Source organism: Manacus vitellinus, unplaced genomic scaffold (genome assembly GCF_001715985.3).
Source record: "Manacus vitellinus isolate BGI_N305 unplaced genomic scaffold, ASM171598v3 scaffold_62_pilon, whole genome shotgun sequence".
Lineage (NCBI taxonomy): Eukaryota > Metazoa > Chordata > Aves > Passeriformes > Pipridae > Manacus > Manacus vitellinus.
In genome coordinates, this window is record NW_021940704.1 from 1,529,611 (window position 1) to 1,662,222 (window position 132,612).

The 132,612-nt window shown below is 43.2% G+C and overlaps 2 protein-coding genes across 2 annotated transcripts; one reads left to right on the forward strand and one right to left on the reverse strand.

The window, feature by feature from the left end:
* Window positions 1–137: 137 nt before the first annotated feature.
* On the forward strand, window positions 138–26,355 carry ALG13 (ALG13 UDP-N-acetylglucosaminyltransferase subunit). Its single transcript, XM_029963757.1, has 25 exons — window positions 138–314; window positions 2,040–2,145; window positions 3,785–3,982; window positions 4,326–4,409; window positions 5,235–5,285; window positions 6,019–6,065; window positions 6,979–7,051; window positions 8,827–8,908; window positions 9,243–9,423; window positions 10,152–10,227; window positions 10,907–11,015; window positions 12,103–12,167; window positions 13,042–13,142; window positions 13,769–13,896; window positions 14,602–14,836; window positions 15,002–15,115; window positions 15,306–15,462; window positions 17,460–17,604; window positions 18,028–18,087; window positions 18,214–18,269; window positions 19,315–19,533; window positions 20,551–20,812; window positions 24,289–24,329; window positions 25,182–25,362; window positions 25,461–26,355. The coding sequence occupies exons 1-25, from the start codon at window positions 244–246 to the stop codon at window positions 25,724–25,726; spliced, it is 3,108 nt and encodes a 1,035-aa protein (XP_029819617.1). The 5' UTR covers window positions 138–243; the 3' UTR covers window positions 25,727–26,355.
* A 12,060-nt stretch (window positions 26,356–38,415) lies between these two features.
* On the reverse strand, window positions 38,416–103,569 carry TRPC5 (transient receptor potential cation channel subfamily C member 5). Its single transcript, XM_008931817.4, has 10 exons — window positions 103,192–103,569; window positions 85,933–86,454; window positions 70,381–70,717; window positions 67,127–67,266; window positions 62,875–63,197; window positions 58,271–58,466; window positions 42,693–42,899; window positions 42,488–42,529; window positions 40,767–40,856; window positions 38,416–40,074 (listed from the first exon to the last, which is right to left on the reverse strand). The coding sequence occupies exons 1-10, from the start codon at window positions 103,567–103,569 to the stop codon at window positions 39,340–39,342; spliced, it is 2,970 nt and encodes a 989-aa protein (XP_008930065.2). The 3' UTR covers window positions 38,416–39,339.
* Window positions 103,570–132,612: the final 29,043 nt, after the last annotated feature.

Consider the following 132,612-nt stretch of genomic DNA (forward strand, 5'->3'; position numbering starts at 1 on the left):
AGTGGGGGGTCGTGCGATGAGGTCTGTGACTTTCCAGCTCGGGGGTGGGCTGGTTGTTAATGTTGAGGTCTGCAGTTAGAGGTGGGTGGTTAAATGTCCACCTCCAAGAATCTCCCCTGATTCAGGAGCAAGTAGGATATTTCATCTCTCACCGTGTTTTCTGTTTCTGTTGTAGGTGCAGGTAGCTGTCTGGAGACTCTAGAAAAAGGAAAACCACTAATAGTAGTAATAAACGACAAGCTGATGAACAACCATCAGCTTGAACTGGCCAGACAGCTCCACAGAGATGGATATGTCCTCTGCTGTAACTGCAGGTATGCAGCTGCTGTGGCTGTCCTGGCTGGGCAAGTGCTCAGCACATTGACTGTGTTACTGCAGAATTCAGAATGTACCAAAGAAATGTGCATCCTTCTTTGTCACCTCCATTTGTTTCCACGTTAGATTTTCCAGAGTGGACAGATTAACATTACATGCTAATTGACCAGACTTACCAAGCCTATTGACCGTGGCCCCTTTAATTATTTCTTTTTTCTTTGAGGGCACATGTATTCAGATTAAAAGAGGAAAAATTTAAAGTAAATAGAAGTGGTTGAATTTGGAACAGTCAGGTAGGATCCTAGAGGCACCTAAAAACTATTGTCTTTCTCTGCTCTTTCTCACTACTTGTGGGATTCTTTTTTGAAGTCTAGAAATAATACAGCCTAGACCATCAGTTTGCAACCACAAACCATGTGGAATCAGTTCCTCCCTGCAGACTCAGGACTCCATCATTTTGCTACATGCACTTTCCTTGTGAAGGGCAGGAGCTGAAGGTGACTGTGCAGCTGCACTAACATAACAAGATTAGAAGTATCTGGAGTATTTAGAACAAAACATAAGAATGGCTTTACTGATACAGATCAGGAGTCTACATAGCTGAGTCTCCTCTTGGCAGTGGCCATATACAGATGCCCAGCCAAAAGCAGAAACAGGGCAAGAACATGTGGTTGTATTACCTTCTTCATAATGCCCTTATATACTTTGATTCAGGGGGATTCCTAAATCAGATGCTGTCTGGTTAGTACCTTAATACCTCTGTCTTTCAATTACTTATTCAGGCTGCCCTTTTAGCCAAACTTTCAGAATCCAATATATTCTCTGACAAGGAGTTTCACAGATCTACTGCTGGTCATTTCAGGGGAAAAAATAAAACAACCAAACAAAAAACACACACAAAAAAAATTCCCAAAACAAACAACACAGAAAAAAAAAATCCCCTCTCCCATCAAAAAACTCAGCTCCTTTTGGTAGTTCGTATTCATCCTGGCTCCTGTTTGTTCCATTTCCTCTCCTTTTGGACTGTATCTTACTGTTTTCTCTTATGATAGACTGCACTCTAGAAATAACAGATGACCTATAAATTGAAGGCAGAGGAAATACAACTCCTAATTTTTAGTCTGTCTTGTTCCTTTGCCCTGCAAATAGGATTTCATATGTTTCAGAAGAGCTTTCTTAACAGACTAGCTGTGGCATTCATTTATATTGAACAAGTTTTAAGAAACTTGTTATCTTGGTGCTTCTGTCAGCAATGGAGACAGGAAGGAATTTTTATTTCTTTTTGTTGGGCAGTGCCAAGCATTTGAGCCTTGTCTGCAGCTTGATAATAGCAAGGAACAGATTGATGTAGCAGTTCTTTATGGCTCTGGGATTGGTGGAGAACTGTGCCATGTGTTCAAATAGGATGAATTTCCTGGTATGGTTCATGGAGAAGATCCTTGGATGTTGTTCAGTCTCCCAGCATTGCAACCACAGAAGCTTAAAAAGTTAAGGAGCTGAGGTGGTCTGTGAAAGCTGAAGTATGTTCTCAGCAGTGCTGCCTTAAGAGGCAGTTCTGGTTGGGGCCTGCTGCTCTGTGAGGTCTCTTCCTTTCATGTCCTTATTTTGGTTTCCATGCTAAAGGATTACGTACGTTAAGCTAGAAAGAAAATTGTGTGTATAAAAAAATTCCCTTTGGGATGGATTTCTTTTTTTTAATCTCTGGGTTTGATCTGTTTTTACAGCACTCTTGTGGAGACGCTGCAGTTGATGGACTTGTCAACTTTGAAACCTTTTCCGCCTGGACAGCCAGAAAAGTTTGCTTTGTTCTTGGATAAAGTTGTTGGGTTTCAATAAACAATACAGAAGAATAAAAATGTGAGAAAAAAAAACAAACACTTTTCTGCTCTCGTAGTGGGGTCTTCCCATACTTAAGATCTACCAGCCTGGGCAAATCCTCAAAGAAGATGTCTGTTAATATTAACTGGCATTAGATGGTTTCTAACTTAGTGCCAGAGTCATCCAGCTTTATGCTTAAAAGAGCACAGAGCCACCCAGGAGAGGAAGAGTATGAACTGTCTGGTTTCACGGACTGACATATTTACATCACAAGATCTCCACTGGGATGGTAATTCCAGTGATGAGGACAAGCTAAACTACTTCTTAACGGGCATATGTACCAAGGATGGGTGGAATTCAGTTGGTTTTGTTCTGCAAATAAGCAGATGCCTTCTTCATGTGCTTACAGAAATACTGTAAAGAGAAGTCAAAAGGGAGAGATTTAAGCCTCTTAAAAGAGAAAGGGGCATGTGGTGAATCTGGGTGAGAAAAGTACTGCAAAGCTGCTGCTGAACTGCCCACCAGCTGACCTGCGTTTGGGTGATTCACTGCCAAAGTAAAACACAGGAGAGGAATGGGCTTAGCAATACAGTCACTCCATTTACACGGCGTTATCCCCATAGTGACTTAGTTTGGGCTTCTGTAAAGCCCAATATTTCCTATTTAGATTAAATATTGGGAAGAAATTGTTCCCTGTGAGGGTGGGGAGGCCCTGGCACAAGTTGCCCAGAGAAGCTGTGGCTGCCCCATCCCTAGAAGGGATGTTCAGAGGCAGGTTGGACAGGGCTTGGAGCAACCTGGGCTAGTGGAAGGTGCCTCTGCCCATGGCAGGGCGTGGAATAAGATGATCTTTAAGGTCCCTTCCAACCCATACCATTTTATGAATCTGAGGCTGATTCGAGCTTCCCATTTAAACCATTGAAATGGTCAACTATGTTGATTTGTTTAGGTAAATGTTTTGAAAACCAAAGGGTTTACAAATGTTCATGCAGGCTCTTAGGTTTGTAAAGGTCTGGAATTGCAGTGCTAACTAGTGCTAATTGCCCTTCCTGCAAGTACCTTATTTGTTAGGGATTTTTTACTGGTGTTGTTTAAAACAACAAAAACCCCCTGATGTTTAAGTGGAATTTTTATTAGGAAGTTGAATGTACATAGAGGCATTCTCCTAATCAAGTGGAATAATCAGGCTGTACAGGTGTCATTTTTGCCGATCCCCGAAGTTTACCCCAAGTACTTTCTTAGGAACAATTAAGATTTTCTTGTCCTTAACGATTTTTATAGAGCTGTTATCTCAAATTTACTGCCAGCAACTTGTCTCCGGCCCGGGAGCGTGGAGGGATGTCCCAGGGAATTCTGCATAACCACGGACCGATGTTCGCACTGGTTGCATAGCCAAGGATGTCGAGCGATGGGGCTGAAGGAGTTGGCTCGGCACGGGCTCTCAGCGAGGCAGGTCGGGGGGAGAGGGCTGCGCGCCCGGGGCGGGGGCTGGAGCGGGCCGGGAGAGCGGGACAGCTTAAAATGGCCCGGGCGGGGGCAGCTCCTGCGGGATCCGGCGGGATCCGGGAACAGGGAAGGCACCGGGGGCCGGGGGGTCCGCCGGCCGTCCGCGGTCAGGTGGGCGCAGGCCGCTCATTAGCGCCTCATTTAGGCGGCGGCGGCGGCGGAGCCGCCGCGCGCCGCAGTCGCGTCCGCCTCAGCCGGGAAGATGCAGAAGGGCTGGAAAAAGTACTTCGGGCAGAAGTCCTTCAGCGAGGTGGCCATGGACGAGTACCTGGGAAGTCTGGGACTCTACCGCAAGATGACGGCCAAGGACGCCTCTTGCCTCTTCAGAGCCGTCTCGGAGCAAGTGGGCAGCCGGCCGGGCTGGGGGGAGCCCGGGGCGCCTCAGGCCGAGCGCCAGCGGGGCTGGGCTGGGGGTGCTCCCGGAGCCCCCCCGGGTGCCCGGAGCGAGGTGGCGCGGGTGGGGATGGAGGGGGTGTGGGTGTGGATGGGTGGGAAGGTGTGTGAGGATGGGAGCCATCACCCCCGGGCGCTCCTGCTGCCGGCAGCCCTCACGTGTCCGTGACCCCCCGCACCGCCCCGGCTGTGCTGCTGCCAGCCTTCACAAACTGCGGGGGAATAAGGCGAGCGCGTGAAACAAGCGCTGAAGTTTTCTCCTTCGTTCCTCTGTAACTTTTATTTTCTTCCAGCTGTTTTCGTCTCAAATTCATCATCTGGAAGTTAGGAAAGCTTGCGTCTCCTTTATGAGGCAGCACCAGTCCAAGTTTGAATCTGTGAGTAGCTGCGTCGGGACTGTGCACGTGTAGTTGGGCAGAGCTGTGGGAGGGGTGTGTGGTTCGCACTACACACGCCCACATGAACGTGCTGTGCATCCCCTGGCTTGCCGCCTGTGAGAGAGAGTGGCAGGGTGACTGCTCCCTTACCTTATTTGAGTTGCAATCACACCCCGAGTTACTAAAACCCGAGTAACAGGGCGAGAGTTATTTGTGTATAATCTCTACGGAGCAGCCATTGCAGAAACGAATAGGTGGGAAACATGTAGGCCTTTAGAGTAAGAAGCAAATATCAAAAGATAGTGGAAGATTCCAGTATGTGTGAAATCATTGCATGGAATCGTGGGGGTTTGGGGTGGGTTTTTTGGTTGGTTTTGTCTGTGGCAGTTTGTGTGGGTGCAGCTGCGTGTATGGTGGTGGTGTGGGTTTTGGGGGTTGTGTTTTGGGCTTTTATTTGGTTGGGTTTTTTCCCCAGTAATCATATGTAAGTGCGTAATCTAAACTAGGAGGGAGATGAGCCACAGAGCATGGGTCACTGACTTGTGCTCCTAATTTTTTTTAGAATCTCTGGGTATTTCCACGTTGGTACCCCAAATCATTCCCATGATTTAAGGCAGGGAAGAGCTAAATTCCTACCCCTGGTCAGGCCAGAGCCCCTCAGAACCCAAAACTGATAGGAATTGGCAGACTAGTCCTAAATTTGATGTTTATGTCCTCAGCCCCTGCCCTGCCCCCTTCCATACAACAGCTAGTAGGTGTTATGTAGGTTTAACTTTGTTTTCCAACTGCCTAAGTTTTTGTATTTGTTTTCTTCATTGTTGAAAGTATGTGGAAGGCTCATTTGAGAAATACCTAGAACGACTAAGAGATCCAAAGGTAAGAACTGATCTAATACTTGTCAAGAGACTAAAATTTGAGGAGACTAGAAAAGGAACGTAATTAGGTGACAGTTTAAAATGTGCTTGAGTTTGCAATTTTTTTAGATGGACCCCAATCCCGGGGTCTCATTTGCATAAGTAATGCTAAGGGTTTGTGCTAAATAACCATGAAAAAATTGTTTGTACGGTACCACTTTTAGTGGGGAATTTGTATGGGTGCAAAGAAGCAATCTCTGTAGGCTGGGCAATAAAAGCTTACTCAAAATTGCAATTCTCTAAGAAAAAAACAAATAACATGGAGTATACTTCACATTAAATGTTTATCAGGGTTTGCAATCCCTTGCTTCTTCCTTTACCCCCAGGTCCAAATACCAGAGTTCAAAGTTTTATTTCTTTAGTCTTTAAGCAGTAAGCTTGATCAATGCCACAGTCTCTGAAAAAAATGTGATTTTAATTTCAAAGCAGATCTGTATTGAGTGATGTGTTTTAAGAGCTGCTGCCAGAACCGTTCTGTTTTACTCATTTTGGTAATTGTGGCTATCCCATCCTACAGACCCCTTTCACCACACCACACTCTCCTCCAAATCCTAATATCTCAACTTACAGTGCTTTGATTGTTTTAACAAACTGATGAATTTGGATGGAGGTTTTAATACTACAGAGAGCTGGAATAAAGTTGTTGATGTTGAAGATGCCTCTAGTCTTTTATGTAATCTTATAATCTTACGTAGGAAAGTGCTGGCCAGCTGGAAATAAGTGCTTTATCAATGATGTACAAGTAAGTATCTGTTTCTTATGTGTCCTTGTTTTTGGGTTGTGGCCCCAGAACCTTCTAACTCTTTGTCACTGAGCTGTGGATGTGTGAAACATGGTGAGAAATGCTTCCTTAACACTTAACTAACATGTAAATGGTGCCATCCCAGCTCCTGTGGGTTAAGGGGAGGGTCACCTTCCAGGGATGCTCCTTTGTTATCTGTTTGTTGATGTTAAACTTTCTGGTGGCTGAAGGATGGAAAATGGGGAAAAACAAGGGGCTGTCTGTAGTGGAAACACTGTGGTAGTTAAAAGCATGACTAAAACTCGTGTGAGTCTTCTTGAAAGCACCAGTAGTGAGGAGTACTTGCCCTACTTGGTGCATAAACCCTGATGCTTATTTCAGAGGTAAATTAAGCCTGCAGAGGTGCTGCTGCCTTGCTAAAAATGCTGCTATCCTCTAACAGGCTGGCTCTCCAGTGATAGAAATAAGAACCCTCCCTTTGCAGGCTCGTTGTGCCCAGTACTAAAGGAACAAACTGAAGTTTGGCACGAGTTACTAGTTCTCTGTACTGGGGTTCTAGTCCTTTTGCAGGGGGACTGGTTCCCTTAGTGATTGTCTTGTAAATTGTAAATTCTAAAAAAATAAATTGTCTCAATGTCTGAGCACCCTTCTACCAGCATAAGTCCTTCATTTCATCTGTGAGTAAATGCCATGCACTTTCCTGGATAATTTTTTTGTTCCTCTCAAGATGGGTGGTGTTTACTCATCTGGCCATTGCTTTATTGGGAGCAGTCACTTTTCAGGAAAAGTACTTCACACGATTTTTTTGTAAACCAACGGTGGATTCTCTAAACAGTTCCCTGCAAACTTCTTCATAACATGGTTCTACTACAAGTTTGCTCTTGTAAGTCTTGTTTTTCCTCTGCTTACCTAGGCGAGACTTCATTCTGTATCGGTACCCTGGAAAGCCACCCACATATGCCACAGACAATGACTTTGAAGACAAGGTGAGCAGAAGTGAGGGCAATTTCCTCCTACCCCTGGTATCTACTTACCTTCAGTCCTGCTTAGTTGTAAAATCTTGCCACTGGAATTGAGCTCCTGAAACTCTAGTGCCCTTGCATATTTGAACAAAACCACAGAGTTGACTTCAGCTCACAGAAGAAGCACAGGGTTTGCCCAACAGTTAACTCAGTTATAGCAGCTTTGCTTCCTATCTGAGCAATGGATTTGTATGCTGTTCCCTGCCATTCTGTTCTGTTACTCCTGCTTAAAACTTTGATTTTGATAGCAAGAGGTAATATCACAACTCCGTAATATTCTTTCATGTTTCTGAAATCTTTGTGTAAAAACACTTCCCAGGGCAAATTTGAGTAACCTGACAGCATAGAATGAAATGTGTTGAGTTACACCAAGATACATTTCTCATACTGGCAAATAGAAGGTGTTCTCCCCACCCCTAGTGCCACTTCCTGAAGTCAGATGAGGCGTGCAGGTTTTTTTCTTGAAGAGGAGAAGTTAATGGGATTGGACTGATCTATTAAAGCTGATTTCTGTGACGTACAAACTGATGTGAGTTAAGGATGGGAACTACTGAAACAGCTTGTCTACAGCAGAATTACTGCTGGGGGCAAAAGGAAGGAATATAGAGGAGAAATACTATGTATTACCTTCCCTCTGAGCCCTCTTGTTTTCTGCAGCCATGCAGATGTGACTAGTTCAGGCACGATTCCAGTGAAGTTGCTGTGGTGTGATTTCAGTGTGGGCTGTTATATTTGCCAAAGTGGCCAGTCTGCTCTGAATCTGTGCTGCAGCAGCTGTTGATTTCTGCTGATTAGTATTACTTACTTGGTTTGCACTCACTTCTTTCTTTTCCTTTGTAGTTTTCTGTGTAGCTTAATTTAATTCCAAAATGAGCTGAGTTTAAAAATCAAGCAGTATGGTTTAAATGTGTGTTTGTCCTCCAGGGCTTTACAAAAGCAGAGCTCTCATTAAGTGTTGGCAACTGTCTGTCATTAGATTGTACATACAGGGAGCAGCTCCTTCTGGTGTTGCTCATCCTCACTGGAGGGGAGAGCTGGTGTTGGCAGAATACACAGTGCTCACAGAATGAGGAGCCCTGGCACCCCAGCCCCTGCTGGCTCTCTGGAGGCATCCTTGCTGGCAGTGTGCTGGTAGCTGCCTGACAGCTTCTGCTGGTTGCAGTTGGCTCTGGCTGTGTGCCAGGGTGGGCTTTGATGGTGCACATTCACACCGTGTGCCAGTGCATCTGCTGCAGGAATCTGCATGCATCCCTTCAGAAAGCAGCACAATACTTCTAATAAAGAGTTAGGCTTTGAGGGCTGGAGAAATAAATGCTCTTCTTGTCCGTTGCATAAAGAAGGATGAAATGTGCCTTTGACACTTGGACAGTGGGTCTCAGGGGTACTGCATTTAATGGCTTGTATTTATTTTACCTCTTGAGCAATTGGTAGTCTTGGAAGTAAGGTGGAAACAAACTCATATTTCATGTTTAATACAGCAGGATGTACAAATTGATGCTTTTTGTATGATAGACAAAATTTAGAGACTTTACCTAGGATTCAGTTTTAAGCTGATTCTACAGCTTTTTCATATTTGTATTGAGAATATTTATTGTTTTCTTGGTGAGTTGGTGTCAACTATAGAATGAAAGAATAATGTAGTCTGGAGCTAGGATATCAGGTAGAAAGAATTTGGATTTACATAATTCCAGCCTTAAAGCTTTTTTCTTTTTTTGCCCCCTTTTTTTTTTCTTTTCCAGATTTTACTGTGTTGTTCCAGCAACGGCCATTATGACTCTGTGTATACAAAACAATTTCAGGAGAATGCTGCTGTTTGCCAGGGTAAACTTGAAATCATTTTTCTATGAAAGAGAATTACATGTTTTCATATGTTTATAGGCAGGGTTTGTTTCAGGGGTGGGGAGAAGAGAGATGGAAACTCATTTATTGTATGTTAATATAATATACACTCATTTTTTTATCTGTTAAAGTGGGATATTGGACCAAATGACTTCCAGAGATCCCTTCTTCCCACCTGAATTACTTATGATTCTCTTCTTAATTAAATTTCATATAACCAGTGCTTTGTAACAGTAGATATATCTGAAGATATGCTTACCTTGAAGATTGCAGCGGTTCTTATGAATCTCATATTATCGAGGTTTTTATTGATCAGCTCTATTATATGAGGTCCTATACAAAGGTGTGTTTGGCATGGATGAGGAAGAATTAAGGTCTGCAGTTGAGGTGTTTCGAAGTGGATCCAAGAAGAACAGAAACAGTGGTCGTGTAGGAAGTGAGGATGCAAACTTCGGTTGTCTTCATGAAAAAGTACCCAGAAATCCATCAGAAAAGAGGTAGTATTTTTGGGAAGGGGATCTGGAAAAGGGAAGCAAAAAAAATTAAAAGTCTTGCAGGGGACAACTTTTCCAAATTTCTTTGAATTTTTATGGAATGTTAACTCCCTTTTTGCTATGCCATGACACAAGCACACACCTCAAGTATGTCGTGGAAGAGTAAATTGTGTGCTTTCCTTGGAGCTGGGAAGTGTCTTGTGATTGAATATCTTCTGCTCTGGGCTGTGTTACAGTTGTGTCTTACTCTGTAAAATGACAGCTTATTTGTAAGGGAAATTGTTCCTTATTTCATCAAAGCTTTTTTATTGTTTGTTTTTTTTTTTTTAGTGAGACACTTAGTACTCTTCTAAGCCTCTACAGCTCTGAAAGGCTTGAGAGCTGCCTCTGGCCAATGCTAAATGCTTGGACATGGCTTTGATGGGACCTAGAACAGGGTGTCTTGTACTTGACAGTGCAAGAATTCAATCACTCAGTGGGATCACCCTCATCCTTTTCTAACTCAAGCAGTACCCTCATTAGGAGTGGATGTTGGAACAAGTAAAGGTTTTGCTCTTAAAATTTGGAAAAGGATTATCCTGTACTGCATGGCACATCACTAGTGTTTAAGGCAAAATCTACCACTTGATGGCACCATGGTGCTTTTTCAGGTTGTATGAGCAGTTGGTTGATTTGATCCTGGCTAGAAATCATGTGTTGTATCTGTTGTAATCTTGTTTTCAATTACTTAGGGTGGATGGCTGGGAAGGCAATGATGCTGACAATCCAGAGGAAGCTAAGTTCAAACAAGGCATTGAAGAAGAAAAGGTTTGTCAGTTAGAGAAGAAAACTTTACAGTTTGTTCTTGGTTTTTTCTGTTGTATGTTGTTACCCTTGTCAGGGCTAAACCCTCTTTTGACTTTCTAAAAACGGATTTTTGAAAGTATGTGGTTTATTTTTTCCATCTACTTTTGTCTTTTGGTTTTGTCCTCCTTTAGTTTCTATTAAATTGGATAAGCCTTTTTCCTTTCTGAAATTCTCTAGTTCTTCCCCTAGCTAATTTTCATTTCCACTGGAAGATGGAACTTAGCAGATGTTTCCTGGTCTGTTGTTTGTTTTTCCCCAGAAATGGTTTAAACTGGTTCACTTTTCTCTTGTCTGTAGTGTGGACTCCATTTGTAGAGTTTTAGAAACTCTACAAAAACCTGTTTTCAGATATAATACCTGAAATTCCCACCAATTTCTGAGGTCATGGCTTCATTGGTCTGGTTAGATTCCTTTGATTCTTTTTAAATAAAAAACATGCCAAATGTTACTCTTGAGCCTGTTTCTACCTAAATGTGTTTTCATATTCTTGACTTTTAGTTTTTAGGGGATACAGTGGAAGTGAAAATTTCGCGAAGTAGCATCTGGGCACTTTAAAATGATCCCCAGGTGCTGACAGGTTAGAGGCTGTGCTGAACACAGGAAATGCACTTGTTAATGTTGCATTTCAACTCTGTTTTAGCCTTCAGAAAATCCTCCAAAGATGCCTGTTCCTTATAAAGTGCTGAAGGCACTGGACTCTGCAATCTATCGAAACGTGGAGTTTGATGTTTGGCTGGACAGCAGAAAAGGTATCTTTGAAAAGGGGAAAGCCAAAAAACTCTTCCTGTAGGTAGGACATGTTCTTGCTAGTAGCTGGTTTCTTGTCTGCAATTCAAAGTACAAAATACACTGCTTTTGATACTGTGTAATGGTACAAGGTTGCTAAAAATCTGCTCTCTGCTACTTACTGACTGTATAGAGGAAGTAAGAGGACTCAAAGCAAAGTACACAACTCTGTGTTGCCATTCTGTTGTGCTGGAAACCAGCCAAATTTGAGAATTTTTAGTTACAGTATGTGTGTAAGGACTTCTTTTTATAGCAGATTTTGGCCTCAGAACTGTATAATAATGAAGATCTCAAATTTAATGTTGAGATCTGTCAGATGGGTTTTTCTCCTGCTTCCCAACCATCGTGGACTTTTACATTCTGGAGAGATTGCATGGTCTTTGTGGCTTGGGATAGGTTGGCTGCTTTTTGGCATACACTGTGGCTGATCTGTAAAGCAAGAAGTTACCAAGAAGGATAAGTTTTTAAGTGATGTTTGATGTCTGACCTGATTTGCTTTGCCCACTGAAGAACTCCAGCATTTTAAAACTGCATAAGCAGTAATGTGGGTCATTAAAATTCTTGGAACAGAGTATAGTAACCAATTATCTATGTGGAACACTGATGTGTAGAGAATCCAGGCAAGGAATTGAGAGAACCCCACTGAAATCTGGGAGCAAGGAGACCTTAGGCAATGTCAGCTTTTCTTGGATAACATTTCACTTTTGCCAAGTGCCACCAGGACTCTGTCAAGACAGGATAGGCCCAAAATTCTGAATGCCAGCATTTGCACTAAATGTGGGATTAACTCTGTATCACCACAAAGACATTGTAGCATTGAAGTAGTGGTGTTACTTACTGCATAGTCTGGTTATTATTGGTCTGTGACTTGGCCTGGTTATGGTCTGGTTTAGAACATCTGCAGTTACTTCACTGTTACTATGGGGATAGTTTTCAGGTATACATAGGAAATGACAATTGGCCTACTGGATGCTGTCATGAAGTACTTTTGGGATACAAGAAGAAAGAACAGGAGTTTAAAGGCTTTTTTTTATTTTTATTTATTTTTAGAGCTTCAAAAAACTGACTACATGGTGTTTGCTGGGAGACAGTACTATTTAGGAGACAAGTGTCAGGTTAGTACTCAAAGGAGACTCAGTTATGATAAACTATTAAAACTGCTTAAAATAGAATATGGTAAACCACTTTATTTCATAGAATTTTCCAAGGCTTCTCTCATTCTCTTCCATGTAGCAATTAATTTGACTTTCTTTTTAATGTAATTTTTTTCTAAAATCTCCCCTTAAACTTTGAGTAGTGTGAAGGAAAAGCAGTTTGGAAATTCATTGTGAACCAGTCATACACATTCTGTGTGTGCAGGCAGAGAGCTCAAAATGCACAGGGTGTGCTTTTGAAGGTAGTTGTCTTTAGAGTTTTTCACTGGGTATCAGCAAAAATTCTGGATGGTCTTGTCTTTCTCAACAGTGATGTAGCAAAATACTTATATAAAATAGAAAGGGAAGAGTAGCATGATGTGGCCAGGAGATGCTGAAAGGAAGGTCAGTTTTCTTTGTATTCTGATGTTGTGTGTAGTCAGGGCTTATTTTTTTTAATCACTGTTTAAAGTAGTGCTGATGATTCACTTAGTGACTTGTTTCTTGCTGAGCAGAGCTTTCCTTTCCAATTTCCTGTTTTATCTTCTGTTCTCAAGTTCCTAAGTAGTAGTCTTCCTTGGTACTTATCTGCTTGGCACAGTGTATAAAAATAAGTTAGGGAACAGGTATCTTGCCTCTCTGGCACTCACCAGACTGATTTTATTTCCTTTTCCCTTCCTTCCTGAAGGTAGTACAGTGCTCTTTATTTTGCCTGTAATTTCAAGAAGTATTTGAGACTCCTGGGCCAACTCAGTAACACAGGCTTGGCTGGGAGCAGCCTTTGCTATTAGTGGTTTGTGGCCAATATTCTGATGCAGTTTGGGGTTTTTTAGAGCTCCCCTTGTTGTCTCTCCAGGTGCGTCTGGAGCCGGGAGAGAGGTATTACAATGCTCATATCCAGGAAGTTGGACAGGAGGGCAACACACTGACTGTATTTGTTGAGGAGCTGGCAGAAAAGTAAGCAGTCTGCTGATTACTTCAAGTTTGAACTCTTTCTAGTTGAGTTTCTGGGTTCTCACAGATGCTTGAAATGGGATTGTTAAGGTACTTGGGAAAGAGAACTTTGACTTTTAAATAAAAGTGAGGCATTACTTCCTTACTGGCTGTCACTCTTCAAAGAGAATATTGCAGGACATTTTTTCTCTTGAATTTCTGATGACCAAAATCATTATTGTAATGCTTTCTGTGGAATCTTGCTACTCTTTATTTCACTGGAAAGTGAAAGTGATCTTTGCAGTTTACCTTAATTCAGAGATACCAAATTACCCTCTGCTGTTGTTTGGAGTTTTTATGTTGTACCCAAACAACTAAATAACTGGCACTTCAGTGAATCGAATCCCTTTCCCCCCCTTGCTGTTTAATCATTCACCCTTTACCAGGAAGTAAATAGGGTTGAGACTAAAACCTAGGTTGCCCCTTTTTATTAAACAAGTAGCAATAATGTGTGCTTGGTGTCAGAGAAACAGCTTATTTATTTTCACAAGCTATTATATTTTCTTGGTGTTGCTTCAGCTTCTGTTGCTGTGCAGTTGTGCCCAGTGTATCCTGGGGGCACTGCTGACATCCCTGTGCTCTTTGTGCAGACATACAGTTCCTTTGGCAAACTTGAAGCCAGTGACTCAAGTGGCTCCTGTCCTTGCTTGGAACATGGCTCACAACCGAAGGGGAGGAGCCTATCAGAAAATAACAGGTGGACACTTCTCAGGAATAGGTTTGTAGGGGGTTTTGAGAAGCACTGGAGCTGGGGGGAGTAGGGGAGGCACTCGTGACAGTTGTAACTGTAGCAGTCTTTGATATTGGAAGTGGCTTAATTCAGCTTGTGATACAGAACTTGGTCGCTGCAGGGGTTTGATGTAAAGTTATCTTTCAGACAGAGATGAATTTGCCTTTGCAAAAGAGCAAATCCATTGAAATACAGAGCAAATTGGTTATTGGCTCAAAATTACTGAAAACAAATTTGACTCTTGAGAACCTTATGTAAAGACTGCATCAGTGAACCAGAAAGCTTGTCTGATTTGGCATTAGCAGAGATGCATGGGTGGACTAGGGCTTCCCCAGCCAATTAAATGTGGATTGAAATTGTTTAATTCGGAGGAGTTGTGGTTTTCTTATTTTTATTAAATAAGTTCAGCCTCCGTAAAGAGATTTTAAATACTGAGAGTACTGGTTTGATTAGCTGAAGGTGGGAAGGTACTTAACATGTGAGATGCTTGTGTTCTCATAATGTAGAATACCTGCTTGAGCCTTCAAAAGAAGGACCTGAACTTTGCATAGGTATGATGCACTTTTTCTGTGATAGGCTACTGGCTGTTCCTTTACCATGTGTCCAAATACTAGATCTTCTCAAATGATAAAGAGAATATAGCTCAGGTTTAAGGTGTAAATCTGTCTCTTCTGTCCTCAATGAAAACTGCAGAAATGGGTATGAAAACACGAAAGAGAATGCTTAAGAAAGTTCGTGGCAAGGAAGTCTTTATGACTGTGGCTTATAGCAGGGGTCAGCCCCTCCTTCCACCCCGCCTGCAGCACAGTGTTCCTTCGGGGCGCTCTCCTCCAGTTCACTGCTCCCAGGGTGGTGCAAACATGGCACCTTACAAACCCTATCATCAGCAGAACCCTCAGAGACATCACCGTGGATTTGGGATGCTGAGGTATGAAGTCTTGGAAAACTGTCTTAAGGTGACCACTTGTTTTCTATTCGTTCTTGCTGCAGACTAGTTAGGAGAGAGTTTGTGCTGCTTAATAGGTAAAACCACAGCTGAGTTCCACCTGAGAGGCACTTCCTGGTAATTGCACCTTTCCCCCTTTAAACTCAGGGGATCTGCCCAATTTATAAACAGGCACAGCATGGTTGGCCCTCAAATAGCATTCAACCCCAGTCCAGGGAAGAGATGTTATCAGAGCTATGACAATTCCTCCTGCAGGTCCTGGTAAGTGACCGTGAACCTCTTTTACCAAGCACTGGGGAGGATGGTGGGACACGAAGGGCTGAACTGGCTGTTAGTGGCACAGAGGGGTTCTTGTGGCTCTGCAAAAAAAAAAAATGGAGTTAAAAATGAGCACCAGAACAGTGGTGAAACTGTAGCTGGTGGTGGTTCTTAACCTCCTTTCTTCTTGAAGCTCGTACAGCCGGAGCCGCCGTCAGATGCAGTGTGAGAACAAGGAGTGCCAGTATGGGTTTATGGCAGGGCATGGAGAGGAGCCTCAAGGGCCAGAAGAAACTCTGACTTTCTATGAGATTGAAGGAGAGAATGATGCTGCTTTTCCTACCTTGCCAGTAAGTTATGAACAAAGGGTAAGCTGAAACCTCTCAAAGAGAGAGGAGGAGGGGAAAAACTGTACAAATGCACGGCACTTCTTTACCTAAATATGCAGCAGCTTTGGGGTTTTTTTCTTGGAATAAGGCTTAGCAGTGAATGTCTTTGAGCATGGAAGACTAAAATTAGTTGAGATCCTGTAAAATCTGCTTAAAACCTCAGTTTTTCGAAATATTCCCCTTCTTTCTCTGTATCCTCGCCAGCAGCACTTGTTTTCTTCTTAGTATATTTTCATAAACATAAAGCCATGTTTCTCCTTTCTGTTGCAGTTTGAAAAACAAAACAAAATCTCTTCCTCCTGTGGATGTCTGTCTCACTCTAAATGTTGTGGGAGAAAGCTTTTCACTTATTTGCCACTCTGTAATTTATTGTTTGAGTAATGGGATTCAGAAGCTGTATGGTGATAGCCTGGATTGTTTCTGTGAATTTGTAGTTGGGTAGTTTTGAATTAGCATATTGTTCCTGCAACAGTGTATTCTGCTATAGAAACAGGAAAAAATACGAATCTAGACTTCTTGTAAAACAGTCTTTCTGTTGATTTGTAGATAAAGTGGCAGAGTGTATTCTTAAACTTTAAAATACATCTTTTTCTTTTATTTGTAGTCCAAGCCTAGTCCAAAACTGGGTGTTCTATCAAAAAAAAACCCACCAAAAACAACTGATAAAGAGGTATCTGAATAGGAAAGCAGATCTTTTAGAAACAAACAAACAAAAAGTTTGGTAGGTTTGAATTTTTTGAACTGTATTAAAGCAGAGAACTTAACAAATGTCTTTTAATGAGGGAGAGGGAAGGTGCTCAGGGTTGCTTCAGGAGCAGTCATATTTTCTTTGCCCTCATGCACTAGATCTTTAATTTTTGCTCTGATTTTTCTCCAAGAGTGTCAAGGAATAAGGACAGATTATCCTGCCATTTCTTCTTTCCATATGAAATCAGTGTTGCTTACTGGCTTTTCCTCCCCACTGCTAGACTGTGTACCTCCAGCTCCTAAGGAGTAGGTTTTCATGTTCATTCACTGACTTTGGTACTGTCAATACCAAAGCTTTTTCTCTGTCTTGTTTAGTAAAGGAATATGACATTTTCTGGGGAAAGATGCATCCCACAGAGGACTCTGCCATCCTACTAGAGGCCTGATGGGATAATCTTCTGACTTACAACCTCTGCTTCCACTTTGGAAATCTTTCAGGCCTCTCTAAGCACTTTATCAATCTTTTATGTCTTCTGAGGAGAATTTTGAGTGTCACCTCAGCCATCACAAAAGAGTGAATTGAGTTCTTTTACTTGAGCATCTCAATCCTATAGTCCTGCTTCAGAGAACTATATCTTTTAAATTATGGTGTAGCTAGGCACTGACTTCAGTGCAAACACAAAGGGCATGTAAAATGTTGGAGTCCTTTGGGAAAACTTGATGGGTGCTGCTCTCTGAAACAGTCAGGCTTGCATGTGTGGGTCGAGTCAGTGCAGACAGTGGTGTCTGTGCCAGCAGTAACCCCTGGGTTTCACTGGTGGTGACTAAAGATAACCTTTGTCCATGATAATTGGAGTATTTGGATGAACTGATCTGCTGTTAGTAGATCAGATGCTCCAGGATGAGGAATGCAGTAATATATGTTGGAGGGAGCAGTCTTGGCTGTTATCTGGGGTCTCCTTCCTCCTTTTCAGCTTTGTTAGAGCTGACTGAGTTCTGGGAGGAAGCAACTTGACTGCATAGCATACAACACTGGTAGGTCTTGAAATAAAAAATTGCCTTAGGTATTCTAGGCAGAACAAAAGATAAAGGAAGGAAATGTGCCTGCAACTGTTTTGTTGCAGTCAAGTGCATAGGAATGGACACACAGATGATACTTGAGTAAGCTTTGGTTGCAGAAAGCTTCATCTGCCAACCTGTTGCTACTGTGTGTGTGCATCTGTGTGGAGCATGGAAAGGCTTTAAATTATTTCTAAATGCATGCTTCTGAGTTTGCTTTTCAGAGCCAGAGTAGTCCTGCTCCCACTGTCCATAGTCCATCAGGATTTTGGGTAGCAAGGAGAAACCAGAACTCTGTTTCACCTAACAAGCAGACCCTGAATTCCTCAGAGGAGGAGGAAGCAATAAGTGAAAATGGTGAGTTCTTAAGGGATTAGTAGGCAAAAAAACAGATTTATAAATTTTTCAATGTGCTTTTGATTGTCCAAGGGGGGTCCTCACACCTCCTAGAGATCTCTTTGTTGTGAGCTCTGAATATGTGTGTGAACACATTATATTTCTTTGTTGTCTGATACAAATGTGTCTCTTCTGTTTAAGCTGCTATACCAGCACCTTTGTGGAGGTTTGTAGCAAGTTAAGTTGCTGCTTAAAAATGCATGGTGTAAATTTGGTAATGTCAGCCTTGATAACACCATTTGTTCTTCCACTGAGTAGCCTTCAGTGTTTATTTACTTTTTCTACACAAAGCAAGATGATACTTAAAACATGTTAGTAATGGATGCACTAAAATGTAATTGTAACTCCAAACTTTTTTTTTTTTCCCCTTTCCCTGAATCAAAGCTTCCTGTTCTATCTCCCTTGTAGGAAAATTTCATGAAGAATATATCTATGCACCTCCAGGTAAGTAAAAATTTAGTCTTTACTGATAGAATATTTGGTGAATGTAATATTAAGACATTTTTATATGTTTCTGAAGGATTAGATTTAATGCAGCTCTTTTCAATTAATTTTGCCTATGCCCTCCAGATCCTGACTGTGAAAATGCAACAGTATTTAGTTCAGCAGAACCTACAGCAAACTTGGTAAGCTTTAGTCACAGTCTGTTCAGATGTGGGATCCTTGAGGTGTGTAGTATTCTTCACAGGAAATGTCCTTGGATGCAGGCTCAACACAGCAGGTCAGAGGCTTCTTAGAAAGGCATGTTGGTTTCATTTATACATTCCCCCTCCTTTTCTCCCTAAATAGTGAGGTTTTTATCAGCAGTCAAGTTTGAATTGCACTGGATACATGAATGATTTTTCATCTTTTGCTCTGTGGAAGAGAAAATGTCTATTTGAGTGCTGTTTACTTTTCTTTTTCTACTCCAGACAGCACTTGCTTTTATCATGCTGCCTTTCAAGTTGTATTCCAGCTAATCTTAGTCCTCCACTGTGGGACTGAAGAGATCTCATCTGTGATAGAACTGACCTTGGAGTTTTATTTTTTCTATTTGAAACTAAGTCTTTAGTCACCTGCTGCTCTACAGTGGGTGTGAAAGCAGTCCTGTGCATGTCAGAATAAAACTGCTTTTACTTGAGCTGTGAAAGATGATCTGTGTGGGTGTATAGTCCATAAATAAAAAAACAAAATAGGAGTGTGGGGTGTGTGCCTTGTGGCTTCTTTGCCACTTAAATGGACCATGCTTGGTTTTGGAATCCCTTCAGGAAGAAGGGCCTGTCTCGGTGTCGCCTCACGAGGAAGTGGCTTCCTACAGCTATCCCCAGAAGGTAGTATCTGGTACTTTATCTCCTACTTTATCATGGTAGCCCTGTGGAGAGGAAACCACTCTGCTTGCCTTGTGTCAGTTTGTGGGGGTCCCCTACAGCATCTTGCAGCAAAGATTACAATTTGCTGCAACAAACCCAAGCAAAACAGAAGAGCCAGAAGATGCCTTGCAGGTGTCTGTAACTCTAAACTGGTATTTTTTGAGCCAGTTTTTAGAGAATTTGGGTAGTTAACTGCCTTTACAACTAGGATTTCCCAAATGATTTATATAAAGTGAGAATTTTTGAAGTATGTGGTATTTCTGTAGTCTTTGTCAAAGCCAGTTGCAGAGGCAGTCTGCTGAAGACTCTGACTCTTTTCCAGGTGTTGGTGAACTCTGCAGGAGTTTCAGCCTCCACAGATGTTTATACTGCTCCAGCTACAGGCCTCTCTTCAAATTCTGCTGCCTCCACTCCAACCAGTGTCACCACAGCAGCTCCCCCCCAGACAGCAGTTCAACCTGTCATAGTATCTCCCTTTTCTGTGGGGAGGCCAGGTAGAGTGTACGGACTGCAGCCCTGGACTTGGATTTCTAAGTTTTCAGTTATTTTGCCCTCCCTCCCCTCCCCCATCCAAAACAAATGCTAAAAAGTTTAAAAACAGGAATGTCACTTCTTTGGTTTAAAATTATTTTGTTGTTGTTGTAACTTGATTGCTGACTTTTTATTTTGAAGGGCCAGTTGCCCCCAAATTTGCATAGGAATTGGAGGTCTCTGCTTTGGGTTTTCCCCCCTTGCCACCTTTAGCCAAGAGTTTTGCTAGAAAGTTCTTTTTAGAAGACAGAAGTTCATGGCAGCACCCTGGAGTTGAGATACTGTTCCAGAGGCTTTACTGTCTCTTCCAGAAGAGTCACTGGCTGTGATGTTTCAGGATTCACACAAGTGTCCGGTTCACTTTCGTGACCCTCAGTTACTTCTGTGCTTACTTATTTCTGTGCAAGGAGATCAGATTTGTGGTTGGTCACATAGTGCACTTGCCCCCTTAGATGTATTTGCTTTAACATCCTGGAAGTGTCTGTTAAAAAATTTCATTTTCTCTTCTTGCAAGGAGGAATTTTGATGTCTTCTGTAACTCTTCATTTAGCATCCAAAAAACCTCCACCTTCTATTCTGCTCAGTTCTGTCTCACTTTTCTTAACCTTTTTTTTTCTTTTTCTAGTCTGCTTGAGAGTTTAGTCAGCAGAGCTCTCAAAGCTGTCTGCTCACCAGTGCCAACCTGCTTATGTGTTATTCCTTCATACCTAATGAATGTTTAACAGTAGGTTGTCCAAAATATTTTTGGCCTGACGTGTCTTGAACCTTGTCTTGTTTTTGTGGGCTTATTGTCACACTTCTGATGACTTGAAGTGATTAATCTGTTCTCTGTTGTTCTAGGGCAGACAATTATGTAAGAGAAGTCTGGCCTGCCTTCTAATATGGAGAAATGATTGAAAAAGACAGTTTTTTTCTTATCTGGGATATGAAGCTTGCAGATAGACATACAATTAAGGCTCCAGAGATCAGAACCTTCCCATCTGGTTTCAGAATTTCATCTGGACTTGTTTTAAAGTGATTGCTAAAGAGAATTTTGTTAGAGCCTGTGTTTAGGGGCACTGTGGTGATAAAGTGCATGCTTAATTGTGTAACTGAGCACCTTGTTCATTTGACATACCATGGCAAAGTTGACTTTTTGCGTGACATTTGTTTCCTTCCAATTGTAGCAGTTTCTTCGGTGCCATTCCCAACTTACTCAGCTCCTCTTCCTCCAGTGAGTGAGGTGGGAGAAGCTGGTGCTGTTCTTCCAGCTTACTCTTGTGATCCCAGTGGCAGTGATCTGCCTCGAGGTAATGATGGTATTTTGTGCTTTTACTCCTGCTGCTCTTCAGCACTTCTGACTTGTGTTCTCCTTGGAAGCTTGACAGAGTACCAGTAGTGAGAAGAAATAGCTCTTTGCAGCTCACAGGGAGTGAGAAATAATATTATAGATGCTTATGCTAAAACATTTTAATTCCCAGTTTTGAATAGAAAGTTTTGTATCTGACTCAAATGTGTGATTACTGCAGCTCTAGATGGCACCCTAAATAAATGAATGTCAAGGGAGAGGGTGCTTGGCCTATAACATACTGGTTTGTGGCTCAGTAATCGTTTTTCTCATAACTGCTTAAAATAATTGTATTTATAAAGTTGTGCTGTTGCACAGTTCAGTGGGCTGTTTTTGTTGTGCTCCAAGATGTCATTCTGTGGTATTATAAACCAGGGCTTAAGTGTAGGGTCATCTTGTTCCTTGTATGTGTAGCCTTGTCATCAGTTAGGACAGTGTTTGAGGTACATTTCAGCCACTGAGCAATGAGTGTGCAGAGACCAGGCCTGCTGTTTTCACAGGTCCTGCTGCTGTGCTCTTCAGTTACTCTGCTGTCTTGCCTGTGCTCTCAATTCCCTCAAGATTTGTTCATCTTGAATATTCTGTTTTCCACTTCCCTGCTGTGGTACCATCACTCTGGCTGATCCTGTAACATCAGAGTTCATGCTTTTCAGCTCTAGGTGAATGCCCTTAGCTGATGCTTTCAGCACTTGGGAGAATTGGGTGTTAAGTGTGCTGACAAGGAGCTGGAGTGGATGTGGATTAATAACCTCTTCAGACCCCACCTGTAGCTCTTCAGCTGAGTCACTCTGCATAATATTGGCCACGTGCTTTTTCACATAGACTCTAGAATTAGGATCTTAAGATTGCTAATTAATTGCATGTAGCATTTATGTTGTTAGACTATATGATAATCTGAATGGCCTTTAGATTAAGAAATCCAGCAGTTTTGGGGTAGCATAGGGTAAAGTGTGTGGGTGTCCTTGATCTGGAGTTCTGTGTGCTTTGCTAAAGATACCTGCAGGCCTGCTATAGATGGGGGACCCTGACTTGTCAATAGACCTGGACCTGGGAAGAAAACCTGCTGTGTGCCTTAGCATTACTTGTTGTACCTGCATTTGTTCCAGTTTTCATAGCCTCTTGGATCTTGTTTTAATGGCAGTTCGGACTTACAAATGGTCACCTTAGGTGTCCTACCCTTGCTTGGTCCCTTGTATTTGAAGGAGGTGTTGATAAAAGACTGCTTGATGTAAGTGTGTTCCAGAGACTGCAGCAGTGTTCAGGGTTGGCCAGAGCTTCCCATCAGCAGAGTAAAAACTCTGTCATGAGATGAGCTTTTAATCAGCAGTCAGCGTGGTCTTTGTATTTTCATTAGGGGTGGGTAACTTTCTTTGGCTTAGCTATTGCTTCATAAAAGTTGTAGTGTTTTACTGAAGACTTATTTGATTTCTGACATCTAAAGTAGAAATATAAACAAAGACTGGTCTCCTACTGTACATGCTTCTGTTCCAGCATTCCACAGACAGCAGTATTTCCAGTATCAGTGTGTCACTTCAGTCTCTCAGCTCTTCCTTTGTACTGTTATCACTGCTATGAAGCAACTATTTCATTCTGCTCTGATGCTTGCTTTGCATAGATTTGCATAAACAAAGAATAAAATTAGATTTAAAAAAAAAACAACCAACTTGTTCCAAATGTGGATGCAGTTTCAACTAGTTACTAAAAAGTTGGCATTCATGTAGGCCTTTGGGTTATTTTTAATGTTTTAGTGACTGTGGTCAATGTTATAGCCAGAGCACCAACACTTCCAGGACTAAGTAAGCTGACATAAGGATGGATCTGTGTGCACTTCCTAGCTAGTCAATTGTCCCCAAATAGCTGTGGGGATTGTTGGCCTGATCAGATATGCTGAACATTAAAAGAATTGAAAATTGGCAGCAATGATAGAGGAACAAATCCTCATGCATTTTAAGACTGGAGTTTACATCGCTGACATTGTGCCTTCCTGCAGCAAAATCCCCCATGCAGTACCACAGAGGAGCAGGGCTGGGAATGCCTGGGACATGGGTGGATGGGGAAGCACTGTTGATCTAAGGCCCTGTAGAGAATATATGGTAACTCTGAGGTGTTGCTAAATTGAAGCCCTTAGTGGCTTACCCCTTCTGAGTTGTCTCCCTGCTTTCTCTGTCAGCTCCCAGCTGTGCTAGAGCAAAGTTTGTGCTGTGCAGTAGGTGACTTGCTCTTCTGAGCCTTTAAAACAAAGCTGTATTGCAATCTAAGGAATCAGCTTTTCTCATGCATAGTTCCAGAACTGCATCATGAGATTAAACACCTGCTCTCTTTTTTTTTTCCCTTTCAGTGGTCAACTCTAAAGGTTTAAAACTCCTTCACTGTTTTTGGACAGTCAGAAATATGTTTCCAAGTTCAAGACCCTGTTGTGCTTGGAAAGTGGTTTCAAAGTTCCTCCACACATCTGATATTGTTTCTCAACATTTCATGTACTTGCCTGGGGACAAATGATTCAGTACATGGAAGACAGAAGTAAAAGACTATTTGCAAGAAAGCAGGGAACTGAGTACCCTTGTGAGGAAGGGGAAGGAAGGAATATGTTCTTATTCCTCCTTCCCTGCCTCTGTTTTCTCACTTGATGTAACAACTGGGAGACCCCCAAAACTGGGTGGGAAGGTCTGAGGGTCGTTGCGTGTGTGGTCCCCATTGACATGTCTCTGTGGCCATGGCTCAACAAAGCTCTAAAGGTGGAGGTGGTGGCAGAGGCAGACCAACCAGTGTGAAGCTGGAGTCTCTGGAGCTGGCCTGTAGTCTCGTGTGCCAGCCCAGTAAGGGTATTTGCAGTATGTGGGCAGTGTACAAACTGTGGATGTAACAGCTTTGGTGAATTGTCACTGAGAGGTGTATGAGAAGGCTGCTTCTGCCTGTCTGCATGCTTCCAAACCCTTTCTCGTTTCTGTAGTGAGGGAGGGAGGGCCTTTAGTGGTCAGCTTCGTTTTGGGACTCATCTGATTTCTATTTGAGAAAATACTTTTTCCTTTAAAACCTCAAGATTAACGGGAAGCCAGATTTGCTTAAATCCTAGTTCCTTAGACAATGGAGACTTGTAACAACATTGACAGTTACCACTTGAGTAATCAAGATGAGTAAGCCAAAATTAAAGCTAATGTAGTCACTGAAGTTAAATAATAAGTTGGTCAGACAAATGCTCTGCTATTGCACAAAGGTCTAACTGGATTAAGGTAAAAAGATAAACTAGCATTAACAGCTACTTCTATTCAAGATACATTGTTTACCCTTGAAACTTTAAAAAAAAAAAAGGTAGTGCTAAGATACTCTTATTCATTAAGTAAGAGTAGCTAAAAGTAAAATATTCTTAATGTGTGTAAATTGCTTTTGCTTCTTGGTTTTTATTCCTCTGCTCTTTAACGTCATATCCTTTCATTTCAGATACAAAGGTCTTGCGGTATTACTTTAATCTGGGATTGCAAGTAAGCACTTTTTAAAATGAGTATAGTACATTGCCTGTAAGAACTGCTGGTTTTTTTTGACAAATATAGTAATGTATTGAACACTTCTAAGTGTGCTAAATGTGCATCCTGTGCTCCTGACTGTTAATACATGTTGGCTTGCTTGGTGGAGATCAAAGTGTGGCTCAGGAAGTGAAGTTCTAACTCAAAATATGAAGCATGCTGTATGTATATTAAGTTATTTTACTCTGGGTCGTGGTGGTGGTTTTTGGATTTGCTTTTGTTTTTGCAGGGGATGGTGAATAAATATTGTTCTTTCAGTGAAGATAGGGCAGAGAACCTGAGCCATTCTTAAGAAACTTTGTGTACTTAGACAAGACATCAAAGACCACTTAAAGATGTGTGGTTTGAGTCTTCTAGGACTTGTACAGATGTGTTCAGACTGGTTAGCACCATTTCTTTGTGTTCTGGAAACTCTTGCTCTGTTGAAGAGTTGTTTCTCTTCTGGTAGTCAAATGCAGTGTCAGTCTGCTGGTCAGGGAAGTAAAAGAAGTAATGTGAACTTTTTCAAACGAAGAAATGTTAAAAATCTTTTTGAATATGACCAAGCCAGTAGGTGGGAATGTTCTTCCTCTGTAAATACTTCTGGCATAACAACAGTGTGGAACTGAGCTGGCCGTTGCTGTGTATTGCAATATCATTTCTGGTAGGTGGTATTTTTTTATTATTATTTATTTGTTTGGTGTTTCAAGGGGCTAGGAAGGTAAAAAATGCACTTTTTCCTAACTTTAGATCTGAACCAGTAGCGATTTGGAGGAGGGGAGTATGTGCTTATATGCCTGACCTTGTGTTTTTTTTTTCTTTTCCTCTAAGTATTGCCATCAGAGCTATTGGCCTTCCATGGTGTATGTACAGCCAGTGCTGCCTCCATCTTCAGTAGAAGTTTATCCAGCATATGCTGAGCCAGCTCCTGCCTTGGATCAGTCAGTACCTCAGATCTTCCCTGATGCTCGGCAGACTGAAGTCCAGGTTCCCTTGGAAGCACCAGCAAATGGTTGGTATTTGAGTCCTGCTGTGTTCATAGTAATGAAAGACTAAAGGCCATGAATGTGGTTAAAGTCTGTGTATGTGCATTTTGTTCTGTTTTTTAAGGTAACTTTCCAAATGCAGAGCCTCCACCCCTGTCCTATGGAGCAGTGTATTACCCAGTTGTGTCAGACCCCTTCAGCCAGCAGTCTCTGCCTGGGTTTGACACTGTGGTACCTGCCTACCACTATGTTAGTGCCTGGCACCCAGTAAATCCTGCACATGGAAGTTCTCCACAAATGGCCAACGCTGTGAGTTCAGGACCACCACACCAAATCAGCTATATTGCCTCACCTAACCCTGTACCTCATGACATGCCTCAAGGAATGTAAATCTGGGAGCTGGAAACTCATTCTTGGTTTCTCGTTTCTTGTTTGTCAGCTATTGTTAATATATTTTTGTAAATGTTATCCTGCCTTAGGGGGCTGAGTCAGTTGATCAAGCTGCATTCATATTTCATGTTTCTCTTTAGGTTTATGCTCCTAGTTGACAAGATGTTGTTTTAGTTGATTAGGGAAGCATAGGAAAAAGGTACACACAATCTATAATGCAGGGAACACAACCTGAATGTGGCTGCATAAAGTATGTGGAAAAGTATGTCACTAAAGGCCTGTGTCTCTGAGAGGTTGCACTGAACACTTGAACACCTGGTTCTTGTTGAAACACTGAAATAGGCTGCCACTACAACTATAGATAAAAATTTGGCATAGAGTCATTAGAGGGTGAAAATGTTTAAAATAAGTTGGCTTTCTCAGATTTTGCAAAACAAAGCTGCTTTGCTGCTAGTGGTCACATATTTATCATAGCTGTATTTCTTCTGTCTACCTTCATAGTGCATAGATTTCATGACTGGAAATACAAGAATAACGTTTTGATCTGTTGTATATTTGTAAGATTTGTTTTGTGAAAGCTGTTGCACATATGGTGATAGTCTTTGGTGGTTAATTTGCACTGACAGCACAAAATAAAAGCATTGAACATGTGAAAATGAGTGGTCATTTATCACTGGCAGATAATGTTCCTGACAATTAGTTATCCCACAGCCTGGACCAAAGAAATGTGGTTATGTGAGGCTGCTCCAGCCCTCTATGAAATGGTAGCAAAAGCTTTCAGTGTGAGAGTGGAGTTGTCATGGTTTGAGATAACTTACTGGCAAGGTAGGAAAAGCTATGAACAAAGGATATAAAAATGTGTAGCCCTGTCCTGGCTTAACAAACACGGGCACAAGTGCAGGTTGTGTTGGCTCAGTGCCAGAGGCCCTGAAGAACAACCTTGACTTGCACATGAACTCAGCATTTCAGTCTCTGAGCCTGATTCTGAAAGCTATGGCTGCCAGATCTTGTAGGGGATTTGAGTCTCCTAAATCCAAACACAGCCTGCCCTGGATAAGGAGATGAAGTCAGGAGCTTCAGACGGTGGCACAATTGCCATTTCACGAAACTTAAATCAACTGTCTGGGCCCATCCTGACTTTTTAAAATAAATTTTCCCTTGTGCATAGCTAAGTGGTGGTGAAAGGGGGATTAACTGCAGAACTAGGAGGGGAAAGAATTATATTTCCTTCAGTATCCCTTTTAAGTAAAAAACAGGGGGAAAAGTGACTTCCTTAGAGTTTTGTCTTGAATTCATGAAGCACTTTTGGAGTTGACACTGTTTCCATATAACTCCTGAGACTTTCCCCTCCTCCCTGCCCTTCCCTAAAATAATGTAACCCTTTAGTGGGAGGGTTGCAAGCTCAGCTTTTGGTTTGTCTCCTCTGATTTCTAATTGCTGTACATTTAACTTGGTAATTTAATGATGGCTTTTCAAGATGGAGCAGCCAGGTAAAAAGCCCAAAGCATGATGAAAATTACCCCTGAATAGCTAATTTGAGTATGAGCTGCTATTTTTAAAGCAAAACATGCACACAAAATTATTTCTAGAGTAATTGGTGGCCTTTGTATTTCTGCCTCTAGAGGAGCACTTGACTTGCATGGACATTTTTTGAGAAGATATCACAGTATGCATTTTATGAACTTTAAAGCAGCACAGACTTAAGCACAGTGTCCATGCTGGAGTCATGAAGTGTGTTTCCACCTCAGTCACAGGTGTGCCATCTGTCATATCTCAAACAATTGCTGTCAAGCACTGAAGGGAATATCTTCCACTTTCAGGCTTTAGCTATGAATAATACCTCCTTTCTTCCACTGTCACTGAGACAGCCTTGCTTTTTTCTACACAAATGGTTATCACATTAAAGTACTGGTGGTTTTATCTTCTGGTACTAGTTTATGTCTTTTTTTTTTAAGTAGGAAAACTGACTGATAATTTGGGTACAGAGTCCTGATTTTGGTATGGTTTTGCTTACCCATCTAAGACCTGGATTATTCAGCATTAGCCAGGGCTATCATGGCCTTGTTGGCCACATTAATGTAATTGTTATGGATGTCAATTGATATGTCTTATTTATGGATTTGATATACAGTGTTGTCTCTGACTTGATATATGTTAAGGCTGTTAAACCTTAAAATCAGCTTTTTTAACTACCAAGTGTGGGCTGTGGGGAACAGTTAGCAGTGTGTCCTGGAGCTGGTTGATGACTGCTCTCCCTGAATCAGGAAATGCCACCTCTTTATTAACCACAAAAGAGCTTAGAATGGTACAGAAATCAAGGTGAATGCCTGAGTGTTTTATTTCAATACTGTTTTCCAGAGTTGGGTTGCAATACAGTAGCTCTGCATCACTTAACTGAAACAGCTCCCAAAAAAGCTCCAGTTCTACCTAAAACACAGCTCACCTGCTTGGTACTTCAGTCATTTCTTCAGCTAGAGCTTGCCAGCTCTGGCTGCAGCATCCCTCTACTAACAGTACTCCTAGTTTTAGGGTTGAGTGTTCCAGTGGCTCATCAGCCCTTTCAGAGTCTGTAAGATAATTCACATCAAAATGACACCAAGTTCGGGGGGTTGCTTTGAGAGGTGATTTATTTTGGGGGGGTGGTGGTGTTTGTCTGTGGGTCCCAAGATGCAGTATCAGGGTCTTTTTTTTTTTTTGTGTGTGTGTGGAATCCAGTGTCAGCCTGGTCATCTTCCAAACCTGTTTAGTTTGGCATACATTTGATAGTTGCTGTTACAGTTTGGTACCAGACCAATGTTCTGGGTTTTTCATGCCCAGCAGAATTGCTGTGAATCACAGTATTGGGATACAATTTAAAGCCATAACCATATTTTACCTTTAATTAGAAGGATGAAAAAATCCATGAGTATTGATTTCTACTTGGAACAATCTTTTTCTTTCACATCAATGTTTTTATATTTTTGTTTTCGTTCTTTATTGGGATTCTTGAAGCATGTTGCCTAATAATAAATGTTTAAAGCAAGGATTTGATCCTGGAAAGTGTTTGGTTTTTTGTTGTTGTTTTTTTTTTTTTCCATTTTTCTTTATTTTTTGTAGATGGCTTTTCAGCCTTGAAAAGGGAGACAGAAGAATCATGCAGGTAAATTTGCATTAGTCATACTTGCCACCTCCTTTATTTCACTGAGGGTTTTTATAGATGAAAGGCAGGGGCTCAAATTAAATTAACACCTGAAGGCTGTGCAGTAAGGCTTCATGAACTGGCAGTGCCATGGACTGCTGTCCTTAGATGTGAGCACTTCTGGTTTGGTGGCTGTTAAAACCAGCCTTAGATCCAAGCCTTTTCCTTAGCAACGGGATGAGGAACATGGCCTTGAGCTGGGCCAGGGAAGGCTCAGGTTGGACATCAGGAGGAGTTTCTTCACAGAAGGGGTTGTTAAACATTGGCAGGGGCTGCCCAGGGAGGTTTGGAGTGCCCATCCCTGGAGGTGTCCAAGGAAGGACTGGCCGTGGCACTCAGTGCTCTGGGCTGGGGGACAAGGTGGGCATCGGGCACAGGGGGGGACTCTGGTCTTGGAGGTTTTTCCAACTTCAGTGGTTCTGGGATTCTTCTGAATCTGCAGGATAAGAAAAGCAGTACTTATGCTTTGGGATGTGAGTTTCTTGTGGTTTTAAGTATTTCAGTATCTCTGAAGTGCTGCAAGTCTTGCTGCCCTCAGAAGGAGCAGACTGCAGTGGGACTGCATTCGCCTCTGTGCTGCCAGACAGCAGAGTGCCAGTGTGTCTGAACACCACTCACCACACAGTTAGGTAAAAACCTGATATTTTGGCAGAGGTGCTGATCTTGCACCAAAGGCCATGCCCAACCTGTGCCCCTTGCAGTCAGGCTGTGAGTGCTGCCTGCCTGTGTGTGCCCCACTGCTCCTGCCCTGCACTCTGCAGCCAGAGCAGCACCAGTCCTGCCTTAACAGCCACTGCACCACTGCTGTTGGGCAGCCTTTGTGATGTCTTTTGAATTGCAAAATCCATCTGTTATTGAAGATAATGATTATAAATACTGTAGAGACAGACCACGCTGACTCTGCCTGCCAGCAGCATTTGCCCACCGGGTTATCGCTCGCTAGAGCTCGTGTGCTGTTTTCCCCTTGCTCACATAACCAAACCAATTTCTACAGCAAGTTGTTTTTCTAGCTCAGTTGGGCTTTTTTACAATCCCAGCTTCCATTTCTCTCTGCAGTGCTGCTGGCTACCTTTTTATTTTATAAAATTACACCATCAAAGGCTACATTATGTATGGAAGATATTCAACATACAAACCCAGAGCCAGACTTCCGAGTAGCTGCTTTTTTCCATGAGGAAAATAAAGCTGTTGAACCAGGACTTTATAGCTTTGAAGTAAGATCAGAGATTAATTTTTGGAGGGCAGGCCTGTATCCAGGAGCTGCTACTCAAGATCAAGTCACTGCTGCTCACCAGATTTCCCAGCCAGCTGAGTGTGAGTTGCAGCACACAGGGAATGGCTCAGCCAGTACGAGCCACAGGCTCAGAGCTTGTACCAGGCACTGATTGCAGCCTGCTCCTCTCTGCAAGTGGGGTGATCTGCTGCACAAGGAACAGATGCCTGAGGTGTGACAGGGTGGTTTGATGTGTTAGACTCAGTTTATGGCAATACTTCTATTACAGATGGTAAATCTTGCCCTCCCTGGGGCAGGTGAACATTTTGCCACTAGCTTTGTGGTGCTGGGGTTTACCCCAGATAAGTGTGACTGTGATAGCTGCTTGACTTGGTTGTGCTAGAGAAAAAAAGGGTCTTCTAAGAGAAAGTGGAATATCCTCTAATGATGAAATTAATGGACCATCTAACTCCCTCTACCCTCTCCTTTATGTATTTTTCCTGTTCCCTACCCTCCCTATTTGCATTTTCCAATCAAACATAAACCTGTGGGGTTTGACCCTTTTAAAACCAGTACTTTGTTAATATTTGTCGTAGCTGAAAGCAAAAAAAACTGTTTATTTTGATGTTTGTGATCGTTATGTGAATGTGTGATTTGTGTAACTTTTCAGGAAGTGCAAGTAAGAGGAGATGAAATACACTGCAAAGCTTCTTCATAGAATGGGTCAGGATGGAAGGGACCACAGTGGGTTATCTGGTCCCACCTCCCTGCTCAGGCAGGGTCACCCTAGAGCACATTGCACAGGATTGCATCCAGAGGGTTCTGGAATATCTCCAGTGAGAGACTCCACAGCCTCTCTGGGCAATCTGTTCCAGTGCTCAGTCCCCCTGTCTCCCACATCCCGGGTCAGCTCTGGTGTTTTCTGCTGCAGAACATCTGTCTGCTCTGCAGGGACACAGAGCAGGGGGAAGTCATTGTCATGTGAAGTTCAGTCCCTGCTTCTGCTGTAGGAAGCACAATTGTGAATTCACAGTGCCTTAACTTTGAACTTCTTGGCTTTCTGATGCGAGTGGGAATGTGCCCACCTAACTTCAGAAAGTCCCTGTCTGTTAAAAAAAAAAAGGGTAGCAGCCTTTAGTCTTTGTGTGGGTGTTTAAAATTCTGTAGCCATACATCACTGTGGTGCTGGGTTCTGCTGCAGCTCTTGCCATGGACAGTGTGTCAACATTTCTCTGTGTGTTAGCATTGTCTCCCTTGGGCAGGAATCTTCTGCGTTCCAAGGAAAGGGATATTGCCATTGTTTAACTTGAGGAACCTCTTGTTTCACTGGAGGCTTGACCAAAAGACTCTGGTGGTTGATGGAAACCTTTTGAAATGTATCTCCAGTGCTTCAATGAGATTTGCTTGGAGGACAGCTTTCCATAAGCAAATTATGTTAATACAGTTAGAAGTTGTTGCTTAATGACTCTCTTATGCTATTAGCTATATTGCTGTATATTCCAGTGTGGCCCATGTAGTTGTGCTGGTCTAAGGATATCTTCGGGGAGGAAATTAAAATGAAATTACACTTACTTAGACTTCTTTGTACAGGAGTAATTGCATTCAGGCAGTGCACTTTATTTACCAACACTTGTAGTGGTTTGCTCTTTTCTGTTGTAGCCAGGATATAATTAATATTTTGGGTTTGTTTGGGGTTTTTTCCCCAGCTAGGTGTTGTCTAGTTCTTGCCCATAAGCACTTGCTCAAATTTGGGTGACCAACTTCACAGGAGGTAAGCAGGACTGTGTCATGCCTTTTTTAATGAAAATACCAATAAAGTCTTTATAGAGAGCCCTTAAGTGCTCCTCTGCCCACTGAGAGCCCTTGAGAAGTCTGCGCTGCACACATTTTTAAAAAACTATAAAATGTCAGATCTCTTGCTGTTCATAAATGTTTATTATCAATAGGCAGCTGGAAATGTTACATCTTGAAAAGGTAGAAACACCTTGATTTTCAATAGGCTTACATTTTTGGGAAAAAATTAAATGCCTTTTTTTTTTTCCAGTTTACAGTTAAGCTAAAAATACACATAAAATAAATAATTTTATCTATTATGTACATTGTTTCATTTTGTACAGGTTATACGAGGGTATGACATGGATTCTACACTACAGATGGAAGAGATGCAAGTAGAAAAGTACATAAAACTAAGCATTTGTTTTTGCTTTTTGCTCTTGCCCTTTTCTCCAGAGGTGGCTATTACCACTTAACTGGCAAATACTGAGGTTGCCACTCTGTCTTTACATACACAGATTCTTACATCTAATAGCTCTTTTGCCTGGAAAACACTTTAGTTTTTGACCAAAACTAAAGAAGAAGGAGAGGAGGGAAAAAAAAAAGCCTCACCTTTTTTATCCAGTGAAGTAAAATGGCATTTTAAAATATGCTCCGCTGTGAAGCCGTTTCTGTGGTAGCTTTTTTTGAAATGAATATTTGATATTAAAATTTGATTTCTTAAAAAACTGTTTTTAGAGTCAGCCCGGTCTCTAGGGCTCACCAGATAGAAAACAGAGTACTCAAGCATCTGCTACTGCCTTTTGCTTCTCAAAGATCCTTAGCCCTCTAGTTCCCAGACCCACCTCATTAACACATCCAGTAGTTTTTTTAAATAACTGTACAATACCCAAAAAATTAGCTAGACCAAAAAGTGCCCCCTTGCTGCAAAACAACTCTTTATAGTCCAAAGGCATCTCGCTCTGTTGGCTGGAGGTATCACAGTGTTCTGTTAGCTAACGTGCTGAAAGGCCAGCTCCTTGACAGCTCACATCTCAGTCCTAAGCACAGCATCTCTTCTGGCTTAGGAGTTACTGCTGAGATGGAAGTGCTTTAAATGGGAGAGGAAAATTAAAAAATCCCCCAAATAACTAAAATAAGCCATGCTGGCAGAGGACATGGCAGGCAGGGGGAAGGGGCTGCACTGGCACCTGTAGTTGGTGGGCACTGATTGAGAAGGGTCTGTCAGATGGCCCTGCCTTGGCAGGAGGGTTGGACTGGATGATCTCCAGAGGTCCCTTCCAACCCAACCCATCCTGTGATTCTGTTTGTGAGGAGGGAACTGCAGGATCAGTCTGGCTCTGTTAAAATTGCAAGTGGTTTGAGCTCTGTTAGGAGGTTCTATTGCTGTTATGGCTGGGGGTTGGTTTTGCTTTGCACACCTTAAAAAAAAAAAAAAAAAGAGCAGGTAAAAGTATTTCCATGAAGCACAAAATACTATCAAACGTTTGGAAGATAAGGATCAAACAAAAAGTAGTTGGTCTGGGTGGAGGCAGTTATGTGAATAGTACAGAAATTACTAGTTCGTAAAAATGGCCTGAAATGGGGAAAGAGTGTGAAAATGAAATTTAATCAAATTACAGATATTTAGGAGATATGCTGATGTGGCTAGCCCAGCGTGGTCCCCACCTCCTCCAGAAAAATCCAGTAAGGGAGGGACTTCATAGCTCTTTCAAGTTACACATTCACTGCAAACTGGGAACAGTTTGTTTTAGATGCTTCTCCAGTGAGTGGATTTATTATCCACTGTAGTCTCACTGATTCCAATTAATTTTACCATTACATGAATTAGAGTGTCTGATGCTTCCAGCACACCTGGGAAGGTGTGACCAGCCATCTCACCTGCCTCAGCTGGGGATGCAGTGCTGGAGGGCCCAGAGGGTCCCTCTTGGGAAGGAGAGGTCCTTGCAGTCCATCCACCCCAAAACCAACTCCAGGGAGTTCTTAGTTAAGTAACAACTTTCATTAATTCTAGGCATCCCTGGTGGGGCAGATGTTTTTGCTTATTTTTAGCCATTCTGTGTGTGGAATTGCAACAGAGGTGGGAGGAGGTTCCTGTTTCTTTGGAGATCAGCCTTTGAGCCTGTGCAGAGCTTTCTCACAGACATGTCTGAGGGACAGGACGAGTTAACTTGTTGAGGACAACTCAACCAGGAGTTAAACCAAAACTGAACCTCTTCCTGATTAACTGAAATATGCTATTCTTTGGGATTTTGGCCTTTTGGAATGAAAAGCAGCAATACCAAAGCAAAGGTGAGAAGTCCCCAGGGAAGCAGAACATACACTCAGTGGTGTAAGAGCAGCAGGTGCCTGAAAACCCAGCAGTCAGATCCTTGCTTATGCCATTAGTAACTGTCCAGATATCTTTGCTTTGTAAGATATCTTACACCATTAGTAATGTCCAGATAGCCAGTGCACATTACCTGCAACTCCTCTTATTCCTGGAATGGAGCTTAGAATGCTCATAGTGCCCTTACTCTGCCAGCCAAATCTTGGAGCTCCTGCTGCTCAAACCTCACACCTTTATCCTGAGTAAGCACTGAAGAAAATAAATTGTACAGAGAAATCTGGGGGGAAGGGCCCTTTGTAGGGATGCAGGAGACATTCTCCTGCTGTCCAGGATGGTTCCTCCAGCAGCCCTGTGTTGGCCACACTCTGCTGCCTGAGGTCGGGGTCCAGGAGCTGCCTTTACCCTCTCTTGGGGCAGAACATGCAGCAGAGCCCTCCTGCTCCAGTGACACCAGTCACACCCATGTACTTGCTGCCCTTGCCAGTGATAGGTTGAAAAGTGACTACTATGGAGATGGTGATGTGGTGAAATTTTCCTATAGCCCTGTTCCAGTATCCTGGTGTGCACGTGCATCAGTGCTGGGCCTGTGGAACCTCCCCATGCTTAGAAGTCTGTTGCACCAACCAATTTTAACCTCCTTAGAAGGTAAGGGTTTATGTTTATATTTGTACATTATTATATTTATTTAAATATTTTTAATATTTACAGTGGCTGTTTCTGCTAAAAATCATGTTACATGGACTGTTGGAAAAAGGATGAAACACAAATACAGGAAGGTGACATTAAGGGTGAGACATAAATAACAAAAGCAAGGGTGTCAGAATTTAGGCTTCCAGGGTATGCTGTTCCTGCTCTCTGTCTACTGCAGAAGTCCCCTAAATTCCCTTCATGGGAAACCATGCTAGTTCCCTACATGGAAAACTATCCTAACAGACAGTTAAATCCTAACCTGAATTAGTTGTAAGAAAATAAAAGGACATAACTACCACTACGAATCTTAACTACTTGCTGTATATAGCGCCTTTAATTTGAAGATCTGAAAGTGCTTATAAATAATGAACTAACCCCCCCTGCGAGGTAGGTAAGTGTTATTATCCCTATTTTACAGATGGGGAATCTGAGGCGTTGGAGAGGCCGAGTGACTTGCCCAAGGTCACGGGTGAGTGGGTGGCAGAGCAGGGAGCAGAGCTCAGCTCCCCCTGCTCCCCCCTGGCTCTGCCCACTGCCCCTGCTTCCTCTGCAGGGTCACAGGTACAGGTACAGAGTATTTACAGACCTACCAGTGAGGGAGGGATGTCCCAGTGCAGTCACCCAAATAATCTGCACAGATGTGCCGGTTAACGTCTTGTTCCTGAAGCGATTTATATGATCTCTGACCTGAGTACAAACATCTCACAATTCTACTTGGTATTCTCAACCCTGGATGGTATTTGTTAACTTTTTAATTGCTGATGATCCCCATCCCTGGAAATGTTCAAGGCCAGGTTGGATGGGGCTCAGAGCAACCTGGTCTAGTGAAAGATGTCCATGCCCATGGCAGGGGAGTTGGAACAAGAAGAACTTTAAGGTCCCTTCCAACCCAAACAGCTCCATGATTCCATGACCTTTTGCAGGTGTGCTGCTTTAAAAAACCAGTGAAAATGACACTGGGCTGGGAGGTGAGAAAAAATGCAACTTCAAGAGCAAGAAACCTGAGGAAGCGCAAGTGGTTGAGATCTCTATTATTCCTAATTCCAAATTCTTTGCATATATTTATGGATTAGTCTTGAAGCCCAGAGAATAAAGGCCAAGTGTGTACCAGTTGGAGCTCAGCTGTGTGTCTTGAACCCAAGCCAAGGAAAAGTTTAACTCCTCACAGGAGAAACTCGATGTCCCATTGGCTCCCACCCTGCTTCTTGCAGGGACAGCACAGTGGTTGTTCACTGAGAATAACTTGCACTAAAACGTGTTTTCTTTTTGAGCAATTGAAAATGGAAGAATGCTGGTGAAATCTCAAATACTGTAACTGCAAGTGAATTAACCAAAAGCGGGGTTGGTTTTTTCAATCAAATGTGTTTTGCAGAAGATACTTCAATTTCCTTCCCCTGAAGCTCCTGTTTTAGCAAAATAATAATTCATCAGCTGCTATGAAGTCTATTGCTACCACTGGGGATGCAAAGATGCAATCACAGAGAATTTTGCCTTTTGGGGGATCAATTTGACAGTTTGCAAACTCCTGGACACATGCATTAATCACAGCCAAATCAAATATCTGTGTTAAATTAAAGTCAGCTCAGACTCCCTCATAGCTGGGAGCAAGGAAGGATCTGAGTCATGAAACAAACCCCCGGGGGAGCCCCAGCTGAGCAGCCATGTGATGCACCTTCCCCCTTTAGCACAGCATTCCAAGGGGTTTTGCAGACAGTTTTATCCCTCCTGACACCTGCCCTTTCAGGCCACAGCAGGAGAACGTGACTCACACAGTTTGCATGGAAGGGATTTTTACATTTTTGGGGGCAGCACTGCAGAGTTAATTACGTTTTGTTTTGTTGGCTGTACCTGTTGATGCAGTGCTGTGTTTAAATGACACAATATCATCATCACCAGTAGCAGTGTGCTTGTTCTTAAGACTTTCCACTGTCCAAGGACACAAACTCTGTTTCTGGCACAGCCTCAAGCCCATTTGGTGTAATCTGCATAACTGTACTTGAATTGTTTTCATTCTTACTCCTTACACAGGAAATACCAAAAATTTTTGCTGGCCCCATGTCAAGTAGACTTCACAGATCTGCAGGGTGGTTAGGTGAGGCATCAAAGGATTCAAACCCTTTCCTTCCTGCCCCTGCAGCAGCTCCTGCTAATGTTCATCTTTACAGAAAAGTGCTCGGTTTGGTTTATTGAACTGTGGGGCTTTGAGTGTGAGCTGCTCTATTAGTTTTAGTGGGTTCTCACTGCAGCTTTCCTGCATTGATGGATTTGCTTCTAAGAGACAGGAGTGCTGGATTTCCTCACAGAATGATCACCAAGCTGTTCCTGACCCTTGAATTTTGCAAGTCTCCTTGTGTAGCACAAATGTCACTTTGCTCAGCCTTCCATGAAGGAAGAGGAGATGCAGTTTTCAAAGACAACTCTAACCCTGCAATTAGCATGAAAGCCTGAAATCTGTTGATACAAAATGCCTTTCACTCTGCCTTTAGCTAACACATCTAGAGGCTTAAATATTTTGGGTTTTACACTGCCTGCTGTTAACAAGACTGGGGTCATTTTGCTCTAGGAATACAGAAACATTTTTGAGTCTCTGCTCCTAGTTGCTGATTTTTCTTGACACCAGGGCTGTATAGTATTTTGAGGTCTGTATTGGAAACTTCCATGAGTCCAGTGTGTTGGCACCTGCAGCTCTGCTTCAGGAACTGGCTGCATCATTCACATTCCTGCTTGATTTCTGTGCTCCCTAGGGCCCGTTACATGAAGCTGCACAGGTGCCCAAAGGAAAAACCCAACAAGGTGGTTTTCCTTCACAAAAGAAGGGAGCCAGGTTTAAAACCTGGGCAGGTGTCCCAGCAACCCTTACCCCTCTCCTCCCGACCCTCTGTGCTGCCACAAGAGCTGCTAGTGCCCCTTGCTGGTAAAATCTGACCCACTGCAATGGCAGGAGTAGATTTTCCAGCATTATGCTTTTCCAAAGGCAACTCACAGCTCAGTTCACAGATGAGGTGATTTTTGGCAGCCGCCCTTGGGAAATGCTGCAGCTCACAAAAGCTCTCCTGGGAACACAGCCCTGCACCAGGGCAGGAACAAAGCCATTCCTGAGCTCCTCCTCAGGACTTGGTTCCTCCAAGAAAGCAGCTGACTAATAACAGCTCTAAAGTGGTGGTAAGTGTTTCTTAGCAACACTGCAGAAGAAAGTTCAAGTATCACATTGTTAAAAATAAAATTAAAAAAAAAAAACACACTAAAAATCACTGTTAAGAATTCAACCATTTTGCCCTTGATGAGGTTGTCTTCTCCCCGCTCTGATGCTCCTTGGAACTAAAGTAGTGACAGTGGTAAGCCACAGACACTACCACTGTCACAACTGGGGAGATAAAAGATACTACCTACTGCCACACTCCTTTTTGCTGCACCTCAGAAGAGGAGCTGCAGAGCCATTCCACACTGCTGATGCAGTTTGAGCCTCTACTACTTAGGCTGCTTTTCAGAAATGCAGCTCAGGGGCCCAGGGAAGATGATCCCTCTTAGCACTTGCCATACACAGGGAGGATGGTTTTCTCCCTGAAGCCTGACATCCATCAGAGATACAGCAAAAAGTGAATGCAGTAGTGGAAATAAGATTAGGAATTGAAAAACAAGGGCAAGGCTTAGAGCTGGGTTTTGGTTCAGCCAAACTACACACAGGTTTGTATTTCAAGCAGCTACGGCTGGTTTGGGGTCAGTTCATCTACACAGAAGTTGGGAGCAAAGCCAGGTGCTGGTTCCCACTGTCAGCCTAACTGGAAGGTCTTTCTGCTCCCTAAAAGGCAAATTAGGCAAATAAGCAAATAATAACATGTTCCAGCTGGATGATCAAAGGGGTCTCGTATTCAATAACAATTTACAATATTAATGTAATGACCTGAAAAAACACACACAGCCAAAAGAACCAGAAGTCATATTGCTTAAAGGAAACAAAGGACTGGCTATAAGTTGAAACCCTTTTTAAAAAGATTTGAAATGTGGTTCTCATCCTCCTGCTCACCAGCTGGTCGTGTTGATGAGGAAAACTGAGCAGGACGCAGAGCCAGCGGTGTTGGACAGCAGGGAAACCCACCTGTGGTGGAACGATGGTGGGACCACTGGAGAAATCCTTTCCTCAGCCACCAGTGCATCTGAAGTCTGTGGGGTTTGAAGACTAAGACTACACCTGAAGGGATTCCTGTGGTTTATAGTGACCTTATAAATGGTGAAACCTTTAGTTTAGTATTAGCGAGTGTAAAAAAATAAATTAAAAAAGGTGCAGATGGTTATAAAATAGGCTAGCATAAGTGTGTTTACACTTTTTTTTCACCTGTGGACAGAAAGGGAACAGTAATGCTGAATCAGATGAGAGCAAACAATTACCAATTCTTGGGTAGGTTTTCCAGTGAGTGTTAAGATAGTTTTACTTAGAGCCGAGTGGTAACGTGATCCTCCTGTCCATCTTTCCACTGGTTTATGAACAAGTCACAGGCCTCTCCCCAGGAATCAAACACGTCCTCTGACGAGTCTATAAGTTTGGAATTAGAGGAACAAATACTGGAAGCACAGTGAAGGGAGCTGGCACAAACCACAGGACATTCCTTGCTCTGTCCTGTAAGTCTTGTGTTCCCACTGTAGGCCACCTCATTGAGGTTAATTTCACTTCTGGAACAATTCTCTTCCCTCTCTCGGTCAATCTGAGAATATTTAATGTCTTTCCACATGTAGTGTGGCTGAATAATCCCATCTGAAATAGTGTACATGGGTTCTGAACTGGGTTCAGGTACGTGTCCGTTCATCTTGGAGAAGAGCAGGCCCAGTCTCTTGAAGGATTCCTTCTTGGAGCTGGAGAGTCTCTGAACTCTGTTTCCGTTTCGGACAAAGGAGCGCTTACTGATCCCATTGCTTTTTGGCTTCTCTTCCACAATGTCGATCCCAGACATGGTTTTAATCAGAGCAGATACATTGAAGTCCTTTTTTTTGTTGGCTACATTGAAGGACACGCTCTTGGCTCTGGATTTTTCTCCAGCACCGTCCTCATTTGTTTCATCCTTCTGGGACACCTCTGTGCTGCTGGTTGAATAACTCCTCCTCTGGGGCTTTCTATTCCCTAAGAGGTCGAGAACCTCATAGCGAAAACTTGAGATGTCCTGTTTTAATTCCTAGGGCATGAGGAGAAACAGGTTACTCTCAGCAGCTTTATCTGACATGAATGGCCACGTTCCCTCGGGAGAGCTGGTCAGTGTGTCAGTGGCTGATATCAAATCACACTTACAAGAACACCACACACACAAACAATAATGTCTTGGTAAGCCAAGGAATTGGAGACCTCACAAGGTCTTTGTCACCAAAGGCTGGGGGGACTTGGTCTCATTGATCAACCTCCTCTGCCCACCCCGACCCCCCAAAATGTCAAATAAGACAGTTATAGATAGTTATAGAAGAGGGAAGGCTGCTGAAATGCAGAAATATGGCAGGAATCCTGTTTAGCTGATAGGCCCAACTTGAATTTTGTTAATGAGTGTTGATTTTCATTAAGCCCAACTCATTCTTTGGCTCTGTCTGCATTAGGATTAGGAACATGATGTTGACACAAATCACATACTTCATTCCTACCCTTTTCTAACACTTTTCTTGATATAACATATTGTATATTAAAATCTGGGAGGTGATCATATGAGAAGACAGTAATATTCTCTGCTCAAAATCCCCCACATGCCTATTAGATATATTCCCAGCTCCAGTCATAGTTCTATTTCCACACACTACAAATCATCTTAACAATTTAGTGCAAACTCTGCAAGTGGCTATTTGAATTAATATAATAAATTATTATTGAGGAATAATAAATTACCTTGAAATTTTCTTCAGTTAAGCCTTCGTTGGTTTTGGAAGTCCTTATCATTGCTGCAACATACCTTTTCACAAGATTTCTTATCACTTCCTGGAATAGGAAACAATCCAAGTGATTCAGCTGCTGGCTCAGCCCAAACTGTTCTTATTGTATTTCCCTGAGCTCTTACAAACAGCAGCTGTCCTGGCTCTGCTGGCTAAAACCAAAATCACTCACCATTAGAAACAGAATGCTTCCTTTTAAACAGAGCAAACCTTGGGAAGGGTTGATATACCTTCCATCTTGGATGCTCAGTTGTTGGCTACAGGTTAAGCAGCTGTTTTGTCCTGGGGTTTGTATATGTAAAAATTGTTGAGAAAAAATTCTTGTTGTTCTTTGATGTGCTCAAGCCATTTGATCTCAGCTGCTGAAAGTTTTTAGAATCACCAATCTCGTGTGTGTATTTTCTGTATCCTGACAGGCTAAATTTGGCATTTGAAGATGTTTATAAAGTATTTGAAAGCCAAGGAGGGTATGTTGGCAGCAAATGATGTGAAAAGCAGCCAGGACCCCACGGTGCAATGGGCATTCACCTCAAAGCACATCTGCCAGCTGCCTCTGTTTGCCCTAAAGGCAGGGCAGAAACTCCCTTCAGGGTGGCTGCAGTGTCAGTGGGCGGCACTGGAAGGACAGAATCACACCCTCAGTGACTTCTCCACGGGCTCTCACTCCCCTGTGTTACTGGGATGTTGGCTACACTCCATGTCTTTGGTTGGATGAGCTCCATTTTGCTCTGTTCAGGCACCTCCCTGATGGCTTTACTGAGCTTGAACATTTACCTGTGCCAGCCAACAGACACCAAGGCTCTCTGTGTGTGTTCCATGGACAAACTTGCCCTTCATTTCCCCCACTCCATAAACAGGGGTAGCCAGTCTGAGTGACACCAAGCATGAAGATGCTTTTTTTGCTGGGAGGTTTTTAAGAAATCCCACTGTTGCTACCCATAAGCTGTGCTCTGAAGTCAAAAAGTGTCAAAGGTGTTGTCAAAGGTGACTAATTTTGTTAACAATCAACTTCAGATAGAAGTACTCTTCCAAAGGTAGGAGATGTCTTAGGTAAGACAAATTACCAATGTCTTTTGGCAGTAGAGCCTAATGTACCACCTAACATTCTGCAGAATTTTTTTTCCTTCCAGCATGCTGGCATAGTACATCCCACTGAACTCAAGGTCTGAAGCTGGTGTTTTTAATAAAGCTTCATCCATTTGTAGGTTGGCTTTAATGAGTCCTTGATGACAGGCAGGCTGAGAATAAACAAAACCAGCAAGATTCAACAAAGGAACCATTCCTTCTTTCTGAGCCATCCGAAACAAAAGAAAATCCCAACCACTGTTTGAGTTAGGGATGCTTTACAAAAAAGAGCAGGAGAGGAACAATTCAAGAGTGTAAAAATGCACAGAAACAGTTTTAATTGAGAGGGCAACAGGGATGTCACCTTTGCTTCAGCAGCCAGACTGATAGCTGGCAAGTTTTCCACTGCTCAAGGGGGCTGAAAGGCAAGGAGAGATTTACTGAACCATCTACCTCCAGTGAGGAAATGTTTTAATCTGTGATAAGCAAAATCCTCTCAGAGGACCTACACTTATCAAAATATACTCTAGAAGCAAGCAAGAACTGAAGTATTAGAAGATGAGCAGGAAGAAAGAAACAGTGAGTAAAAACTGTACATGCTCAGGAGTTTACCTGGTAATGTTGATTCTGAATCAGGTTGTCAGCGTGTCGTTCCTGGAAGGAGAGAGACACGGGGGTGTTACCTGTCTGCTCCAGGCTTTAGAGCTCCTAATGGCTCTTAGCAGCTGTCTGCTGCCCCAGCAGAGCAGTGGCCCTCATGATCCTGAACATGCACAACACCCTCAAAAAATGAAGTACAAACCCATGAGCTCCTTACTGTGAATGTTTTGAGGTTTTCATGCCTCTTCTGTTCATTGTCAGAGTCATCACCTGGGCACAGCTGGTTGTGGATCCACTTGCAGAGGTACCAGACTGACTTGGGACTGGGGACAATGTTAAAGGGAGGGGGCAGAGTGGCACCTTCGTCGAAGTAACTCATCCAGAGCTTCGTCCGTGCGAACTTCCACTCGATGTCTGCGTGGTCCTGGGAGGGAAGGACAGAGACCATCAACAGCTTCAGGCAGGTTTTCCTGCAGTGAATCCCACAGCCAAGGAGGTGACGTGAGCAATAAAGGATTTCTCCAGCTGCAGGCGAAGCAGTATTGCTTCTTCCATCTCCCTTGCTGGGGGTGTGCTTAAAGAACTGCTGTGAAATGTAGCTGGAGTGTAAAAATACCAACCACTGAGAAATGAGAGGACAGCAACATCCAGCAAAGAGAATTTCAAGTGCTAAAGCCCATCTTTGTCCTTAAGAGGTTGTGCTTATTCACACAATACAAGTTCACCAATACGAAAGTTCCCCAAGAAGCACGAAAACACATTTCTTAGTTTACTTTTTGCTAGCACTTTCATTATCAAAAACCATTGTTTCTCATGTCTAAATCCAATGAATTCTCATATTCTTTCCTGGAAAAAAGATCTTTCATAATGTTTTTTGATTTGTTTTTTGTAGCATCCATTAATTCTGCTCTTATAAGGAAGTGACACATTTTATGTGTGTGCCATATTTTGCCTCTGCATTATCCTTCCAGAAGCTGGGAGACATTTTACTCTTAGGTTGGTGGGTTTTTTACATTATATTATCACTGTGATAGCTTGCTTGCTCTAGTGCTTTTCATCCCAATCAAGTGAAGGTGGGAAGTTCATAGCATCATTTTACAGCTGCATGGAGAGGCACAGGGTCTATACAGTCCCCAGGAAAGGAATACAGAAGACACTGATCTTACAGACTTCAAAACTGGGCTCCCCAAATCATCTGTCTGCAATCTAGTCCATGGAGCCAACGGGCTGCTCTGCCCAGGAACAAACTGCATATTCCCTGAACATCAGGGCAGAGGCAGTGCCTACAGCTGGGCTCAGAGAGATGCTGCAGCAATTCAAGGCAGATCTCATGCTGATGGTTGTGACATTTCAGCTGTTCAGCATTTACATGAACAGTGTCTGACATGAGATTAAACCAAAGCCACGATGATTCAGGCTAAGTAACAGCTCAAGGTGGGAGAAAAGGACAATGTGGGGTTTTTAATTTTACAAGGAGATTTCAACAAGGATGGAACAAGCAGCTTATTGAGTGAGGGATGCTCGGCTGCAGCTCACAGAGCCAAGCAGTGAAGTGTAGAACAGGGAGTTTAATAAAATATGGCCGAACATCATGCCCAAAAAATTACTACACTGGCTTTCTGGCTACACTCCAGTGCTCTGACACGGGTAAAATATGCTCACATTTTGACAGTGAGGTGCAGCTGAACTCCATTTTAGTAGTGCATTCAAATTATGCACAGCTCTCGATTTAAAAGGACTGTCTCAGTGGCCCAGGAGTGTATTGTCTCTGCAGACAGTGTGAATCAGCCCAGAACACTAACTGTGCCATGCCAGCTCACCAAAAGGGCTGTTTGCAGGCCACAGGTAGCCTCAGAGATGCAGCCTGACATGCCCCTTTTTCCTCTTACACAGTCAGACCCATAAACAGAGAAACTGCAGCATCACTGGGAAGTGTTAGAAGTTGATGCTGGTGGAAATGAAGTTCTGGGTAGTAAAAAAATGCGATTTGTAGCAGTAGAAATAATTGCCACCATAAAAAAAAAAAAAGAACAACTCCTGCTCATGTTTTCTTTATTTGTCTCTACCTGCAGGCTGCAACCAGGTCTGCAGAGCTCAGGGAGAGCAGGACATGCTGCTGCCATGCAGCTGCTGTTCCTCCTTCCCAGAATTTGGGTCAGGGACAACCAGCCCACAGGACAACTCTGCTTAATAACTGCTCAGAGTTAAAGGCTCTTCCAGAAGCAGGGCTGGCTGCTCCCTGCTCAGACCTAAAGGCCATCCTTCTGCCTGAACATTTCCTGGTCTGGGCAACTTGAGCTGAAATAGTCTTCAGAACAGGAACAACCAGCATCACAGGCCAGGTGAGCTCAGGGGCACCTGGGAGGTGGGAGATCAAATCTCTCTTAGAGAAGGGGCTGGAGCTGCAGCTTCCTGTGCTCCACTTGGATACAGGGTCACAGAATCATTAGGATGGAAAAGCCCTCTGGCATCATCAAGTCCAACCATGCCTCCAGCACTGCCAAGCCCACCACTAACTCATGTCTTCAAGTGACACATTCACACACCTTTTAAATCCCCCCAGGGCTGGGGACTCCACCACTGCCCTGGACAGCACCTCCTGCCAGGGCTGGGCAACTATTTTGGTGAAGAAATTTTTCCTGATATCAAACCTAACCCCCCCCTGCTCACTGCCAGGAAAAACCCAGTGGTGACTGCATGTTGGAACACTGCCAACCAGAGGTGTGTTGTTGGTTCAAGCATCTAAAAACATTTTGTGGGGGGGAACAAGTGTGTGGGATCAGTGTTGAGTTACACAGCCCTGAAGTGAGTGAGCAGGACCTACAAACACCTGGCAGCACTGACAGCTAGGGAGTTCAGGGCAAGGACAGTGCAAAGTCTGTTATGATGGATAGAAACATATATTTTGACTTCTTTGGCAATACAGAAGTAGGTGTGAATGTCCTGCTGAGGATTCAGAAGGGAGAAGGTAGTGTGGAGAAGGTCATAAATCCACTCTTCCCTTCTACAAAGGTCCATCAAAGGTCCAGTGTCAGTGGTGGGGTTGGTGGGGCAGCAATTTCCTCCAGCATATTATAAAAGGGAATGTCCTGTGAAGATGTAATTTGGTAGTGGATACTGTTTGAAGAGTAAGGCAAACCCCAAGCTTGGGGATTGCAAACTTGTTTCTGGGAAAGGAAGGAAAAAAAGGGCTAAAAAGCATTTCTGCACAGGGTGTTTTCTTTTTATTCTTTCATTTTAAAATAACTGCAGGGGACACTTCACCCCTGGAAGTGTCCAAGGCCAGGTTGGACGGAGCTTGGAGCAACCTGGGCTAGTGGAAAATGTCCCTGCCATGGCAGGTTAGAACAAGAAGACCTCTAAGATCCCTTCCAACCCAAAGCATTTTGTGATTATATGACTACATGGGCTTTACTGGGGACTGAGAGTTTTGAAACTTAGCAGAGTTTCTCCTTGGGGACATTTTGTGGTTGGTCTGAACAAGTCCCTGTTGATCTGTCCATAATGAGGTTGATGGATGCTGGCTTCAACCCCACCTGTATTTCTTCTTGTGCTATCTCAGTAAACAAGTGACTATAACCTCTCTTAAAAGACAGACCAGACCCTCTGCATGAAGCTCTAAGTATCTCTTCTTTCCTTCTTGGTTCTGTTGATGTGAATTCCCCAGGATTTACAAACTCAGCCTGTCTCAGTTATTCACCTTGATGTTTTGCAAACTCGAGCAAATCAGATGAGAGCTCCTGGCAGCAGTTTTGTGTTGGAAATGTATAGCAAAGAAACACTTCAGTTTTACTGAGAATGTCTTTGTGTGCTTGGAAACCACCATTTTCTTGGTTAGAGCTCTCTTTAGTGCAGTAAGTAGTAAAATCTGCACACAAAACTACAGTTCCCCAACTCTCCTCTGTGTGCTGAGTAGCAAGGGAACCATGATTCAACATCCATCCCACACCTAATTCAAACCTGAAGCACTCATGAGCTTGAGCCAGTACAACAGTCACTGCACTGGCTGTCAATGTGGCTCCACCAGATGTGCTCCAGGTTTGAGGTGTCTCCTCAGTGACTGCAGGACCATAAGCAAGATGCACATTTTTGGGAGCTGCCTGAATGTGAGCAGCAAGGACAGGATCCTCACAGACCTGTCTCAAAGTCTTCTTAGAGGACATCTTTTCTGTAACATTTATAATAAGCTAAAGAAATGCATCCAGTAGCTTTGCAAGTGTGACCTTGTTGCTCTAGGATTTTTAACACCAAGTTTGGATTTCATTGTCCTCTCTTTTGCCCTTGTTCTTGTCATGACTTTCTCTCAAGCACTGTTCAGCATTTCAGCTCTCAAACACTCTACTGAAGAGGGCCGAGCCCTCAAGCTCAAAGAATACATGAATTCAAAGAAAGCAGCACTTGGCTTCACTGTGAGGAAAAAAAAGGCCTTGCTTCCTACAACAATGTGAATGTGTCATCCTGGACACATAATCCTCTTGCAAATCTCTGCCTTTTGAAGTGAGGATTAACCTCCCACAAAGATTTCCAGTGGGATCACTGAAGCCATCTTACTGTAGCAGTTGCAAACACCTTCTAATTCAGTCAAAGTGAGGTATTCACAGATGTACCAGATTTTAAGTGATTACCTGCTACACTAATTACCCAGGATAATTCAAGCATTAATCTCCATCTTCATCTCTGTGTAGAAAATGTGTTGTTTACAGTTTGTGAGATGTTTTCTATAAAGATTTCGATCACCCTCTGCTTGTTGGGCAATACAAGTTAGATCATCTTTGCCAAATAACAGCCTGAGAGCCAGCAATGGCAGATGGTGTCAGCTCTCTGTATGAGGTGGTTCACCACTGCCACGGTGCTCCTCAACCTCTTCACCACTGTAGTGTCTCAGTTCCCTTGTGGCTGGGGAGCTGCTGGAGGAAATCACTGTGGCTTTTATCTCAGCACACAGAAGCTGAAGCAGGGGGCTGGCCTGTGGGAAGGCTCTAGCAAATGGGGACATGGGAGCCCAGTATCTTGACTCTTGAGTTGGCATCCCTGGAAGCACTGGGATAGCCCTGAATTTCAGTTAGCTCTGGGCTGCCAGGCTGAAATGGATTCTGGCAGCTCCCTGAACTCTGGCACACTGTGGTTTGCTCCAGATCAGGCTGGTGCAGAGCCTCAGCTCAGAAGGGCAGGAAAGATAAGATATTGATAATAAGATATTAGGAAGAAGTCCTTCCCTGTGAGAGTGGGGAGGCCCTGGCACAGGTTGCTCAGGAAAGCTGTGGCTGCCCCATCCCTGGAAGTGTCCAAGGGCAGGTTGGAGCAACCTGGGCTAGTGGAAGATGTCCTTGCCTTGGACTAGATGATGTTTAAGGTCCCTTCCATCCCAAACCATTCTGTGACTCAATGATTCTGTGAAACCTAATGGTGAGATGATGGTAACACTCAGCAGCAAGGTATGCTGAGGCCCTCAACCTTTTCCACTGCAGAACAATCACAAGAGAATCAGCTACTTCAGCTGCATGCAAGGGCTTCTGCCCACTTGGAAGGATAAAGTTGAGAGATCTCTGGCGTTGTTCTGGCTGGCACACAAAGGGCTGCATGTGCTGTTCTTGTGTTTTATTACACAGCAGTCAGTGGGCTGCTGCCTGTCAGATGCAGATATAGATGCTGTGACAATGCCCTCAGGACCAGGCTGGCTGGCTGGGGCTGACTGCCTTCGAAGGAGGGATGGGAAGCTTTCCAGCTCTGCTGGGAATGCTGGCAGAAGCTGGTGTGATTTCTGCAGCAGGGCTGCTGCTGTCCCGCCTCAGGAAGAGCCACCAGCAGCCCCACAAGACTGGGATGTGCCCAAGCTGCTGTGCTTTCCTCTAGGAAGGAGGGAGAAATGTCACATCTACCTGAACAAGGGAGGATGGTTGCCTGAGAGGCACAGGAACTTCAAAGGTGCTTTCTCTGTTGTGTAATTAGCTGTGCTGTAAAACGCAGGATAAGCCATTAGACTATTTAATGTATTTCTCTGTCACGTGCCTCTTTATTGCTCTTTGCTAAACCCAGAGCAGGAAGCAGCACAGAAAATATATCAGTGCTGGCTGTTAAGCAGGCTAGCACAAGAAAGATGCCCTTGAACAGAAAGCATTGCAGAGTGAGGGCCAGGAGAAAGTTAATCTTTACAGAACCTGACACAGACAACTCGTGTGCAGTTTCAAAGCTGTTAATTTTGCAATGTGGGTTGGGCAAACTGGTAATAACATCAGCAGAGCTTGGGTGTTTGGTGACGAACTCAGAGGAGCAAGCAGCAAAAATCCAAGCAGGCTATTTGATGTAAATGATGCTTCACATTTCTCAAAGAAAAATATGTCATAAAAAGAAATAGTCTATGAAAAAATCAGGGAGTTACAAAGGCAATTAATGCATAGGTAATTCAGCTGTAGCTGGCAACAAATTACTTTGCTTTCAATGCTGGAGATGACACACTGAATGGTAAGAACTTAATAGGATCAATCTCAAAAATTACACAAGAAAAATTCTAAAGGAGGACAATTTAGCATTAGAAAAAGCAATTAGAACAGTTAGGGACTGAGAGAGCCAGAGAAGTGATGAAAGTACCAACCAGCACAAAACCACAGGCTGCACTGAAAAAAAGTCCTGAGCAGCAGCAACAAGGGCAGCTGCAGTGGGCCCACACTCCCCCTCTGAAGAGGAGCTGTGGCAATGCTCTGGGGATGAGAAGCCCATGGCAGAGGCAAACCAGCACATAAAAACCAAAGGAGTGCTGGAATGTGCACCAGCAGGCAAGGCAAGGGGTGGAAAGGGAGAGCAGCTCCCTGGACAGCAGCTCCAGAGGGATGCAGGGGGCTTTTAGCTGCAGCACAGAAAGAGAAAAGGATGTCTATGGCAAGTCCTGAAGAAATACTCACAAATAAATACTGGCACTGGGATAAAGTGAATTCTTAGACCATGATAGAGGTAAAGACCTGAACTCAGACAAGAGCAGCAAGGCTCTTAGGTGAGGAAAGCAAACAGAGCACAAGGGAGAAAAAACCACAAATCTAAATTTTTACACGGCAGAGAAGCCATCGTTGGGACTGTGAGCCTTGAGAACTTGAAAGCTGGGGGAAGATCCCACTCCTGGCAGAGCCCATGAAAGAACATGCCATGCAGTAGTGCAGGAAGTTAGGAAAAGTTTCCTTAATTTGGCAGAGTCTGAGGTCCACCACTTGGGAGTGTCAACAAGACATATAGCACAGCAATTGCATTTTATTATAAGATGGATAAAGGACTCCATCCTTGGAGCACAGCCAAAGAGGCTCAGAAATTATGGAAACGGAAGTTATGGAAATGGAAATTATGGTCTCTGGTTGCAATGGAAAAGAAAACCACCAGTGGCTTCTAAATAGAGCATGGGCATTCCCTCCTGAGTGACAGCACAGCAGACCTGCCAGATGAGCTGTAGTACTGGCCAGCCCTTCCCAGAACAGGCCTCCACACTGTGAGGGAGTTGAGGGAGCTGGCTGATTCCCCCAGCCCTGGGGAATCAGTTTGTTTGTATGTGGAAAATGCATGCTTTAGTATCTCTGCTCTTTATATCTTCCAAGTGCAGAATATATTCATAATTGAAGTTTTTATGATAGCAGTGCACTGCATTCCACAAGGTATTTAGGTGTTATATATATACATATATGTGTGTGTGTTTTTTATATATATATATATATATATAAATCAATTACATTTCATCTCCCACCAGTATCTTGGACGGAAACGATAACTAATGAGAAAGCCAAGGAATATTGAAGAAAACATAGAGAAGTGGGGATTGTGCTCCTTTTAGTGCAGTTAAATGATGTGAACTGACACCTTTTTGTTTCTGCAGTCATATTCCAGTAAAGTCCTGTTTTTATTTTCATAGCCAAATAAATTGGAGCAGTAAGAAGGTCATGCAAATAAGTTCTCTAAAAAGCCTCAGGAGGAAGAAACAATGAGAAAGACATCACCCAGGCTTTGTTCTTCCTGCCACCCATTCTCTCTCCTTTAACGCTGCCTGACAAGAGCCTCTTCATGCTGAAGGTCAGAAAGATAAGGGACAGCTGTGCTGATAATGGTAACTACCTCCAGCGAGTCAAAATCAAGTAATTCACACATGGCCCTAGAGAAATGGTGGGCTGAGAAGGCACAGCTAACCCTAAGTGAGTGCTGATGACTTAGTACCATGAAAAACAATTTGGCCTCATTTCTACCTGGACTAATTCCAGAATATTATCTTTGATTTTTTTTCCTGCATAGCCAGTCAGCCCAGAATTTGACTTCCGAGGAAGAAGAAATGTCTTGAAATCTGCTGCCAGACTGGTGGGAGCCAGATACAAAGGAGCACGAGGCACTTCCCTGTCCCTGCCAGAGTCCCCCTTCCCCTCCCTGAAGGCTTGTTTGTTCCCTGGTGTGTGCAAGCAGAGTGGGGCTGAGCCACTGGACTGTGCTAGTGCTGGCTGGGTGGCATCACCAGCACTTCTGCTGGGCTCACTTTTGGCTGGGGCAGCCCAGTGCAGGGGACTGAGTGGTCTTTGCTCTGTTTCAGGTGCTCTTTAAGGTCCTTTTCAACCCAAACAATTCTATGAGTCTATAAACTTAAAACTGCAAAAGTTATCATGTACGTACCACACTGGAGATACTGCTGGGCTTAAGAAAGAACATGTTCCTCTCTGAGCAATCAGTGGTCCTAACTAAAGCTTAGAAATCGAGCTCAAGTCTCAGCCTTGTGGCTTCAGGGTGCTCAATCCTATCAGTCCACACAGTGCTGGAGGATGGGAATCTTGGCACAGCTGGATTCTCTCCTAGATGAATAAGCTCTCTCTGCTGGACACAGCTTTATCAAGAGCCAGCGAGATACTCTGGCACAAACTTGCCCTGGAAAGAAGCAGCATTACAAAATTTACCACCTTGCTCTCCATGTGCAAAGCACTTTGTTTGATTTTGCCTTCTCAAGCTGAGGAGCTGCAGATATGTTTCAAAGGAAAAGGACAAATCGTGGCACTCCACCGTGTTTGCTCAAGCTCAGGGGGAGAGCCCAAAAGCCAGCATGTGAGTCATGTTATCTTGGTGGAGACTAGAGCAAAATGCAGCTAAACCTGGGCTGAAACAGCCTGGGGGTTTTGCAGGGGGATTGGGAGGTGCAAGGCTTCACCTCATGGTGTCTCCTCAGAATCAGAGTCAGCTGGGAGCCAAGGCTGGTGGTGTTCCAGTCCCACTCCCTGCACGACTGTGCAGAACTCTGTACGTGGAGTCAGGCACCAAATGCTTTAGTGGTTTGCTCTTTTATGACTGGTCATAAACTGCCTTTCCTCAGCAAAGGAGTGGTGCTGGATTATGTGTTTTACTGAGCCCCTAAAGGTCATAGCACCAGAGGGAGAAGCAGGTGCCTGACACCTCTGGAAGTCAGCCTGCTTGCACAGTAAATGCAGTGGCTGAGCTTAGCTGCCAAAAATTGAAAAACTGCTCCAAAATAAAAAAAATCCTATGTCCTGATCATTTAAATATGTCCTTGAGCCAAAAGAAAAGGATGAATTATAAATGTATGAGATCACTCAAGTCTCTAAGTGAACCCTGAGCTGTGCAGATAGCACTGACTGAGGAGAGAATCTTCCATTTTCTCCCCAGAAAAAGCAGGGGTTGCAGCTGAAGGGCTGAGGGGGACAGGACCACAAACAGAAACACAACATCCAGGTTAGCAGACAACTCCCCATTTAATTGGATGGGGTTGTGCATATACTGTTTCCCTGCATCACCAGCATCAACCTAATTGCTAGAGTGTTGAAAAGGAAATCTGTGAGGCACTGGCATCCAAGAAGTCTCTTTTCAGAGATTTCTTAATAATATAGCTGTTCCCATTGCTCCATGTCAGGGGAAAGCTCTTCCCAGATAAATCCCTTTTAGTTTTTCACTACTTTTTCCTCAGTAACATTCTTCCTTCATCTTTCGCTTTTCTTCTTTTCTTCTGCCTTTCTAACAAGAGTCCCCTCGATGCAGAAGCACAAGATAATGCTAATTGAGCTTGTCAGGCCTAAATAAAAAATGGGATAATGCAGGGGGGTGCAACCTATGTGGTTCCATCTGGATACTTCAGCTTCTATCACGTAGCAAGAGCAAACCTTGCTGCACTGCTTTGCACGTAATGGGCAGAGACTTACTGACCTGTCAAGTGGGTCACTGGTGTGTTAACTACACCAAAAAAACCCCAAACCCATCAGCAAATTCCCTGTGATACCTTAAAACAGCCAGAGGTCATCTACAGATGGCAAGCTTGTCTTGTTTTTTACTTAAATGTAATGATTCTGCTCTGAATAAGACCCAGAGTGGTTTGGCCATGGTGGTACACGGGGTTGCAGAAACATCTGGGGTTTCAAAGATTAAAAGCAACAGAAAGGAATAACCTCCTGATCCTGCTGACAATACTTGCTTGAGCAGGGGTTGCAGGATTGGGCCCAGGGATGGAGAATTAGCTTTGTCTGGTCTAACAACAGAAGAAAGATGCAGCTTGTGAAGCCAGAGCACATCGAGTGCCTCTGTTTAGAGGCTCTGCAAACACCAGATGAATATTAACAACTTGATTCCAGTCCATGGGTTACATGTAATTAGGCCAAAGCCAGCAAAAAGACAAACAGTTCTACACCTTCAAATGAATACTTCAGCTTGCTAACAAAAAGCAATTAAGTTGCCTGCCAGTCTGAGCAAGGCTCCAGGGCTAATTTCACACACAAGGCCTCTTGCTGTATGGTAGCATCCCAACACACCACTGCTGCAACCCATTGCCCCCCATCCAGTCACAAGCACCAGAGAGAGCAGCTAGTGCTGGGAATCAATCCCACTCCTCTAAAAGGTGTGCTACAGCTGCCCAAGAGGGAACTGGAAAGGAGGGGTCCAGCATTTTTTCACATGGATCGTATTCCAGGGGGAAATGTAACAGAAATCACAGAAGCGTGGAAGGGTTTGGGTTGGAAGGGACCCCAGGGGTCATCTGGATCATGGGCAGGGACACCTCCCACCAGCCCAGGTTGCTCCAAGCCCCGTCCAACCTGGCCTTGGACACTTCCAGGGATGGGGCAGCCACAGCTTCTCTGGGCAACCTGTGCCAGGGCCTCCCCACCCTCCCAGGGAGGGGTTTGCTAATATGTAATCTCAGTCTACCCTCCTGCAGTTTAAGGCCATTCCCCTTCGTCCTATCAGCCTGTCCAAGTGTCACCAAAGGCACCAAGTTGGTGCAAGAGAATTTGCCATTTCAATTAATTATTGTTGATGACACAGATGAATTTTAGCACAGTAATTGAGACCTGGGCAATTACAGAATGAAGAAGAGGTTTGAGTGTGTTACCTGCACACTGAATAGAGGGTCTGCACGTGGGTAGTGACCAGCACTTGTATATGTTGGTCAGCAGGAGGCTCTCAGGGTCAAAGAGGGGTATTTCACTCAGCTGACAAATCAAGGAAGAGCCATTTAATCCTCCTTCTAGAATCTAGTTTCTTGCAGTACCGTGAAAAGTTTCAAGAGATATTAATCCCAGCTTGTATTGGCAACATAACATGAGGATAATTTAATTTCCTGCTGTATGACAGTTAAAAATCAACATTTCGATTTCTAAGAAATTCAAATTAATGGTTCTGAAGTGGGGCTGAGATGAACACTTCCTAATGCTTTAAAACAGCTTAGATTTGAGCCCAGACTGAGGAACTGGCCTTACCTCTATATGAGGACAACCTACCACCCCAAAACATGTAAGGACTGGCCAGCTGTGTATCTCAAACTAAGTTTATTGGCTCATAAAATTCCTCCTTAGCAAAACCACCAAGCAATATTTTCTTTAAAAGTCTTTTGCAGTAACAGCTGCCTGACATGAACTAGCTTGAAATAACAGACATACAAACCAAGAGGAGGATTCAAAACACAACATACAAAACGGTTTCATAACTTAATACTCACTGCTGGAGTGAAGTCATTACCAACACCACACGTGCTCACTGTATCACACCCAGAGGCTGTGGCACCTTCACACCCAGCAGTTAGATGTAATTTTTCTCAGACTCACTTTGGTGAGTTGGTGAGTACCCTGAGGGGTTAAGTATCTTTCCTAAAACATCTGAAAGCTGCAAGTGCTTACATCTCTCTGGTATGTGGGTGGGATGCCCAGTGCCAGTGCTGCTGTGCACCACTGATCACTCCAACTCACCTGAGCTCTGATTACCAGCCCACAGTCCTGTGGTTTTCCTCCTGTACCTGGGTCTTTGTTGCTCCTGTGGCTGCCCAGTCAGAACTGCTGGCACAGCTCCAGTGACTAATTCTCTCATGACTCCCCAGAATATCATGGATGTGTCCATAAGGAGCATGCTTTCAGAAAACATGCACAGATTGCTAGTTCCTTGCAAAATGCACCTGCACCTGAGGGCACCAGAATGGCCAAAATGCACCTGCACCCCCAGTAACACCCACTATTGCATTGTTTTGAAAAAATTACAAACTGGCAAACTTCAGGTGCAGCCAAGTGGCACTCTGATGAGAAACAGCCCATCACATAAAGTGTCCTCATCCCCTCATCACCCACTCAGTTACTTTCTGCCACTTACAAATGATGGAGCCACCTGGCTACTCTCACATCATTCCACTGTCCTCTTGTCACCGTGACATCCTCCTCCTCCTCCTCAGGTATTTCTGTCACATCTGGGAAGGTATTGAGATGAGGGACCTGGCAGTGCATAACATCCCATTCCACTCTGTGCAGCTTGTATAAAACACTTAGATCTTCCCATACTGAAACAGCTCCAAGTGTATGGAGATTTTGGGGTGCATTTGGATTTTTTACTTTGTCGATGAATGATACTGTCTGCCACAACCAGCTCTTGACAATGTTTGGCCAAAGAGAAAAACTGGCTGTATGAAAATAATCAATATTGAAACTGCTTCAGGGTACCCCTAGAAATACGTATTTATTGAAGTCTGAAGTAGCTTAGGAAAAAAAAACAACAAAATTATGGCAGAAAAATTCTTCCATCTCTGAGTCAAGAATCACTCAAAGCTGTGCAGAGGTTTTATTCTTTGCCTGCCTTGCTCTGTCTTCCACAGATACCTGTGATTTCGTGCTCTGTGTCTGCAGTGCATAATTAAGTACCAAGCCCAAATCCCCATACTGGGGAAACACAACAAAGGGCCAAGGAGGAGCAACTTAAATTCTCCTGTCTCAAACCTCACAGCAGAAATTCATGTATATATGAGCCAAAGGAGAAAAGCTAACCTGAAGAATAACTGCTACAAATGCATTAGTGTATCTGTCCCTGGAAGAAAGGAGGGGAGAAAGTTTGCACTGCAGCAGTGCCACTGGCTCATTAGCAAGCAGAATTAATGAAGGTGTCCTCACCACTCCACTGCAGGGAAATCAGCAAGCAGAGAGGCACTCCCAGCTCATCCTACACGTCTAGCTTGTTTTATTTCTCTGCAGAGTGCTGCACATGGCACAAGATATCCTACTGATGCACTGAAGAAGAAGGTCTCCACCCCACCCCAAGGGCTTCTTCCCCTCCTCCCCCCCTGGAATGCTGTCATTCTGTGCATATTCAGTGTAATATCAATACCAGGAGGAAGAAATGCCCAGTCTAGGAACCAGTCTGCTGTGATTCAGAAAGAGGTGAACATCATTACAGGAGGTTAAAAAATAACCCACATTTGTAAAGCTCAACATTTATTAATGACTTGTTTTCTTTGGGGAAGAGATTAATTGATGTTTGCCCTCGGAAGACACACGAAGAAAATTTGTCCCCGAGAGAATGCACGCAGAAATTTAGCTTCAAAAACCCAGCTGCATGCACTGCACGAGAAGAGATAGGAAGTGACTGCCTCTTGCCTTCCCAAGAAATGTCACTACTCTTGGTAGCAACTGCAATGTGACAGCTGAAGTGATGAAGAAGCATCCTGCAGCATTTTCACTGTCATTCTCCTGAGCAGGGGCTCGTGCCGCACGCTGAACTGTGATACCTCAGTCATCTGCTGAGTTCAGTCCTCTGTCCCCAGGTCTCTCAGGTGCAGACTTTGATGGAGCAAGTCACTGCTCCCAGCTGCTCCATATACAGAGCCATTAATACAGAAGCCCTCTCAGGACCAATCACTTCAGTTAATTGTTATGATGGGTCTCTCTAATTCATGCGGGGTTGTTTGTAATGTGTCATTGCATCACTCGAATTATTCAGGGAAAAGAATGATGAGTGGTTTGTATCCCAGTGAATAGCAAATACTGCTATTCTTATGTCAGTCTTAGGTTTGGGCTTTGTCTTAGTGACAAGCCTATTTGATGACAATAAAGGAGGGGGAATGGAAGGAAATGGCCAAGGAGAGAATCTTTGTTTTCTGTCCCTCATTCCAGTCTCCCTGGAATGTGAGGAGTAGCACTTAACAAAGAGGAGGCACTTAGAGCAATAGACTGATAAAGCAGCAATGTCTTTGTGATAAACTGCTTTTCTGCTCATCTGGAAAGTCCAGTTTTTCTCACACTTACTAATATGATGAAGATCAGATGTCCAAAAGTATCACCGATTTGATGAGTCTGTGCTCAGTTTGATTAAGTGAATTTAGGAGCCACTTGAATCAGGAGATGATCAACAACAGTTGTGGAACCTGTTCAAGCACAACTCAGTACTCGGCTCTGTGTGTTTTAGCCAGGATAGGAGCTCACCCACACATTTCCCCAGAGACTTGTCCAGGAATTTGGGAATGGAAATAGCAGGACAGCTGGTACTGCTTCTGGTTTTTTTCTGGTTTATTCTCCATTCTCTAGAGTAAAAAAAAAGAGTCACCTAAAGCAGAGGAGCAAGCCTCTACTCTGCCTGTACTTCCAAATGACCAGCTGAGGACAAACCTGACTTTCCCAACTCCTGTTTCTGTTCACAGATGATGTAAGAGCTCATCACCTCACTATGTCCAAACCTACTGTGTTAGGGGGCAGAACTGGAAAGCAAGTGTCAAGTGGTTTACCTGAAGTACTGTGCACATAAGATTTCACTTCCTTCCATGCTGCTTCTGACCTGAAGAGCCTTAAAATGTAGAGCCATGCTGCTTTAGCTTTCAATCTGCTGACAAATTTAATCATCAAGGTACAGATTGGCTTTTGAGTACACAGAATGAGATTACAGTCGAGAAACCAGTTTTCAACATTCAAATGAAATTTAAGTTTCAAACTGGCTCTACAGCCAACTGGCAGCCCTGAGCTGCCTCAGCTCAGATCCATCCTGCACTGAGATTCCTCAGAAATCTCAGAATATGGGTTTGCAGAGTCAGCTGCCAGGAGACTGGCTGGTGTTAGAGATGGACATGATCTGATTTCAGGTGGGAACACTGTGGAAAAAGAAATTGCAGGACTGGGCTCCTGACACACACAGTTTCACATGAGAAAATAGTAAGAGGATAAAAAAATGTAATATAACACCCACCTCTCAAGTCAAAACGAAGCATCAGGAAGCAGTGGGAAGGTTTCCCTTTATATTCTCTCTACCACAGTGTAAATCAGCTACTAAGGACAAGGTGGTCAGTGAAGTTACTCTACAGGAGGAGACAGGGGCATATCACAGCCCATAAGCCTTTTCCAGCTCAGAAGCACCACAAAGAGAGCAAAACCTCCTCCACAAGCATGATTCAGGCTAGTGAGCAGAAATCCCAACTACCTGCTGTCAAAAACTGGGGGCAGCACTCTCCAGCATCCCAGAAGGTACACACTTGCTGTAAGTCAAACAAATGAGGCACACACAGAGAAAAATAAAAGCAAAAAGAGACAGAAGGAGATAACTCACAGCAATGAGCTGGTAGGAGTTGTTCATCATGGCTATGAGCATGTTCAGCAGCACAACAAGGGAGATGACGTTGTAGGTCCCAAACATGGTGGCCCCAACAAACTCTGTGAACTCATGCCTGGCTTTCACGTTGGTGACATAGAGGTTCAGCAGACCAAACACAGACCAGAAGAGTGACTGGAGGGTCTCGAAAAGTCTGCAAAGAAAAAGATCTTTACTTGGCTACCTGATGCTGGGGGATGGAAAACAGCTCCTGGTTCAGGCAGTCTTCAGGTAGGGACCACAGATATTGGGAGACATCAGAGAGCAGCCACTCAGTACAACCATTTATCCTCCCTGGGCACAGTCTGTGCTCCAGCCACACTGACCCACTGGCCAGTGCATGTGGGAATTGTGTCACATCAACAACATTTGTGACCTGTGCAAGAGCCCTGTCCGTGTCCTTGTGAGATGCAACCAGCCTAACTCTCCCAAGGAAACCCAAGGCTCCCTTTCCCTCTAATTAAAACTGCCATGCTGAGATACTGCTGTTATCTGTAAACTCTCCTGTTTAATCACTGCCTGCATCATTAACATGTCTGCAGGATGCCTGTTCAGGGAACCCATCCCCACGTACAGCATGACCATGGTAGTTAAATAGTGCATAACAATGAGGCACCACGAGGTGAGAGATATGAGAAATCACATCCACTTGCACCTTTTGCTCTAATAAAGGCTGAGAGCTGGCAATTGCTTCAGCTGTTACGACCCAGCCTGTTTGCAGTGCACCTGCCCAAAAGCACTGCTCACCCTGGCAGGTTGGTGCAGCAGCTCCCACCCATCCAGGGCAGAGCCCTGGGCAGGACCTGCCACCCCTGATCAGCAACGACATCACAGTCACTCAGCTCAACAGCTTTTTCTTCTTTTGAAGTCTTTCTCTCCAGAGATGAACTAGACCCAACCTCACTGTGCTGATGAGATCATACCAGGTCTCTCTTTGCTTCAGCCACAGACAAGTGACCTTTTGCAATCACGTCAGATACGTAAGCAGCAATCTAAATAATTGCTCTATTTGAGCATCTTTCTTTTGGCTTTCCAAAACATGACGTTTATATCATCCAAAAATGACATTTATATGCCAGTTTAAGCGTTTCCATTTTGGCCTGAGGTCAGCAGATATTTTCAAATGCAACAACTAGACAAATCAATACAAATAACTCAGATACTTTACTTGACATACCAGGAATCTGTTCTTCCAGCATTTCCAGGCACCTGTTCACATGTACCCCCATGCCTTACATGAGGATTTAGTTTCTCTGTACTTTGTGGATGTATCTTATGTTTTTCACTGGCCAAAATCATAAAGACTCTTTAAAGCAAAAATTCTTTCTTTCAAAAGTCGTCGGGCTGTTTGGTACATTTATTAAATAAAAATAACTGAGGTGGTAAAATAAGGATTAACCACAGAATGCTAAACTTTTCTCTACTAAAAATGATGGAGTGCTAGCTGTCTTTCAAAATATTTATAATATTTTTACTATTAGGATTAGAAGTACTGCTTGGGCTGTAGGCTCACGGGAGGCAGAGGCTCCTGTCATTAAAGTGAAATCAGTCCTAGATGTGACCAATGAATTGATCAATGAATATATATATATATATATAAACACTAATATATATATAATGTATATATGTATAATGTATAATTCGGGCCCAGACTAGGGCTAACATATTTACATGTGGACATGTGGTCCCCCTTGAAAAAGACACATGCTGGTTCCTGCAGCTCTGCACAGCAGTAAGGCTTGGTTACTCTTTCCTTAGTGTTTAATGACAGGACAGATCCACAGTCTCTTTTTACAGTACGTGTTTCAGGTGGCACTCACACTACTCTGGGAAGCAGCTTTAAAAAAAAATGGAATTTTGGAAATAGTGATTGAGAGACTGTCCCGTCCTGCTGAGTGTATTTTTACCTTAACCAAACAGGAGAATTCTCAAAGCTCCACCACTCTCCATGGCAGCTGAGAGAAAGCAAGTGCCCCCCTCTGCCACAGGAACCTGCACTCCAGGGGAAATGGCCCCAGTGAGGACACAGCAGGCAGCAAGGTGTGACTTCCTGCACCCCTTCTTCCTCTTCCTCACTCTCTTCTTCCTCCTTCAGTTGCCAGCATCACAGCTATGAACATATTTTCCAATCCTCTGCCTAAGCAGCAGGCACTCTGCTGAGGGATGGCAGGGCCAAAGCAGAAAACCTTAAATTATTCATGACTTCCTCTTGTTGCTGTCACAAAGGAATATTACTTTTCCATGATCTGTGTTTGAAACGCAGAAAACTTCCTCACAAGAAAATATTAAGCCCACCCCTTTGAGAGTAATAGGAAATAATGAGCCAGTAAATAGGTGTCACACTTGACACAAGCTGTGCACACACAAGGGACATCCTCTTTCCTTCCCTGGTAAAACCAGAGCTTATTGTGTGACTGCCTAGGAATGCTGGTGGGAATCAAAGGGCACTCACTGAAAGCTTTTTACATTTATTCCTTCCTTAGGAATGAACTGTGAGCAAACCTGGGGTACCACCAGCCCTGGCTGAACTGGCTCCAGCCAGGTTTGCTTTGCCCCAGCTCAGCAGGGTTTGGATCTGCAAGCTGCTCCTTCCCAGCCACTCAGCCCATGCTGTGCATTTGCTCACAGCCACATGTTAGCTCGTACTGGGGGTGTTAATAACGACTATTTAAACTTTCAAGAACACGTTGAATAAATTTCTTAAGCGAGTCTCAAACAAAAAGTACCTGCAGAGTGTTCTGTCCCCTGCCAGGAGACCTCACTCCTAATGGATCCCCTCCCACTGAGATTTTGTTTTACACAAACCTTTGCCACAAAGGCTGAGCCCCCTCAATTTCCTTTCTGTGCTACATTCCCCTTGGCAGGGGGGTTAAATGAATGTTAGGGTAGGAAAATTGTGGTCTGTATTTAAGCTGATCTGCACACTTTCTGCTAATTCTGTATCATTTCTAGCTCCCAAGACATTACACCTTGCAGACTTGAGGATGGTTGTTTTTTTGAGTCAAATCCTGCTGTTGTTTTCCACTAATCTGATACAATGAAATCTGTAAAACAACTGGCTTGCAATGGTGACAAGTCCAAACCAGAATGCTCAACTGAAGGCATCTGTTCACTGTAGTTCCAGGGAAAGGCAGGATTTGGTCCTGAACTTTGTGGGTTTGACCCTTTCTGAGGCAGAAGTTGCCCCTTAACACACACTGTGCTTGTCAAACCTTCTTCCCTCTGCTGCATCCATATGGACATAGATCAAGGAATATTGCTTGTTATTTAATTCCTTTGCCTGGGCAGCACAACATATTTCTGGGGCATGCAAAGCAATTAAACAGAAAAAAAGACCGAAATCTTTAATTCTGTTTCTCATTAGCTCCGTGCAGCTTCGTCCACTTCCTCCAGATAGACAAGGGAAAATTGAGAAAACTGAGAAAATTAATCAGGCCTTTGGTGGTCCTGCTCTGCAGTGGAAAATGGCACGTGCCTGATCTACCTGTTCTAAGGTCATGATGCTCTTGAAGGCATGAAAATCCCACACTTCTTTAAGGAGGGAGCCTACAGGACAATGCTGGAGTCTTTTCTCTCCCAACAGAGTCATGTGGCCTCAGCCATCATCTGTTTTTGATAACAGTGCAAATATGTCCCAAATCCTTTCTTAACCCCAAGCCTTCAGCTGACAGAGGGTGGAGAATTATCGGGCATCATGACAAGTTTCATTTAATTTAGCATAAAATGGTGGACAACAGTTTTGTTTTGCTTGTTTGTAGGGCATGGGCCTTTTTCTAGACTGTGCTTTATTTATTTCTCTTCCCATTGTGAGTTAAGTACTGTGCAAGCAGCAAGAACAATTGGGTGGGGGCTGATTATTATAATTATTTCTACTATTAGTAATTAAAACAAATACATCAGAAAGACAATTCATGTTATTTTTCAGCATGTGCTATCTCTTTCAGCTCAGCCAGCTGTCCTCACAGCAATTTCCATGCCAACATCTCAGTAAAGTACCAGCATTCCCAGCAAAAAGGGTTTTGCTGGGATTTTAGTCTCAGCCCACTGCAAGGAAATCAGAGAAGCCTGCAATGTCATGGACATGTAAAAATGGTCTAGGTGAGACTGTTGTTTTTGCTGTATGACATTATTTATTAATACCTTTCTTTATTAGGTTTATCCCTTGTTTTCTACATTTTGTTCAGCTTTGCCTCCTTTCCTCCAGAATTAGACAAAAAAATTACTGTGGCAAAAGGATACTTGCTTTCCCAAATATACTGAACTTGTACATAGTCATAATAAGGTTTAAGTTGCAGGATCATGTAGGGAGACTCCTTGGTCCAGAATTAAAACTACTGTCTCCCACTTCCAGACCTAAGTAAGAGTCTTTCTGACAGCAGAGCTCAGCAGAATGTCTGCCCCAGTTAACTCACACCTTTCCTGCAGAGTCAAACCCCTCTCCTGGTATTTGCAGATGAATAAATAAAGGCACTTTCAGTGCAGTGACAGACAACAGGCAAAAGCAGGTAATGTAGGGGACAGTGGAAGTCAGTCTTAAAAACAGAAAGGAAAGAATATCTTACGTGGAGAAGGCATTGTTCTGTTTCTCACATCGGATCCCCTTGCAGTTGTTGGGTTCCTCCGAGGCACTGGTCTCATAATAAAAATAAAGCTGGTTCAGTCCATTTGCAAAAGCCAGAAGCACCAGACAGTAGATAAAAAGGAATTTAAGGATGTCCAGCAGCATGCGTCCCAGAGAGATCTGCAAGGGTCCCAGGTGGGAATTGGCTGTAAAAAGGGATATGAGACGCAAGGAACTTAAAATGTTGGATATTGCAAAGAGGGCTTCTGCAATGAGGGTCGGGTGCCACATTTCCCATTCCTCCCTGGGACGGGAACCATTATACTGAAAGAAAGAACAAGAAAGAAAAGTGAATTATGTTGCAATTACTCAGAGACAACTCAAAAAGCCACACCTGCTAATAACAAACCCTTCATGGGTAAATCCTAACCAGCACTGGTGACACAAGAAGTACTTCTAAACTTGTATGTCTCAGCTACTGTCAGAGTAACATTCGGGATTCAGGATTGAAGCTGACTTGATCAGGGCAGAGACTTTGGTTTAATGATGCCTTCTCATGAACTGCCTTCTAGATTATGACCCCCTGACAGAGTGAGATATGGGCTTCAGACATGATGGCCGTTCTTAGCCTAAATTTAGAAATTCGAGATTTTTTAAAATTTTCTGAATTTTGAGTTCGCTGTATGTGGGTTTGTTAGGTCCATGAGTTCATAAATAATCTCCTTCTCTTTCAGCATTTAAAGGGGTTCAGATTTCAGCAGGATCCAGAGAGAAATTCGCAATTACTTTTTTTCTTTTGCCTCCTAAATATGACTGCACACTCAAAACACTGCACATTCTAGGAACAGTGTGAGGGAGGGAGAAGGGAGGGAAGGAGGAAAGCAATGAGCTATCAGATGCTTTCGTTCCCCAGTAATCTCAGAAAAAAATAAAAGTGCCAACAGCCCAGAACCAAAATGCTTTCTTCGTATTAATTTTCTTATTAGTTAATTTGTCATGGCAATTTTAGGAGAGCGCTAAACCAGAGGTCTTAATTACAGCTGAAACACTGAGTGCATCAACCATAACATTAACTGGGTTTGTAATGTAACTGTAAAAGCAGGAGCATTTTCTGAGCAAAGTGCATCCAGATGCAAGTAGGCAACACAAAAGAGCTGGTTCTGTAAATGTAACTGCTCTGGTTTAACTACACTGGCACCAGATACTGGAGTCAAAGACATTCAATATCAAGGAACAATTGTCCTTTTAATATTTTTTTCTGCTCATTTAATGTGTATAACAAAATCTACTTAGAATAATAGAGCTCATAGTGTAGCCAGTGTGTTTAGGACCCCTAAAATAATTTTTGTACCTTTTAAAAGGAAATACTGCCAATATCACACTGCCAGTCAAGATTTCAGGGACTTTCTATTTAAATCTGAAGGTTCAATATATGCTCCCGATTTTTTCAGGGACGTAGCTAAAAGCAAGTTGATATTTCAGACTAATCCTCTGTATGAAGGAGATGAGACATGAGACAAAGGCATTTCAGCATGACCTCGGATTGCTTCTGACATTTCCAAACTGTTCTTTATTACGTGAACACCATGGCCTGAGCCCGTTAGCTTGATTTAAGATGGGTCTTAAAATGTTTACAAACAGGCAGGCATGTTAACTTTTTGTGGCTATCCAGCAGCAGAGGTGGGTGGTTGGGATCAGGAAGCCTAGACAGCAGATTTGCAGAGTTATTCCCAATTCTCTTCTGCAGCCTGGCTGGACACAGCAGCCCAGGGGCTCTCTGCTAGGGTTTAGCACAGACTGCACATAAAGGTATGTGAAAAGGTCTTCTGTGCCTCATACCTATTTTTAAAGCAACTTGTTAGGGTCATATTTTGCCCCTTTATAAACTGATGGTATATCCTTCCTTGGAAAATAGTCTCTTCATAGCAGCCTGGCCTCACAGGTAACAGTGAAATCTGCTGTTTCATTAGGGTTATTTAATAAAGCTGGGTATCTGGGAAGGCTGGAGTTACCTAGCTTAGTGTCTATTCAGAAGATTAAACACAGCAGAGATGTACACAGAATAGTACAAATAAATTACATCAGGCTGTTACATTTACCATTCCTCATTACATGACAAATCAATGCAGCAAATGAAAACTGATTAAGAAGGTATTTCTACCCTATAATTAACCTGAAGATTTAATTGGTATTGGACAATATTAGAGCCAGGTCTCGGAACCAGATAAATCAAGAAAAAAAAACTCTTCACGTAAAAACAAGGATGGAAAACATTAATGTCAGTGTGCAATTTAGTTTTTCTGATATTTGGCAGAAAGTTAAATGTCCATGTAATCCTCTGAAGATCTCAGAAGCGTTAGAATATGGTATATTGGCATATATCCCAACCTTTTCCAGCTCAGGGCTGTTCTATAAACAACAAGTCGTGTCGCAAAATGGTTTGAAGCCATTATCAAAGTTATAAATCCTCATGTTTCAGAGCATACTGCAACCCCTAAGTGACACAGGTCAGAAGGGAACTTCTGTGGCCATCTGTTTCAGAAGTGATCCTGTAGCAGATTTTATGGACCTCTCAGAATTGTCTGACATGGATCCTCACTGGGCGCTGACCTTAGACCAGCCAGGTTTAATCCAAGAGGGTCTGATCTCTGCTCAAATAGATATATTCCTGCTAACCTTCTTTTGTGTGCTGGCATATAGGTCTTTGTAGTTAACCTGCAAGTTTCTGTAGTTCTTACAGAGTAAACAAACAAAGCTGTATATCCTTTGTGCCTGTGGTTTGGCTGTGAGTTTAAATCTTATTATGTGGCTGTATAAATCCAAGGATACACAGCTCCTCTAGTAATTTGTGTGTGAGAAAGAACAAGACCGTTAACATTTTAAGATTTGTTCCTGAATGTTACAATTTCCATCATTTTTTTGTTTTGTTTGCTGTTTAAAGACCAACCTTTCAAGTCTGTAATTTCCTCACCGGTTCTGAATAAAAGAATTGAGTTGGGAGAATAAAAGACATAATCTGTTCCTGCTTTGATGCTGTTACAGAGCTGCCTCTTCAGGGAGCACCACCAGCTTAAAGCTTTTCCCTTTGAAAACATGACTCACCAAGACACAACCTTCAGGATTTTACAAAGGCCCCATAGCAGGGCTGTTTGCATTTTGGAGTCAATGGGCTTTATGCAATTTTCTCCTCTTTCCCTCCCTGCTTGCATACATGCTGGGCAGGACTAAACAAGGTTGCTTTGGGGAAGGGCTTGTCCTGATTACTGGGAGCTTGGCTACGAGAAGTAGTGCCCTTCTACCAGGGCAAAACCAACACAGTAGCACAGCAAAACTAGAAAGGGTGTGAGTGGCCCAGGAGCAGAATCCAGTTGCTTGATTTACACCTGAGTAATTACACTGACTGCAGTGCAGCTGCTGCTGATTCACACTGAGGAAAGAATCAGGCCAAGCAGGAAGCTCAGCTGAAGCCAAAGAGAGCTATTGCATAAGGAATTTTACAGGATGCCATTTGTGTCTCATGTTTGAAAAAGGGAGACAGAAGGAAAGTGCTTCAGGCCACCCTCTGGCTTCAAACCACATGCATATGCTAATTTGGAGCATCAGAAGTTTATAAATGTGGAAGGTGCTTTTGAGGATGAGTTCTGATGTGCACTCCTAGCACAAATGGAACATGACAGAGAAGAATCTACGGGATGTTAAAGCCCCAGCTTGCTCCTTTGTCATTTCCCTGCCAATAATTTATGTATTGAAGAGTAAGTTGACTCCTTTTTATCAGATAGAAGCCTCCTACTAACCATCTTGCTTTTCTCAGTAGACCTTTCACAAACTTCTGATTAGTAATCTACAGATCTGGAGGACTACAGATTATAAATCTTGCCTGTAGCTTTTTCAGATAACCCTATTCTTGGTTTTCCATTTTGTTTAAAAATCATGTTTTCACTATGTCTAACATGGTTGAAGGAGGCCTAGTGTCAGTATGGAACATGAACAGCTTTGGCAACTGAGCAGCTACAAAAGGGACAGAAAGTGGGGAATTTCTACCCAGTGCCCAAACAATCTCCTTAATCAAAGAGGATGAGCAGGACATTCATTCTCCAAACAAATTAATAAGCTTTCCAGGTGAATTTTCCAAACTGGACTGCTTGAAAAGCAGCTATTTTCTTTGATCTGTAATTTTGATTCGTACAGTTTTTACCCTGCATACTACAGTTCCCACAAGCACATTACAAATTCTCTGTTCCAAGTTACTGTACCTTGACATAGGCAACAATTTTAAGGGAGATAGTTGCAAGATAGAGGGAGTTCATTGCAAAATCCATCAGATTCCACCAGTCATGTACATACTCATTGAATCCACCATCCCACATTTCCTTGATTTCTCCCCAGATAAAACCTGTAGAAAGAAAGGCAGAGAATTCATTGTCATGAGGAGGCATTATTTCCCATTAAAGCACTGTGCATATCTGATGTACTGCCAGACAACTGGAAACTAACAGCTTGGAAAAAATGTCTCATCCATTCTGCCTTCTACAAAGTATAGTGCTGCTGATTATGAGACATTTTACAAGTCTGTGGGGAATGTAGTCTAAAGAAAGATGAAGAAGACATTGGTTTCCTACCCAGAGCTCCAGATACACACACGAGGAGACTGCTTGAAATATGTTTATTATAACCAGTATGAGTGGATTGGCTCAGCTGAAATTTGTTCTGTGTGAATAAACTATTTTAGCAACTGTATCAGATGTTGTTTCTAATAGATTTTCTGCTCTCACAGACACTCCAAGCAATTCATTCCCCTCTTAGACACTTTTTCCTGACTTTCTCTAGCAACACTAGTACCAGCTTCTACATGCCAGTACAGTTCCTCCCTGACCTGGAAATATCACACCAAAGAAGGAAGATGTGAATTCATTCTCTCTGCTCAGTCACTGTATTTATGCATCTTGCTGAACAAAAAAGCCCACAGGGATTATTTGTGAGAAAAGGTAAGACTCAGCATGAAAAAGGGCACTGCAGCCTGGCACTGCCTCCCTTGGCAGTGACTCATGTCAGATGTGGCCAGGGGTCCTGTGAGGTGAGTATTTGTTCCCAAGGATACAGCCAGAGCCCATCATCTCAACTCTGAAATGCCTGCTGGTAACAATTTTTGGCACTTGCTAGTGCTCACTGTACCTCCTTGCAGCTGGAGGAGTGAGGGGCAGTTTCTGAAGTTCTGCTAAACTCACCTGGCATACAGTTATGATTTTAAGTAACTTGTATGTCCTTTACTGTAGATCTGTTTAAGTATTTTTGAAAGCCTAAGTCCCATTAAAGAGTAAATGGCAGTTAGGCTCCTTCAACCTCTACATGCTTCTGAGAATGTCTTTAGAGCCCCAGGTATTTTTGAATTACCCAGTTTCCAATATTATCCTTGAATGAAGACCTGAAACATGTGTGAAAAGACAAAAAAACCCGAAAACAAAACAAAAAACCAACAACCAACCAAACATAAAATCCCCCCCCCCAAAATACACCTCCAGGTTATTACTAATATAGTTTCTCAAACTGCTGCCCCTACCTAACCACAAGATACTGCAGTGGTCACTGATATGCTACTTGCAACTCAACTTTAAGGAGCTGAAAGTTCAATTTAAGAGCAAGTAAAATTGAAATGAGCTGCTGCACACCCCCAAATATCAATCTGAGCTGTTCAGCTGCCAGCCAGCAGGTCAGCAGTCAGACAAGCATAATGTCAAGGCCAGTAAGGTAATCTTATTACAGCTGCCTCCATGTCTTTGTATGAACACAAAACAATAAAATAAAATAAATCAGTGAAAAGGATCCTGTTGAAGAACTCATACACTGTATTTATAGTGAGTTATCATTGCTGGTTACTATAGTTACAGCAATGCTGTGTGTGTCTGTTCTCTCTCCTTTTATAGTGGAAAATATTTCGTAAATAATAACTTTTAATCTGGTGAAACTGTTCTAATTTCTCCATTTAATAAACAGTCCTACAATATCTGTATTTATCAGAAACAAAGGAACTCAAGAAGAGGAGGCAGGTGTAAGATGTGCTTTTTTTTAATGGATTATCCTTCTTTCATCTGCAAATCAATTTTGTTGACATGCCTGCCATTTCCCTCAATTTTAAGCACAAATTTAAGGTGATCACCTAAGCTCAGGGAAGACATTTAACTTCCTCAGCTTATTCTGAAGTTTCTACCAACGTCTGCATTCAAATGCCATCAATCAGTTTGATCAGACAGTGAGGCTGAGGGTAGAGTGTGAAAGGAGTACAGTGCCCTGGGTCACCACCCCAAGTGATTTGGGAACATCCTACTTTCCTTCCTTGTTTTGCATCAGGTCTGGCACAGGGAACAGCTGAGGCTGTTCAGCACAGAACCAGGAGGAACACAGAAACAGGGAGCTGTGTCCTGGTGCTACCAGGAGAGGGGAGCCAGCAGGTTTGGGAGAGGCTGGAGGAGAGCTATATAGGTGTGGAAACCAATGCCCAGTGGCTGTCCATGTCACTGAATGTCCGTGGAGACTTGAGGCTCTGGCAGCTCCCAGGAGCCATGGTAGGTCCTGCAGTGGGAACTCCAGCCCTGGGCAGGTCTGGCAGTAACACCCCAGCTCACAGTGGTGCCACATGCTTATGGCACAGCAAGGGGGATGGGCACCGAATCAGAGGAGAGAAACACAGGTTTCCACTTGCTGTTGTGTTAGAACTCAGTTTGGAAGGGTAAATAGTCTCATCAAAAATATATCAAACTATGCTTGTCTGCTCTTCTCCCATCTCATCTCATCATCTCATCTCATCTCACTCACCTCATCTCACCCTACCTCACCTGTACATCCTGCCCTCAGGACACAGACACTTCCCAGCTGTGGTTGCCCAAGCCAGACTGGAATAAGAGCCTCATGTTTAACCTTCTTATAATCAGGGCTCTCTCCTTCTCCTGCTTATGAGTATTTGATGCTGATTTGGTCAGTGATTATCGGCACAGAGAGAGATTTATCTTCCCTTTTCGCCTTCCTGTAGGTTATTTAGGAGTCTGGCAGCCCAGGAATAAACTGATAGGCTGGTACCTGCACACTGCCTGTGACAGGGAGCAGGCAGGGAGCAGGCAGGAGCAGAGACAGGCTCTGGGCACTGCCTGCTGCTGTGTACCAGCCAGCAGACCTGAACCAGCAGGAGAGGTGACACTGTGTGTGACCCAGAAGCTAATTCCTAACCCTCTCCTTGCACAGAGCATGGGGGAAGCAGGGAGAGAGCTGCATCTGCCACGGTTTATTCAGGGTCATGTCTAAAGGAAAGTCAGATGGCAACAGAACAGCAGAAGAGCCCTAGGCCAGCAGGATCTGTTGTTCCAGAAGGAGCCCAGCTGTTCTGCGCAGTTTCTGGAGCTGGCTGCCAAATCTCTTCACATGCTGATGATGCTGAGATCAGGAATGAGTCCCCACACAGTTGCCACGGGTGCCAGTCAGGCAACTGTGGCTCAGCTTTGCTGTGTTTTGGATTTACCTAGAACCCAGGGCAGGATCATCCACTCCACGATGGTGGGAGGTGGCCCCTGCATGTGAAGGTCGGTCCTGACGATGTGCTGCGACGCCAGCAGGAGCATGAAGAGGAAGGTCAGGTAAGAGCCGGTGTGGCAGATAAACTTTATAAATGGCTTTTTAATGAACAGTCCCAGCCTGCTCTTCGGTGCAATCAGGTACGCCACGGACAGCACGGGAAAGAGCAGTCCAATGGTGACACAGGTCAACAGTTTTACTGCCCAGTGTTTCCTCCTCCATCCTGGGAAACCATCGTACCAAAGTGTTGCTAGTAGCTGCTGGCAGTTTGGCTGAGCAACAAACTGAGGAGGAAAAAAGAGAGAAAGACTATTACTGATTGGTGCTTCATGTGCACTCCCCCTCACATATGTGTTAGAGCCCACACAAAGCCTCATAATACGTTCAGGGCCAGCTATGGGGTGGAAAAGCGTATTTTGGAGACAGAAGGGAGAAAGGAGGCAGATTTCACTCTTATTTTTCTATATAAGATTTAAGATTTCTTCTCGCAGAAGAAGTATTATTTTTCTATTTGAAACATCCTTATGTAGATCAGCCACTCACCACACAAAAACCTCGTGCAAAAGTGACACCGTGAAAATTTACTACAAGCTGTTTCTCTCCCCATGTGTTCGAGCACGTTTCTTTTCAGAACGTTTCAGGTTTCGACTGCCTCAAACAAAGCACTGTCAGCATCTTCAAGAAGTGACTAAAAGATGAGGCAGGAGGGAAAAGGTGTAAACCTCTGAGGGTGTGTGTGTGTGAGAGAGAGAATGCCTCCAGAATTGAGGGGGGTGCTGCACGTGGCTCTGTGCAAGGAGGCCACAATAAGTGTGTGTGGGCTGGGCATGAGGCAGCGATGTGAGGTGTAGCCAGGTGACATCTGCTGGGAAGCAGGACAGCACATTTGTAATCAAGCCTCGCTATTCAGGAAGAGAGCAGCTGTAAAATGTAGGAGATTAAGTGGAGGCCAAAAGAAATCTTTGATCACAGCACCAGAAGTGACACTTGGGAGTTTACTTTCACTCTGTAAAAAATAGCATTGTGATGGTGATTTACTGCATCTCAGTGAGTCCACACCAGACATGCTCAGGTTGCACCGACTTCAGACTGTTCTGATCCCCAACAGCCTCTGGGATTTCAAACTCAAGCCACAATATTTCTGCCCTATGCCAGAAGGCTTTATGTTCCTGACTATACCTGGACAGCCCCGTGGTTTTCAAAGCTTTTCAGACCCAATATTGGGAAGACTTTCAAGTGCAGTTCTTGGAGCAGTCTATTTGAGCAGAACACTGTCAGAAACATGTTCAAAATGATTAAACCAAGGTCAAGCAAAAGGAAAAATTAGTTGCTCAGTGTGATGAAGTCATTCACTTCTGTAAGTATTTTTAGATTTTGTTAATATATTTTATATATTATAACAAGATGTTTGTATTAGAAACAGACCACTTTTGGACTGGGCAGTTCAAATACACAGAATGACCCAAGTTAGCATTGAAAATAAGATCTCCAAGAGGACTATATGGCATTTATGAAGCTGGATTTTTATGTGTTATTACAACAATAAACTTCTGATGACTTCTGCATCTAGCATACAAGTATGACACTCTGTCCCAGAGGGCTTTGGGAAAGAATATCAGAAGAGGGTGTGATTTGGAATCAACCTGCACATGCATGCAGCAGAAAGTGGGCAATAGCTGACAGGGTCTTCAGAAAAAGCCAAGACCTTTTAATGATCAGAAAAATGTCATTGTAGCATTTCCACACTTGGGGACAGTGATTATAAAATCACAGAATCACAGAATGGTTTGGGTTGGAAGGGATCCTAAAGCTCATCCAGTGCCACCCCCTGCCATGGGCAGGGACACCTTCCACCAGCCCAGGCTGCTTCAAGCCCCATCCAACCTGGCCTTGGACACTTCCAGGGATGAGGCAGCTTCTCTGGGCAGGTTAAAGAAACAGTTCTACAGAAACTAAAATCATCAAGCCTCGATGGCTGTTTGGTTGGGTTTTAATCTCTGATTTCATAAGGGTCTAGAAGAAACAGAAGGTTAAACTGCTCTATCTTCTCATTTAAGATCCCAAACAGGAGCTGTTACTGGATGTGTTCTGCACTGATTTACAACTCCTGCTTCTCTGACATGAGGCACAACTCTTTTTTCTTTTTCTTTTTTTTTTTTTCCAGGAAGAAAATGTTATAAACACATTTTCTCTTTATCACATATGATAGAAAGCTCTAAGGGGAGAACAAAACTGTTTTTCCCTTGAGTCAAAGTCAAAGTCATTTGAGAAATCAAATGACTATATGTTCCTCTGGTTGCTGTGCAACTTGCAAGCATCTTAAAAGTGCCTCTTCTCTGCCTAATGGCTCATTTCTAAATTCTCTTTCTCAGTTGTATCTGATGTTAGTTCTTCAAATGGAGAGAAATTCACACATCATGAAAGAGCAGCTTTAAAGAGCAGATTGGCAAAAGGGAATGGAAATGGAAAAAGCCATCAAGTTTTCCGATCAAGCCAGTCCCAACCTCACTGAAAATGGCCCATGGGAAATTTAAGCATACCACAGAAAGAGGCTCTCCCTAATGTCCCAAACCATCAGATGCTGTCTTTATTAAAGACAAGGCCAAGCACTTACCACTATAAGTTTTATTAATTTGCATTAGTCCAACTTACTAACTACAGATTTAAAATCAGTAAATATTGCTGCTTAAATCTCCAGCAGTGCAGCTGGATAGAAAAACCAAAAATTTCCAGTTTGCAGAAACACTGGAATTATGAATTATAATGAAGAAGTCAACTAAACCATTGGTGTGCTGGCTAAAGAATTGATTGCTTTTTTGGTAACTTTCCTTTCCTTGTTACTTAGACTAAACCATCAAATTCATTTACTAAACTAAACCACTGAATGTTCAACTCATTAAAGGTTGTCTAGGATTCATAGCACTAAATCAATGCACATAAAATACATGAAAAAGCTTAGTTACAGCCCTTCTAAGCTTGAAGTAGCCTGAAATCCTAATAATATTGTGGAACTTTTGTTATCATCCATCATTTCAAATTTCTTCATAAAGTTAAGGAAATTTCTTCAGTGCCAATAGCAGAACTGAGGTTTGGAAAAGCAAGTTGACGTCTTCAACACTAGACCAAGGCCTTTCCTAAGTCAAAGTTTAGTATGAGCCTATAAGTATGGGCCCAAATATGTTTTCTCACCTTTTTGCAAAGCCTTTCATGTGCCATAGACAGAAATAGTGCATGTGCATATCACAGCCTTTTATCATTTCACATGAATGTATTGTGTGTGACAGGATTTGGTATCAGTTAAAGCATCTGCACAATGAAAAGCAGAGATGCTGATAATTTAAAAATCTGCTTATTGTCCAGTTTTGTAGATGGTCCAGAATGAGAGGCAAATGTACTGCACCAGGAGCTCTGTTTGTTTAAGAGAATATGTGACTACAAACCACTACTTCTCCAATGCTTAACAAGCACAGTATCGAGCATTTTTTCCAGGGATTGCTGCATTACAGGAGCCTCCAATCTCCATTAAAACAGCAGCACAAGACACCATCCCACGAACATGACAGAGAATGTGCTGACAGCTGAATTAATGAAAAGAGATGCCTCCAAAAGGTGGCATTTATGCTCAATTCAGCTAACGTAGGAACTAAACGTTTGATGCTGTCCTTGTTTGTGCTGTGGCAAGAGTTAATTTCCTTCACAGTAGCTGGTGTGGGGCTGTATTTTGGATTTGTGCTGGAAACAGGGTGGGGATGTTTTTGGTCCTGCTGAGCAGCACCTGCATGGAGCCAAGGCCTTTTCTGCTTCTCCTACAGCCCCACCAGTGAGTCGTCTTGGGGGTGCCCAAGGAGGGGGGACACAGCCAAGGCAGCTGACTCCAACTGAACCCAGGGACAGCCCAGACTATATGTGTTCATGTTGAGCATAGAAAACTGGGGGAGGAGGAAGGGGGGGAGATGTTTGGAGTGATGGCATTTGTCTTCCCAAATCACCGTTCTGTGTTCCAGAGCCCTGGGGATGGCTGAGCACCTGCCTGCCACGGGAAGTGGTGAATGAATTCCTTGTTTTGCTTTGCTTTCATGCTTGGCTTTGGCTTCATCAATTAACCTGTCCTTATCTGAACCAATGGGTTTTATCACTTTTCTGATTCTCTCCCTCATCCCACTGTGGGGCAGAGAGCGGCTGCGTGGGCCTGAGTTGCCAGCTGGGATGGAATCACGATGGATGCTCTGAAGCCCACGGTATTGCTGGCACAACATTGTCCAGGGTGCTCCCCACTTGTAGACAAGCCTGCAGATGCATTTCTAGAGGAGGTAATCCCAAAAGCTATCTCCTTCTCCGTGACCTGTCCAGCAGAACCCGTCCCTAGCTGAAGATACAGTTTGCTGAGTAACTGGGAGACAAGATGCAACTCCGAGTCCTCCTTGTGAGTACAGCACCCCTGTGTCACCTGGGAGCAAGGTGCTCTGTCTCCTGGCCTCTGAAAAGGGGGATGAGTATCTTTGCCTTTCCAAGAAGTGAGATCAGCAACTCCAGTCATAGCTGTGAAGCACTCTGAGGGTAGAGACTATTGTAGTACAAAGTCTTTTATGTTCTCTCTTTCTTCCTGTCTTGCCAGGGTCTTTGGCTTGCAGCTGGATCATGCTATTAGAGAACTTAATCTTCAGTGTTCATCATACTCATTGCCACCTAATCCTATACCAAGGAGAAAATTCGTAAGGGAAAAAAGCAGCTGCTGGATGGAGTGTCTTTTTCTTAATAACTAATCTTTACTGATATTTTTAAGTCACCTAAATTCTTATTGGGAATTAAATGCTTTCTGCATGCTCTGCCATTAATATAAATATCAAACACAGAAATTATGTTCCACCCCCCTCCCCTTATCTATGGGGAAATCCCTGATCTCTCATAGTCATAAGTAATTTAGGATCAGACACAGATGGGCTGAGATATGAATGCCTCAGGGAGCAACTGAAATAGCTCCCTGATAGACATCACAGGGGCTGAGCACAGTATCTCTCTGCCTTTATTCTGATTATCCTGACGGCTGCCAACAGCCTTTTCTGTTTGGAGTTTGTTGGAGTTCTTGTCTGTACTCTTGCTGTGGATGGTGAGAGTGAACGCTGTTCACAGATGAATAATCACTAATTTGTAACTGCTGAGCCCTGTGCTAATAAGCAGGACAGAGTTTTTCTATCAGTCAGCTACACCAGCTCCCAGGGAGGTTCCCACTGAGAGCCAAACACGGCATGGGAGCCATGGAATTAACTTCAGTTCCCATCTCACACTCGTTTGAGTAGGTCAGGTTCACTGTACCCCAGAGCATCTCAAACACAGCAGCTGAGTGCCTGCAAGGTTACTGGCTCTGGGGGTATTATTATATGCTATTGCCTTCTACAATTAAAGCTATTTTGGCTTTGGAAAGGCAGATTTTCACACGAACTGAGGTAGATTTTGCAACCTGTGTGACAGTCAGGCAACTGCAGTGTCTGATGTAGTAGCATAGGTATGTATTTTAGTTAGATCTGCAATGAAGGCAGATTTCCCATGACCCCAAGACTCTCATGAAAAGGATAAATGCCTTTGCCATTCTCCACTCAACTGGAAGTCCTGTCCCATCCCACAGAGGTGCTGCCCTGCACCTTCCCCTCGGGCAGATGGAAGGGAGATGTCTCTAAAGACACACATCTCCCCCTGTGCTGGGGAGCACAGTGTGGCCAGGCAGGGTGGGAGCAGCAAGTCTGTGCCCCTCATCTCCATCCCACATCAGTGGCAGGGGTGACCCACTGAGACACTGCACCTGGGCTGTCCACCCCACACACCCCAACACAGCTGGGGAGCCTTTGCACTTGAATTTTCAGATTTAATTGCCTAGAATTTCTTTCCTCCCATGTAGATACTGAAAAGTCCTACACCGTCAGTCCTATCACAGACTTGGGTTTGTCAATCAATGCCACATCTTAATGTCTTAACCCAAAAGCTTAATACACACTGTCCAACAGCCCAAGCAGTCTGTAACACTTGGTACAATGGATCACACCACTCAATGAAGTGATCATCTTTACTCTGACTTCAGCAAGCTGAAATGTTATGCAAAGAACTGGACTTTCAAATTCCAGCTTCTTCCTGAACTCCCAAATCCTTGGGATGCTCCTGCTAAGAACCAAGTAGCACAAAACACTTCCAGGGCCAGACAAACCCTTCTGCCTCCATTTGTACCAAGGAAAAGATCTTGTGAGGAAGAATGGAAATGCAGTGGTTTGATTGCTCTTAAAGGAAATTCCAGTGGGCAATACTCAAAGAGCCCCATTTCTAAATTATCTCAAGACAGGAGAGAGAATCTCTGTGTGGCCTATTTTGATGCCTGCTGCAGAGAGCCAGTGAGCCCTGTGAGACCAGATATTCCAGATAAGAAATACCAGCCTCCTCAGGTTTGCAGTGTTGCAAATGGTGAGATGAATAAGAAAATCCTCTTTTGTAGCATATTTCTTTTTAAAGTTCAACCTTGTTAATGACTGCAAAGTTATTTACATTCTGCTGCTGAAGTGGGAGCTGCAGAGGGTAAACACCTAATGGTTGTTCATCATGTTAATTAAGTACTTTCTGCAACAGGAAAAAAAAAAAAAGGAAGAAATAAGACAAAGTAGTTGGAGGGGAGGCTGTATAACTTGGGACTACAACTCAACATTCCTTATCAGATACTTCCAAGGGATAATCTTTTTTTTTCAGAATGAATATTGTATCAAAAACACAGCTGCTATTCACACACCTGTTAGCACCAGCAGTGAAGCACTGATGCAAATCCAAATGGCAGCATTCCTACCACTAAGGAGATCACATAGCTGAGCTGGACTGAGTCCTTCAAGAAAAGCTGGTGCTGCCCAAATTGCTCAAACCCTCAGCTGGCGAATAAAACAAACTCCAGATGAACATGATCCTCCACAGATGAACATATGGCCTCAAATCAGAGAGAACTTTGTCTAATCTGTTCTTAAAATATTTTAAATTATGATGCCATATGAATCTTAACTAAAGGTCTTCATACCACATCTCTCTGATGATAGCACACATGAACTCAGCTCAAGCAGTAGCAATTGCAAATTCAGCAGTGATGTGAATGCTGGCAAAAGGAAAGACTGGATAACCTCTCAAAGCCTGCCACAGTTTCATCAAAATTCACAGCTTTAACACATTCATGTTGGATTCGCTTAAATTATTTAAATAAAAGAAGTCCCACATATCTTAGGACAAAGGCAGATGCTTGCAAATCCTGGATGCCTACCCATGGAAGAAGCAATTATAAAATCTTTAAGCTTGTAATTAAATTCATGTCTACTCAGAGTGCTTAAAGGTGTGTTTGGCTGTAGGTTTGTATTTATGGCCGGCGTCAGTGGGATTTAAGTGCATTAAGTTCAGCAGTGAATAAAGTGGAGGTGCTGAACGGTGCTCCTGCAGCAAACACCCCCCCAGAACAGGGCTCCTCTGGGTCAGACCCTGAGCAAGAGCCCAGCATTGATAAATAAATTCCTGAGGGATGTATTCCAGCAAGCATCCCAGGATATGGTTCTGTTAAAGATCAATAGATCTAGGCTGGGTTCCCAGAGTGCTGCAGTACAAGCAAGCACTGAATACAAGCAATACACTTCAGAGAGAGTCAGTTCATCCCCAACACACACCTGGGTTCCAAGAGGTCATATTGGACACATCCTCAGAAGCACTGGAAAAACACTCAGGCTAAAAACCATTTAGAGACAAATCTTTTAGTGTTTCCTAAGTCCTCTTGCAGGCAGCACTTCAGTAGTTACAGATCCTGGAAATGAATACTGGGAGCTCTCAGGGGCTTTAGCTGAAGTGGGGAAGGTATTGACTTTTAAATAAAAAGCTGGGTTTATTCTCCCTAGTGGATTTCTAACATTTACATTAAGTAAGTGATAAGTAAAGCAAACATGAAAACTTTAAAAGTCATTCACAAGTATTTTTAAACACACACCTACTTTACCCAATTACTGTTAATAAAAAGTTCTAAAATTATTTTCCCTTTGCCTCCTCTCTGACCTGACACACATCTACGGTGAAACTAATTTTCAGGTTTTTTTCTTTCTTCTTTTTACCTTTCCTTGAATGAGTAAGTTTACTCCAATATCCATGAATGAACAAGTTAGCACAGTATAAACACTTCTCACATTCTTGGGAACCTCTAAAGGCCACCTCTGCTCCTGAGTAGTATCACTGCTGAGGGGTGAGGATGTTTACTCAGCCAGCTGGGGTTTGTAAAGAACAAGAACAAAAATTGCAGTCACAACTTTTAAATGTCAGTCTGCACAAGATCTCAGTTTGGGAGGGTGTTATGATTAACCCATCTCACTTCTCCTGCAGCAAAGACTTATGAGGTAACTGTTCTCAGTCACCTCGTCTGGATAATGATGGATCTGATGTACACACAGGAGGTGCAAGGGTGTGGAATCTCAGTTCTTTTCTGTAGAGGGTTTCATAACTCACTTCTCTAAGCCACAGAAGTGAAGTTGAAATTTCAGGTAAATACCAGTGACCACTTCTGTACCTCAATGAAAGAATCCATAGCAATGGTTTTTCTACAGTTTATTATTTCAGGGTGTCATTCAAAGGGAAGTATGAAATAACATGATAGACTCTTCCCCAGTGATATAAAGCTGACTCCAAACACACTCCAGACCTTCAGATGTGGGAAGACTGAACACTTGGCTGATATCATACAGAAGGTGTCACTTCTCTCCAGTTTTTGTTGTCTGTAGAAAGCCCATCAGTCATGTCCTGTACTTTGGCTTTGGCTTCCCAAGCCTCTTCTCTTGCTGGCAAGAAGACTGATGGGGAACTTGAAGTTAAGGGAACTGACAAACTCACTCATCCTTGAGTGTTTTTAAAACAGTGCAACCTGTTTAGCTTTCAACATACTTCCTGTCTTTGTCCAGGAGATCATTAAGTCAGAGGCACAAGGCACCAAAAATGACTGAAAGAATGATCCTGGCATTTACTGCCTGCTATACATCACACTAACACAAGCAGAGTCCTTGTCCTTGACCAAGGTTTTTTCTTCAGATTTGCACATGATAAGATTAGTCAGAGATGATTTTGCTGTCAAAAGAGAGTGTTCTGCAGTTCTGCTCTGTGACAGCTGTGATATGTGGCTAACCTTCATCAAGTTAGAACATTTTGGTGTTACGTGAATAATATACCAAATAATACTGTTTCCTCAAATAAACATTCAAGTCAAACTGGTGAACCACCAGTTCTCTGAATATTATTTATTCTTCCAAGTTTGGAGAGAAGTTCTACTTCAATGACTCTTGTCCTAATTTTTGTAACAGCTGCAGAGGTTAAAATTTCCATGATAATTTCCAAAACTGAACAAACAGATCTGGCAACTGCACGAGCCCATAGAGTAGGGTCTCTGAGATATGCCCCACCAGCAGTCAGCAGGAATGACTGTTTTAAGGGTGCAAATACAGACAAATCTCCCCACCTGCCTCTGAGTCCTCTGAGTCCTGCCTCTGAGACTGCTGCTAACAGCTCTGTTAGCACCACGTGCATGAAAGCCTGTTGGGATTGAGCTTGAGAAAAAACAGCTTCATTTAGCACAGGCCATTGTCCACACACCAGGTGGGAACTTTGCTGCATACAACAACGATGGATTGTTGTATGGAATGGGTGGTGGGGGAAAATGAAAGGTCACATTTGCACATTGAGTGCTTTTGAAATCCCTAAACTTACACTCAGGTCTGTGTGTAGAACAGACCTGGACATGGTGTAACCACATCATCCTCACCATCGAACACCCCAAGGGATGTGGATGTTCCAGATTCACTGGAACTGAAAAAAAGCTTCCACAAGGAGCAGCTCTGCTTCCCCCGTTTAGTCCTGATGAAGATCTTGTCCCAACCTGGTACGATTTCCTTCCAGAAATCCAAAAGTAAAAGCCTGTTTATGCTGTGCATGCTCAAGGAAGGCTTTTCATTTTGCCTTTAAAGAGCACAATGCAAATATTCAGCCCTGTATCGTTATTCCTCCAGGCAGTATAGCAAGAAAATAGACAAACCCACAGGAGAATAACTTAGCTATGCCTACAAGCAAAGAAAGATCCGTGGCTATCCATCAGGATACCTGAATGGTTTTCAAAATGGGTAAAAAGGTGCAGGACACGAGCTTTGATTTTCACAGATCTCGCGTTTCATTTTGCATGTGTCTCTGATATTTTTATAAGCTCTTTTTATGCACTAACTGAAGCGCCCTCAGAAATTTTCCAGGTTTCTGCGTGCTCCCTGGAGAGTGATGCTGCGCTTCTGACTGCAGCCACACAGCTGACAAGAGTCAAGACACAGTGGAAAAATATGCGGCCCGGCAGGAATGATTATTCATTTACTCCAGTACTGTATCTCAAGAGGTACTTGTCTATGTAAATGTCCTGGGGAAAAAAAAAAAAAAAAGGGACTAAAACTGTTGAAGCTTCATCCTGAAGAGAAAACAGCAAAGAGCAATGCTTTTGAATTGGGAAAGCAAACAAATCTATTCCTCTCCTTTCCTGCCATCGATTAGAGCACAGTGATGAGGAGAGACTACAGTTAAGATTTCTGAGAGGAAATTTGTGCACTCCTTTGATCTAATTCCATGAAAGTGCTAAGCAATATAGTCACAGGCAAAAGAATTTTTTTTCTGAGTGTCTTGTATTGTGTGCATTTTTTACAGACACATAAACTAAACCTGCAGAGCTATTTGCCAGTACCAGCAGCAGAAAAATCCATTAAAAACCCACTACTGTGATGTTTCACTTGGTTTTGAAGATGTGAATGACCTGTGACAGAGAACAGGAATAAGCTGAATGTATATTGCTATTCTTGTGGCACAGCAGAATGTTAAATACAAAGAGAAATCTGCCCTTCTAGACCTCATTCACTGCTACACTATGGTTGTTCTACATTATTGGCAATGTAAAAAACAAAACTTAAAGGACATAAAAATTCTATTTGCATGCTGCCTATGCTCTGATTCTCTAATACAATACACACTGTATAGACAACTGTGTTTTACTTGACTGGTAAGATCCTAAGAGATGACTTTTCCCCATCTTTTCTTAGAAATGCAAACAAATTAACAAATGCAGAGCTAATTTGGTGCCAGAAGAGCATAGTGAAGACTGCTCCTCAACAGCTGAACTGTGTCTTTTTGTACTAAATTCTCAGCATCTTTCTCCTTCCAAAATTAGTCATGAATAAAAGAATCTGAGAAGTAATAACACAAAGGCAAACGCTATATACTACAGAGCATTCATGAAAAACCTGCTGGTCTCTTAGACCAGAATTACTGTGATCCTTCAAAAATGATTTCTTTAACAGTGGACTGAGAAAACTGACATGTCTGTGCTGGATGTAATCAGTCATGTTTCTCAGTGTACTAGTGCTGTCGTCATTTTTTCTAATATTTTGTGACTATCAAGCAAACAGGGATCACAACTATTAAGTCCTTCCTATCTTCTGGAGAAACGATCAGGGCTCTTTTGCAAGTTGAACCTGAGGACACAACCATTCCACACTTGAAATGAGAAGTGAGAAGGAGCTTCTGAACATTGCACAGCATGTTTCTATCATTTACTGCCATAAAATATACTACAAAGTTACCTTAGGGCACATTTTAATCTTTCCCGTATAACTGAGTTTTTTCCATCTGCCTAAACAGTAATTTACCCTTTAGGATTTACGGGTGTATTAAAAACAAATGTGAAAAGCAAGAAATGTATTCTCCATTGTTTTGACCCTCCTGCAAAGGAAAAAGGTCTTCTTCATAATAAGCGACACATTTGTCACTTTGTAGAATATTAAACAGGTTTAATGGTTGGGAATAATCAAAACTTCTACCTCCCAGGTTTTTTTGGTGAAAAAAAAATAGAATAAGAGATTTTTCTATCATTGTAAAGACAAACCTGTATCTGTGTTAGGAGGCAGAAATGCACTGGCAGTGGGATGTACCTGGGAATACAGGCTGAGCTGGAGCCCTCGGGATGAGGATGTTCTCTTTCTGAAGGAAGAACACAACTGAAGTGGTTCCCTTTGCTAATCCTTGCTCACATTGCTCCCTGTGAAGACTGAGGCACTCAGGCCAGGTTAAAAGATAAACCTGTGTGCCCCATGAGTGTGTTTACAGGACTCCAGAGAACAGGGGTGTGTGTCTGTGGCAGGGCTGGTTGCTAATTGCTTGCTAAAACTTAAAGAGCAAGATCAGGTTTTTCTCTAGTAGCTAAGTGCCAAAAGGTGCTGCTAATTCAGCAAATGCCTCAGCAAGATAAATGTCTAATCTCCAACAGGATTTAGGTACTTAACCAGATTATACTCTGTTAAAAAATTTACTGTCTATTCATCTGCACAGTTAGCACTTATTTAGCTTTAAAAGCCTTCCTCCAAGGGCACAGTTTGGAGCAAGAGCACACAGAATAATTCATAGAACCACAGACTCGTTAAGGTTGGAGAAGACCTCTGAGATCATTGAGACCAGCAATTAACCCAGGACCATCATGCTCGCTGTATGTTCACTGCTGGGGTCATCAACCTGCACTAGAAATTTGAATGCTGTTACTTTTCTGTACCTGGAACAAACCAGCACCTTCTCTTCAGTCTGGGAGTGCAATGGGGGCTAGGGGGAAAGGCATGGTGGGTTCACTTGAAATGCCTCAGAGAGAAGAACACTGAATAATGTGTCTGGTGGAGATTCTTGAATTCCCAGATCACTTACACTGGTGCAAAGTGATTTACACACAGTCCTGCTCCTCCATCAAAAGGCAATGATCTGTTTACCCATTTCCTCTTAACGACTTCTTTGAAAATAGTCTTGAACTTGAACTTGTCTGCCCAAGTAGGCTGAAATGGAATAATTTTATATTTTGGGGGGAAATTTGAGGTTTACTTCACTCAAAAAGCAAAACGCTGCAGGAAATTCGTCTACCAATTATTCTAAAAACAATGTGAAATTATGCTGAATAGAAAGAACAAACACCTGCAACAACAATTGACACCCCAGAAAATAACCAAAGTCAGTTTTGGATTCTTGTCTTAGACAACTAGAGATTTGACTTTTATTTTTGTCAACGTTAAGATATAAAAAGCTTCTCCATCCAATTCAATCCAATCTCATTTAATGTTAAGACAAAAAGCTTCAGCGGAACAAGATGATCTGCTTTTAAAAGTCTGCTGTTTCTCTCTGCAGAACTCTCTTTCACGAAACCAAACTCGCTTCTGTTTTCCTTCCTGTCCCCACAAAAATTCTCTCAGTCTGATGCTCTTCAATCATGATTAAAAAACATTTCTCAGCATCTCCCTGGCAAATGTTCCTACTCATTTTTTCAGAATCTGGCAGGATGTTTGTATCTTGCTTGAGGTTTTGTATTGCACTAATTATCATGATAAGATGGCCTAATTAACATGATAAGAAAACCACAACCATCCTGCAGGATGCATCAGGTTTTTGTGAACAACTAGGTAGGGTGATGGGGTTCAGTATTTGGTTTCCCAACCTCATTCATTCTACCCCAACCCACCAGTATTCTACCTGGAAACAGCACAGACTTTAGCTGACAACACAGAGCATATTTGCTATAATTTATAGGCTGGAACTGTCATGAGTGTGTCACAAAACATGGAATTTGTCCATATGCTTGGAATTAAGTCAAATATGTCTAAAAAAAAACCGATAAAAACTGTCAAGCAAGATTAAAAATTTGTTACTCTAAAATAAAAAATCTTCAGGACTGTTCAGGGCCACATTTCAAATACAGTGAAGTCCTTCAGACTTGCACTTGCTGAATGTGAATATGAGATAAGGGTGGCCACAGGCTTACAATTGGATGCCAGCAGTGACCTGACATCAGGATCAGCAGAGATCTACACACAGCAGTGCCAGGGGTAGCCTGGCTGCTGAGGGGTGCACATGAGAGCAGCATCTGTGGCTGTCAGGGCAATGAAAAAGCAAAAGTGGTCTTTCTGGCCCTTCTTAGACTCAGTGAACACTGACCCTATTACCTGTATTACCCTCTTCCAGATTAATGTTTCGCTACTTTTTCGTGTCCCTAAAGCACTTATGGTGTTCCCTAACACTGTCACAGCCCTGGTAAAAAGCACAACCTGACACGACACCAGCGAGCCTTGCTGACACTTGGCTGGACTAGCCCAGTAAGGGCAGTAAGTGGCCAAGTACTGAACCCCAGAAGCTTGAGGTTCTGGCTCCAGCTCATTGCAGCAAAGGGACTGGCACTCAGGAAGCACAACAGACAAAGGGATGAAAGAAAATCTACATCTTTCACTTCTTGACTATTGTCCTTTGGATGACACGAGCAGCCATTCAGGGAGCAGGAATGTTATCATATCAGGTTGGGTCAGTGCATAAAATGAAGTGTTGAATTTGGGGAAGGCAGTGAAAAGAGGAATGTAGCAGGTTCTTCTGCCACCCACATCACCCTCCAAGACACAGAGGAATGTGAGGGACATTGCAATTCAGTTCCTCAACCAAACAGCTCAATTCCTCCTTCAGATAACCTGGAATATCACTGGCCAACAGTCATATATCATCTACTAAATTCTGTCTGGGTTTGGAAAGAGAAAGAAAATCCATAGCCAACTAATGAAACTGTGGTCAGCATTCTTCTGGAGTTCATGGCCTTTATTGAATCAACTCATAAATCTCTGGATTTGCAGGGCTTCTGAAAGGCTCTGTGTCCTTTAGTTGAAGTATGGCTTTCCTCTCTGGAACTACAGGAAGGAGTTTGAATTTCTGGGAATTGCTTCTCAGTTCCTAAGACACAGATGGATCAAGGACCAAGAATCAACTTGAGGTGTCACAAGTGTGGAGAAGTATTTGCATGATGTGATCCTCTTCTGAGCATCACACAAGCATTTTCACCCAATAAAACTGCTGGTAACAATGGAGACCTGAGACAGTAGCAGTGCTGCAGACCTCTCCTGCTCTCTTTAGCTGCTCTCTTTTCTCTGACCCTTATGAATTAATGTTGAATGGGTGCTTAGAGGTGTTTGGTGGCTGCAGGAAGTGAATTGTGTATTATACTATTTCCTGCAGTCAATGAGGAATCCAAGGAGTCAACCTTTATGAGCTAGGCAACCCCTTCTAGCTTTGGGTTCCTGCACAAAAGCAGCAACTGGGAAAAGCTTTTAGAGACAGATCTGGAAATGTCTGAAGGCTGTTCTTTGCAGGGGGATGGGTTACAATGAAATGGGATTCAAGTAGCTTTGAAACAGAAATTATTGGTACTGTAGAAGCTGTAGCCCACTGCAGCAAATCCGAGTCCTGTTGCCCTCAACTGTCACCAAATCCACCTTGTCACCAAGGTGCACTGAGCCTGCTGGTTTGTGATCAACCCAGGTGCACAGGGTTCTCTGCTCCATGCAATATCACACCTGAGAGCCAGAAACACTGAATAAACCCACAGTGAGTAATGAATTGTTTTACCCAATACCTTCACGGCTCTTACCTCTTTCTGGTGGTACTTTATTGCTACCTTTAGCTTTGCCAAATCATGACATTTTTGGGGGTCCAGCTCTTCACTTTGATCATCTCTGTGATTGAGAATGATCTCCAGTTCTCGGGAGCTCCGTGCTTGATCCAAAAGGTCCTTGGCAAAACGCTTGCATTGCTGTGAAAGTTCTTCATATTCAGCCTTGAATTCATTTTCCACTTTGCTCAACTCCTTCAGCTCCCAGCCCAGTCGGAAGGCTGTCAAAATGGGATCCTCACTTGATAAGGCAATCAATGAAGGGCTGGCTAAGGCTTTGTAGATGTTCAGCCTTGACCTGGAATGCCTCAGGCTGTCCACCTCCGAACTGGAGACACATTCCACACAGTTGCATCTGATCTGGTGTGGGCGTGGAATCGTGACCCGTCTTTGGACAAGCAGCTTGATGATTTCATAGTTGTTGGTGTGAGCTGCCAGCATGATCGGTGTGATGTCTGGAGTGAACTCTGAAAACTGGGTGTCCATCATCAAGGTTGGAACCTGTATGAAGGGATAAACCATAAAGGGATGAAGTCATATCTCACGTGGAACAGCAGAAATCAGATGTCCCTCTTTCATACTTTTGAAGTGATGTCATAACAAAACAGAGTTTTTATAACACCCTCTGCTCTTTAAATCCTGCTATAGCCATGGACACACACACACACTTCTGTTCTGGCAAAACCATCTTCCCCCAAATCATGCCAGTCTGCCCTAATCAGGAACCTGTAACCATTCAGCTTCCAGTCTGAAAAGTCAGTCCCATCCCCATCCAAATGCTTTACATGTAAACCTCATCTGAAATGGGTATTGGTTCATACACCAAAAGAAAAAAAAACAAAAGGATGAAAGAAAGGAAGACAAAAGGCACAGGTAATTGCACAAAAAGAAAATCTAGAAAAGAGTAAGCACTGAATAGCCTTCCATAGCTATCACTATTTGCACGATATATTCTGCATTGGCAGGCCAAGAACCTTCTTGTAGCAGGTCCTGCAAAAACCAAACACTGGTCTGCAGGTGGGCAAAGCTCTTCTTCTCTTTTCCCTACTGTTTTCATTTGAAAATACTTTTCAGCGTAAGGATACATCGCATAACTGCCCTCAGAATACATTCATTGGGGTTTTTTTTAAATGGACTTGAAAAAAGTTAAATGTAAAATTAATGAGCCATAGTCCACTAGAAATAAGCCACTCCAGGCTGTGCATTCCAGCTACTATTGCACCTCCCAAAAGATGAGCTTAATGCACACCCTGTTGTGTCTTATTACTGTATGCAGAGAGCTAAATTAGATGGAAATGCTCTTACATCCCAAGCACACAGTGTTTCCATTTGCAGCACAGGCAGCTCTCTTTGTTGTGTGTTAATCACCACTCAAACACACTCTCTGTGCCCACCACTCCTGCCCTGGCACTTGGCATCCTGCTGCTGGAGGGAGCAATGCTGCTTTTGGTGAACAGTAGGTCTGGTTCCCCTTGCAAATGTCAAAGGTGCTTGAGACAACTGCTGTCAAAGAGCCCTAACGACAGGGAATATTAGTCTGTATAAATCCTAAAGTATAGATGTGATGAAGTATCATGAGGTAAGTGATTAAAAATCCTTCCATAGGCTGATTATGAGACAATGAATCTCCAGCCACGGAATGTCAGTTCCCTGGGACTGAAGGGCCTCTACAGCACAAAAGAGCCAAAGTTCATCAATAAACCTCTACAGATGCAACAGTGGGACAGAGCCTGTTCACAACACACAACACGATCCCAAATGTGATCAACACATCAAGGTGTAGGGCTAGTGACTGAAGCAGGGCTCACTGGGGGGCTAGAGGGATTTTGGGGAATAAATTTGCTCCCCTAAATGTGGCACGTGAGGAGTTAAATCCCTGGCAGCCTGCAGACACACAGGCTGGTCCCTACAGAGGCAGGAGGGAGAGGATAAATAGGGCTCATGGGGAAGTAGAGAAAACAGTAGTGAGGATTTGCTGTGGGTCATAGAGGGCTTGGTGTCTCTTAGCAAGGTTGGATAAACGTATTTTAAGATATCTAGTAACAAATGGCTGAAAGCAGCTCTTTTTGTAAGGTCTTTGACTCTCTTCCTTTTCCTTTGTTTAGCTCCTTTAGGTAGCTTGTTAACTGTCAAGAGAAAGGTGCAGGGTTTTTTTCTCTTTCCTAGAAGCTTTTTTTTTAAGTCCTGATGCTTGAATATAACTGCATTTACCTTTCTTCCCCTCCTTTTTCAGCCAGTGACTGGTTGCTGTATTCAGAGCCTCTGCCTCAAAGGAAGAACGCTCTTCCCCTCTATCACTCCTATTACTGTCAAATTTAATCTTGTTTTTCTATATCGAAGTTATTGTACCCAGGGCTGTGAAAAGGATTTTCAGCTTTCCACAGATGAGTTATTCATGTTGCTTGGAATATGAAACGGGCACTTGAGGAGAAGGTAGTAATGTTACAGGTGGGGATAGTGCTACTCCTGTCTGTTCCAGAGGTTTTCTAAATCTGGATCTAGGGCACTCAAAGTTACTGATGCAATGTTTGGGATCAAACCAAGTGACCTCTCCTCCTTTATTCTGGCACATACCAGCCCTCACCCTCAAAATGGTGCAGTGCTTCATGAGGCTCTAGCAGCCTCATGGTAAAGGCATGTGCTCCTGGGCAGCTTACAGCACTTTCAGTTGAGGGATGAGGAGGGAAATGGTGGTGCAGAGACACAGAGGCTCCCTGGGATCTGGGAGCAGATCAGTGTAAGGTCTCAGATCACCAGAGCTGAAGCTTATTTCTGAGCAGCAAAGCAAACCAGCGACACACAAAACAGGACCAGTGTGACTGGTGGCTGCTGTGGCCTCTTTACTGTGTCTGGCTGACCCAAAGGCTGTGCATTGGCCAAAAAATTGTGGTAAGTATTTTTGCTGTCTTCTTGCAGCATTTTGATAACCTGCATCATAAACTGTCTTGTTTTAAAGCTCTGGCTGTGCAAAGCTAGCCTGTGCTCAAAGGCTCTATTCTACCACTGGAGCGACAGCAGAGATTACAACAACACACTGTCATCACTGATGTTCCTCCAGTGCTTCTCTGCCCGGTTGAGATCATGTTTAGATCAGCTTCTTCTATGTCTTGGGTTAACTTAAAGTGATGGAAGCAAGAAGAGGAATAATTTATTCTACCCCAAGGGCTCTGCTAAGCTCTTCCAAGGTTATTTTCATTAAGTGACCTGAATAACGAAATTCTTTTCCATTAACCTCATCACTTGACATAAGCTGTTAAGCTGAGTCCTTCAGAATCTTATTGCCACTACTGGCATAGGAGAAGAGTCTTGTCTGTATTTCATCTTGGTAATGTTCACTTGAGAAATTAACACTACCATTAACAACAAGTGACTGAATACTTCCTAGATTTAATCCTCATAAAAATAGGCTGTTTACAACTCTACCACTGCTTCTCTGAATGATGCTGCAGCAGGTGAAAAATCCCCTGTATTTAAAAAAGGAGGGTGAAGAAACAAGTTTAATTCATTAAAAGAGAAGAAAATGAAGGAGTAGCTCACAGAAAAGCACTGTTCAGCATAGCTAAGCTCTCCTCTGAACGGAAAAACAAGTTTTCCAGCAAATAGTGCAATGCTGGAAGGGAGGTCTGGATAGGAAGAGCAGCAATCTCTGCTGATGTTAGTCATGAGTACAGGGTAAGAGGAACAAAACTACAGAGAGAAAAAGGAAAAAAGCTGGCTCTGAAGGTATGATGGCCTTGCTGTAGGACTTTCAGGAGTTTTACTTTGAGCTTAATCTAGTCTGGTATCTTCCCTGGAGCAGGTCCTCTGGTTTAGTGTGTGTAAAAGCAACACAGCTCAAGTGTTCCAAGACTGCTCAGCAATGTGAACAAAGGTGCAATAAATGTGAAAGCTAAGGAGATTCACCTCAAAAACGTTGTCCTTAACCAAACTGATAGACTAATGTGAATACACCTTTTGCCTTTTATAGACCATGGAAGCTAAAATAGTGGTTCAAACACCAGAAGACTTCAAAGCACTCTACAGTGTTTCCATAGCATCTGTCATCTATTGATGCATATATAAAGGGACAACTAGATGAAAAAAGCTGTTCTGCAGCAAGGGACTCGGCAGCCAAATTCAGAATCTTGAACTCTGAGGAGAGTCTGGCTCTTTTTAATGACTATTTGGGGTCATTTTTCTATGTCTGCATCTTACACTTTTCTTCCCCCCCCACAGGGACTGTGCCCCTGACTATGGTCTGGTGACCCTGACAGGCACTGGTCTTCCTTCATGTTCAGCAATTACAGGTGCTCTTCAGCTGCAGTCTCCCCACATAACCCCTCAGCAATGACTGATGTCATTGCTGGCTCTGCCAGTGAACAAAGTGAAACAAAATGTGAACATCACAGCTGAGTTCCCACTTACTGAAGGCTTCAGGACCTCAACTGTAGATCTGAAGCAACAAAGAATATCTAAAAAAAAAAGCAAAGCCTAACCACAAAATCCTTTACTTAGTTTCGTTAATCACTAATTGTAAACTTCTTGGGTCGGATTAAACAGATAAACATGTCACTTCTTGGGTCAGATAAACATGCATCCTGTTCTGGCATTGAGAATGCCACCACTTTTGTCTGGAAATAACTAATCTAATAATACTGTTGCCTATTACAGGTGGAATTGCCTCATTTTCAAGCCAGCTTCATTTCATAAACTATCAGCTCACCTGGACCAGTGTAATAAATACCCATGATAAAATGTAGATTTTCTTTATTTTCAGCTTGGATACCTTTTGATTCAACTGTGTGTTACAGAAGATTTTTTAATTGCCAAAACAAACTCATGCAAGCTTAGCTGGAAAACTACAAATATAACACTTATAGAAATGGAAGCTTGGGCAACTTATTGATCAAGGATTTCCTATTTCTAGTTTCTTTTCTGTGTGCAGCTGTATGAGGGAAGTGCATGTGCCATCCACAAGTGCAGTGATAGGCACAACCAGTTTTTGTCATTCTAAAAAGATTTTGTACATCAACTTAGCCTTGGTGGTCAGAAGGGGCTTTAGCAGTGACAGTGGTTTTGTTCAGAATCATAGCCCTGTGGTACCACTGGCTGCAGCTCTGTAGAGCAAGACAGACAGAGGCAGTGTTGCCAGCAAAAGGGTCTTGAAAAATATGCCTTTTGACTGGCATGGTCAGTTGAATCCTGCTCCTTGCCTGAACCCATGAACAAATTCTTTCATTGACAGAATCCTAAAGGCATTACTTTCCTTATCCGAATGGTTTGGGTTGGGAGGGACTTAAAGCCCATCCCATCCCACCCCCTGCCATGGGCAGGGACACCTTCCACTAGCCCAGGTTGCTCCAACCTGGCCTTGGACACTCCCAGGGATGGGGCAGCCACAGCTTCTCTGGGCAGCCTGTGTCAGGGTCTCACCTCCCTTGTAGCAAAGAATTTCTTCCTAAATATCTAATCTGAACCTTCTCTCCTTCAGTTTAAGGCCTTTCCCCATTGCCCTTATGAAAAGTCCCTCTCTAGCTTTCTTGTAAGCTCCCTTTAGGTACTGGAAGGAACCTTATAATGGGTCTCTGGGAAAATGTTACATGCTCGTACAAATGTAAGCATTCAGTTTAGGTGACACAGTGGTGCATGTTTCAGTAACTGAGTATCTTAATCAAAAATGCCTTGAGAGATGCCTTGTATCAGAGAGATGACAGTATCTATATTAGTGTAGGGAGGCTGGCTTTTTCTCTAGCACAGTTCATGGAATGATGTAATTTGGTAAATGAAATATAATGAACAACACAAACAGATATTTAAAAAAGTACAGTACTTAAGGGCTTTTGTGCTGGTTATGAACAAGCTTTGCAACTTTGGCATAAGGCACACGTTGTAGATGTACTTATGAGCAAGCTCTGCTATTATTGAAGTATTCCACTGACTTCAATACAGCTGTCACAAAATATCCATCTGAAGAAAAGGCTCTTTCTGGTCTAAAATCTCCTCAGTGATTTCCATGCCTGTAAAGCCTAATAAAGTTTCTGCCCCTCAGATTAATACTGCAAAACAGAGAAAATTAGTACTTTTTAGTGCCTCGTAGCAAGCCAAATGCTGATACAAGGTTACTGGGTGGTACACATTAACACTAAAATAGGCACCTTTGAATAAAAAACAGCATGATATAGAATCACAGAATTTTTAATAGTCATTAACTAATATAATGCATTGCTACTGAAAGAACGTGAAAAATTAAATTTGTGATATCTGTATAACTCAACAGCTTTCTCCATAACCAGTAAACAAAAGCACAATACAGATATATCTGCTCTAGATTCTTCCAGTTTTAATTTGGCTTCTTATCCATGTGTTTGAAAATGGAGGTAGACTCAAGGGATTAGTCTTCAGAGCTAAACTGAAATCTAGTGCACTTGACAGTGGCAGAACTGCATCAGAGCTTGTGTTCAGTCATGTGTTTAGGGAATGCAACACAGCCAGAAAGATTTTCAAAAGATGTCACCATTTGTGGCTGATGCTACATAATAACTTCTCCTTTGCTGGGGATTAAAAAGGATGAATAAGGAGAGAAGCCTTCACAAGGAAAGGATTTTGCAAATCCACATCGAAATGGCCTGTGGCAAGTTACTGCAGACAGAGCACTCTCCTCTGAGCCACTCTCAGACACAGGTGGAGGAGACAAGATGAGGCCCTTGATGACTGAAGGAAGAGTGCAGTCAGTGGGGCTTATTCTTCAACTCACAGTTGGACACTGTAAAGAGTTACCCCGTGTTTGAACCTCTTGAATTGAACTGAAATGCAGCCTGAAGTCTGCTTTGCCCTGAATTCCTCTGTCTTGCTCCAGTTAAGAACTCCTGAATCCAGCAGGAAGATGGGCTCACAGGCTCCTACTCGTGTTTTGGGGAATCAGACCAGTGTTGTGCCACAAGCAACCACCCCCTCTCCTGGTTATGACTTCTCATCCGTGTGAGAATGTTTGAGAAGCTCATTGCAGTCACAGCTTACATGTTATGTCACATTATCTCTGTGATGTGACCAACTACCCAGTGAATCTTGGTTCTGTCATGCACTTGCATGGCCTGGGGCTTGCTGAATGATGACACTTCTCCAGTAAAAACAAACATAGGACAAAAGTTCAGGACTGCTACAAATCCAACAGTAACGAAGTTCCTGAGGTGGCATAAGTGACACGAGGACCTGGCTCACAGCATGTTATGGATCTACCACAGCCTTTCCAAAATGCAGAGATTCCCTGGCTGCTTGCTGGAGCTGCTTCCTGAGACTCTCTGATACCAACACACGTGTAAGTCCAGTATTGCTGACATGGGAGTAAACGGAATTATTTCCTGAATATTGGATAGGCAGACTAGGTTCATATATGCCTGAAGCTGATTTCCCCCCCCATTTGGAATCATAAAATGCTGTTTGTTCATTTCTCCCCCCTCCCTTTCTTCATTCCCATTTTAAGAGTTATTCTGTGAAAGGAGCAGCTGTTTGGAGTAAAAATTGTTAGGGCTTAGTCTTTATTTTTAATGTTGTTTTTAAGTTTGGAAATTAATTTTGTTAAAGAGCTTCCTTAATCCAGACCAATAAATTTCTTAACTACTCTAAAGGCCTTGGAATGCTGCTTCACCTTAGATGTTTTTTCATTTCATGGATAAGCTTTCCTCTGATCCCAAGCATGGTGAAAGACAGTCCATGGTTATCTGGAAATCTGCAGCCTCCATCTTCAAGGTAATCTTTGTTTTATTATGGTTACTATTTTTCTAATATTTTTCAGGTTTTATTCTGTGAGGGAAAGTTGTCCAGCTTTTTAATTTATTTTGCCTGGTCTCTGTATTATCTATTCCTAGTGGTAACAAGGACAAGATGTGCTAATATAGGTTAATCAACACGCTATCTATAGCCTTTTATGTCATCTTTGTACATAAAACACCCTTCTTCCTGCAATTTATTACCTTATGCAGGTGAGAGATGTTTCATTAAGTTTAGGTGAGGTAATATGTTGCTAACAGGGCTTGAAAAGGGAGGGGTTTTTTTGCTTGGGTTGTGTTCCTATTTGACCATATTCTTTAAAAAGAAAAATAAAGAAAATCAGATTTGTTCATAAAACACCATCACAGAGAGGATTGAGTGACTGCACCTTCTGCCAGCCCAGTGCTGTTCCCATTTCTGTGGAGGATCGTGACCAGAGCAGGCACACAAAGGGTTAACTAAGCAGAGGACATTGCCAGAATGGAAGAGAATGTGGCAGAAGGTGGGAGGAAGTGTCTACAAGGTGTGTGGAGTCAAAGGTCTCGTGACCCAGAACAAGAAAATGACTGAAGAAAAGAAGAAAGGGCGTTGAAAGCTGAGAGGTGTAAAGATGGACATTAGTTGTTAATAGGTAGAAATATGCATACTGTAATTTTATAGGGCCAAGTGTTGCTTGTTGATAGGTTGAAGATGCTTAGCTCACAGACCAGAAACAAAACTAGTTCCTCCATAAGTAGAGGCTTGAAATAAATAATAAATTATTCTCTTGCTGACCAGCGAGGCTGTCCATGTCCCAGTCACTAGACATTTTAACTATTAAGTTGTGCTTTTGGCATTGTTTTACTAACCAAGAAGACACTGTGGCTTATGAAAAGACCCCAGAGTTTGCAACAGAAAAGAAATTACAATCTAGACAGGTGGCATGGTCTTGCATGTGAATAAAATCTGCATGGTTGTGATCTTTTTTTATTCCCACTAAGACAGTGACTTCCTCTGTTATTCCTCGTGCTAGAAGTTGAAAGAATCTAGCTAATGATATGCCCTTCATGCTGCAGAGCCTGATGCTACCTCATCTTCTGTCTGCCTGAGGAGTGTGTAAGTGGAGCACACGAGCCCTCTCTCACTGCCATGCACTAAATCCCGACGGTGCACGTGGCCCTGAGCCTCCTGCAGGCTGCAGCGGCTTTCCAACATGTTCTCCCAAGGCAATGACAGAGCAAAGACCTTGGATTACAGCATTCCCTTGCTGCAGCAATGCAGAGATAAGCAGTGAGAATATTGTTCTCAGCCAATGCCTTTTTGATATCCCTGCCCACTGTTGCCACCAAAATACTGCCCATCACAGGGATAAACAAGCCATAAAGGTGGCATTCTGCTTTGCCACCCAAGCACAGCCCTATTCAACAGCCAGGTGAGGGCTGAGAGACTCCTGCCAAACTGCCCTGCAGTTCTGTATAGATTTTTATAGATCCCAGACTTTGTTTCGGAGGAGCTTGTAATTTGTTACGTTCAATTTCCCCACAGAGAGAAGCTTCCCTTGGAAAATGTGTTGCAACTATTGCCCCAGGAAGACTCTCCCAAACATCTGTATCAGTAAATCTAGATAGCTGGGTCAAACCTCTGGGCTGGGGGAGTCATACAGACCAGAGGCAAACGCATGTGTTGTGTGATGTCAGGGAACAGGTGATGCTGTAACTGAGGTTTTTGAGCAAAGGCAGGTGAGTCCAGTAGGCATATTTATGGATGCTGGGTAGGTAATAAAATATGTTTCTTTGATCTGAACTCCTTAATCAACAGGTCTATAGAGAGCCCACAAGTTTACTTGTGTAAGAACACAAAAAGGATTTTTTCACCTACAATAGTTCATCCATCCAGCTGAATCCCATGAACATGTTGCACCTGACTGAAAATACACTGTACAGTTTGCCCAATGCAGGCAAGTGCTAAGATCACTCCTCCAGAGTAAAGATAATTCTCTGGGAAGCATTCCCAACTTCTCCACGTGGCTGTATATTCAATTACAAGCATGACCCATTTGAACATGCTGTAAGGCAGTTCTTGGCCTGACCCCATCAGCACTCCTAGGAACTAATAACAGACTTTAGGCTGACCCAGGAGAAGGAGCCAGTGACTTATTGCCACTGCTGGATGCCTGGTAGCTGCCACTGCAGCCTGCAAGCCTTAACCTTGATGCTACTCCTTAGGTCCATGAGGTGTATCAGCCCAGTTCCCTGTTTTGCCTCACGCCTTGTTCACCTACACTTAAGACTATTTAGAGAACAAGGCAGTGGGGAAGGAGGAAAGAAATTTCCAGTTAAATGCAGTCATTAACTGGAGTGGTTTTTGACTTCTCTATTGTTTAGTTTAATTAGATGGAATTCATTTTGAAGGTAGCGGCCAATGTCAAAGGCATGTTAACTATAGCTGTGAATTATTACTGCATCAATAAAAGTAATGAAAAGCTTGGATGCTAACAGAGCCATTAGGCTTTGGAGCAGTAACAGCTAGTCCTCTGTTTTCAGACACAACCTTTATTCTTTATTGTGCCTTTCAAATATTTCCATACTGAGAACTTGCGGCCCTTTTCTTCTCAACTGCTGCTTTTCTTGAGAAACTGCTGTCAGTCAGTGTACCTCACCAGGTTCAGCCTTCCCTTTTCACTTTGGAGGTCTCATATTAACATGGAAATTACTGTCTTGAGTCATACCAAAGGACACAGCACCTGTAGTGAGTCACACCCACCAGCCTGTTATGCTCTGTGCTACAGTGCTGGGTAGCCAGAGCTCAAGCAGAACAGGCCCTGCCTGTAGACACCCCTGACAAAGATGCCTAGTTTTCAGCAACAACTCCCTGAGTTAGCTGATCTTCATAAAGTAAGGAAGAACAAAAACACTGCAGGTATGTAATGGTTAATGTCACAGAAGGGCTACACTCCTCCACTTTGGGATAACTCTGTACTTCATGCGAGGTTCCAGAAAAAGACGGTGCATGCACCCAGAATATCTGCTACCAGCACATAAGCAAGACTTTGTTCATTCTCTGTGTGAGTGATATCCCCATATCTATCCTCAGTTTACAGATTAGGAGCCAGAGCTGCAGGAATTTTAGTTGGGAAGTCCCGAAGTCTCTCCTTCACCTCTAAAAGAAACATAAACCTTTTACTGAAGGAGATAGGATAATATTTCCCACAGCTACTATCCCCAGGTCCCACAGGGCAGGACCTGTTCTGTCTCACCTGCACTTTGCTTGAAGGTGAGACAGATTCCCTTCAGCCAGGGTATGAGGAACACCAGCTGCTTCTAAAACTCTTCCCAATTGCCTGCAGAATCTAGATTTTATATCATGAGATATCTGAGAACTGAACTGAACTGTTTCCTTTGACTTAAATAGTCCCATCAGTGGTAGCACAGGGCTGACAATGAGTTTGCACATCTAGTAAGCACCAGCAAGTCTGTGAAATCAAGGGCTGTTGGTGCTAAGAGTTAAACTTTGCAATGGATTCTGACTGCAGGACAGGAATCTGGTGTGAATAGGAAGATTAAGCTAAACCACATTGTATTAAGAGGGTTACTGGATTTGGGCAGGAAAAAAATGGCTTAATGAAACTGCTGTTTTCTGTTTTACAAAAGACTGTCTCTAGGCTATTGGTCTATGATATCTTCATGAAGATTAAGGTGGATTTTCACTCATCAGCTCACCCGAAAGAGGATTTTTGAGGTTAAATTTTAAGTTCTCTAACACTATCAAGTGGCATCAACTTTTCACCAGCAGGTATCTGATGATTAGCAACTAAGACTGAAAACTTACCTTTTATTCTCTATAATTTACTCTTCACAGCCATATTCTTCCAGAGTTTGTTTCAGTAAAGCTCCTTCTTTTGGAATACATATGGATCTGTTGAGGCCTCACTGATTCAGAAGGCCTTTGGCCTATCGAAACAAACTGAATCACAGCCATAAATACTGTGATCCCTTTTCTATTTATTCTTTTTACTGAGGAATTGCACTTGTAGTCCAACCTGTGAGCCAGATTAATTTGGAGCCATCTGCCATGAGCACATTGCTAAGTTCAACAGACACCAGAGAGATGCTCGTACCCTCCTGACGTAAACAGTCCATGTCAGCTCTGATGTGAAGAAAACCTTTACCCTGCAAAGGTGCTTATGGCTACACCATGAATGTGCAGCAATTCAGATGACTGATTAGAGCTCCTTAAAGAATGGAAGGAGGGCTCAGCAGTCAGCACAGACCGTGCCTGATGTGCTGGGTAGTGAGGCAAAAAATGAGGCCAGATCTGTGCAAACTCAGAGCTGTGATACACGGTGGAGAACTGGGGCTGCTTCACAGAATTCACAGAAGCAGCTGTAAAGAAAATGCCCCTGAAGACCTCACCTGGAGTCACAGGGAAAATTTGTGCTAATTTCAGCAGCTTTAAAATGTCAGGAAATACAACTATTACTAATGATAAATTGAAAGTGAATCAAATATGTAGGAGAATGTGAATCTCTGGACATGCATTTCCTGCTCTTTGCTGGAAATTAGATGCCGTTTAAGTGCAGCTTAGGTGCAGAATCCAGCCTGGCTGAAAACATAACCCACTGTATTGATGTTTGTGTAGTAAAAAGAATATCTAAGAGGACTTTTAGAAAAAAAAATGCAGCAAAACTCAAAGGTCAAATAGTTTGAGAGACACAAGATTTTACTGGAAAGGCAAATTCATTCAACAGGCTTCATATATACATTCCCTTGCTCCCATGGTAGTACTGAATAAAAAAAAAAGAAAAAGAAGTAATTTTAAGTTCCCTGTTAATTCCAACCCCATAGGACCCCAGCCAGATATCTGTTTTCCACATGTACCTACAGAATAGCATTAAGGTCTTGTTTTGCCATTGTATGTATTGGACCTGTCCCATGCAGAGGCTACTTGTATTTTAACTTCCAACCCCCAAACACATGAGCCACCTGACTCACTAAGCCTGGGCCAAAGTCAGTACTGCATCTGCACATGCTGAATTTTGCTATTTCTATCTACCACTCTTTCTGGTGGTTATTCAGTGATTTGTTTTCTTATTTAAAAATAACATGCCACTCACCACTGAGTGTGGATTGCCATGCCAAGTACACATATATTACTCCTCTGCTGCTATGCAGTACAACCTCAGCCTCTCAACTGTCCAGAAAATCAAACAATAACTATTGCACCAGATTAGGCTCACTTTTATTTCCTAGGAAATACTACAGATCCCTGCAGGAAGAGCAACACTTGCATACCCTCTAGGTTCCGTGAAAATTAGTTTATTCTGTTGTTCCTCTTAATATTGATGAATATGTTGCTTGATTTCCCAATGTCTATCCTCTATTTGGGGAAAAACAAACTACCCTATGACTTAAGTGACCAGTTAGCAACACAAAGTGACTGGTCAAAGTGAACTATGGTTTAAAAAAAAAGCTTGGAGGATTAACTGGAGTAAATTACGTAACATTTGGAAATAACAAGTGAACTTGTAAAAATCACAGAACTAGAAAAGCTCTTTTGTTACTAAATCTATTTTGAGGAGATAATTGAATTTCCTTTATTTCCCTGAGAACTTGTCTTAGCGTTATGCCATGTCCAGACCACATCCTGCCAAGGCCACAAAAGCTCCCATCTGTGCTGTGGTGGATGGGCAGGGCTGTGGCAGCCTCAGCACCCCAACTTCTGCTCACAGGCACCTTCCACCCACTCAGGACCACACTTGCACACAGACACAAAGGAAAACGTGAGAGTCCACCCCAGAGTCTGGTGTGGTATGTTTGAAGAGTTCCAATAGTTCCAATTTGAAGAAAAGGAGGGGTCATTTAAAGCCTGGGCTTTACTCTTTGCTGGGAGTGAAGCACATCAGCACATTTGCTTCCCATGGTAGCAAAACTAAGGTGTTTGCACCATGACGACTCTCTCATTGACCCCAAAATCACCCATAGCCAACAGTGTCTTTCAGCAGTAAATGTATTAGCCATTATTCTGGCTGTAAATGGTAAAGTCTTCTCCTCATCTTTATCAGGAGACTCAGTGCAGTACACAAAACCGTGGCCATAAGTTGTCCAGAGTGGACAGAATGGATTTGAGAAGAAATTTGAAGTTCTTAAAATAGCCTATGAGTCTTGCTTGGAGATAAACCTGAAAGGAAATACATCTACTGTAGCACATCACTGCTGAGCACACTAATCTATCATGTGCTCTGCAGCAGCCTTTGGAGGGAGGAGGTTCATGTTCCCGGCTCTCACACACTCCACATGTAAACAGAGTAATCTCCTCGTCTCCTGAGACACCCCTCACACTGCAGTGAGGGAGCTGTGTTGTTATAGTTACTGGCTATGACTTACCCCTGCCATTCTCATGGCATTTTCAGTAAATGGTGCTTAAACAGCAGTCTAGCAGAGGTTTGTGGAATAATGATTCATAAAAATTCTCTGAATAACAGATCCAGGCACCTCTGCCATCCAACCTCTTCATCCCTTTCTCCCTGTCCCTCACGTCATCAATGAGACCCTGATTCTCTTACATAAGGAGCACAACAAAGATCACTTCTTATATTTGAAAGGTTTTTTACTTCTGCTCCCTGAAAAGGTCATCACATGGGGAAAAGCAGAACTCTTCCCCTCAGGGGAAGAGACAGGTATGGAGCATCCAGGACATTTCAGCTTGCAGAGACTGTGGCTGGTGAGAGAACCCACAGCTTTGCAGGTCAAAGGGCCATGGTTTTTGACCTCATTTTGGGCATATCTTTTGCAAACTAGATACAGTCACGGTGACCCCACATGAGGCTGGAATAACACAACCTGTAACACTTTCCCATCAGGACTGTGGTACCAAGGATAAGGCTGTGGGAGTGAGAGAAGACACACAGCCATGAAATGGATTATGCTGAATGATGCTACTCAGCTGCTTTCGAGATGCAAAGACAACAATCACCTGAGCTGATGTGAACAGACTCAAATAGCTCTTCGTGCCTGGCAGTCAGAGAAACCAGACTTTGGGAGAGAGGCAAATAACAGCTCAGAAGCAGACAGCAGGAGAATGGAATGAACAGGTTTTTGCAGACACCAGACTCAGATGAATGAACATTTAAGACAGAGTAATTAGAAGATGCTGCTTCTGCACCTTTGCAGCAAAGACAACCAGCCCCTGATGGGAAACGAGCTGTCACATGTGGTCCGAGAAGCTGCTTTCACTCAGGTTTGTTTGGTGAGACTGAACCCTGTGTACATTTAATGAATAGATTATACTAAACCTGATATATAAGAAGTGCTGTGACACCATCTTACAAATTTCTCAGCCAGACAGAAACCCTTCCACCAAGTGTGAATTTTTGTTACTACTCAACAAAATCCCCATGTTTAGAACATGTAAGTAGCTGATGAGAACAAAGCTGTGCTACTCTGATTTATCAGGTGCTTTTTGTGAAAGTAGTTAGGCATGGGATTCCTAAAGGACTTTATGAGAAAGGGTCCAGCGAAGATAATTAATGAATGCATATTGATACTGCTGTGGAATTAGCATCAGGAACTTGTGTCCCTATACTAGCTTTGTGATTTGACAAGCTAACCAACTTTTTCCCAACTTCACTTAACTAAGCACTTCTCTCTAATGTTATACCACTATACATGAAATAAATGTTAATTACCATCATTGCATGAACGATCAGTGAAACTGCTGAAATGGAAGTCCAGTCCTGCAGCCCCCTACCACCAAACACTTCCTGCAGTCTACAGAAGAGCCTGAAACCCAGCCAGGGAAGTCAATCCTAGTTTGTACATGGAATCTTGCATCAAGCCAGTACTAGTTTAAAATATATCGATGAAATCTGGACTTGTAACGAACCTTGTAAATAAAGCTGAAACTGGCACTGCATCTCTTTCTCCCCCACATGTGTTCTCCTCCAAGTTGTAAACCCTGCAGCAGATACAATCCTAGCTACAGAAGGAGAGCTGCACGCTGGCACAGAGATAACAAAAAATTAAACAGACCTACCATGAAATGGATCACTGAACTAGAGACACTGGAGCTGAATTTCAGCTGCAATAAATCAACCTTATTTCGTGGACCTTTATCTCTTCCCAGTTAACCCAGCAAGGCTATGAATTTGAGTGAACACAAGTTTTGCTATGCAAGAGATGTCACAGAAATCCACAGGAATCCTATCGCTTGCTTTCCATGATATTTCAGGAGAAACTTGTCGTTAACCTGCAATAATTACTGGCAGTTCCTCATTGCCACTGAAAAAAACTTCTGCTTTCTGTTGAGGTGTAGGATGCTCGAATTGCTAGAAGACTAAGTTAAAAATGGCTCATTCTCCATGTGTGGTCCATATTTTGCTACTTATATTTTGTCGGACTAAAACCCAGTACTATCATTTCAATTTCTGGGTCTGATAGAAGAGATTAGTTTTTAAATCACACATTAGAATCACATTGCTACAGCATGCAGAATGCTGCTTTTCTAAATGTTAAGCTGAGCACTCTTGAATGCTGTCAGGGTTGATCCTTATTGTTTGCTTTGGCTACACAAAATGACTATTGAAAAACTATGTACTAAGGGGCCTATCCATTGAAAATGTTTTCTTCTATGATTGACTGGCATTAATAATTTTCTTCCTTCACACACAGGGGGATGTGTTGCCTACAAAAGGAGACTCGATATATAAGGATTACCCAAGTTTTGGATGTTCCTTTCTAAAGCAGTGAATATGCAAAAAATTGTCAGTGGTCAGTAAGGTACTTAACTTATTCCAATTATTGGCAGGAATATTTACAAACGACAAGAAGAAAACCAGAAAACACAGCTGGGGTAGTGTGATATGTCACACTTGAAGTGACAGGATTTTCACAAAGATCCTTATGTCACTTAGGAATGGCTTTGTAGCTAAGGATCCTCCCTACAAGTCACAGTTGTTCATTGCTCAGCTATACAGCAGCTTAGCTCTTGCTATAACGTTATGTTCTGCCTCAGAATTTCTTCCCTAGAGCTCCCTGGAGAGGGAGACCAAGATGCTATGTCTGCACTACAGCAAAGGACAGAAACCTAGCAGACTTTTGCTTGCTTTTAGTCATTTATAAGCATGTGTGCTTTCAGAATTTACTTATGAAAAGCAATTCCACTTAATATCAGTACAACAGCATGGCAATAGTTCACATTTACGGATTGTAATGTAATTTCAGAAAGCCACAAATTCCTTTAGAAAGTACTCATCTATAAATCAACCTGTAAACCAGTATGTCCACAAACACTGTAGGGCTGGAAAGAACACTGAGTGAAACAGAAAATGCTGAGTGTTTAAGTCACACAGAAAATGTTTGTTCAGACTGGAAAATACGCATCCAAACCGGACTGCACACGTCTGCTCTGGGCACTTAAAGCAACGGACCTGCACCAAGGGCTGCGCTTTACGAGTGCTGCACTGCACCTCTCTGTGCAGGATAATAGCTTAAAACTGAACAGGAACACCAAACTAACCTGCTTTTCCCCGCTTGGCTTCCTGTAGTTCAGCAGCAGCTCCACAGCTCCCACCACCTCCTTGCGTATCGCGTAGAGCAGCGCGTCGCCCACGTACACGCTGTGGCTCAGCAGCAGCTCCATGATCTCCAGGTTTTCATTCTCTATGGCTATTAAAAGGGCACTGCGACCGAGAGGATCCATACAGTTGATGTTGATGTTGTAGTAGATCTCTGCCTCTTGCAGGGCATGTTTCACGCTGGCGTAGTCCCCCTTCTCCACAGCACTGAGGTAGGCTTTCTCCTCCGCCGACAGCTCTGCCTCTGCCCGCACGATCTGTAGCGGGATCCGGTCTCTGTATGGTGAGTAATTTACCTTTTTGTAGTATAGCTGGGCCATTGTTCATAGTGACTGGGCAACCTGTGCGGGAGAAGAACCGCATATAAGTGACAAAACAGACACAGAGGGGACAAACTTCCAAAGGTCCATCACAGTAAAAGCTTCTGATCCCTTTTTAAGACGTTTTATTCTCAACATGGTGACCACAACACCCCCTGAGCAACCCCACATTAAAGGGCTTTCTGAAAGCATAAAGGTGACACCACTGCTCAGGAGAGGAATGTGGAATGACAGACGCTCACTGTATTTTTTAATCTCACTTAAACACTATGCCATTGATTTCTTTTATCTGGTCGGAAGCACGATCTTGTTTATGGATAACCTATCACATGTGCAAATAGGTGGATTTCTCATCTTTGCTTTATTTCCCACTCAATATTTTTTTCAGTTCCTCCTTTTTCACTGATGGTGCAGGTCCTCAGCATCTCTGAACTGTCAGTGATAGAAGATGCTGGTTTACGCCCTCCTATTTACAGTAATAGATTCATTTTGAATATTTTTGCTGCTTCTTCTCTGCTTCCATCTCTTAAAATAGGTCTTTATTTTTCCTTAATGTTTACTCTTTGACTAGGTCGCAGTTTTATTTTTAAAGCTTGAATGTTTTTAAACATATTTTCTCACTCTCCTCATTTATAAATAGGACCTAAAGACAGGCTGATGTAGAAAGCCCCCACCCTTGCTCTCCAAAGGCTGTGATGTTGTTTTTAGGTCTAGGAAAACAAGAAGTAAATTGTGCCCTGGAACAAGTGCAGCAAACTGAATGAATTATGGTTCCTTAAGAGCCTAACAGGTGACTGGAGTAATAGGAAACATGGGCTCGACAGGTATTCACAGGTAAGGAAAAAAGGAACTGGGCTTGTCTACCTCTGTTGGGCACTGATAAACGACACCAAGTCAGGACCAGGGGACACCAGCAGCTGTAACTAATTGGACTGCTTGTTCTATCTCCTTGCACAAAGCTCAGTGGCTTCCTGCAGCAAATTAGCCAGAGTTTTGTTCCATTTGAGTGCCCTACCCAGGGAAAAAGGGAGGTTCCTGTGGTTCTGATGGGGAATTGGGAGCGCAAGGCCATGGGTTCTCGTTTCCATCCCCTCCTGCTGTAGGGAAGTCGTGTTCCACAGAGCACATACATTTGCATTTTGCCTTCAGCTCCAGAGTAATGGGCCTGGTAGGGTGGGAGTGGGTGGATCTGAGCTCCAGCCCAGCTGACACTGCAAAAGAGTGGGTGGCTGTAGCACACAGCAAAGCTGCATCTGCGAACTTCCTGGGGAGCCAGAGATCTGTAACAGCCAGTTTGGCATCTCAGAAAATGTGCTCACTCAGTATCCCAGTTTCCTACAAGTGCAAGAAAAGTTTGTTTGTTACATATCCAGAGTTACTCCCATATTGCTCACACATAGGGAATCATAGAATCCAACGTTTCAATCTCAAGACACACACAAAGGCATTTGAGGCAGAAGGACTATAATCTGAATAGAAACTATAAATATATTGGCTTATTTTCTATGGAAACATTATGCCACTAAAGCTTTTAGAACTAAGGAACAATCGCAGTGACTCAGAAGCTTCAAGTTTCAATAACCAATGACTCTGATTTTCAAAAGGATCGAGGATCACAGGTCACTTTCAAATTTTGTTTTTGAAAATGTTATTTATGAGGGGTCCAGCTAATTCCCACTGAGATATTAACAGGACACAAAAGGATGAAGCACAGGTCTGCTAACAACTAATGACCAAAGAGATCTTTGGGAAAGTCAGGATAAACCCAAAGGGGAAGGGAAATTTTGTCCAAGTGTGACAATCTGGCTGATGGGAGCAGGGAACACCAATCAGCAGGACTGGTCACAGGGGACAGCAGTCACTGTGTAGAAGTCTCCAGGGGGAATATGTTGGCTCCAAAAAAGCTGAGGGATTCTGGTAATAAGTGCAGCTACTTAAGTGGAATTTTTCACTGCTCTTCAGTTTAATTGAACACTTTGTAGATGGTGAGTAACATTTGCAATGAGTTATAACAAATGTCACCTTATGAAACATCATGTCAGAACTGAATCCCTTTCCTTTCCAACAGTTTTGTAGAAAGAAAAGAAAGCTTCAGATATCTTAACTCCTCAGTGGAATCTCATCTCCCAGTACAACCCCAGTCCAAGAAAGCATTTTGTAAATACTTCAAGCACATAAGAAGCTGCAATGAAACTAAACAGGAAAGACTGATGATTGATTTTCCTGAATGATTTTCCTGAATTCTTCACATGCCAACACTGCATAGCCTAACAAACACGTGCTGCTGACTGGGTTTGTAAATGAGAGCATGCAGTATCAAAAAAACCCCAAAACCCAAAACACCCTGCCTGGATTACATGGAAGATTTCAGCAAAACCTTTTGCTGTTGAGCTGCCCCTCAGCCAGACATCCAGCACAATTACAGATGAATCTTCCAAACCTGATGTCGTTCTCCTTCGGGATTGTCTATGAGAGCATGAGTCAAACCTGTGGATGGAATGAACAAGCACAAGGATCCCTGCTCTAGCTGTTGCTTCTCAATATCACCAGTCTCCCAGAGGTAGCATCTCTTGGTGAAGCAGACAATGTTGGTAGACCCTAGACCACTTGTTTGTCCCAGACTGGTCATGTGTCTGGCTTAACAGTTAAAAAATGACAAAAATATTGAAGAAATCCAGGGAAGAGAAGGGGTAGGCAATACATAGGTGCTGCCCAGAGAGAAGCAGCAATGATGTTCTTAAAAGGTAGCAAAAATAGAAACATTAAAATTTTGGAATCTGTGCAGACAGCCTGAAAATGTATGTTTTCCATATGAATTATCTTCACAGAGAGGCATTTTCTGCTACTTGAGTTAATATTTGGGGCAAAGAAAGTATTTCCAGTCTATGCTTGATTGGAGACACCTCAGACAATATTCAATGACTGGCTAATGCAATGGTGATACCTGCAGCACAAACAGGTATAGAGAAACAAGAGAACTATAATAAACATAATAAACTACAAAAGATACAGGAAGAGGACTTCACGCTCAATTTGGACTCTATCACCACTCTCCAACTGGGATGTCCTTCTCCCTGAACTATAAATCTAAATCTCCAAGCCATTTCAGCCTGACACCACTTCTGTGTTGCCTGACACAGAAATCAGAGTTTTAGCCCCTAAAAAGCAGCCATACCTGGCAGAAACAGCTTGTCTGGCTTGGAAAAGGAAGGTTTTTGGCCACATTACTTTATCTAATGACTTAAAATGTTTTTTCTATCACTGCAAAAATTTCTCTGCATCTTTCACCACTCACTTCAGACCTATCTACCCCGCACACCAACAGGGCTTTCACTCTGAAGAGTCACAGCTGCCACAGGTAGGTTTGTTGGAATCTTCTGCTGCCTGCTTTTGGACTGGACTTGTGAGTTGGAGATGTTACAACCACAAGGGAATGGCATTACTTAAGTCAAGGGTTGGAAACAATGGCTTTGGCTGAAAATAAAGAAGTGGCTTTATACCTGCCACCATCTGTATGACATCTGCAGTCAGCACTCTCCAAGATACTGCACTGTCCTCAGCACCCCTGCGAGTCTCCCACTCTCTAGCACAACTCAGTACCAAATGATCAGCTCATCACACTCATGTATCATGCCCAGCTGAACCAGTGATCGCTTCAACACCAAGGGGGAAAGGGAAAAAATGACCTTTCTTTTCTCATTCTCTTGTTAGAGAGAGAACATGATGAAAATTGCAGAATCTGGAGAGTTATGTGGTGACACAGGCAAAGGCCAGGGGGGCAGCCTGAGCAATGGGCAAGCAGCAGTGAGGAGGGGGCAAGGAAAAAGAAGAGCAGGGGAGAAGCAGTGAGTAGCAGCCATTAGTTAGAGAGATGGTTAATGAAGACAGGCAGGCAAAGGTCACTCAACAGCACTGCCTTCTGCCACTAAAAATTCCATGAGTTGTCACTACAAATTTTTTTAGGATCTGCTAGCAGCTGAGCCACTCCACCTTACATGCACAACGTGCTCCCACGTGCCACTGTCTCATGGCAATCAGAAGGACCTGTATTAAAAGGGATAACTGTAAAGGAATGAGCCAGTGCCAGTTTATATCTATGTGTCTCTAGGCTCATTATAAAATAGGACCTTCCTGGATTTTATTTGCTTTTATCATCATCTGACTTTTCATGCTGCTGACTCAGAGGTGGAAAAGTACCATTGCTCCTGATGGCTGAGTTCCCTCTATAATGAGATCAGCAGAGACTCGTACTGGTATAGAATTTAGCTATCAGAACTCACTGCTCTGAGCTGGTGTGAGCATCTGACAACCTGAGGAACTAATCAAACACGGATCTTGAACACAAGATCAATAGAAAAGAGTTACCTTTCCCACTTGATGGGACTCTGTACGAGCAGCCAACTCACATCACACATTAGAGCAGACAGCAAACCCCCCCATCTGCCAAGCTGCACAGAGCGGCTGGTTGCTCCCTCCCACTGGAGATTCACTCTGACACATGTTGGCAAAACTCTTTGTGTGGCTTTAAATGTCACTACATCTTCTCTGTTGGATCTGCAGAAGGGTTTATGTGCTGTAAAACCCACCTGCACTTTCTAGTTGTATCAACTCAATAAAAGAACTGATCCTTTGCAACACATCTTGCTTAACTGCTTCCTTCCTTCCTTCTTTCTGTGGCTATTTCTCCCTTTTTGTATTTCAGACACAGTATTTTCCTCATTTTACAATTCTAATCTGGACTCCAGGTCTGGAAATCATGGCCCATAACTGTGAAAATGGCCTCTTTCATCGTGTTCACACACTGTGTGCTCAGTACTGTTGATCTTTTTAAGAAAAGGTTATAAACCTGAGTTATGAAATGGTCCAGAAGGGCCATTTAGGTAAATAATATTACATGTAGCTAATGGACCAATTGAATTTGGGATTGGATCCTTCTTTTAAGTGCTCTAGATCTTATTTACTAATAATGCCTGGCTAAGCACAGTATGAGGAAATAAAACCGACTTTGTAACCTTTTGCAATTCCTTTTCTTCTCCAAAGATACCCTCTTGTTCCAGAAAATTGATTTTTCTGGTTCGGTGGGAACCAGATTCCAACCCTAAGTCTCATTGCTTCTCATGATGTCTCTGCATCACACCACCAGAAGCAGACATTTTTTCTGATGCTTTTAAATGCAAAAAGACCCATGACTGAATAAACACACAACCTCAGAAGTATTTGAAAATCATAAAATTGTAATGACCTTCTGGTGCCTATGGCTGTGCAAATTCCATTTAGCAAAGGCCTGATGATCTCAGGAAGTTCATATTCAGCTTATAAGTTATATAAGATATATCATTCCCTGGAATAAGTGCTTTCCAAAGCTTGTAGGGCTGTAGTACAACACAAAAAATGAGAAACCAACAGCTAATAAAATCAGGGATGAGTAATCCAGTTTCACTGCCCAAGATGAGCAAAAGGGAGAGACTAATAGCATATGTGGTACAAATGCAAGGCTGCAGTCATTCATGATTCACATTGGAGGATATGTCCTTAAAATATGCAGAGAAAAATTTGCACTCCTCATCACCTCAGGCATAGGTAAGAATCCATATAGGCCTTGTGGTGTGGCACATAACCCTCTAATCCAAGCAGTGTTTGCAAAAGAAGACAACCTCGAACTTCAGATTATAAAATTCACAGAAGCCGAAAGAAAATTCTTTGCCAGTAACTCAAAATGTCACAATTTGACTCAAGTCCCAGCTCTGCAATTCTTAACTTCCCGAGGAGGGTGACAATAATCAAAGATATATATGTCTGATTTGGAAAGGCCAGCTCTTTGGTACGCGTCTCTTCCGCTGCATAATCAATTGATGAGTCAAGACCAACCACACATGGGATACATATATGTGTGTATATATATGCTTATATATACATATATATTTGCTCCTTGCTGAAAGCTTCAGCTTTGTTTCATCTTGCAAAGCAGTGAGGCTCCTTCTGGCCAAAGATGAGCAAGCTCCCTTTGCAATAGGGTATCCTCCTCTACATCTCCTCCACCAGCCAGAGCATAATTCATGGACAGAGAGTTTGGGATACCGACAGCTAGACCAGACCAGATGCCTCAAATGCTTAGGACTCCCACAAGCCTCCTCTTCCCACAGCAGAGCTTCCCAAATGTCCAGGGATAGGCTCTCATGTTATTTAGATCCACATCAGGGACAGATTCCAGATGGACACTTCCCCAGTGCTGGCCTACAGGCACGTTTCACACTGCACTGATGGAGTGTTAACGATGCTGAAATGTCAGCCAGACTCCTCAGCCACGCTGGGCTGGACACGGGGAGAGCAGCTCTGTAATAAAAACCAGGCTCAAAGCAGGCACCCTGCCCTGCAGCGCAGTCAGAGGAGTTACCAGTGCACCCAAAGGAAAGAACCAAAGGTGCAGGACATGCCTGTGACCAAACTGTTGAAGCAACAGTGCATCCTGCATCTCCCTAGACTTCACTTTCAGTCAAGGCCCAGGATTAAGCCCTTTTTGGCAGCAGAGTGCCAGTGTGTGGAGGGCAGCTTGTTCTCACAGGTTCCAGAGGGGCTGTGCCATCAGGAGCTGCAAGGTGGTCCAGGGCAGAGGGGAGGGATGCAGACAGATCCCCACAGAGGGGTGTCTGGCTGCATCCCTCCTGCCAGCTCCTCCAGCAGGGCCATGGTGCTTTGGGATGCACAGCTCTGCAGGTCAGTCCTGCATGGGAAGGGGTGCCAGAGTCCCCTTTCCCCTCCCTGAAGGCCTGTTCCCTGGTGGGTGAGGATACACTGCAAGCAGAGTGGAGCTGAGCCACTGGACTCAGACACAACCAGCACTTCTCCTCTGGTAATTTTTGGCTGGGACAGCCTAGTGCAGGGGACTGACTGGTCTTGGCTCTATTTCAGGTTAGGCCAGAAATGCAACTCAGGAGGGCAGGGCCTTGGTGAGCCTCATCCCCTCTACTCAGGTATCCTGGTCTGTTGTCCTGTTTAACCCCAGCCAGTAACTCAGCACCACACAGCTCCCACTCACTCACTCCTGGTGGGAACAGGGGCATATCCTTCATACCCTATTAAATGAGTTGACTTCCACTTCCACTGTTTCTTTCAGGGATGACTGACATGTCTCTGGTTTAGCCACAGTGTCTGTTGGTGTGTTTTCCCTCTCTTCTCCTTGAGGGTGATGTATAATACTGAGAAGTGTTTGGTAGGTACTGGACAGGGCCCAGCACAGTGAGTTTTGCCTCTTTGAAATATCCACAGCAATTTTTCACTTGTTCAAACACTTTATCACTTCATCAGGATCCTGCATTTGTTCAGGAGCAAAGTTCCAGACCATTGGTGAAGACTCTTTGGTGCTGCTATAAGGCAAATGCTGATGCTTTATGAAAGCACTGGAGTAGCAGCACTGCCCTTCTCCTGCCTGAAAAATGCCAGGCTAGTTCCAATCTGCAGAGGCAGCAGAGTTCAGGCCGTGTGAGGCAGGAGCCTTGATCTCACAGCACCCTGATGCTGACACACAGACAACCTGCAGCAAGTTGTAAATGAGACAAGGGCATGGATTCAAATTACTGAGATGCAATGTAGCTTGTAAGGCAGTTCAGGGCCAACTGTGGAGGGCTCTGGCTCAAAGAAGGGAATGTAGGGCTGGAAAAACCATTTGGATGAGAGGCACCAATCCACTGGCACTTCTGAGAAGCCAAAAAAGGGACAGTTTGGACTATCCCTCCACCTAGAGTACATTCCAAACCTCTCTACAAGATCAAAGTATGTAAGTCACAAAACAGATTTAAATCTCACTTTGAAAGCCACTGCAGCCTTGCCTCATGATGTTTGTCCTGTGTAACACTCAGAAATCAGTGAGTAATCACATTGTTTTGGATGTAAGGGTTAGAAAGACCATCTTCTTCTTTAGCTGATGTTTCCTCTAGGAACAGTGCTGGGATGGGCAGTTGTAGCTTCTGGAAGCAGATGATGCACTCTAGGCTAGAGCAGTGTGGATCTGATCCATTCCTAGGATGGCCAAAATTACAAGAGATCCTTTCTGTTCCCTGTCCTGCCAGGACTGAGAGAGGCTGAGAACTGAGCCTGCAAGCAGTGCTCTGCACTAAGCACCTGGATTTTGGGATGGATTGAGAGATACTGTGATTTAAGAGGTTGTGTGGCTTCACACAGACACATGTTAGTTGGTAACGCTCGCTTTCATTTTCAGCACTGCCTAGGACAGGAGATGCACTAAATTCAGAGCTTCTACCAAGATCTGAATCATGAAAGTGGGGAAAAACAACACTTTTGGTCTCTCAATATTCTCACCTGACAATAATAATACACAGGACATCCACTCCTTGTCATTGTGTCTCACACACAGCCCAAACAGCCATGCAGAACATGGGCCAAGAGTCATCCTTGGGATCAGGGCATGCAACATCCGTGTCTATCTCCAGCTCTGCCAGAGGGCTCTTTGCAGGGTGTAGGTATCTCAGATTTGATTTCATCTGTCCTGAAAGCAAGACACAGCTTCCAGCATGTCTTAACGGGAAGGATAACAGCAAAAACCTCTGGTGTTGAGCCAATTGCAAAGCTCCTATTTGTGAGACAAAAGGAGGGGGGAGTATTGACCCATCCCTGGAATACTTCAGCATTCCTTCAACAAAAATCAGTCTCAGCTACTAAAACTGTTGAAGTTATTAAAATGGTGATGGAATGGCTGCAGCATGTAGTAGCTTTTAGCTACTATTACAGTGAAGTATATACACTGCAATTGTCCCACTTCTTTCCACACAGCCATCATGCAGCTGACAATAAATAAAAATGTACCATTGTGAGGAGCTTAAAAAAAACCAAACAACCTCGGAATATATTCACAGTACGTATCTTCGCAAATGCAGGCAGAACAGAAAGCTCATTTTGTCTGTCTGACGTCATTGCTCTGTCCCCTACTTTTTTGAGATGGGCTATCTATTTATTTTCCACCATCTAATAACAAAAAAGAGATGTCAACTGAACTGAGAAATACTGTCAAGCATGCCATCCTGTTGTCTTATCTGCTAATGCAGCACTAATGTAGCATGGCATCATTATCATCTCCGGGCTCTGTGTCCACTGCTTCCGTGCCTGTGCTTGTAATCTCTGGCTGCTGTAGCTGTTGAAGCAGAGATGAAAACATGCAAGACCATGAATTCTGTTTCCCTGAGTTAAATTCCAAATCATGGTAAATATGGAGGAATTAAAAACCAAATTCGTTGCATATGCAGAATACTGGGGACAGGAAGACAAGGAACCTGTGCCCCATAGGCAGGGAGCACACCACGTGCATTTTGCAGTCATTTTCATAAATGGGACCAAAAGGAGAGTACCAGCTGCTCTGCTCCCATGGGGGTGCTGGTGCCTGGCAGTGACACTTGTATGCCTGCACTCCACGGAAAGGGAACAAGGTTTCAGACTTCTGTCCTTTCTAAAACCTTCACAGGAGAAGGAAAGGTTTTTTTAGGGGCTTCCAGGCAGAGGAAGAAAAATCTGAAAAATCCAAATATTTGAAGTAGCTAGAGTAGATAGCTGATCTGAATACAGCACAGCTTCTTGTGGGGAGATTATCCTCTCCTTCACCACCTCCAACCTGGCATGGGGGGACTGTCCTTCTTGCATCAGCTCCAGCTGATGTAGGACACAGTCCCCTCTCTATGCAGCTTCCCCACGAGGTTGAACCCTGTCTAGTTCCAGCACACCACCAGCAAATCCTGTGGTCTGAGCCACCTGGATGGTTGTAGAGCTGAGAAGGAGAAACATGTCTGTAAGCAAAAGGTTTTGCCGCACGTATTTTACAATGATGGAGACGAAGCATTACAGATTGCAGTGGCAGGGCAATCACAGTTTGTCTCAGTCATGGTTTTGCATAAGTCAGCCCTGGTCCTACCATTCTTCACTGCTATCTCTGCAGAGATGGTCCCTCGACAAAACAACTGCCTTGGCTGTGCAGTATAGCAAGATATTTTATGGAGAGGTGGAAATGCCATACAGTAAAAAGGAATCTTAATAGAAAGAATGTGGGAGGGAGCTTCTCCTGACAATGATAATAAACAGAATAGTCTGCAGATAAAATAAAAAAGCAAAAGCAAATCTTAATTCATTAAGATAGCTCAGGAAAGAGCCTAGAACTGCAGACTGGACAGTTTTTGAAGGCCTGCAGAAGGGCTGCAGGCAATAAAAACACATTCATTTAAAGTGGAAAAATGTTGTTCTCAAGAGTGTTAAACAGGCAAATCCAAAAGACATCAAAAAATGCTGCACAGACATAAAGCAACCTGGAAGAAGAGTAACACTGTTATATTGCTTGTAAGTGAAGAAACGCAGAGAATCAGATATTTGCTTCTATTAATGCCCTAAAAAGGTTCCTGAATAATATCTCCAGCATAAAACTTGCCTGTTCAACCTCCAGATCATTCCTATAAAATCAGAGATTTAGGTCAGAGATTTGTAGGAGTGATTTGCAGGAGCAACCATGTTATTTCTTAATTGTTGCATACTTGCTTTGTGCCCTTTGGCTCCCAACAACACCCAGCTCTTACGTGGCTGTTGAGCCACAGATCTAAAAGTACTTTTAAAAGGATGAACAGCACTCATCCTCTTGTCGTGTGGACTGGAAATACGCAGCAAACTGAAGTTACTGGTTTCATCCTTTTGTGACAGCAAGTGACAACCAGCCAGAACCACCCAGAAATACAGATACACAAATATATTATATACATATAGCTTAATAGGTGTAACAGAGCTTTGGTGCCTGTTGAGGCACCTCAATGCCAGAGTGGTCTGGAGTCAGAGTGCTCCAGGGAAGTTGTGTCACTGAGCCCCTTTGCAGGGATGGGAAATGCTCTTCCCCTGCCCTCCTCCTGCCTCCTGTAAAAAGAGAGCCAAGCAGGAGTTTTGCCCACACCTGCCCCTCACATCCAGGCAGCCACAGTGGTTAACAGCAGTACTGTGGTCTCTCTTCCCCGGGCCCACGTCTGACGTTTGCAGACATCCTTCTGCCCCATAATCTGACAGTGGAAGCCTTCTGGTGCCCTTTTCCAAACTCACAGCAGTGACCCCCCTCTCCTGGGACCCATACCCTGATGGAGGGCAGCAGTTCTGTCCCACGAAAGGTTGTACAAGAAGTGATGATAAAAACTAGAAATGTCCTACCTTACTAGGGAAAACCTTATTTTAAATATCCCACAGAGCTACTCTGTCACATACTGAAAAACCTGCAGGACATAATCTTGGAAATCAGTTCTTGGTCTTTCTAAGGGGAACATCTTAGATGGGCATAGGATGCTTTTTTTTCCTTCCCGAGCTCTTGTCTACGGCATACCTTAATGTTGCTGCTTTTTTCTTTATTTACATTCTTCCATCAAAATACTATTCTAAAATTTTCTCCCATTTTCTTTGGGTTTTAATTTTGCAGTTTGCTTCCCTGTTCAGTTAAGTGTTCATTCAAGACACCTCAGACATCCAAGGTGAGGCTCATCAATTTTTCTTCAGAGGAATTTTATTTTGTATGCTCTGGGTTTTAGGCTCAGCTACAGTATAACTGCAGGGGGTCCATGTTTAAATTGAGCTCTATTCCTCTGGCTACAGGAGTAGACCTATGCAAAGGAAATGCACAAATGCATAAATAAGGCTTGGCACAATTTCACTGCTCTACTTAATGCCGAAATTTTCAAGCTCTGTTTTCCCAAACCTCTTGCTTCCAAATTCCTGCACCTGTTAATTTGTTAATTCTGTTTTCAGTGAGTTTAGACTTATGTATTCCTAATTATGCTAATGAATAATAAACTACTTAAACTATTAATGTTTTTCAAACCTTAAAAAGAAAACAGTTAACAAATACCTTGCCCCTGGGTCTGTCTTCACTGTTGGACCCACAGATCAGTATAGGGCATTACTTTTTCTCTACTAGATTCTCTTGAGAGGACATTGTGTCTTCCCTTTCTCCCTCCTCCCTCTCAGGTTTCTTCTGACACAGCCTCACTTTCTCCTTTTCAATCTGATCTCTGTTGAGAAGAAGATCTTGCAGGTTAATGAAAATCACCCCCAAGGTGGTAATTATCACAGCTGTCTCTACCAGTTTTCTTTTCCTCTCTTGACATTCATTTCCTCTCCCCTCCAAGGCTCTGTAAAGGCTCCTTGCTGCTGCTCCCTTCCAGCTAGCCCTCACAACTGGTGTCTGGAACCTGCTGAAAGTTCCTGGGGTGCCACAGACCTCTGTCCCCCTCCTGTCCTTTGTGCATCTCTCAGGATTCTGTCAGTTGTAATTCTGGCAAAGGGATGAGCCATGAGACAATGTGTGGTCCCTACAAGGCAGTAGCTGTGGCCTCTCCTTTCCATGTACCCACAGTTTTACCAACTGCTCTTCTGCTCTCCCTGAACATCACTTGGTTTGTGTTTTCCTGGCTCCTCCACAAAATATAGGTTAGATCACTGTAGACATACATCAGAATTGGGATTTATTGCAGACAAAAGGAAGAGAGAGCACTGAACCTGCGAAGAAGAAAGGTGACTAATTCCTTAATTTACCCAAACAACATCGACCTGCAGAATGTTCTTGGCTGCTTGGTGTTTCTTCCAACCTGTGCATTCCTGATAAAAGCTGTGCTTTTTATGTGCCTGTCTTCCCTGGATGTCTGCACAGAGCTGCTCAATCACAGATATACTTGCAGGATATCGTCCTCACCATCTCCCTGACTAGGCAGCATTGTTTCTTACAGGACAGATGGCTCACAAGACCCTGATCTCTGCCAACAGAGCAGCAATGCACTGTCTGTAAAGTGACTCTGGAAGCAACTCTTTTGGCATTAAGATTGAGAATGAGGATAAACCACCCCGAGGAGAAGGCCACAAGCAGCATCACTCTCAGCAGGGCATCAAGGAGCTGTGTCACCCCAGGAGAGCAGTTTTCCCCAGGGTTCTGTGCTGTTGGTAACTGCTCACAGTCTGCACGACTAGACTAGATTACAGTCATGCCACGCTTGTCACTTCCTTGGGAGCCTAGCCACATTGGCTAGGGTTTATTTTCAGCCCTGAGCTTTGGGAGTTCAATAATTACATGAGAATGTGTTCTTCTGAGGGGAAAAAAAGTTTCTAGCCTCTAGGGTGTGAAGTAAAGAGTGTGAGTCACTGAGTGAACTTCATTGATGCAGAAACCAGACAGAAAGTGTCTTAAATTCTCTAGGTTTAAAAATCTCTTAGCTTTAAGCCAAAGTTTGCAGATTTGAGGTATGGGGCAGAGAGGGGAGAAATGGGCCTTGGAGCACAGGGACTTGGCAATATTAGAATCATAGAACATCCTGAATTGGAAGGGAATCCTGAATTGGAAGGGACTCACAGAGATCATTGTAGTCCAACTCCTGTCCCTGCACAGGAACACCCCAAAAATCCCACCCTGTGCCTGAGAGCATTGTCCAAATGTTTCTTGGACTCTGTCAGGCTCAGGGCTGTGACCACTGCCCTTGGAGGCCTGTTCCAGTACTACAGCTGCTTGCTTTGGGGGTGCCAGATCTTCTCTGCTGGCCACTGCACTTCCTTCCCTGTAAGCCTTTTCCTGGACAGGAAAAAGACAGCATGATCTACACTGCAAGGGATGTCTTTGTGCTCTGCTCCAGTACCAGGCAGGTCAGGGCAACAGTGGCATTTTGTACACTGGCTCAAGCCCACACACTTCAAGGATTGCCTGCTCTGCTATTTATAAAGCTAAAAGGGTGTTATCACTCAGTCAGCTCAGTGCAGAAGCATCACTGGCATTCTCCATGAAGACAGCTTTGTCAGTCCATTAAACCATGCCAGCTCAGGTATCAAACACCCTTGTTCACATGTAGTGACAGAGGATCCCTTTGAGTCAATCTGATAAAGCAGCCACCAATTTAACACTGCTTTTGGCAGAGGAGAAGTGCATTTCTGTACAGGCCTACTTACAGCCAAGGCCTGCTGAAGCTTCTTTCCTGCAAGTGCCACACAGAGCTTAATATCAGCTAAGAAAATGTGTCACGCACTAGACAATTTTATTTAAACGTAGTCATAACTGTGGCTACAGATAGAAATGCAAACAGCACAGATATTACCAGACAGGCACTATTTTCAAAGGGCCCTCCACCTGCAAATCCCTGCCTACTAGCACATCTGGTTAGGGATCCCTGAAAAATAGAAAGTATCATCACCCTCATTTTCTAGGTGAGGCAAAGCAGGAGACACTACCAACTTTGGAAAGAATATCTAGGGCCAGTAAACCTCATTCCACTCCACACCTTAACCACTGATTGAACTACATGCAGAAAACTGTAGAGGAGAGTAAGGTTTCCCTACTGATGCTTTCCCTACTGATGTTTTCCCTCAAACAAGGCACTGGAGCAGCAGATGTACAATGATGATGCACTGCTAGTCTCCTCTGACAGGCACTGTTCATTCAAATCCTCATTTCCTTTTGGTTTCCTCTTGCTTTTTCATCTGAAATCTTCCATCCTCAATGACTGTGAAGAATCTGAAAATTCAGGTATCTGCTTCTTAGACAGCTACAGGAGTTAGCAGACACCCCAGAAAAGAACAAAAGGCTCAGAGAGGTCAGAACAGTCCCATCCATCTCAGTGAGGTGTTAATTCTGGGGCACAATCGCTGCTGGTGGCAATTCCAGTCCTTACACATGAAGGAGATGGAAAGTTAGCAGTTTGCATTATTTATCCTTTGTACCTCCATGCTTGGGTGATGTCTGAAGACACCCTCACCTATTTTGCCCCACCTACTGAATAAAATTTGTACAAGTGAGCTATGTTTAAGGTGTTCACTGAAACACAGGAAACACACAAAGTTTGAGTAGCAATGCAAACTTCTGGAGGGACCACTGCACATGCCAGACATCATTTGGACACTGTTTCACCTGGCAGAGGTTCCTTTATAGAGCAAAGACTGGAGTGGCACTCCCAGCTTTTGCTTGCTCAGGCTGACCCCAGTCCTGGACTCTTGAACTCCCTCCTGCTGTGAACACAGTGTTCAAAATGTAATCCTCTCTTCTGGGAGCTGTTTCCAGAGAAAGGGGACTTTTGACACTGACTGGAGGAAGGAGTGTCAGGCTAAGATCCCCACTGCACAGCTACCTGAGGCTCAGCTTTCTGCACACCTACAAAGCTGCCAAGGATGACCAGAGAAGCAGCATAACCTCGTCAGCTGAGTTTCTCACACATCATTAGCTCTGTGGCATAACAAGCACAATTAATGTGTGGGAAATGAGATTAGTCCTCAGCTCTGCCCTGACTTTGGCTTCTTGTGCCAGTTATGGGAAGGGTCTGGTGGTTCCAGCAGAATGGGGTCTGTTATAAAGTACACTCCGTCACACATGGCAAAATAAAGTGTAGGTTAAATCCTCGAGGTGCCTGAGAAATTCTCTGGGGTTGAAAAGTAATCAGGACTCTAAGTGGGAGTTTTAGCAGCAGCATTTGACCATCTGACAGCCACGTCCCAGGGACATGGCAAACTGGGGGTTTTTCCACTGCCTTTCTGGTGCAGCTTGGGAGAAGCAGTTTTTCAGATCCACACTTCTGTTTGCTTCTCTCCTTTGGTTTTAGGGGTATCACTGGTGGCTGCAAGTAAGGACACCAAGAGGCCCCAGTCTTGGTTACTGTAACAGGAACATATTCTGTTTCTAGAATTCATCTTTTGCCTTCTCCCCAGCTTCAATAAATTTCACTGCACAGCTCTCTTTTTCAAAATACTGTCAGCACTCTTCTTTCCAGATATATAAAAGCAGATAAAGTGTCTGATTAAAAACCAGATACAAAAGGCTAAACCCAGGCTGTATAACAAACAACTGGCATAGATATTAAATGAAGACCTGGGAATTTTTTTTCACTTACTCTTTCAATGGGCATAATGACCATGTACAGTTCCATAATTTCAAGCTCTATGGTTAGTTTTACACATTTCCTTGTTCATCTAATTAGCTGTTCAATTCTTGAACATTGTCCATTAAATTTTATTACCCACAATCAAGTTTTCATAGCAGAACAGCAAAAATGACAGCAAAAGCAGTATCAATGGAGGACACGTTACATGCATCATCACAAGGGAAAATTGGGACTTCCCTCAAATTCTGGGATTTTTCTAGACAGACTGTGTGACTGATTAAAATAGTGAGTCTGATTTTGCTTCTGTCACAAATCTAAAATTAATTCTTTGACTCTTTAGGATTACCCTTCATCCCTGCACGCTTAATTACACACAGGACTTAATTTGGATTCACCAAAAGTGTTCAGGTTCACTGTTTTCTCAAGACTTCATTTTTCAGGTCCCTTTCTGTAACTACACTAAAGGAATGGTTTTGTATTTAGTAGCTAATTACAGCCAGTGTATGCATGAAAAAACAAAATGAAACAAAACAATTTTTTACTGTGATGAACTAAGGCCAAATTCTTCTCAACATACTGAGGCTTCCCTACACCTTGTGTTCTGAAGTGCCATAATGGACCAGAAATACCTTTTTGTTCAGCATTACAGTGCTTGTAGCCTAACTACCTTCCCTCAACTTCTTCAGCCCCTCCTTCTCTGAGATTTCTATCCCCTGCTCACCAATTACCTTTGCCAGCACAGCTCTCCAGGGGGAAGACAGATTCAGCACACACTTTCCTGTCCCCCTCCCCACTTCCAGGAGCCTTTGCATTCTGTTTTTTAGCTGCCAGTAAAGACATCTTTTCAATTCTGCCTAAAATCCACGAGGCCAATTGCTTGCTATGTGCTTTCTTCACATACCTTTGGCCCAGGTCTGGCTCCTTCCTCTCAGAGCTATTTTCAGAGCTGCAGTTCAGGTCCATCTGTACTGATTTCTGATCAAGACACAGTGGAGTAGACCTTACTGCCTCTGACAACCACAAACACTGTTCTCTTGTGCCAGACCAGCAGCCTGCAGAAGCTGAGCCAAACAGCCACATATTCTCCAGCCTTCACAGAAAACTACAAGGCATGAGCCATGCCCACGAAGGGGCATCAGCCATGCCCTCATTTTAGGTAGTGACAAAGTTAGCTATTCACCTATTTGGCTCTATCTACATGAGCACAAGTTCCTCCCCACAGTGAGCAAGGGATGCTGCTGCCACTGCTCATCCTACAGATCCCAAGGCAAGGAACTCATCCACTCCTTTGGCAGCCTTTCTCCTTACAAGAGGCTGTTTCAGCTGGAGAGAGAATCGGTGCAGCTCTTTAAATGTCTCAGTTCAATCCTGTGAACTCAGAAATTTCTCCTGTCTCCTAAAAGACATACTCAGACATACTCAGAGTCTTCTGCAATTAACTCATTCCATGTCAGTTTAGTAAGTGTCCCCTCTGCATGTGTTTGTTAGAAATTAGGTACTTGAACACACAAATTTGGGTTTTTTTCCCCACTGGTTGCCTCTGGATTTCCAAGGGGAGGATGAACGATGAAGACGAGGACTATAAGCCATATGGGCTCCACCATACATTTATCATGGTGACTACAGCTCTTCCCTCTGCCTTGCATTTTCTCCAAGCTCTACCTTAATTATTTAAAGGTACCACTTTCAGCTGACCCTGGCACACTGCTGTGCATCACACCCTGCACTAGCCATGCCACTGCTGTTGTATTTGCCCTCACGTTGCCTGCTTGTCTCCTATCCACACGCTCCTGCAATGGGAAGATGGCACAGCAATCCTTGTGCCTCTCCTCAAGGCCAGGCCTGGAGCCTCCAAGTGCCATTTATTCACAGCATGCACTTTGGAGAGATTCCAAGTTGCAGATGCTTTTTTGCCTCAAGTCTTCATTTTTCCTCCTGGTACTCTGGATTTTATTTCATCCCTGAGGTGACATAGAGCAGTCCACCCTCGCTCAGTCATGGATGACTTATTTTCCTTAGCAAAATCAAAATGTTTTGCTAAGAGTGTATTTCAGGTCTTGAAATAGGTTTTGGGGGGATTTTTTTTTTTTTAATATGAGGATTATTACCCAGTTTCCCTTTATTTGTGTTTTGAGGTTTTGTGTTTTGAGTATTTGTGGTTTGAGTTTTCTGTTGTGCTTTTAATGACAGCAGCACCCAAACTCACTCTGAATGTGCTGGGTCAGGTAAAGCAAACAGTGTCCCACTCGTAAGTGAGAGGCTCTCTGAAGCCAAAAAACCTGCTCAGCAAATCATACTGCCAGTCCCAAACCTCTGCTGACTTAGCCAAGAAACCACACATCACCTTCAAGGGGAACTACAGGAGTAAGGGGTCTGGGTGAAAGAAGCTGGACTCCTCCAAAAATTCCCTTTTATTATTTCAGGAAAGCTACGAAGGCTCCTTGTAAACCCTTAGCAGGACAGTCCAGACTGTTAGTGACTGACTCGTTCCATTTTCAAGTGGAAAAAAATCAAATGCTATCCACACCTTCCCCAAATTTCTTTCTGGCCTTCAACATTCTATGAAAGAAAAGGAGGGGCAGTGATAGCTCCAGGGATGCTTCGCTCCTGCCAACGATCCCACAGCTTGAGCTGCCCCAAAACACATGCAAACAGTGCACCAGACAATGCCACGGACAGTGAGTGGAAAGCTGGCATGAAGTGTTCAGCATTCCTCCTGTATGTCTTCCTTAAAGCCCGAAAAAGGTGAAACCACTTAAACAAACAAACACAGCCCCCCCCATCCCTCCCTGGGGGAAAAAAGAAGATTGCCCCCTCTGGTTTGTTCAACAAGAACAATGCTCCCAAAGGCAGGGCACCAGCCACGGAGCCAGCCAGCTCCCATATCTGTTCTTGCCAATGAAGCTGTTTGTTTGCACCGCCAGGCTGGGCAGGAATGACATTTCTGTCGCGGTGCAGCAAAAGGTCAGCACTTGCATAAGCTGATAAACGCGAAGTCAAGGTGACTCTACTTTATGTATTACATTAGCACAGGACGGAAATCCTGAGGGCACGCAGCGAACTCTAACTAAGCAATGGAAGCAACTACAACGTTGCAACCGAAAACACCACGGGGAAAATCCTTCCCCCTCGTGCCTAAAATGCGGGACGTCTCAGGGAGTGTTTGCAGCCTGCTCAGGGAGAAGACACCAAACAAACCAACGCGGAGGTACAGGGATGAATATTGCCTGTTAGAGGTACCTCCTACATGACATTATTACTTTCCATTAAATTGAACAGAAATACCCAGGTTCCGGAAACAGTGTCTCTTTGTAACACCTGCATGATTGGATGAATAAATCTGTTTTAATTAACTGCCTTTTTTATAGTAGGCTGTAACAAAATATTGTGAAAAAGTGAGAAGCTGATAGTTGGCTTTGAGATTTCAAATAACCTCCTAATTAAGTCTGTATATATTTATATGTAATCTTAGTGAAGAAAATACTTAGAGCTCTCCTTTCTTTTAACTTCCTTTTCTATTTCCTTTTCTAGTATTAGCTAATAATTTACTATGCTCTTCCTTCACATTGCTTCAGCCAAAGCAGAGCCAAATTGTTCAAATGCATGTTATGCACTCTGGATTTCATTCTGCTTATGCAGATTCACTTGTCTTGCTGACTTTAGTGACACAACTCCTAATTGCACAGGTAAAACTGAAAAGAGAAGTCATCCTGGATTCCTTCCTGCTTCACTGCACTTACGATGCCATTGACTAGACTCACCAAATTAAAACTCTTCTCTAGCTCAGCAGGGAAGGTATTACAAAGCTTTGGTAGCACATCAAAGCATCTGTGCTTTGCTTCCCATTTCACGTCCCACCACTGTGGTCTCTGACATGCTGTTATGTTCCACCGACGTAGTCTATCACATGCTGTTATCAAACTTCTTCAGCTCTCAGCCCCAAAGCCTGCTACATTTTGACTTAGTCCATTGTCACTCACTTCTGGGCTTTATCTTCCCTCCTCAGCACCCTCAAAAAAAGCAAGAGAAGAGAACAAGTGCCAGTGTAGGAGTATGTCTGTCCATATGTCACCAGTGCTTTGCTGAGTGTGAATGTGTGCAGCTTTAGGGGGAGTTTTAGAAAAAAATAAAGCACAAGTTTGCGGGACCATCTCCTGGTACCTTCTATATCAACATGCAGAAACAGAGTTTCAGGTAGCAGGAAACATTGGAGGGGACTCTCCAAAGCCTGTATTGACAGTATCCTGCAGAGTAAAGATGTTCAGGCCGTGGAAAGTTCCTGGGCTGTAATAAATAGAAACAGGATTCTTTCTTGCAACAATCACATGCTGCTGGGTTTTAACGTTTCCTATGGGTGAAATCTATGGTTTTCTGCCCCATAATGTCTCCCCAGCAGCCCAGACATGAAAGGCACTGACAGCAGTGCTACAAACACATACTGGCTGGTCTAATGCCAATGGATCACTGGGTTTCCACCAGCAATAGTTCATTACTTTGTAGTATTAATCAGTTCCCATGGATTCAAGCCCTCATGCAAAGTGCAGTCATTCTCCCAACATCTATGAAAATGGAGATGGTCCAACTAAAAAACTTTCTGGTATTCAAACACCCCCCTGTGTCTTCACCATCCCTGCTGCACAGAGCTGGTCCAGCTGGGCTAGACAAATTCTGCAGTCTGAGGAGGCGGTTTCCAGAGTTCATTTTTCAGGTGCAAGACAGTCTCTTTAGTACCAACATAATGCTCTTGATAATGATAATTGATCCATATGGATTCAACAGGAATGTTAGATGAAAAACATCAGATTAGGCTTCTGGTTCCAAACCAAGATAATGAAAGAATAAATTTAAAAGAGATAAAAGTAGGTCTACTTATGTGTTGGTTAATTTAGAAACAAGCCAGTACTTTTGAACAGCATCAGTTATCCATCATATTTATCTTTCCTATAAAAGACTTCACACTTCCACTGAAGAACTGCCCATATTCTTCATTTCTCGTGTCTGAGGTCTCAATTCTTTACTACTCAATTCCCCACTTAGTGCTCACAAAGGCAGATTCTGTATGTTGAGACTATAAAAGATAATCACAACGGGAATCCATCCATCAAAAAATCTACACAGCATGTTTGTACCCCTCCTGTATCAATGTTATTAGTAGAACACTGTTCGATTCCTTCTGAACTAATAAACTGAACTCAGTGACAGCTCTGTGTGGCACGGCATCAAGGAAAGAAAAGACCTGGCTTTGACTTCTCAGTCTTGCATGATCATGGGTACACTGCTGTGTTTCTCTTTCCTTGTTCGTAAAATGACTGAAAATGCTGCTAATCTACCCTAACTCCACGCTAAGAGGCTCAACCCATAAAGCCGATTTAAACAGCAACTGCAATATGGGCACAGTCATAATGCCATTTAACATACTTCAGATTTTCCAGCAATGAACAAGAACTAAAAGCCTAATTTGATTCTTTTTTTTTGAATCTTGCATTCTCTTCATAATGTGTCAACATTTAAGCACAGGAACATGCTACAGCCCAGGACTCACTGCTCTCTGTCTGCACACTGCTGTGTGACCCAGCATGTGCCCACTCAAGCCTGGTCATCCCTTGAAAAGGGAGGAAAGCCCATGCTGTAATGTGTGCAACAGCACTCAGTTTGCCAGTGCTACTGGAAAGCTTTTGAACAGAGCAGGCTCTCAGTGTCTGGATGAAGCAGAAGAACAACTTGAGGCTGCCCAAATTCCCCTACAGGTATCACAGAAATTGAGAGACCAGTCTATAAGCTATTGCTGGCAAAAATGTGTTTGGCCAAACATCCAAGAGCACCAGAGCCATTTGTAGAACCTAGATCAGGGTCTGAAATGTCCATAAACCAGAAAAAAAAAAAATCCATCCAGCAACGTAGTTTCTGTGAATAATCTGACAGCAGCAGAGATTTGGCAGATGTTTGAGCCATTATCCTGGTTCAAATGTAGGAACAATGAGGCACAGCATCCTCTCACAGCACTGCAGCCTCACTGCTCCAGATGTGGCAGTCAAAGGACTTCAGCCAAGCAGAACAACCAGATAAAAGGACTCTGAGAGAGAATTGCCATGAAAGGGGCTCTGTAGCAGGGCTGCAGGAATCCCACGTCTCTGACTCTGGAGCAAATCCTTAGTTCCCTTCACCTTGGCCTGTCACACTGCAAAGAAACTTCTCGGCTTTTACTGACCCATTTTTAACTCTGTGTTTTCTGAGGGCTGAGCCTGAACTTCTGGGCTCAGTTAGCCTCCATTCTGGGAGGGACAGAAGGACACTTCTGAAGAGGTCACCTTCACAAGCCGCCTGCTACGCAGGTGCAGGCAGGTGTCCTGCTCCACATCCACACCTCTGGTCACCGAGGGGAAGCTCTGCATGCAGAAGCAGGAAAAAAAGGCTCTGATCTTAAAAAATCAAACACAGAAACCAGCCCTGAACTTGCCTGCTCTGCACAGGTCAGTGCTGCAGGTGAAGGAGCTTTGTTTCCAGTTGATTTTTGCAAGAGAGAAAGATTAATCCCAGTGCACATGGGAAGGTCATGGCAGCAACCCCACTCCTTCATTACACCCCAAATACTTCACCCTGAATTTTGGTGCCATCAGCTAGTGTGCCTTAAAAAAGAATGAAAATAAACTGTTCAGAGGACAATTATCTGAAATAAAATGTTGCTCTTCATGTCCAGATCCAAAACTCAATAAAGTCAGTGGGAATTTTTCCATTTCCCTCTGTTGTTTCTCTGCTCACCTCACAGGTCCAGAGGAGACCTTCAGTTTTCACCAGCAATTCGACTTATGGCCAGTCCCAGGACTGGTGAAAGAGGCTGATTAGAGCCACATTTCCCTTCAGCGAGGCAAGAATTGGGAATTCTGAGAATTGAACTTAGCCTTAAACTGGAAATGTCCCTGAGCAGGGATCAGGCAGAGCTAATAACTCTGATAAATTTGATCTTTCTTCCATACAAAAAGACCATACAGACTGTGGGCCAGGCTCACCCTTGTGTTGGTAGCTTGAATCCCAGACCTTCCTTGTCTTTCTGCAGCTCTCTGCTGAGCGATTTAACTAATAAGGCTCTTGGGTTCTCTTTGCACAAATAATTACAAACTTTGGGTGCTTGGTGACTGTTACATTTGAAGAATGGAGTGACGTGTTAGGAATATGTAAGATTTTTGTAGGAAGAACACCCTGTTTTCTGCTTTGTTCCATTCATGAGTACATTCCAACCTTTGGCAAAATCAGAAGACAACCCAGAAAGATTTGCTAGTTTTTTGTGCTACCTGACCCACTCCATAGCTGCATGGCCAGTGCAGATGAACTATTTTTGACTGGAGATTGTCCAGAAACCCCTGTATGAAGAGCTAGAACTAGAATACCTCTTCCTTTCATCCACTGCAGCATCCTGCATCTATTACTTTCAGCCAAGACACTCATCAACTCCTTTCTTTTCCCAAACTATTTCAGTCAAGCAGGGGTTCATGCGGCTTCTGTGGACAGCAATGGGTTTATTTTTGGGAGGGGTGTCTACCCTCCCTGATTCCATTTCATGCCAATAGCTAATGAGATGGCTTGTTGACTGCTGATATTCCTACCCATGTCTTTGACAGGCAGGGCGCCCACTCATCAGCTGCTCAGCCTGTTTGATGAGGTTACAGACAAGGTGCAGGGAAAACCGCAGGAGATAACGTGGAAGCAAAGACATTCCGTGCTCACAGGGCCATAACATACCCTCACCACCAATTCTTGGTGTAATCTTAGTAATGTGCATGTGTGCACAGCAGCACCAGTCCCTGTGTGTGGTGAAGAAGGAGAGTTGGGAAGATATCACTCCAAGCTTGGCATGGTGTCAAGACGCAGAGAAACCCACAGACAAATGTCAGAACATTTGCCCTAACACTCCAAAAACACAGAGCTCCATGCTTAAACAAAGATGTGCATTTTAAGGCAGACACTTGGTTTAGACCTTGAATCTGAGAAGCCTGAAGCCCTTTTCCCAGCTACAGAGCACCCCCTGGTCTGGGTTCAGCTTGTGCCCCTTATGTCCACAGCACAGAGAGGGGACTGAGGGTCTGTCTGGAACAGTGACTTGGCCAGGTGGTACCTCCCTCCTTTTGTGCACCAAGCTGGCCATGGGGTGTCAGCCAGGGCCCACAGGAGCTGCTCTCCCTGCCAAGGAACCAAGAGGCTGGTGGAGCACAGGGTTGTGTCTGGGCAGCCTTGTTCCCTCCACCAGCCCATGCAGAGCCACTGGGCACAGTCAGCTCCAGGTATGGCTCTCACAGACTCTCCCAAGAGGGAAGTTAGTCTGTGTTTTCTTGCTGAATAAATGGGATACTTCAGAAGAAGCAAACTTAGGAAGACTTTTAAGATTCTTCAGAGGCTCAGTCTGCGCTTCCCAGATGAAGATCCCCTGATGGTATTATACAGAACAGAAAAATCTGGGCAAAAGATTTTCACTATAGCCTTAAATATACTGCAGGCACTTCATATCTTTTTATTCAAACATTCTCTGTGCTCTCCTGCCCTCTTCCATAGATCAGGTTTTACTTCCTTTGTCCACAAAACCTCTCCTCTACAGTTAAAAAATCCTTCTCTTGCAGCAGATGCTTCTATTTGAAATAGCCTTCCCAGCTGTTCCCTGGGCACCCACCTCAGAGCCCCTGCCCACTGACCACATCCCTGCCTCTAACTTGACCTCACAAGAGAAGACTCAGTGATGAGGCACTGATGTCCTAGGAATCCTTATTCCTCTTGTTACTATTATGAACAATTTTAAGGCATTAGGGCAATTTTATAAACCTGGAGGTCTTTCCATCTGGAAACTTTCAAATACTCCAAATACACATAACACAGAGATTTCCATTAACTGCAGCTCGAGGCTAAGTAAGAGATCAGCAACTCCATTTCATAATTCAGCACAAATCAGAATGAAGAGGACAAAACACCAAATGTGAGAGTGGAATTATTTCATCTGGTCCCAGCCAGAACCCTGAGCCCCAAATATCTTCATCCTCTCACTGGCTTTGTCAGTAAGGCTTCACACAATGAAATTCTTGCAGCTTCCTATGTTAATCCATTAATACCTGTGAGAGAGCAGGCTGAAATCTCTACCCTGGTTATCATTCTGGAACCAGAATGCCCAATAAGCACTATTCCACAGGCTCTGCTCTTCCCTCTTTATTTTATTGAGAAGAAAGTGATTTTTTTGTTTTAGCAAGCTGTATGTGTCAGTGCTAGGAGAACACAGGAATGGATTAAACCCATGATCTTTCTATCCCAAGATGTTATCACAGGTTACATCCAGACCTTCATGTTTCCTATCCACTCTCTGTTCATTGTGAACTCATCTCATCTTTTTCAACCTGCTTATGCTTTTGCCTTCCACAGGATCCCGTGGTAATGAGCATTACAATTTAATTAGCAGACATGATAGGAAACATATCTGACTATTCAGGTGCTTAAGCCAGTCTTTCCCAAACAGTGAATCAGATTGCTCTCTAAGGATGCAAAAGGGATGCAGGACATGTGAGAGGGGCCAGGAAATTGCTTCAGTTCTCAGTAGAACATGTTCAATGCATGTGAAGGAGAGAGAGAGAGAGAGAAGGGAGAGGGAATAAGGACAAAGCAGCCTCCTGGCTTGAATTCAGAAACTGAGCCGAGAATAAATAATAATATGTGTCTAACGATCTAACAGAAACACCCATAATTCCTATCAGCAAAAACCATCCTGCTGCCAAAGTCAAGTCTCCTTTCATGGCCACAGTGACCAATATGATATAGAACCTGATGTGCCCTAAAGAACCTAAAAAAGGGAGAAATGAGGACCTAAGTCTACCTGCTACTCATACAGAAATATTCCTTTTTATTCCAGTTCCTCCCCTTCCCAGCCATCATCTCACAGAAAACACCACAAGGATGCCATACCTACAGCCACCCTTCCCTCTAAGGGCCCCTTGTTGCTTTCCAAGGCAGGAAATGTCAGGAAGAGCACAAATTTTATGTTGAACAACTCCACACAACAACAGAGCATCCTCTTTACCACGATGGTAAAAGCAGCCAAAACATGAGGCAGGTTATGCAGCAGGGAGGCAGAGCTCTGGGGAACATGCAGCAGGAGGAAACCAGCCCCAGTTCTCCTCATTTCAACCCTGGATGTGAGCACATTCCTTGCTTCCCCAAGAGGGAACTTAACCTAACTTATCCTGAAAACACACTGAAGCAGAATCACTCAGACAGCTGACAGGAATAAAAATCCTGCCCCAGCTTTACAGCGACTGCAGCCTTCCTCACCCAGGGACAGCTCCAGAAACCCACGACTTTTAACTGCACTGGGCTTGGGCATTCAAGAGAACCTGGTTGGAAAGATGCTCTGTAGCAGTGATTTGTGCTTGCTGGCTATCTCACTTGGCAGGAAAAACAAATGAGAGCAGCCTTTGCCTTGCCCTGGCTTGGTGCTAGAGACTTGTCTAGAAAAGAAACCCACAGTTGTTTAAAAGCCACTCAGCTCTCTGGTACTTCTTACTCTGAACCACAAGCTGGGTCTCTGCAATTACTCATACCAACTCCACACTGTTCTCCAGGATTTCAGGTTCAGAAACATTCAGGAATCACTTGCTAGCTTGCATTTTTTCCCCAAACTGGACACTGGAGACACTACCCTCCATCACTGGCAGCGTCCTCCCTCTGGGACAGGCAGCACACCCGGTTCCCAGCTCCCAGAGTGGGAGCCAAATGTGCCAAATGCAGGTGTTGACATGAGCCTGCTCACCTTTGTACCAGGCTGTCAGCCCAACAACTGGAAAACTCTGTTTGTGTGTAATACCTGCCTTTTAGGCACTCACTCCATATGGTTTCTCTCATTTCCAAAGGTAATAGACCGTGGCAAATCTAGACCTGGGTTTTTGATGGTTGCAATCTGCTGAACTGGGAGATCCTTGCTGATCGTGCCTTCATAAATGTCTAGGACTGGAGGTTGGCTTTTCCCTGCTCTTCTCATGTTTTTCTTTCTCTCCCTCTCTAGCCAGAAATGATTTACATGTTTGTTTACTCTGAGCTACATTCATCTGAGTCATTCAGCAACTCTCTACCCACAACCATATTACAGCAAATTTGGAACTGGAGTCTCAGTGAGTGAATATTATGCTGTTGTCAAGATGAGAATGGGGGGCTAAAGATGGAGAAACTCCAGGCGAAGAAATTACTTTATATTTACACCAGTGTAACAATTAGTAGGATTTGGCTCATTTTGTACAAATTATACTACTGTACTTGTAGGAATAATCTGTTTCAAACTAATTTTAGCCACCCTTGAATGCTCTTCCATCTGTTGTAGAAAAAAATTTTGCACATAGCTATTGTGAATTTTCTCCTCTGAGGTATGTTTTCAAGAATTGTATCTCAAAAAACAACATAATAATATTATTAGCAAGACTAATAGCTCAGCTGACAGTATCTCGTCTATTAAATCCACAACATGAAAAGACCTCAGAATTGACATTATAAGTATTTTTAAGGTTGCCAGAAATAAATCTTTGCAAAAAGCAATCTAATCAAAGAATTTTGAGCCTTGTATTGCCTTAAATGCAATTCTGAGTAGAAGCTATTCAGAGATTCTACCAAAGCAGAAATAGGTTAAGAAAAGTAACAGTGCCTTAAAAACACATATTACAAAACCAATGAGATTTCAATATGCTAGAATGAAAAGTAATACACATCAAAATAGAAATCATTCTCTCAGAAGCCCAGTAATAAAAATAAGGAATTCTGTTACTGTTCTATGTACTTGCAAGATAAAGCTGATCAGAGGTTAGTCTCAAGCTCAAGTCCTTTTCCATCTAGTTTTTTTTCACAGTTTAAAAAAAGCCAGCACCTTGACCTTTTTCTTTACTTTTAATGCTAGAAATGAATGCTGTAGAAGTATCTGAGACATAGTTCTTGCCTAGACAGCCTTGCTCCTAAATGAAAGTGTATTGATCATTGCTGCATCTCAGAATGAAAGTACAAGCAGATGGAACAGCAGAGCCCCACCACAGAGACCAGTGGATTCGCAGAGGGCCAGTTGGATGTTGTGGTCAGGGGAAGTGTTTTCATGTCTTCATCCACTACTTACAGCTTAAAGAGTCTGGGACTGAAGTGTTTCTTCAGCTAATAATTACTGCCAAGTTACATGCAGAGAAACTTGGAGTAAATATTCCTGGACCAAATAAAAAGTGACACATATGATAACACCCAAATGTGATTTTTTTTTTTCATTTCTTGAGAAATGACACCAGATTTCCCTACAAGGGAGTATTACTTAAGAAAACAGTTTCTTTCGTTTACTTTGGAGCTCACTGAACAGACATTTGGCTACAGTTTGAATAAACTGCTTGGAGATACCGTTTTAACTTCTGAAAAGCATTTTTAAAACAGCAATATACTAATTTGCATTTACACAGTACCCCCCTGGCTGAAAAGTGCTTTCACAGGTTTCTGAGTAGCTTCACGCAGCCCTGGGAAGCAGTGACACAGGATATGTTGTATTTAAAGAGAAGGCACCAACACTAAAGAAGGCTGAGAGACTTGCCCAGGATCAGGTAGAATGACCACAGAACAGAACAACCCTCCTCAGTTCCCCCATGGGGACATGAACACACACAGAGGCACCGTAACCATAAAGACAATCCTCTTTCCAAAAATGTTCCCTTCCATCTTTGATCCTCGTGGATCCCTTCACAATCAGGATATTCTGTGATCCTGTGATCTCCTCTTGCATTCTGCACAGGTCGCCGCATTACATAAGCTTGCTGGCAAGGAGATGCACCAGGCACAAAACTTAGGGTTTACATCTGACCACCAGAAAGACCAAATATTTTTTACTATACAGTGGAAAAGTTAAGAAGAAGTGATCAAACAGACTGGGAGTTCAAAAAAACATTGCCTTAGAACGCACGACTTCATACGTGACTGTTCAACCATGCTACCTAGGGCACGGAAAATTTAACGGGAGACTTGCACATTACCATATTCATAACCATGACTTACAAATCTGTTGTCAATGTCACCAAAAATATCACACAAGCAGAATGTTTTTATACCAAAGAGACCACTGAAGTCACAGCTCCATAGTAAGCAAATGAACTCATGAAGAGTCTTGAAAATCATCCCTATCTTTTTTTTTTTTTTT

Coding starts and splice junctions, on each gene's coding strand:
- ALG13 (XM_029963757.1), top strand. CDS start 244: ATGAACAACCATCAGCTTGAACTGGCCAGACAGCTCCACAGAGATGGA. Junction 12,168..13,041: donor ATTTAGGAGACAAGTGTCAG/GTTAGTACTCAA, acceptor TTGTCTCTCCAG/GTGCGTCTGGAGCCGGGAGA. Junction 13,143..13,768: donor GTTGAGGAGCTGGCAGAAAA/GTAAGCAGTCTG, acceptor CTCTTTGTGCAG/ACATACAGTTCCTTTGGCAA.
- TRPC5 (XM_008931817.4), bottom strand. CDS start 103,569: ATGGCCCAGCTATACTACAAAAAGGTAAATTACTCACCATACAGAGAC. Junction 63,198..67,126: donor AAATTGTTGCCTATGTCAAG/GTACAGTAACTT, acceptor TCTTTCTTTCAG/TATAATGGTTCCCGTCCCAG. Junction 40,075..40,766: donor TAACTGAAGAAAATTTCAAG/GTAATTTATTAT, acceptor CTCATGCCCTAG/GAATTAAAACAGGACATCTC.